Genomic DNA, 144,179 nt, shown 5'->3' with positions numbered 1-144,179 from the left:
AAGGCACATTCATGCCTCACAGGCCAACATATGATTTAAACATTTTTATTTTATTTTATTGTAGAATGCCTCATATTATGGCAGCTTCTTAGGAAATCCAGTTACAGAGTGGGTCAGTTGCAAAGTCTGTTACATAAATCTCAAACTGCCATAGCTAAGGCGGGTGCTGGAGTTGGCCTCTGTGCTTTAGGAGGCAAGGCTGCTCAGGGGTTAGAACCACAGTGGAGCATGCTGCAAGCTTACTGGCAGCAGAATGGGTGCATCTCCACGGGGCTTCAGCAAGAATGGGAATTAAGAAGAGTTCAGGTGATGGCACGCAATACTCCTGGCTAGTTCATGTTCAAAGTTGAGTTGGGGGCTGGAGAGATGGCTTAGAGGTTAAGGTGCTTGTCTGTGAAGCCTAAGAACCCATGCTTTGTTCTCCTGATTTCAAGGAAGCCGGATGCACAAAGGTGAGGCAAGTGCAAGATCATATATACTCACTAGGTGACACAAACATATGGAGTTAGATTGCAGTGGCTGAGGCCCTGGCATGCCAATATTCTCTCTCTCTCATAAATAAAAAAGATGAGTTGGGGGCTGGAGACTCATCTGGAGAGTCCTTCCCATGCAAGCATGAGGGCCAGAGTCTGCCTCAGCTTGATCTCCAGCACCAACTTAAACAGCTGGGTGTGGCCACACACGGCTGTAACCCCGGTGTCGTGGGGAGTAGAGGCAGGAGAATCCCTGGGGCTCATGAAAAAATGACAAGCTCCAGAGTCAGTGAGAGACTCTGACTCAGAGAAACACACGGGTGGATGACGGGGGGTACTGCACTCATATGAGGAGTGCACATCTGCACCCACATTTGCACGCACCAGATACACACACCACACATACTGTACACAAATGCAGAAAGATGAGTTGGCATATGTTGCTATTCATTGTCCTTTTGTGTGGGTGCGAAGCTTTTATGGGCTAACCGGCACCTTATTCCAAGTAAGATCTCCTTCCCACAGAGGAGACAGATTTATGAACAAAATTCTAAAATGCTGGTTACAAAGAATTAGCCAGTAGAGTCCAAGAAACTTTCTAGTCCTGCTTTGTTTATCAAGTGTTCCAAATTGAACATTAAAAGTGTCTTAGATTTTTAGTTTGTAGCAAGTACCCAGTGATTTAAAAAAATATAAAGAAGACCAAAAAAGGAATTAGAAGCCCAAGCAATGACAGGAATTGATCAACATTGTATTATATTTAGCTTGAAGAGAACAAAGACTGTCTTTTGTTTTTTTCTGGTGATAATTGCCCATCTGAAGGGACCGTGCCATTATTCATTCACCCAGTCTTCAAAACCTCTCTGGGGACGCTGCACTTCACAAAGAAAGTAGCTATGAAACTCGCTCTCTAAACCCTAGAGCTTTCTGCTGTGAGGGCTAAAGGGCCCAGAGGGTGCTGGGTCTGGTTATCCACTGTTACACAGGCATGGTGCGCCTTGTTAAAGATGTCAGGATTGGCTCCTTCACGATCTTCATTTCAGTGAAGGCTGTTGGAACCATGGTCTGTGGTTTCACTGGTTCATCTTTACTCTGCAGGAAACCATCCACTCGAGCACCAAGTAACTTCGACAGGGAACACACAGAATCTGGTTCCCCCTTTTCCTGGAACTTTCTTTTCTTTAAGTTAATGAGCTAAACTACAACCTCAACTTCCCAGCTGGTTCAGATTCAGTTATCAAAGTGAAACAGGGTTTGGGGTGGGAGATATCCAAGTCTGAGACTCTTTTGATCTTAGTTGAATCATTTGTAAAATAGATTACAGGAATTTAGTATTTTTTTAATGAAATATACTCATGGAATATTACAATGGCAAGAAATTTCTTGCCAAATTTATGTCATCTGGGAAACTTGCAGTCACTCTTGGCTCCTCCTTCCTTATCATCTATAGATGGAATCTTCTGCCATGCCCTGTGATCCACTCCATGGTGTCTGGGATTTTTTCTTTCCACTGCTGCAGGCCTGATCCAGGTTCTCATTCTGCCAGCATAGCCTCCCATCCTGCTCTCCTGTCTTCCCCTCCTACCCACCTCAGATACCATTGTGTTGCCAGCTACTGGTGCCAGCAGGCCCTGCCTTTCCTCCTGATCTCAGCGTCATCATCCACCTGTGTTAGGCCTCTTCCCATCACCTCCGTTCTCTCAAGTCATCAATATGCATTTTTCATTCTTAAAAAGAAGGCAACTTTGTTTCTATGGTAATGAGATATCAGCTGTTTAATCCCATTATGCCTTTCCATTATTTATTTATTTATTTATTTATTTATTTATGTATTTATTTATTTATTTTTAGGTTAGGCACTGTACCCTGTGATAGTGAATCAAAGTTCCCTCAGACCATTATCTTCATTCTCCAGGCAGTTCTGTGGCACATGGAAGATCCAGATTTGAATCTTGACCTTGACACTGGGTGATCTAAGAAAGGATGTGTAATGTTTTTGCACCTCTGAGCCTCTCTGGTGGTATAAGGAATAATGAAACAATGCACCTAACCTACATAGTTGTCCTGTTCATGTTGATGTTATTATTATCACTGCTCTTACTAATGAGCCAGAGCAGCAAACACCCAGAATTCAGCTAAGACAAGAGGGAAGGAGCTGGAAAGCTCCTGTGGTGACAGGAGGTCCATTATGATGGTACCGTATAATACCTCCTGGTGACCTCAAGAAATCACTGAGAGTATTTTATTGGGAAATACTGAAATTTTTTTTCATTTCTGGGTTCTACTGTGGCCAGTGTGTCAAAGCTACACTTAAGGCTGCAGCCATTATTCTCTCAATCATCTGCCAGCCTCATTTTCCTTTGTGTCACCTACCTACATTTACATTTAGAGTACTTCCCATCTTTGCAATTTGTACTTCTGCTTTTGCTATGACATGATAGACTGCCTACATCATAGTATATATAACTCCCTTTTTTCCTTAGGAGTCTAATAAGTGCTAGAGATCTGTGAACTTCTCTTTTGCCATGTTACGGTAGTAGGAGTATAAGCAAGTATAGATTGTTACAGGGAAGATCAATGATGCCCCGATGGTGTCACTTATAAATGCATCTCACAACCAAATCCTCCATTATTCTCCAGAGCTCTTCTAGAGGCTTGACTCCCAGTGTCTTGGGGAAAATAGAGGGCAATTATCTTCTCATGGCGGTGCAGAAAATTTCATACACTTTGGAGCCAAAGACACTAATGTGTGAGTGCCAGCTGTGTATTCAGTGTGTGTGTGGGGGGTGTGTGGTGTGGTGTGTGTGTGTGTGTGTGTGTGTGTGTGTGAAGAATAAGCTTCATGATCACCCTGAAGCCCCAATCTCATCTGTAAATTTGGGATCATGCAATATAAGACATCTTATAAAGCATATGGGCATAATGATGATATATAAATTTTAGTTACTTCCCTATTTTTATGTTGTCCTCACCTTTTCTGGAGAAGTTACTTTTCTTTCTATACCTCCCACTTACTTACTTCCCCCTTTCAATGGTGTTTTCACATCCTAAATCTTCCTGCATATTTCATCTTACATGGAATTCCCATTCATTCATTAATTTGTCAAGCTTCATTGCACACTTTCGTCATCAAGGCTCTGGAATAGCTGTTCTATGCTGTGGCTCATCACATGCCTCAGTGATTGAAGAGCTGTTAGCTTCATTCTGGGACTTTTGGTTCCCTCCTTCAGGACAAGGTTGAATAGCAGTTCTGTACCTCCGGAAGTGATCTATGTCATGTAACTTCCCTTAGTCCATCAAAAGAGAACAGAATTGGGCTGGAAAGATGGGTCAGAGGTTAAGGCACTTGCCTGCAAAGCTTAATGACCTGAGTTCTATTCCCCAGTGCCCACACAAAGCCAGATGCACAAAGTGGCATGCATCCAGAGTTCATTTGCAGCAGCTAGAGGCCCTGACATACCCATTCTCTCCGTTTGCAATAAATGCAATTTTTTTTTTAAGTGAGCAAACTTGACAAGGGCTACCTGCAGGCAGGAGTGTGATGCGTCAGTACTCCACTGTCCCTCTTCTTTTCCAACCATTGCAACAACTTGTGACATTCCACAACACTGAGTGATTGGTAACCTGGGCCCCTGAAGGAGAATCACTAGCGCACAGCCTCATATTTTCTATGACTTGTGAAAGACATGTCACATACACAGGAATGTAACCATTTCTGGTGTTAGGTTTTGGACATTTGGTTTTGGGGAATGGCTGAGTAAAAGTGTCTTCACTTCCTCCCCTATATCAAGGGACTAGTGTGAGAGCAGGCCCTTACTCTTTGGTTAAGTGGGCATGTTCTAACTCAACCACAGCACTTAGGGACAAAAGGCATAACTAAGGTCACCTAATGTAAACGTTTATTTGTTGGAATCTCTTTGGCAACATTTTGGTCTTGGTATGTAATGTGTTTAAACAATTCCAGTGACAGGGAACTCACTCTGTTCCAAGTCAGCTTGCTCATGTTTTAGGAACTTATGCTAGAAAATTCATCCTTATGTAGATCAAAATCCATTTGGATGTGGCACCCTCTTCTTGGTTTGATGTGCCTTCTCTAGTGGTCAGGAGTGTCTCAGCCCTGAGCTGTGCCCTGAGCTGGGCAGCGCTGAGGAAAGGAGGTGGCGAGCCTGACCACCCTGTCGGAAGCCCCCACTGTTCAATAGCAGGTGAAAGGCCTGGGTCGGGTCGTAACTGCAATAGTTCTAAAACAGAGCCATACACAGCAGGGACAGGAGGCCCTTCCTCTGGCCACCCAAAGCCTGGGAGAGGTTCTGAGGAAAGCTCTTTGGGATTATAAACTACAAGGACAAAGACGCACTGTGTGGGATACCACTGCTCTTCCCTCTGATGTCACAGTCAGTGCAGCTGTTGGCCACCGACCCATGCAGACTCTCGCCTGGCCAGCTCGGGGCTTGGCGCTGTTGTATCTGGCCACAGACCCTGCATTCTCCCCAGGGAAAGGCTCTTGGTTAAAAGGTTCGGAAGGGTCCACTTGCAAGGACATTGCTGACGTGATCTGGACAGAGCCTATGGGGACAGTGGGTTATTTCTGTGAACCATTTCTTGGGGCTCTGCAGCCACTGGTGGCTCTGGAGAGGAGCCTGTGTGACCTGCGCAGGAACACATGCCTCAGAGCTGGGGGTTAGGAAGTTGAAAGCTCAGCAGAGGGAATAATATCGCAAATTGAATGTTCTGAGCCATAACAAGATAAGTTTTCCTTGGAAACTGTTCTGCTTCCTTAGATTAAAATCAAAACCTCGCCAACAGAAAACCGCGATTTTCGAGACAGGCAGTCTAAGGGGCTTGCTCACTTCTTCCCTCCGTTCCTTTCCCTCCTCTCAGCTTGTGGCATCCATAAGGCAGGAGAGGGTCCCGTTTGTTTGTGAGGAATTATTTGCTTGACAACTGAATGACTCCCAGAAGAGTCTGTGACTTTGAAAGCCAAGAAATTGATTTTTTTGGGGGGGGGTAGTAAAATGAAGAAAACAGAAAATTTTATGAATCAATTTATTTACCAAACTCTTACTTGGGCCATCTACTTTTCAGACCTGGGAGAAGCACACGGGGAAAAAGACTCATCCCCTATGTTTAAGGAGGAGATACCCATAGGTACCCAGTATAATACCCAAATAATCCCAGTAAGTGTATCTGTATACATGTATAAAACAAATTTCTTAAGAGTAATTAAAATCTGTTGAGTGCCATTACCTCAAAACTTAAAATTTTTACTAAGTCCAGAAGATCTTATTATGATTTGGATCTGAAATATCTCCCAAAAAGCTCATTTATTTAAGGCTTGGTTCCCAGCACAGTATTTTTTCAGAGTGGGCCCTTTGGGACGTGGCAGATGACAAGGGCTCTGACCTCATCAGTGGATTTATCCCTTTATGAGTTTGTAGCTCAGTGGGCTGCATGGAGGTGGAGGGACTTGGGAGGTGAGGTTCAGCTGGAGTAAGCTGGGGTCCACGCCTCCCACGGTTGTGTTTTGCTTAACTCCTTGCACTTCCTGAATACCTTGATATAAGTAAGCATCATTGCCCCATTACATGTTCTGGTTCATGGCACATGAACATGTACCATGATGTTCTGCCACACCACAGTCCCAGAAACAATGGAGCTAAGTGACCATGGGCTGAAGCCTCTGAAACCATGGACCCAAACAGATCGCTACTGCTTAAATTTAATTTTCTCAGGCATTTTGTCACAGTGATGAAAAGCTGACTAACATTGGGATAGAAATGCCCATTATGATTCCCGTTGTAGACAGATAAACTGAGGTATAAAGTAGGGAAGTACCATGTTCCAGGTCACATAACATGTAATATGTGACCACCATCATTATTCCAGAGCCATCCACTTCTACCAGCAGTGGATTTTTTCAATGGAGTTTTATATACTCACTTTTGAAGACTTCTAACAGATCTGGTAAGTATGAACACACACACTTATCTTTCTTCATGAGGAAAGGGAGGTAAATTGAGTAGTCACCTGCCCACTGCATCATGTCCACTGAGTGCAGTGCAGTTGTTGACCCTAGTTTTGTTTCCAGAGGTAAGCTCTAGGGGTGGCCGCAGGCAGCTGGTCACAGTCAGCTGACACAGAGGATCCTTTGATATCAACTGACATCCAGCATGAGGCCCGGTACCCACCATAGTCTCTAGGCAGCATTTGTTTTCTGAAATTTAATTTAATCTTCTATACCTTCATAAACGAAGCAACTAGGGCCCACAGCAGTAAGTGATTTGTTCAGTTTGCATAGCTAGTGAATATGATTAGCAAACCAACTGGAATAAAGGAAGGTCTTTACAAAAGACACAAGGGCCTGGTTATTGTAACTGAGGAGAGGCAGTGTGTCTGCATTCATTTCATAGGATATGTTTTACTGTAAGTAGATGTGTTTTCCCTTCTAACATTACCAAATCTCAGTGGCCGACAGGTTTGCAAATCAGAAACCTATTTCTTGATCACGCTTCACCCCTTTGGCTTCAAGAGGATTAGACTCCATCTGGTTTCTTGAGACTCAGGCAGACAGGGTCTCCACTCACTATCCTGATGCAGAGATCTGGGGCTTGCTCCAGTAAAGAGGGATGCAAAGAGAAGTATGCATAAGTGTTCAAATCTATTCTTCCACAGAACATGACCCACACCATTTCCACTCACATCTCATTGACCAAAGCATCTGATAATGGTTCTTCTAGCTTTAAGGAAGCAAGGCAGTATAGACTTACTCTTGTGCAGGGAGGGCCCAAGGACCTGGAAAGCTCACGAGCCTAATGATTTCTCCTTCTACTGTACAACGTGAGCATTGAGGGTGTGGAGCTGGGAAGCTATGTCTCTGAATTCCATTTGAAACACATTGGCTATGTGACTGTGACTAAGTCTCTCTCTCTCTCTGTGTCTTAAAAATAAGGATAATACTAGTAAAATGGGGAGTACTTAACTCCGTACAGCACAATGCAAATCCTCAATAAATGTTATTTCTATGAAGTCACAATCAGTAGGGAAGGACTGGAGTAGCAGCTAGGCTTTAAGTGGCACAAGCAGGGAGGGGAATAGACGGGTGAGGTGAGGGAGACTGGACGCAGATGCTGTGGTAAAGAAGCTGTTGCACCATCCAGGTAGGAAGTGATGGGGATCTCTGCACCAGGGCGGTGGTTTCAGGACAGAGGAAATGGATATGAGAAAATTTAAAAATCAGCCTGTGAGACTTGGCGATTTCGAGAATGCTTGGCTTACCTATCTTTTCTCCGTTTTCTTGGAGATGCAGAGCTGCAGTGTTGAGGAGGAATGAGGTAACCATGGCAAGACCTTAAAGGAGAGGAGACTGTTAACAGGAGGAACGATGGCTTGGGAAGCAGGGATGGGGTCCGAATTCTACCACCCTGTACCCCATCCTGACTGGCAGGAGACGAGACTCTCTAGGATTCACAGTGATGAGCATTTCCTGTGTTGGCAAGGGGCCTGGATGAGTTGTCCTGTCATTACAGTTGAACAGAGGGCGTTAGTCATCAAGTGACAGCACCATCTGAACTGGAGAATTTTTCAGCTGTATTTTTACAAATTGCTTTTCAGACAGTGTTACTACTTTTGTTACTATTTGCCTTTGAGCAGGATAGGGAGTGTCCCTCAACTGAGGGCTCTTTGGACAGCATTCTTGTGGTGAAGCCAAGCAGAGCTTTTGAAGACAGGACCTTGGGGGCGAGGGTATGGAAGTTTCTGCATGTCACTGTCTTCCAGGTTGGCCGCACCCAGGTCCCCACACATGGTGTGGGCTGGGAAAGGAATGTGGGTGAATCAGCTGGACTCAGCATCAGCCTTAGGAGCAGCGCCTATCCTGCCTTCTCCTGGTGGCAGTGGTTACTCTCCACCAGAGCAGAGGTGCTGTGTCCAGTGGTAGCTCTGCATGTTCTTCTCATGGTGCTCAGTGCACCGCAGCACGCTGTCCTCTTGTTGGACGGTGGATGCGCAGGGTAAAGGAGCATCCCTGAGAACAGTACCTGTCAAAGGTGTATGCTTATGTTGCCATGCAACAGCAAATACAGATGTTGGGTCAACTGTACTATTACTCACTTCCCTCTGCAGGTTGTAAAGAATCAAATTGATCCCCACTTCCATTCTATTGAACCTGGGTCCTTGTTCATTAACAATTTGTTGTGGTAAAATAGAAAAGACATAAAATTAAGCATTTTAATAACATACAAGTAGCCCTAAGACCTTGCTGGGCAATGGAATTAACTTGTTTATATTCTAAATATCCAGAATAGAGTTGGAGAGATAGCTTAGTGGATAAGCGCTTGCCTGTGAAGCCTAAGGACCCCGGTTCGAGGCTCAGTTCCCCAGGACCCATGTTAGCCAGAAGCATAAGGACGCACATGTCTGGAGTTCGTTTGCAGTGGCTGGATCCCTGCCTCTTTCTCTCTCTGACTGTTGCTCTCAAATAAGTAAATAAAATAAACAAAAAAATTAAATATCCAGGACACTGTTTTCTCTTTTCATATTCTTGCAAATCTCAATTCAACTTCCTCTACCCTTCATGTGTAATGCTAGCCCTGGGGGAGCTAAAGCCAAGGGGCTCAGGCTGAAAGGCGCCCCCTCTGCTCTGCAGGAAGTGGCACTGTTAGATTTCTTGTACTCTGGAACTGCTGGCATTTTGCCTTGGATTACATGACTACTTAGACTTTGGCTTGGGTTGGCCCCTCAGGGACCACCCACCATGCCAGACATGTCCTCCTTCCCTCCCCTTATGGCATAGACAAGCATGGCCACTGTTCCATGGCTATAGAAACTGGGGAAACTAGAAACAACAAAAGAGAACACAACAGAACGTATTTCCATAATGTAGGATTTATCTACCAAAATTGGAGAGAGCACTTGCCTGTGAAGCCCAAGGACCCAGGTTCAACTCCCCAGAACCCACAAAAGCCAGATGCACATGGTGGTACATGCATCTATAGTTTGTTTGTAATGATTAGAGGCCCTTGTAAACCTATTATCTCTCTCTCTCTCATAGATAAAATAACATTTAAAAATTATTTTGGAGCTGGGCGTGGTGGCGCATGCCTTTAATCCCAGCACTCAGGAGGCAGAGGTAGGAGGATCGCTGTGAGTTCGAGGCCACCCTGGGACTCCATAGTGAATTCCAGGTCAGCCTGGGCTAGAGTGAGACCCTACCTCAAAAAAACCAAACAAACAAACAAAAAATTATTCTGGGTTGGAGAAGTGGCTTAGCAGTTAAGGTGCTTGCCTGTGAAGCCATAGGGCCCAGATTCAATTCCCCAGTACCCATGTAAAGCCAGATGCATGGGATGGCACATGTGTTTGAAGTTAGTTTGTAGTGACTGGAGGCCCTGGCATATCCATACTCTCCTTCTGTCTCTCTCTCTCATAAATAACAAATAAATAAATAAAACTGTATACAGGTAAATCTTAACTGGCAGTATCATTAAATGTTTCCCAAAGTCTCTTGCAAGCCTTCTGATGGGCCTGGGTTTCTACTTACTTGGTTGCTTGATAGTCGGGTCTAGTATTAGAATGTAGTGTTTGAGATGCTGTAATAAAAATAACTTAAACTAAGTGGTTTGAAAGCAACAGAAGTTCTGTGGCTCTTGACTGTGAAATCTAAGATGGAGGTGCCAGAAGACTTAATTCTTTAGTCATGACCCAGTTTTTAAAATCTTTTTGTTTATTTTTATTTATTTATTTGAGAGCAACAGACAGAGAGAGAAAGAGGCAGATAGAAAGAATGGGTGCCCCAGGGCCTCCAGCTACTGCAAACGAACTCCAGTCGCATGCGCCCTCTTGTGCGTCTGGCTAACCTAGGTCCTGGGGAATCGAGCCTCAAACCAGGGTCCTTAGGTTTCACAGGCAAGCACTTAACCACTAAGCCATCTCTCCAGCCTGACCCAGTTTTGTTAGAGATGGCGTCCCCGCTCTGTGTATGCTCACACAGCAGAAGAGGCAAGGTTCTGTTGGATCTCTTTAAAAGACGCCAATTCCATTTGCAAGAACCCTGTCCTCCTTTCCTTCTCATCTCCCAGAAGCCCGCATCCTACCACCGCCATCATAAAAGTTAGAATGTCAACACAGAAATTTGGTGGGGCACAAACCTTCAGACCCTAGTGACATGTCACTCTTTCTGTTCCACTGAGAACTAGCTTTACTGGCATTCCTCTTGAGATTCGAAGCTGACATCTCAATGGTCTTTATATTCTTTTGTTGGGGTTCAGAGGACATGCTACAAAGAAATCATATCTAAGGAGACTGTCCTTTGTAACATAGAGGTCCGGGCTGTGGAGGGAAGCATAATTTAGAGAACTTGTTCAGCAATAAGTTTACAGGGCTTGCACATGCGCCGTGGCTTGAACTCAGGACTTTCCATGTGCTAGGCAAACACTCCCCCTTCGAGCTATAGCCCTAGCCCTAGAATATTTTAACTGAGCACCTGTCATCATGCCAACATCTGTGTCAAATGATGCAGTAAGTAAAATGAATCAAATGCTTCCTACCAGTAACTTAGAGTCCAGGAGGATGCCATTGCCAACCCAGATGACAGCCCTGCCCCTTACACCGTGAAGCCAGCATCTCAGAAGATCCTTGGAGCTACCTGTCATTGTTCATGTCTTAGTTCACTCACATCTTGTTTCCAGATTTCTGCTCTGTCTCTGCCTTAGCTGATCTTCCTCTCGGAACTCTCGGGCCCAGCCACATGTCAGCTCAGCATCTTTATCTTGCACTCACGCACCCGTCTTTGCGTATACCCTCTCTGCCCCTGGTTCTCTGACTCCTCTTGCCCTGTGCCCTCCCTCTTACCTCAATCAGCTCAGCTGTTAGCACCTTCCCAGGCTGACTCCTTCTCCAGCCACCTATCAAATGACTGATTAAGGTCGTCTCCCTGCTGCCGAAACTGCTGTGAGTGGATATGTGCTCTGAGAGGCCCAGTATTAGCCCTTTAATGCACTAGTCCAAGGAAAGCAACCTCAGTAAGAGAAGCAGGTGGTTTTGCACCTATAGTTATGAAATATGGAGGTGCTTTCTTTTCTTGATCTTTAGGGTTACCTATACAACCACTGTATTCTTAACATGTAAGAACTTAAGCTATAACTTCCTAGAATGTAATTGCAAATATTTCTCTCCTCTCCCCACTTAGCTCCTGAATACTTTCTAGAACTCTCTACTGTAGAACAAGCTTAAGGGGGAGATGAGCTGGCTCTAGCCAGTGTCTAGGGTCTGTGACTGTTGTGAAGGTCCGCATTTTCTAACAAACGAAAGCAACACAGTCTGTGCTCTTCCAAGTGTATTAATCAAATATTCACTGTCGTTGAATGAGTTGAGAGTCTCCTGGTCTTTCCAGCTGTCCTCCACATGGCTGCCTGAGCGACGGTTCTCAGCAGGGCTGGGATCACAGGTGTGTATGGCCAACCCATGGGTGCTGGGGATTGAGCTCAGATCCTAAAGCTTCTGTGGCAATTGCTCTTACCCTCTGAGCCATCTCCCCAGACTCTCCCGAGTGGCCTTTCTAGAAAAAGAAAGTGGAGGTTTGCAGACTTACTATCTGTCTGTGGAATAAAATCTAAATTCTAGGCACAGTGTTCAGAGTTTGTCATGAGTGGTTCCCACCTGCTCTTCTAGCCCCATCTCTCTCCTGATCCCACTGGACATCTTGGACCCTGTCTGCTCAATCAGAGTTTTCATTGTGCAAAGCCTACACATACATAAGTGGATTTTTAAAAATCTGTTTTGTTCATTCTTAAAAGAAAGTGGAGGTTTGCAGACTTACTATCTGTCTGTGGAATAAAATCTAAATTCTAGGCACAGTGTTCAGAGTTTGTCATGAGTGGTTCCCACCTGCTCTTCTAGCCCCATCTCTCTCCTGATCCCACTGGACATCTTGGACCCTGTCTGCTCAATCAGAGTTTTCATTGTGCAAAGCCTACACATACATAAGTGGATTTTTAAAAATTTGTTTTGTTCATTCTTATTTATTTCTTTGAGAGTGACACACACACACACATACACACACACACACACACACACAGAGAGAGAGAGAGAGAGAGAGAGAGAGAGAGGGAGAGAAAGAGAGAATGGGCACACCAGGGCCTCCAGCAACTGAAAACAAACTCCAGACGTGTGCACCCCCTTGTGCATCTGGCTAACATGAGTCCTGGGAACCAAGCCTCAAACTGGGGTCCTTAGGTTTCACAGGCAAGCACTTAGCAGTTAAGCCATCTCTCCAGCCTCATAAGTGGATTTTGATAAAAATTCATTCTGTTACCTTTTTCATCCCCTTCTACCTCCATCTTCCCCCCTTCCGCTTCCCTAATAATCCTTCTTTGACCTTCATGTACTTACCTCACCTCATTCTGTGTATAAGAGAAATCACCGGACACTTGTCTTTACAATATTAGCTTATTTCATTTAATGTAATAATGCCCAGTTTTATCCATTTTCTTACAAATGACATAATTTCATTCTTTATAGCTGAGTAAGACTCCACTGTGTATACAGGCCAGGTTTTCTTTATCTATTCATTTGTTGATGACACTGAGGCTGATTTCATAACCTGGCTATTATTAATTGTCCCACGGTAAGCATGATCACACAAGCATCTTTGTAGTAAGCTGGCTTTGATTGTTTTGATTGTTTGATTGTTTTGAGTATATAGCAAGAAGTGGATCATAGAGAAATTCTATTTTTATTTATTTTTTGTTCTGTTTTGGTTTTTCGAGGTAGGGTCTTGCTCTAGCCCAGACTGACCTGGAATTCATTCTGTAGTCTCAGGGTGGCCTCAAACTCACAGCAATCTTCCTACCTCTGCCTCTCAAGTGCTGGTATTAAAGGTGTTCACTACCATGCCTGGCCTATTTTTAATTTTTTTTGAGGAACTTCTATCCATACTGATTTCCACAGAAGCTATTTTAGCGTACATTCCCACCAATGATATATGAGTGCCTGGCTTTTATCCCCTCAGTGTCCTTATTAACATTTGTTGCCTTTTGTTTTCTTGCTGACAGCCATTCTGACTTGGGTGAGATGCAATCTCAATGTTGTTTAGGCTTCTATTTCCTTGAGGCTAAAAATGTTGAACAGTTTTTTTCAATGTTGTATTTCTTCATTCCCAAATTGACTAGTTGCATGAATTTGAAGCCAGTCTGGGCTACTTTGCAAGACCCTGTCTTTGAAACAAATAAATTTAAATGGTTAATTCAGTTAAAAATTGCCTGTTCAGCTCATTTGCACAATTCTTTTTGAGTCACTCACTAGTCCATGTTTTCCTCTTTCCTGTGTCTCCTCTCGTAGGCTCTTGCTCCTGCACAGTCATTTGCTTCCCAGACTAAGATTCTGCTCAGGGTCTTGTGCTTTCAGATGCAGGATTAAGAGCTTTCTGTTACCTCATTGCCATTTTCCCCTGCATAGTTTTAATTTCTTATTAAATATGTCAGGCCTAGTTTTCAAGCATACTAGAACTCATGTGAAAGAACAATACAAATAGAAGATGGCATTGCTTGGTGATAAACTTGCAGTTAGTGTTCAGTAATCCTGAATGAAAGGAAATAAAGCTCATTTTCCATGGTCACCAATTGATATTTCTTACCAACAAGGAAGAGATTAAGCAAATGCAAGATATTGTTGAGGGGCATGATCCTTAAAGACGAGGTGGTAATACTCACAGAAACATAGCTGGGAGGCCCTTAGCATGTGCTCAGAAATAACTTTGCTTTTCACCCACTTTAATCTTTTCTAGAACCCAAAGTTTCTTTTTCTTCTCTATGCTTCTAGGCATGCTCAAGCATTTCCTTCTAGATAAAGAAGTCAATCAAGAACCTCTTTGAAGGACTGCTCTAGGTCTATGAAATCATTTCTCTGTCAAACCCATGATAGAAACTCAGTTATACTTCAGATACCTCAGGGAATTTGACAATGTAGTCTTTAAAATGCTTGCTGTCAAGACAGAAAAGGCATATTAAAGTTATTTTATAGCTAGATCCCAGTGATGTTGGCATGGGTCAGAATCACTGCACTTAACAAGTCAAGCAGCCCTCACTCATTGCGTTCTTCAAGCCTCCTTTCTGCAGGGGGTCTAGCTATGCCAGCCTCTTTCCAGTGCCTGGCACTTGCCGGGCTCCCTTCTCCACCAAACCTTCTTAAGAAAACTATGATCTATGCCTGGGGACGCTTTTATTTCCATCCTTACAAATCAATTACACTCACCACTCATCTCACACATCACCTTCTTGCCCTCGAACAAGGTCAGAACCTCCCATTCTAGTGGATTGTCCTTGGGTACGTCCTATTTGCTCCATCTCTTGAGGCTGTAAGTTACTTATTTTAAGGTTATTTTTCTCCCTTACCAGACTACAAGTTCTATATCTGATTTGTTTTTCCCCACCAGTATATTCCCAGCTTCCTATCTAACCTTTGGCTTGGATGAACCAAGGAATGAATAAGGAATCAAATTCCAAGGTCAACAAAGCCCAGAAGTCTGTGGGAGGGTTACTGGAGTCCAAGCAGATAAGGCCAGGGAAACCAATGAGGTGTTCAGATAAAATGAGTTTGAAGTGACTGCTTTGGACCAAAATCACACACATTGGTTTTTTTTTTTTTTCCCTAAAATCTCTAGGTTAGTCTGATCCTGCCTAAGTTGACACTTCTCTAATAACTGAGAGGCTCAATCAGTGTGTTGGATTACCAGAATAAGATTCATGCAGGACACAAGGCACTTGACCAGTTGCTGTCCATCTCTTAGTAGTCTCAGGCTCTAACTAACCTCCAGGGGGAGTAAAAGGGGTCCTCTCCTCTAACAAGTCGGCAAAAATAGAAGCGGCATGGCTTTAGCGGGAAGAGTAAGTGACCAAAAATGATGGTAGACTGAGCAAAGACTGTTTCTTCCATACCTTGTTTTGTACAGCTTTCTTCTTATTCTGGCTTTATTTCATTTTCCACCTTGCTGAGTTGACCGTCAGTTGGGCTTGTTTGAACGAGGTCACAGAAGCTCTGTGGAGGTGCTCCACTCCAGGGTCGCCTGCACCACCTTTGTAGCTAAGGTTATATCTAGGAGTAAAGGTGAAGCTTTGCCTGGTGTGTTCTTGGTGTTTTTTTTTTTTTTCCCTTCATCATAGGGTTGGGGGAGCTAGCAGAAGATTCAGTTGACACGTCAGCAGGCCAGACACTCTGCTGGACTCTAGGATATAATGATGAGTTATGCATAGTTCCTGGTCACAGAGACCTTAAGTCACCATTTAATAAACCAGATATCTATGTTAAAGTTAAATAATACTGGCAAAAATGCAAGATGGAGGAGACCTGGCTAATAAAAGCAAGAACCCAAACTAAAACCAAAGGGATTGTAATTTATTATAATCTCAAAGTGAAAATCATATGATGTGGCAACTGAAAAAAATCTGTATAATTTTAAGTGCTATTAGTAGAAATATATATACTCTAAGGATCAAAGGAATTAATCATTCTATTGTGATTAAGGCTATTGGTCCACATCTAGAGTAGAACACGGGCAAATTAGAGGGATGGCCAGGATGGTAGGGAGGGGGGCCCATCACACAGGGAACTGAAGGATCTGGGAATGTTTAGTCTGGGACATAAAGACTTAGATGGGGGAATGTAATAGCTAGTTTCAAAGACTTATCATATGAGAAGGAGCATTGGCCAAGTTCTTGGGTTGGGTAGTTCAGAGAAAATGTTCTGGGGACAGCAGTTGAGTGAATGGGTGGCAGTGTTGGGAATGGATTAGTCACTATGGTCAGAAGCTCACTACATTCCCACAGCAGACCAGGAGTTCTCTTTTTAGCACTTTACTTTCTTTTCTCTTTGTCTCTCCTCTGGTCAAAAAATACTTTGTAGGCTTTTTTTCTTCTTTCCTGACCACTTCACATGTCTGGCTTTCCTCTGACACTCTTGTTGAATGAAGCCATAGGGTTTACTCCCAAGTGAGCAGCAGGGAGCAGGGACCACGGCCCTATCAGGAGTGCTGTACAGAGTACACTCAGTGCCTAATGCAAAGCCCCTTGTACAGACGAAGAAACAAAGCGCAGGCAGCTTGCTCAAGGTCACGCCGGTATTAAGTGAGGGAGTCAAGATTATCATCCAGGAATTCTGCTTCCATCCTGCAGTGTCCTACTTTCTCTGCTATATTTGTCTCTTCCCCCAGTGAAATATACATTCATAAGGAAAGCAGCAGGTGGATTGGTGGTATGGGACAACGTAAGTCAAGAGAGTAGTGTATTTCCCCAGGGAATGAGTGTAGGGAAGAAAGAAGCATGTGGACTATTGGGTGTGTTGAGAGCAGTGATGCTTACTGTACCCCACAGGACCTGACACTACTTGTCACCTAATGGTGCATAGTGTCTTTGTGGAAGAAAAGAAGGGGTAAGATCCATGCATAGTTGCTAAGGCATGATCTTGTCTCTTTCTGCAATTTTCCTTTCACTAGACTCTGGCTATCCCATTTTAATTATGTCCTTATTGCTTTACGAAGGACAAAGCATCTTATAATGAAGAAAATAACTGAAAAGCTTCTTCCTCTTAAAAAAATTTGTGACTCACCAAATACAAACCACAGCCCAATAAAGCCATGATTAAAGTCAATGTAGAATAAATTTCTCAATGAATGGAGATTCACTTTCTGTTACCGCAAGTTATGCAAGCCCTTTGATGTATGTTGGGCCTTCTTGCTCATGGATGTCCTCCTGTAACCGCTCTCTCCCACCATGACTCTTCGGCCTGTGATTGCTCAGCAGATAAGCGTTGGCGAACAGGAGACAGAGAGAAGGCTTCCTGGAACATGTAGACAAGAAAATCACCCAAAAGTGAAAGGTAAGCCCAGAAGAAAATCAGCAGCAAATCGATAGCTTTTCCAGCTGGGTTCCTTGCCTGTGCAGATTCCAAGGCTGTTGGAGTAACTGAGTAAAACTGACATACAGGGAATATTACACACATTTTTTTTTTGGTCGTCTGGCTCTTGCTTTAAGTAGAAACACATTCTAAAATTGAAAACAACAACAACAACAAAACTTCAAATAATCTCTGAAGCAATGCATTTTCCAGTGAAATGTATATTTACCACTTGAGGCTACAGCCCATGGCCCAAGATACCTAGATGTAAACCATGGGGCTTTGCTAGGTGATGAGCATGTGCAACTTCTGGTCCACACAGCCAATGTTTACTCTGATTTTATGGCTCCAGGCAACTATTAATTCATAGCACTCACTGGCCATCTGGTCTGATAAACTGGGTGATTTGAATTCTTTGCAATATTTTTTTCCAGCAATGCTCCTCTTAGAGCAGTTATAAGCCTCATTTTTATTGTGTGTATAATCTTTTACCCAAAATAGTGATATTTTTATGCAGTGGATCAAAGAGACATTGTGATTACAGCAGTAACTATTACGGACCCAGAGAGGAGCCAACTGAAGAGAGAAGGAATAGAGCTGGTTATTTTTAAATGACATTCTTCAAATGTGACTGACTGTAAATAAATTGTATATTGACCTTTGAGGGTAAGAGCTTGAAGTGGAAAAGCCACATATGGCCATCAGAAGGTCTGTCATGGGTTTCCAAATGCTTCAAGTGGCTCTGAGCAAGGCTTGGCCATGGGATTCATCTACTTAAAGCTAACAACGAACTGTTTGAGGGTAATGGAAACAACTTGCTTTACACATTGCACTATGACATTTTTCATTTTTACAACCATAGCTGATTGTTGCAAACTGTCCTGAGTATAGTACAAATACCCCCTCTGAGAAGTTTTAGGTCAATCTAAATGTTTGCCACCAAGAGGGATGGCTTCCCATCCTTGCCATCAAGAAGATGAAATGATGGCCAAAGGAGAGAGGAATTTGCTCCAATTCTGTCAAGAAGGACAGACTGACTCTACATCAGGTTTCCATGGTGATGCTTTGCTTGTCACCTTGTCTTTTTGCCTGTAAGTAGGACCCTTCCTGGTGCTGTGTGGCAAGTACATGTTCTGCTTCTGCTTCACCTAGCTTACACACTCCCTCTGCTTCCCCTTCATCAGCTCCCTCTGGGACAAGCTCCTAATTACTGGGAACTTAGTTGTCACCCTACCACATTGTTCTTGGTCTGATGGGCCCTCCTCCTTTTCCAGAAAGGACAAAGAGCTTACATGGGCCAGGATCTTAGGGTGGGGATCAAATACCCAACGCTGGAGCTAGAGCCAGAACTGCTATACCCAAAGCCAACTTAGACTCGATGAACCACAGATAATGAGCCTCTTCGACATTCCTGGGTGAGAAGTGAGGAGGCCACTGAGGTCCAGAGCCTTTTTGTTCAATGCATGGCTCCGAAGCAGCAGCATGGACATGGTTTCACAAACGTGGACACGCAGCTCTCGGTCCCCACCTGCTGGATCAGACCCTCGTATGCTTTAGGTGAGTATGAACACTGATAAACACTTCCCTAAGGAAACACAAAGCGGGCAGATACAGTTTAGAGCTTAGTAGGATGGGAAGAGATCAGGTCAGCATGAAGCAGATGGATACAAGTATGTGTGGAGAAGACAGGTGATTACTGGTATCAAGGATGTTTGGGGCCATCCCATGTACTGTGGGGGTGTGGCATACAGGTGTATCCAAACTAAATGCTGAAAGAAGGGCCCAGATCCTCCATGAAGCATTCTGTGGGAATGTAAGAGCCTGGAGGACAGAAAATCATCTTACTCCTCTATTTACATCAGGCTTAGCATAACACTTCATGGGTCATACATGTGTACTTATCCTCTGTTGAAATGAACAGGGCCCCCTCAGGCTCTCCATCAATCACATAGCTTGAGGCAAATTCCATGGAAAGTCACTCTTGATTTTGCATTTCCCTCAGGACTCTCCTGGGGAAAATTTGGGTGCCTTCTTTAGCAAAAAAGCAAAGCAAAACAAAACACCCTGCTGGATCAGAGAGGATCCAACATTTTACCCTTCGAGAATCCAGGCAGCACCTCCAAAGACCCTTGAGTGTTGGCCTGCCATTTCTGCAAAAAGGCAAATGAACCTGCTGGTTCATACTACGATGGCAAAGCCCACTGTGCTGCGCTGTGCGCTTGGGGAAGCGATGGCCAGCCACCGCAGACCCTCAGGAGTGGGCTTGGTGTGCAGCCGCCTCCAACTGGCAAGAGTTAACGCTAAGGTGCAGCTGGAGGAATGTGACGCTGGGGAGCCAACTCAGGGGATTGCTATTGCAATCAGAAGACAGCCCAAGTCAGAGTTCCAAAGCCCTTTGAAGGGATGCCAGCGCAGACACATGTTTCCAATTATCATGTGCAATCTTGAGACAGTGTGCAAGTTGCACTTTCATTATGTCAAAGTGAAAGGAATGGTGGGGTAAGATAAAGGGGAGAGGCTGGCAACCTTGAGACGGTGCTCAGCTGTGGCACCAAGTGTTAGCCCAGGTTCAGAATTAGCCTCCAACGTGCGTCTGCCTCTGGAGCCAGAGGTATGTGGCACCTACTCCGAAAGCCTTTGTTTTCACTTCTTATTTGGAGGATCAAGGGAAACAAGCTGGTATATCTGGGGGAGGCCCCATCTGCCAGAAGATATTTGACCAGCTTTTTGGTATTTGGTCTGACCACAGATAAGATTTTGTGGAAACTATACAGGGTTATTAACTGTGTCCATCTAGGGTATTTCAGGATAGTCGTCTGAATCCCCTTGAGGTTTGTATTTGTATGGGAAGCCAGTTCCTTTTCTCTCCCATCCAGGCCTGAGAAGTCTTTGGGTTGGGTTTTACCATCTTTCTAATTCTCAGCTAAGTTCTAGCCCAGGAGAGTCATTTCACTCAATTTCTTTTTCCAAACACTGTTTAAAACTTGTTTCCTTTAGGCAATCTTCCCTGGCTTGCTCTTTTTATCTGATTTGGTCTTGTGATTATGGTCCTCATTTGGAATCTTCATTTGACTGAGTCGTGTGTTGCTGTGTTTTTTAAGTCAGTGTGCAGAGGCAGGTGGAAGGTATAATTTCTGGCTGCTTCTTAGCTCCCAAAGGTGTTTTTTAATTTTTTTATTCATTTTTATTTATTTATTTGATGGTGACAGAGAGAGAGAGAGAGAGAGAGAGAGAGAGAGAGAGAGAGAGAGAGAATGGGTGCGCCAGGGCTTCCAGCCACTGCAAACGAACTCCAGATGCGTGCACCCCCTTGTGCACCTGGCTAACGTGGGTCCTGGGGAATGGAGCCTTGAACCGGGGCCCTTAGGCTTCATAGGCAAATGCTTAACTGCTAAGCCATCTCTCCAGCCCTACCCAAATGTTTTTACACACACACACACACACACACACGCACTTGTTTATGAATATGTACTTATATATTATACTTTTTATATTTATTTATTTACAGAGAGAGAGAGAGAATATGGGCATGCCAGAGCTTTTAGCCACTGCAAACAAACTCCAGATGCGTAAGCCACTTTGTGTATCTGGCTTTATGTAGGTACTGGGGATTTGAACCCTGTACCATTAGGCTTTGTAGGCAAGTGCCTTAAACACTGATCAATCTCTTCAGCCCTACATTATGCTTTTGAAATGTGTGTGTGGTGTGTGTGTGTTTGTGTGTGCATGTGTGTGTGTGGAAGCCAAGGACAATGTCAGGTGTCATTCCTTTGAACTCTGTTCACTTCTTTTGAGTCAGGGTCTCTCATTGGCTTGAAACTTGTCAGTTAGGCTAGACTAGCTGGCCAGAGAGCCCCAAGGGTCCCACCTGCCCAGTGCTGAGATTGCAAGTGCAAGCCAACACAACCATTTTTAAACATGGATTCTGGGGTAAGGGGATGGAACTCAGATCCTCATGCTTGCATTGCAATTCCTTTCCCAAGTGAGCTTTCTGTCAGCCTGTATCATACATGTACATGGGCATGCATATGCACTTGTAGCCGTGTGCTTATTTACATGTGCCCATATCATATATATGTGCACACATGCACTTGCAGTCATGTGTCTATGTACACGTGCCCATATCGTACATGTATGTGTGTACATATGCACTTGTAGCAGTACGTCTATTCACATGTGCCCATATCATACATGTATGTGTGCACACATATGCACTTGCAGCCATGTGTCTATGTACATGTGCCCATATCGTACATGTATGTGTGTGCACATATGCACTTGCAGCAGTATGTCTATTCACATGTGCCCATATTGTACATGTATGTGTGCGCACATATGTGCTTGCAATTGTGTGTCTATTTACATGGGCCCGTATTGTACATGTATGTTTGTGCCCATATGCATTTGCAGCTGTGTGTCTATTTACATGTGCCCATACCATATGTGTACATGTGTGCGCATATGCACTGTGAGCTGTCTCTTTACATGTGCCCATATTGTACAAGTATGTGTGTGTGCATATGCACTTGTATCTGTGTGCATATTTACATGTGCCTAGGTAATGCATTTATATTTGTACACTTATGCATGTATAGCCATGTGTATGTGTACATGTTCCTATATAACGCATGTCTATGTGTACACATATGCACTTGTAGCTGGGTGCACCTTTGCATTTTATACATAATAATTTATGCACTGAGCACTGGACTAAGCACCCTACAAGTCAATGGCAGAGCTTTGATTACCTCTCTCATTTTGTATGTCGGAGAACCAAAGAGCAAGCAGGTAAGTCTCTTGTCCAGCACTGCTCAGCCAAGCCAGCGGTGAGGCCAGGCTTTGACCTGGAAGTCTGATCGCAGTCGTCATAACACCACCCTCTGAAGGCAACCCGGACGCTTCTTGTGCTGTGTCCTCAGGAAATGTCTTCACTCACACATTTCTCCAATTTCTCCATTTATCGCTGACACAAGGGAAGTGAAGGAGACAGGGCGCAGCGTGATTTGGGTGGCAGTGGAGAAAAAGGCAGGAAGGCAGTTCTGCCTCACTTATCCCGAGACGCGGCTCTAGCGCCTGCTGCCTGCGACGCCCAGGGCGCTCATGCTGTGTGCACGGAACACATGCTTGACCTTCGGGAGCAGCCTGTGTTGGAAGCAGCTCCTCAGGCTGCTGTTGTGGGAAGGCCTAACTTTCTTTTGTCCTTGGGCCCCTGAGCCACCTCTGCAAGCCCAGGGGAACTTTGAGAAGGCCAGAACTTTTCAACCTGGGCCACGTGCTTGACATGTGGACACTCTCAGAGCCAGTGGTTGATGGATGTGCCAAGGGCAGGGGAGCAAACATCCCAGAGAAAGCAGAGCTGCATGCCAGCAGAAAGCAGAGCCTTCCTGATCACAGAAAGTGATATTAGCTTCAGAGCCTGGAGTTGGCTCCCAGGGCCCCATGGAAGGTGTTGGACATTGTGCCTGGCACATAGCAAGCAAGCTGTCAGTACTTGCTAACAGTCATTATTAGAACTATTCACTCTCGCTGTCAGAATGAACCAATCATACAGTTATAAAACTGCCTGTTTATGAAGCTCCTTGCCATTCCACCCCATTCTGATATCCTTCTAGGGTTTCTTAGTCAACTCTAGTTTGCAAAACTAAAATTTATTAGATCCTTCTTTTTAACTTTTTAACATTTATTTGCCTCTCTCTCTCTCTCTCTCTCTCTCTCTGTGTGTGTGTGTGTGTGTGTGTGTGTGTGTGTGTGTGTGTGTATCTATGTGTGCATGCACCATTCTCTCTTGTTGCTGCAAACTAATGCCTGTCTGGCTTTACTTGGGTGGCTAGGGAATTGAATCTGGGCCAGCAGGCTTTACAGGCAAGCGTCTTTAACTGCTGCGTCATCTCTCCCAGCCCTATTTCACATTTCTGAAATGCTAGGCACTTGTATATACTTAATATATGTTATTTATTATCTCTTTTAGTTATCTTTGGATCTTCGGAGAAAAGCATTATAATTCCCCATTTCACAGATGCAGAAATTGAAACTTCTAAATAGATGTTGAGAAACTTGCCCTGCCTAAGTAAAATTGCCTTGATGCTCTGGAGTGGCACAGATACTTCATCATTGCACTGGAACTTCGGGAACCCAGATGGCCTTCCTGAGCCCAGACTCGGGCAGGAGCTAGAGTTGAAGACCCTCTTTGCTCACTGCTACTACCTCAGCTAGGCTGTGCACACTGCCGTCCCATGACACCCACGGAAGAGTCCCTCTCTACCTGCTCCACACCTCTGCAGTCAGGGAGCCTCAGCAGCATCCCTCCTGCCATCGGCACAGGCTTGCCCTGAGCTGATTCTGGAGTCCATTGCGCTGCCTGACCCTAGCGTAGGATTGACCTGGTGTTTAAGCTCACACCCCGGGATGCAGGAATGAGTATTTTCATTTCCCAGCTTCAGTACTCCAGCTCAGACAGGGCTGGGGTACCTGCCAAAGCTTCACCGATAAGACAAGACTTAGGACCCAGCTTTGTTGATGCCATCCTAGAGTTTGTATGGTCAGTGGCCACTTCTTCACCACCAGAGGCTGCTCTGAAAGGCCTTTAGTAGGAGGAGTCCAAGGTCAATACTGAGGGCCAACCCTGGTCACTTGCATTTCCCCTTGGTTCTGCCTCCCTTGCCTGTCTCTTCTACAGGAGCAAAGCACAGGCACCCCAGGTGGGGCAAAAGCTGCCCCCTGTCCTCTACTCCAGGTCTGGGCCTGCGGCAGATTTTCCCCACCAGTGCTGAAGAGTGTGGAAGACTTTTAGTGGAACACACCTGTGGCTCACAGGACCTAAACTAGCCATTTGGTATTGCTGAGGAATGCTGGTACTTCTCTGGCTGGGGAAGGAGGCCACAGGGACAGACCAGGGATGTAACCTGGAGTCAGTGCATAGAGAGTTAGCTCCAGGAATCCTGAGCTCGGTCTCCAGTGCAGGGAGAAACTGAGGAGCCTGGCACGAGGGTGGTGTGAGGGCAGCAGGGCATCTTCTGGTTTTCTATGGCATGCTGGAGATGCCTTCTGATACAAGAAGTGGCCAGAGTGGAGAGGGATGTGCTGCCATTCTCTGGGATTTGGGGAATCCTGGTAGAAAAGTCTTGGAGAGACATGTGAGGGGAAAAGGGGGCGTACATTGCTGCTTCGCAACAGTGCAATGGGAGGTTGGGAGCTGGTCTTTCTGCATGCTCAAGTGGCTCAGTCCTTGGCTACGCTGCTGGTCTCTCGGGAGCTGCCAGGGTGGCCTGCAAACTTGCGCTCCCCGAAGTGTGTGGAGACAGAGTCCAAGCTGGAGAAACCACCAGGTGCAGGTTGGTTTTGGACTGATCCCATTCCATTCAGCCAGACTGATAGCCTCTCACGCTGTGTGAAAACACCGGCTCCCACGCCGTGACTCCAGGTTTGCCTAAAGTCGAGTTTGTCTTTGGGGAAGCTAGTGGTGGCGCTGGGGTCAGCAGGGACCTCCTCTTAGCCCAAAGCCTCAGAAGAGCAGCCCACATGAAAATGAAGTGCCCTCAGGCTGTTGGTTACATGCCAAGTCTTTTCTCTAAACATACCAGGGAGCCAAAGATTTATTTTTTTTTAGATGTCTCAAAAGTCTTGCAGCTCTGGGAGGAGCTCTACAGGCCCCGCTTCATCCACGCAGCCTCTCAGAGGTGCGGCGGTTGGCTGGGGGACGTCCAAGTGCCTCCCTCACTATCACTCTGCTCACAGCTTGAAGAGAAAAGGTCTCAGGGTCTGTCTGTGAGAGAAGCCTGGAATAGCTGAGGTCCTGGCACTAAGGCCCCTCCCTATCCCCCCCCCCCCAAAACATAGGCCCAGGTCAGTAGTAGGGCTCCCTCTATCTGACCAGTCCTTCCAGAGGCTTTTATCTGACCAAGTATCTCAGCACAGAATGTTCTGGTTGGTGTTTCTTGAACATAAATCTTGAACATAAAATTGCAGTAGCTATGGTAGAAAACAACAAAAAAAAAACTAGGCGTATTTCCTCCTGCTTTTACCCTAAACTAATGTTCTCACACCAAAGCTTCCAGCCTTCCCAGTCTGCCCTATTTGGATTGGGTTGGAGTTGGAACAGGAGCGTAATGGGTCCATTTCCTTTTGTGAAGGGCATGGATATCTAGGTTTATTCTTTTCAAACCAGAGTAGGCATGCTATCCTTGGAGAGAGGTGATGAACAAGGGAGTACAGTTTCCATGTAATGTGAGTGCCATATCTGAAGGAAAAAGTGTGGCCTAGGGGAAGAAAACACAAGATGGAAGTTGCGGCGGAAGGTGGAAGTGTGAGGCTTGAACAAACCCTGCAGCCTCCGCGTCACCTTCCGTGTGCTCATGAGCACACAAACAGAATCAACCCCTCCAGAAGTCCCCAGTGTGTTGGCTGTATTGGGGGCAGGGTCTGGTAAAGGTGAGGGAGCACCTCCTCCCCTTCCCCCCAGCCCCAACCCTTGGTTCTGTGGTCCAGTCTTCTGGAAGGCGGAGCACGGAGCCACTGTCCCCTCGTGACTTGGCACCTCTCCCCTACCTCTTCCAGAGCTTATTTTGGTTGGTTCTCACCGTATTATCTTTGTCTGCTCTCTCCCCGCTCTCCTCTCTACAGGTCTGGCCCCCTAAGCCATATTTGGCTACTTGTGGAAATTACCCAATTAACAATAAAACTTTTCAACAGGTCTCTGGCTTCAGTTGGGAGCTGATGTTGGGAGCCCCTCGCAGTTGCTGCTAGGACTGTTTGTGGGTGGCAAGAGTGTTGGAAGCCCTAAGTTTTGTTGGGACAATGAAGCCTTTCTGCAAAAAGACACTTGGGGATAGTGGAGAAGCAGCTATCAGGACTCAGGCAATGTTCACGTGAAATCAGATCTACCACGACAGGCCTCAGGAGATGATTTTGTTACAGCTCCCCCTGACAGCAGATCTGCCCCTAGCAGAAAGCAGCGTCAGAGGCCTTCTGCGCAGCTCTGTCTCTCTACCCAGCCAGTGGCCCCCCACCCTTCCACTAGCCTGGGCCTCTTGGAGGATGGGAGTAGCCTGTGTCCTGTGGTGACCGACTTCCCCAAGTGAAGCAATCAGGGCTCAGGGGTCCAGCTGTGGGGCAGGTAGTCCAAGGATTTTTGTAGACCCGAGCGTGACTTTCCTTGCAAATTATGCCTGGCATGGGGCAGTGTTTGAAATCCATCTGTCTGCTTTAGAGCACAGTGCTGGCTGAGGGCCTGGGGTGGCGGTTACTAGGTGAGCATCCTTAGCAGGACCCAGAGGGAGCTGGGGACCAGTCCCCGTGCAGTCGTCTGGGACTTGTGGGTGTTCTTACTGAGAAAAAGAACTCAAGTGGTGACGCACAGGATGCTTGGAAAATTTAATAAATAATGATTCTTTAAAACTGTATAAACTATAAATTACCATGCAGTCCTTATAATTTAAAATAATTTACAGGCTGAGGTAGGGAGGGGCCCAGGAGAGTGCAGAGGGGGCAGATGGGAAAGGGCTGCAGGCAGCTTAACCTCTTCTCGCAGCCTTCCTGCTGAGCACGCACACGCAGGCCGTGTCGATCCGGATGAACCTCCAGGCAGCCTGCTTGTCATCCGTGGTCAGCGCCTTGACGAAGGTGTGGGTCGTGGTGCAGTAGGAGTTCCAGTGCTTGGAGTCAATGCCCCGGCACCCGCTCTCAACGGGATTGGGGTCCCGGCACTTGGTCTCAAAAAAGTACTGTTTGAATACACTGTTATTAATGTTCACCTCTCCCAGCACCGTCACCTCCTTGCCCTTGATGTCCGTGGCGGTGGTCTTATCCCCAACCCACACGCTGACACTGTCACACACCGAGAACTCCCCCATGTGGAAGACTGGGTGGGTGGATGACCGCTTGCTCCTGTGAGTCCTGTTGAAGGAGATGGTACCATGGGCCTGGAAGTCCGGGTCCAGAGAGTCCGCAGAGACGGGCGGGGGCTGGGTGCTGAACAGCACGCGGGGGGAGCGCAGTCGCCGTCTCTTAAACAGTCTGGGGTCCACAGTGATGTTGCGGCTCTGCCCCGTCACACGGGCAGCTATTGGTGCAGCAGGAACACTGCGGGCTCTGCGGAGGGCTGTGTCAAGGGAATGCTGAAGCTTAGTCCAGTGGGCTTGGGGGACAGAATCTCCTGCAGGGACATTGCTGTCTGTGTATGGTTCTGCCTGTATGCCGATCAAAAAAGCTGTGATCAGAGTGTAGAACAACATGGACATTACGCTATGCACCTGCAATGACAAAGACACGAGGATTATTTAAGGGGTGGTAGCAAGTGTTGTCAGGCTAGGGCCAGACTCCCTCAGAGATGGTCTCCAAGAGGACCCCCGGAGGCCTCACTATTTGTTTGTGTGTCAGGAGATCCTAGGTTCATAATCCAAGCTGAGATACTTCTGAGAGTGGAAAGAAGGGCTGCTGGACCAGTCAGTAGAAACCAGAGGAAGGTGAGTGGTTGCCCTGCTGTGGGGAAGGCACAGAGTGCCTGAAATCCTGCCAGGTGGCTTGGTGCGAGCTTGGGGAAAATCATACTCTCTGGCTGCCACCTTGAGGTAGTGGAGGGTGGGCACCTGGTCTTGAGTGTGACTCCCTTGGGAAGGTACTGGAAGGCACTGTGGGGGCATGTTCTACAGCTTCAGACAGCAGCATTGGGCCAGCTGATGAGAAACTTGTTGTGAACCCATAAACATCATTTGTGAAGAGATGTGGTTCTAAGCTGCTTTGAACCCATGTGTCTCTGCCCACATGCCTCTGCTCATGATTCCCCTTTGGCAAGTCAGATTTTGACAATTTGCATGTGTTTGCTTCTAACTTTCCAGTCATTTTTAGTCTGGTTAGGAACTACCATCTTTCACATATAAGGAAGCTGATCCACAGAGAATTAACAAATAAGAACCTGAAGTTGCCACAAAATCTAGACCTAAAATAGACTCTAAAGATGACCCCTTACCAAGCCAGCCTGCTTTTCCATTTATCTTCCCTTTATTTCTCTTTCATTTTTTTTTTAAAAACATTTTTATGTATTTACTTGCAAGATGAGAGTGATAGAGGAAAGCTAGACAGAATGGGCATGCCAGGACCTCTGCCCACCACAAACTCCACATGCATGTGTCATTTTGTACATCTGGTTTTACATGGGTACTGGGCCATCAAACTTGGGTCCTTGGTCTTTGAAGACAAGAGCTTTGATAGCTGAGCTATCTCTTCAGCCCTCTCTTTCATTCTTTTAAAACATATTTTATTTATTTAAGAGAGAGAGAGAAGCAGATAGAAAGAGGAAGGGAATGGGTATGCCAGGGCCTCTAGCCATTGCAAGCAAACTCCTGATGCATATGCCACATTTTGCATCTGGCTTACGAGAGTCTGGGGGAATTGGACCTGAATTGTTAGGCTTTGCAGGCAAACACCTTAACCACTAAGCAATCCCGCCAGCCCAGCCCCTCTTTCATTCTTAAATACATCTTTTGTTTTTATTCTTTGTTCATAGGAGAGCATAGACCAAATGGCATGATGTTTCTGTCCCTGAGAAGGTTCTGAGCTGCTCTGTAGTTGACCACCAGTGACACAGCAACCTCTTGGCCAAGATTCTGTGGAATCAGCTCTGTTCTGCATTCCTACTCCTGTTGAGCTTGTTCACACCTCTAGATGCAGATGAAATGTTTCCTCCTCCGTGACACTTCTTCAGACCTCAGTGAGGTCAGAGGCATCCCCTATAGAGTAGACCCCAAACCTCCAATTCTATCCTTTCTTTTTTCTGTTTCCTGTGCTGATGGTCATTTTGCTCCCTGCCCACTTTTCCAGCCTGGTACAGACATGACCAAATCCTTGAAGCATCCTTTGGTCAGTCCATCCAAAAGTGATTTCTTTCCATTCTGAACTTCAGAGTAGCCCATTGGTACGTGTATGTGTGTGTGTATGTGTGTATGCGCACACACATGTGTGTACATGTGCTCACATGTATCTACAGGTGTGCATTCTTTCCTGCTAAATTCCAATTCTGAAAAGAACTATGCATTGGATCTTTGGTTAGAAAACTTTGTTTGGACATCCATCGCAAATACTTATTAGCAGAAGAAAACTGAATACTCCCCAGAAAAAAAAAAGTGGGCATTAAACACTGTTTCCCATGGTGGTTGTGTGGCTTAAGTGTGTGCTCACAAAATTGGTGTTAATTATCAGTCACTTCAATCTCCCTAGGGCCCAGGACATTGTCCTGTTCATTCCTACTGCTGGCTAGGTGCTCCGGCGGTCTTCACTGATGAGTTAGCAGGGCACATAATCATTCCTCTCTCGCAAGTATTTGGGTCTGTCTCTCAAGGACTATGCATTTCCTCAGGGTAGTGCCATGCTGCATCTACTTGGGTACCAGTTGTTCTGTCCTTCAGTGTGCATCTCACTTGTCTTTCATGGCAGAGTGTGTAAACCTCTCCTGGTGACATTGTGTCTGTCTTCCTCAGTGTGTCTTCAGAGCTGGGCGACTTGCATTTCAATCACTCCATGGCCATATGTGGTACTTGCTGTGTAGCAGGTCCACATGAAATATAAGGAGAGTGAAGGAAAGAATGAATGGAGGTGGCAGAATTGCTTATCCTTCATATTCTTTCTACCACAGTCATGGTTTTTGAGCGTGCATCAGGCTGTCTCTTGCCCTCCAAAGATGCTGCAAGCCAGTGAATTCTACACAATGCTGGGCTTTTACTTAGTTGCAAATAGCTTGTTGGTGAGATACCAGGAAGAAAATGACCAAAGTCCTTTCTTCTGAGCTGTTTGGGTCACTCGGATGAATGTTTTTGTTTGCTCCAGTTCTCCAGCCAGCCACGCAGAGGAGGAAGAGGCATACCTGGGTGTTTGATCCCTCTAGATCCAGATCCGTTGCCCACTGGTCTTGTGGATAAATGTCCAACTGACTCTTGGGGAACTGATCATTCTATGGCAATTAATTCAAGCCTCCGACTTTTGCTTCTTGTTTCATTTCTTCTCAGTACATGGTATCTTTCATCAGCTGAATTTCAGGAGAAGACCCAAATCTAATTTCATCCTTTAATATTTTAATTAATAACACCCATTAGAATTTGGATGGGGAGCTGAAGAAAATATTGACTGAAGTTTAGGGTCTTGATGGAAGGAAGGCTCACCTTGCTTCTTGTTCCTCGTGGCCTCATTCTGTAGTCTCCTTTGGGGAGCTCATCCCCTTCTGAGGAACTTCTAGAATAGCTGACACCCATACCTTGATCTATAGCCCAACTGCTCCTTTGAGGCCTGCTCAGGACTTCTAGCATCCTGAGGACACCTCTCTATGGATATAGCATTTTCAGTGCAAGCCCCCAAACCAAAATCTCCACATTTCAAGCCTCCTATCTTTGCCCTCTCTTCTTTCTCTGTATTCAGCAGCATCCGTTCCATTTTGGATCACTTGGTGACTGTGGTGCCAAAGCTCCTACTGCTTTTGATCATCTTTCCCTGTTCCTCCTCTAAATGTGTATCTGTACATTTTCCATTTCCTGTTTGTGGGACCACTATGCTGTCATTCACCAGCTCCAGATCTCAGCTCATCCCTGGACTCTGCTCTTTCCTCCATGTCCTCCAAGCAAGTCTCCTGGTCTTCCGAGTTCCATTGGGGTAGCATTCTGTGAAAGTGTAACTTCTTTTCCAGTCTCACTTCTGTGTCCCTGATTCAGCTTACAGTACCACCTCCCACCCCATGTCCTGGACCTTCATCTTGCTTCATAGAGTACCTCCTCCCTCGCTTCCCCACGTAGCTTCTTAAAGCATTGCTCTGACCTCTCGGCAGTGCTGTCTAATTCTATGCAGACAACCCCTCCTGGTCCATCCTTTAAAACATTTTGCTATGCTCTCTTTGGCAGGTGTGTCTCAGCCAGTGGTGGGACAGCAGGGACTGCTCAACAACCTTGCCTGCTTCTACTCCTCTCATAACTTGCATTCCAGCACACGAATTCCTGACATAGCTCCTGCCTGGTGCTTGCCCATCCTTGCCCTTGCTTCAGGCACTTCCCTCCAGGTGTCTTCCCTCTGGCCTCCCAGGTCCCTTTTCTTCCTTTCTTCCTTATTAAAAACATTTATATTATTTTATTTTATTGAGAGAAGTAGATAGATAGAGAGAGAAAGAAAGAGAGAGAGAATGGGCATGCCAGGGCCTTCAGCTGCTGCAAACAAAGTCCAGACACATGTGCTACCTTATGCGTCTGGCTTACGTGAGTCCTGGGGAATCAAATCTGGGTCCTCTGGCTTTGCAGGCAAGTGCCTTAACAACTAAGCCAACTCTCCAGCCCCCAGGTCCCTTTTCTACTCTCCAACTCTGCTATTGGAATCCTTCCTATTGTCTTCTAACCCCCAGCTTCAATTCCACCTCCACTGGGGAGCTCTGTTTAACTCTAGGCAGACAAACTCTCACTGACCCATCCCTTAAGCACATTGCCCATGCTTTCCTGGGGCAGTTGTGTTCTCTTAGCCTTCCCTCTGGAATGTGAGCAGAAAAGCATCTTGCTCAGGTTTGTTGCCCCTGGTAGTCCCAACCCCAAGAATCAAGGAATATCGAGACAACTCTTTCCTTCTGAGTTTTTCAATTTTTCCACTGGAGTGAAGTGTAAGGTGTCTCTTAACCCTGACAGTTTTTGATGTTTAAGGAATCGTGCAGCTTTCTACTCTGCCAGCCATCTGCACACTCTACTTAACTGACTTTACAAAGTTATTAAAGTTGAATGCTGCCTATCAGTTCCCATGTGGTACCTGTGGTCATTTAAAGATGATGGAAATTTGTGTCATAGACAGATTGTTTCATTAAGATCTGTTTGATTTTAGAATAACATGCATTTTGAGAAAACAATATTTGTTTTTTTATAATTGTGTATTACTATAATCTTTAAGAAATTTTAAAAAATCTTTAAAAAATAATCAACAGAATCAAAGATGAGAAATAACCAGTGTTTTCTATTCTTTTGACACAATACATGGTATAGAAAGCATTTGCTCAATGGTTGAAGTGAGCCAGGGAGGAGTGTGTTTCGTTATTTATTTATCTGTTTATTTTTTCATGGTAGGGTCTTGCTCTAGTCCAAGATGACCTGGAATTCGCTATGTAGTCTCAGGCTGGCCTTGAACTCACAGTGATCCCCCTACCTCAGCCTCTCTACTGCTGGGATTAAAGGAATGCACCACCATGCTCAGCTTTATTTACTTTTCAAAACAACCTTTGAAGCCTCTTTCTGGGCAGATTCCAATTCTCCATGTGGCTTCACTGAGCTGAGTTCTTCAAGTTAGTGGTTAGTTGGGAAGATGCAGCTAGGGTTCGCATGAAGGAACATGTTCCATTTCAGGTGCAAATATTTTTTGTTTGTCCTGCCCCTACCCAGAATGGAAGATCAATGATGGGAGAAGAAGGGAGAGACCCATCGTGATAGCTGCCCAGCCCTCCTGCCTTGCCCCTCTCTAACAGAGCATTTTGTGGGTTACTATGGTCACATAACCCAGTAACAGGAAAACTTTCCTATGAATGATCTTCAGGCAATTCTACCTTCAGGAGTAAGTGACAAGGCTGCTGCGCAGAGCTAAGCAACTGGCCCAGTCCTTGATGTTTCCAGGAAGCCTGGTAACCATGTCTGCAGAGGGGTCTAGAGAAGTGAGCAAGACAAAATTCCTTCCTTGGAGAGAGATGCCAAGAACTGTTCCCAATTCCTGGGCTAGAGGTTGGATCCATGAACCTGGGTCACTAACTGTTAGCCAGGGAGGAAATTCTTATGACGGAGGCAATCCAGCTTTCTCCTCCATCTCACTGGCTACATTCTGACAGGGGGCCAAGGGTCACTTCTTACTTCACACTTGGACTTTGCTCTAAAATGTAAACTGGCTGCTGTCTTCCATTGTGATACTCAGAAACTCTTGGTTGCTAGAGTTTGTGTGGAGTGTGAGAGAAATTCGGTTCCTTAACTCCCCATAGAGAAATCCCTGGGGAGCCCTGAGCTGAACTAACAGGGCAGAATCCAGCAGCTCTGCTGGCATCGCCCAGACAGGAATTATGAGGGCAGGGCATAGACTGAGTGACATCAGACACTGATATACAGACACTGTCAAGCTCCAGGGCATCTGACATCCCAGGAGAGCCAATGCAACTGGACAGCTGTGTCCACTTGTAGGATTTCTGACCCTGTGGGTTTTGGGGGGTTGGAAGAAGCTACATTTCTAACACATTTCCAGGTGATAGTGACAGTGCTGGTATGGGGACTATGTTTTGAAAGCTGCCAAACCAACCCATACCTTTGCAGATGAGACTTGGAGGGGCTCAGTGACTCAGCCACCTCTGGCTACTACATGATAGGTTCAGCCTGGGGACACATGGCTTGTTGCTCAGTCTCTGTACCTTTTTAAAAAAATATTTTATTTTTTTATTTACTTGAGAAAGCATGGGACAGTGAGAAAGAGGCAGAGAGAGCAAGAGAGCAGCCGAGCCTCTCACCATTGCCAATGAACTCCATATGCATGCGCCACCTTGTGCATCTCGCTGTATGTGGGTACTGGGGAATAGAGCTCCGGTCCTTAGGCCTCTGAAGCAAGTGTATTAACCACTGAGAAATCTCTCCATCCCCTCTCTGTACCTTTTTGAGGAGAGAAGCCTGAGACTACCCACACTCTGTTTGATAGGCCCTGGGATACATTTAACCCAACAGTCCAAAGAAATTTCAGATTGAGTTTTGCCTCTATGGAACCACAAATCCAGACACAAGGGAACCTTCAGATATTTGTTTTTATATCTAGCATTTCAGAGCTCGGAGCAACATTTAGAAACTGTGATACTGAGCAAAGTATGTCTTGATTAAGAAATCCTCCAAATGCCCATGACAAAAATGTGTTCCAGAGAGCTCTGGCAGGTCCAGGCAGTTGTGGCTCTGCAACAGTCTTTCAGGACAGCTGTGCTGGAAACAGAATCAACTGGGTTGAGCTTCTAGAGATGCAGTTTAAAACATATGAGTGTGTGTGTGTGGGGGGGGAATAGTGATTATCACTATTGTTTATTGGTCATAAACAAACCTGGAAGTGAGGTCATGAGTCCCATTTCACAACTGAGAAAATCAGAACACAGGAAGGTCAAGTCACTGAGTCCTGGGCGCATACCTGGCAGAGGTGGGACTCCGAGCCAAGCCTGACATGTCGGGTCTGGAATTCTTCCCCTCGCTTCCACTCCACTGGCCACAGGTACACAGAGTGGCCACACACCTTCCACTCTCAAGGCTGCTGCCCAGAAAGCCTGGGGGTTGTGTGGCACACATGTCTATCTGAGGCTCTGTGTTCTGTGATCCTTGATGTGTCCCTAGAAGCCACGAGGCAGAAAGACTTCCTCTCTGGGTAAGCCCTCTCCCCATTTGCAGCATTGCTAAGAGCTTCTACAAAGCCCTGCTGCCCAGCTGGGTCTGAGTCCTTGTCCTCACCCTGCAGCGCATTTCCAGCTGCCATGCTACTTGGGAGCTCTTGTGCCAGCTGCTAAGAACCCTGGTTGAGGCAGACGACCCACTAGGTACTTACCTCAGAGTGGCCAGGACAGAAAGCTGCTCCCTTGGCAAAACTGCTATTGGGCACGGACGCTGAACTGAGCTTGGGTCCAGCATGCCATCCAGCCCCCTGGACTGCACGATCACAGGCCAGAACTCTGTGGAAAAGGAGAACTGCCATTAGAGGAGAGACCCTTCATATCATCCCAATAGGCACATGGATACCTGTGCCCAAGACAGGGGGGTGGGGGAAGGCTGTGTTAATGAGACAAATCTTAGTGCCCCAAGTTCCATGGTTTTATCAGCATTGGGGACCAGGAAGGAGCTAGAGTCCAGCTGCCAAACAGTCAGGATTTACGCAGACTTCAAATGACTTGAAGTCCTCATTTCAGCCTGAACATAGTCCCTGGAGGCGCTTCAGCTCATGTAGCTGCTTCCAGACCCACACCAGAGTATTGGTCCCATAGACACCTATACAGTGTCTACGTGGAAACTATCTTGTACATCATGTAGAGCAGAGACTCGACTCTGGCTCAGACTAAGGACAGTTTACAGGAGAAACAGTCTGGAAAGTACAGACCGACCAGTGCCATGATGAAGATGCGGATAAGCTGTGGAGACAAATGAGGCGCCTGCCCTTCCTACCTCACGGCGAGTTCTACAGAACCAGGCCGTGCATCTTGGAGCACTATGCCAAAAGTCAAATTTTAGGAGTTGGAGGTTATGGTGATGACACAATGAAAAAATTTCTGTTCAACTTTAGCTTGTAGCTTCCAGAGCTTCTGTCTTCTTTTCACTTCTGTTGGCCTGATATTTGTAGATTTATTCATTTAACAGCATTTTCTGAACACCTATGTGCCGGGCATTCTTCATGGTGCTGAAGACACAGCGATGAATCAAACAGGTAGGTTCTCTCATCCTGTGGAACTTAGGGTCTTAATGTAAACAAAGAACATCAGATTCTGTATATGCCATGAAGAAATTAAGCATGGCATGGGGAGGCATGGGAGCATAAAGAGGCCATTGTGGACAGGATTCACATGCAGGAGCTCTGGTTGTATCCTCAGGTCAATCAGAAGGGAGTGAGGGCTTTGAGCAGGACAGTGACATGTCAGTTGTTATGACTGAATGAATGCACAACTATGTCTGCCACAGAATTTGGTGTGAGGAAGGTTCTAGAATGGTACCTTTGTCCAGTTTTAAAATTTTTTTAAACTTTAATTTAATTTAATTATTTGAGAGAGAGAGAAAGAGGTAGAGTGCACCAGAGCCTCCAGCCACTGCAAACAGACTCCAGACGCATGCGCCCCCTTGTGCATCTGGCTTATGTGGGTCCTGGAGAGTCAAAACAGGGTCCCTTGGCTTTGCAGGCAAACACCTTAACCGCTAAGGCATCTCTCCAGCCCCACACTGTACTCTTTTTCAACCCACAAACTCTTCTTGCAGTCATGTCTTGCTCCCTCCTGCCCCACCCACATGATGTCATTTCAACCTCCTTTCATTTTGTGCGGTGGCAGCAAACATCACAGAAGCCTTTGCAGGCCCAAATCCCAAGCCATGAGGAGAGAACAGAGAGCAGCACAGGTGGAAGGGCCCGCAGTAATATCAGTATAACTGGAATGCATGATATCAAAGACTGATGTTTCCACTCCTCTTCCATCCTCACCCTGTTCAAAATGCCGTGTGTGTGTGTGTGTGTGTGTGTGTGTGTGTGCAGATGCAATGTGCACATGGGTGTGCATGTATATGGAGGCCAGAAGTTAGTGTTGGGTGTCTTTCTCAGTTATTCTCCACTTTCTTTAATTATTTTTATTTATTTGCAAGCAGAGAGATTTAGAAAGAAGAGAGACAGGGAGAAAATGGATGTGCCAGGGCCTCCAGCCACTTCAAATGAACTCCAGATACATATGCCACTTTGTGCGGCTGACTTTATGTGGGTAGTGGGGAGTCAAAACTGGGTCATTAGGCTTTTCAGGCAAGCACCTTAAGTGCGGAGCCATCTCTTCAGCCCCTCCACTTTCATTTTTAAGATGAGGTCCTTCACGGGACCTGGAGATCAGTAATTCAGCTAGAATAACTATCCAGCAAGTTCTTGGGACCTTCCTGTCTCTGCCTCCCCAGCACTGGGGTGAGAGATGTGCTCCACTGCAACTGCCTTTTTAATGTGGGAACCAGGGGCCTGGATAATTCCAGTCCTCAAACACTTTAATGATTGAGCCATCTTTTCCTTACTTCCCTCCAAATAACCTTTTCATCCTTCAAAAACTAACAGAAAAACTAACAGAAAACCCCTGACACAAAATTTCAGGCTCAGAGGAAAAAAAATACCCCACTTAAATACTCTTTAAAAAGGTGATGCTCTCATGGGGCTGCATTTAGCCCAGGAGAGGAATCGTGGGTGGCATGTGCTCCAGGGTAAGAGGTAGGCATCCCTGGTCCCTGGTCCCATCACTCAGGGGAGGCATATCCCATCTATTCTGGAAGCCCTTCAACAGGGTGTTTGGCTAAACCTCACTGGTCTCAAGGCCGGAAGCCATCTGCATTCCTGACAAAATTTCCTCTGCATTTTAGGTAAGTCATTTGGCATCTTTCTGCATGTCTGAGCTTCGTCCTCCTCCACAAGGTAAGGAGTGGGCATGGGTGACAACCAAGGTCCCTCTGGTTGTGATCCTTTGTGAGAGTTTTATGTTTTCTAGTATGTATCATTACCATATGAGGAAGTAAGGCTTTCCCCTCCCTCTTGTTAAAAACCTTTTATTTCTCTAGACACTTAAATTTGTAGACCCTGTGCCAAAAACTGTGTTAGATACTCAGCATATAAGGTGGAATAAAATACAATAATAATCTAGATACGAGGAAGGGTGTGTGCTGCAATAAGCACTTAAACACTAGATAACTAAGATTCCCATGTCTCTTGAGGTGGAAGCACAATGGACAGGGAAACGGATGTCGTCTCCCCAGGCTCTTCAGAAACATGTGTTTGTGGAGGAGGAACACAGGGGCTGGATTCGAAGCATCTCATAAGCAAAAGGGGGAAAGAATGCCACTATGGGGACTGAGTTCAAGAACTGGCTGGAGGGCCAACAAAGCTTAGCAGAAGATGTGGAGGAGGGCAAAAGGCACATGAAACGTACCTGCAGATCTCATTGTTGTGACCTGTGACTTGCCTGCTTCTTGTGACACACAATAAGCTTTAACTTTGATCTATGGAATAATTACGGCAGGAAGAGTAACTCTATAAATAGTCTGGATATTATACTATTAGATGCTTTCTAATCTAGATGATTTGCATGAGAGAGAGAGAGAGAGGGCCAGTCTAAAACGAAACATCTACAGTTTTGCAGCAGATCTGTCCCCTTGGGAGTTGGATGATATGCAACCACAGCAGGGTTCCTAGCCCTGCAGCCCCTTGCCTAAGTCATCTTGTGCATGCCAGACTCTCCTGACTGTCTGGGTGCCTGATGACTACATTTAAGACCCTGTCCAGGGCTGGAGAGATGGCTTAGTGGTTAAGTGCTTACCTGTGAAGCCTAAGGACCCTGGTTCGAGGCTCGATTCTCCAGGACCTACATTAGCCAGATGCACAAGGGGGCACACGTGTCTGGAGTTCATTTGCAGTGGCTGGAAGCCCTGGAGCGCCCATTCTCTCTCTCTCTCTTTCTTTCTCTCTGCCTCTTTCTCTCTCTGTCGCTCTCAAATAAATAAATAAAAATGAACACAAAATTTTTTTAAAAAGACCCTGTCCAGCATTCCCATGCCTCTAGGTTTTTCTCATTTGGTGTTGGCACAGTAGTTTGCTACTGGAGAGAGAAATGTACTGCCCAGAATACTAAGACACTAAATGATTTTCATAGATATTGTTGCTATTGGTTTTCATCTAATGCTAGTGAAGGCTGGGGCTCTAAAATTAAATACAATTTAAATATGACCAATTTCTAATGCAAATATGTCGGGGACAACAAGCTAAATCAATATCTATTTTTAAACAAGTATCTGCTCCCATAATTGCTTAAGAAGAAATCATATGACTCTCACACTTCTGATGGATGCATAGAAATAGATCCCAGTTCATCTCAAGGCCATCTTATGTTTCTTCTTAGAGGACACAAAGGAATATTATTAAATCTAGTGTACCTCTTCTAGATCCTAGTCTGTCTTGGGCTCGATGATTGTGCAATGTCTTAGAACTTATTAAAAATGCAAAATCTTGGTTTCTACCACACATGTCTTGAGTCAGAAACAAGACAATATGTGGTTTAATAGCCCTGCAGGTGGCGCTGACACACATCTAAGTGTAAGAATGATTGAGCTCTAGGCTGGTCCTCTTCCATCTTAACTGGATTTAGAAACATCCGGGAGATTGAGACACACCTCCGTGTGTGTCTGTGATGGCGTTTCAGAAGAATTAATTGAGTAGCCTTCAGTGGGGGGTAGCATCTTCCAGTGGTTGGACGGGTTATAAAGAGGTTCCAGAAAAAGAAGTGTGGGCAGGCCTGCCTGTGCCTCTTCTTTCTGAGTGAGTGTGTCCGCTGTTGATGGTGCCATCCTCTGATGTCATCAGACTTGGTCCTTTCATCATGGACACAATACCAGTGGCTCTCCAGAGCACTATCAGGCTTTTAGCACTGGATTGGGCTTGAAAAAGCATCCAGCCTTGTGGCGGAGCAGTAGCTGACAGCTATTCCTAGACCAGACAGTCCCTACTGAGAAAGTTAACTTAACAAATCCCCTTTTTATTGTACATTATGTATATAGGCATATATAACATATACACATGCATATATTACACATATTATACATATACGTGTTATAATTGTTCTAGGAAATAGAGAAACTTGGACACACTCCCAAGGCAAGCCAAAGACAGGATGGATCCAACGTCAGTCTGCTACTATGGATGCTTGCTTTATTGTAACTCTCCAGGAGAAGGTCAAAGCCTCCTTCCCTCTCCTAGACCATACTCCTTCCTGGGACTTATCACCCCAGAACACAGTGCAACCAACGCCGAGCTGCCTGACACTGAAACACGAGGAGGTCTTCTGAAGATCCTTAGGGAGAAAGGGGTTTGGCTCTCTAACCTTTGCCTAGGTGTCCCGTTCATTTTCTTGAGGGATTTTATCCAAGAAGTTTAGATTAATGGCAAGTTGTTCAAATCCAACCAATATGAAGTTGAGAAAACTGTGCCTCTGCTGGTAGCTCAGGGTGATAGTAGGCATTGGCTACAACTGTGCCCTAAACCCCTCACGTCCTAATTTTATGAAAGACTCCATCGAGCTGCCTTCCTGCTGCCCCTCAGTCCTCTGGAGCAGTGGTTCTCAACTCCGGCCACACGGGACTCTCCTGGGTCCACTTCTGGAAGGCCTGATTTCATTGGGCAGGACAGCTGCCTGCTCACTGGGAGTTGTCTAAAGCACCCTAGGAGATCCCAATATAAAGTCAGACCTGAGGCTACAGCTTCAAGGAGGAAGGGGGAGCTTGGCAGTAGCTTTGATGAGCCAGTTTGGAGGAATTATCAAGGGAGTAATATACGTCAGAAATTGTAAAGTACAAGGCAGATAAATTACAAGCAGGAAGGTATGAGCGTAGAGCTTGCACTCAGGGAGCATTGTTTCCGTCACCTCCAGACCTGGTTGTCTACATACAATCTGACATTTGTGAGTTAGAAAGCTGGCTCCTTTACTCTTTTCATGTCTAAAATGCGCTTCAGGGTTGGAGCTAAGGTGGCTTAGTATTCATGAGCCCAGGGAGTGCTGGCTGACATTTTGAATGAGTTCCAAAGATGTGGAGATGCGAGACCCAAGAGACCTCTTACAGCACCCATCTCATGCTCTCCATGAAGGCAGCTGTCAGTCCTAAGAGACACCGAATGAAGCCGGGGCAGCTGTGGCCCCTTTCCCCTCCTGCCCACCCGGCGGAGTTCATGGAAAAACTCACCAAATGTCAAGTAGTAAAGACACGTTGAGGGTGTAATAATTTCTTATGTTACTGCTATAATTTTCTTTGCTGTAACCATTCTCCTTAATTCTATCTTCTGTCTGTTAGTTCTAGCTGAGTCCATACAGAGAGTGGGAAAGAATGTGAAGTGCTTTGTGTTGCAAATCTGTTTTTCTAATTCTTAGTCTAATCAAGAAGTTTTCTAGTATGGAATATGACTGTGAGGTTTGCTGACTAGGAGCACTTTTCTTTTTTTTAAACAAATTTCAGTTTTGGCCACTTTGCGATGGTTTGATGTCTTTTAACTATTTAGTGGTTTTGGCATATCCAATAGGAAAATAGTACATCTGGCACCAAGGATTTAGGAAGACATTAAGGTTCAGCAAAACTGCTATTCTTTTTGACTGAGTATTTCAATGCTGACAATTTTGAAATGCCTTGTCACATTTCTTAAAGAGAAATGGTCCTGTGGCTCTTTGGAAGATTCTGAGGTAAATTACAAAACCTTTCTCAGCATTTTTCCCAGAGCCAGGCAGCTCAAGGAAGAAGCCATTGTGTTTGGCTGGCCCTCGGCTTCAGAATGAAAGAGCATGCGCCCCGAATGTGAGTGGTCTGCTATTATGTGTGGCTGGCCACAATTTATGTGGTGTTTACCTGACTGGAGTACTTCACGAGCTCTTTAATGGGCAACATCACAGGGAAGTTTTCAAAATATGGGTAATTACAAGGACATTAGTGTGGTAGATGATAAGATATCTAAACACAAAGCAGCCGTCCACAACAGAGATGAGGGTGGTGTAGTTTTGCAAGAATGTACTTCTAAATAATGGTCCTTGTAGTCTGACCAATCAGCTTAGTGATACTAATGATATATCTATAATCTAAATTTGAATGCCAAAAACAATCGAATAGTTTTGCAAGCTTTTCTGCAACCCTAAGAAAACATCTCTTTGGTTCCAACTGGCTGATCCTTAAACCACAAGAAAAAGATCTATTTCAGCTATGCCTTTGGTCTTTCCCTGGTCTGTTCTGTACTTGGAGCTACAAGCAGACAGAAATACGGGGAACAGAGGGGACTCTTGGGTTGCTTGGAGTCAAGGTTCACATTCAATAATAGCAGCACCTATTGAAGTCTCCAGGCCACAGCAGATCTGGGATAATTACCTGGAACTGAAGACATGAATAAAAACAAATGGTACCAGTGAACATTCGCTCAGATCCAAGCCTTTTACTCTCTTTGCTTTATAAAATTTCATGTCCTCTGCTCTCCTTGAGCTAGCCTTTTCCTCTCAGTGTGTGGTATGTTTTCCAAGCACCAGGTCAAGAAATGTTACAACACATAAGTTTATAATGCAATTCAGATGTAACTTCAGACATTAAGACAAGCTAAATATCCATAGCTCTAAAAGAATAGCAGAAAACAATTCTAGCTTAAGAGACACACAGTGTCCCGAGACTTGTACAAAAGGTAGCAGCCCCTCCAATTAGGGAAGGCTAGGGGATGAGCCAGGGCACTCAAGGGCAGAGATTCCAGCAAAATGCCACCCTTAATGGTCCATGAGCTTAAGCTATTTCTGGATTTTGGGTTCACTGCAAAGTTACTGTACCCAATGCCCTTGCATCCAAGAAAATGGATCACAAATAGTTGGTACCAGGCACATCATGATGACCCCTTGGTTGCCTTCCCACTCCACAGGACTCTGGAATGACAGCTGCCACTGAATCCTCAGCTCCCTCTTCCCTCTCTCTGCTGCCCTGACATTTCCTGGCTTGTTTGTTTGCTGACTTCACACCCAGAAAATCTGACTCAAGGCATGAAAGAAATAACTCAACCCAGATTTGCCCAGGCATGCCACACATGCAGATCCTCACTAACCTGAGGCTAAGATAAGAGCTAGAAGTGAAGAATGGATTCCCATGTATGTGTTTGTTGGGGTGCTGTTCCAGCCACTTCCTGGGTCTTGCTTCAGCACCTGGGTCGGGTTGCCTATTGGGGAAGCCAGCTCCAGTGAAGGGATCTTGCATGGGTATTCTTGAGCTGCGTTAAGGAACTTGGGCTGCTTTTTCATCATTGCAGAAGGAAAGGTCAGGGGAGATGAAAAGCTGCTGTCCATCTACAGCCACTTGATTCTCACATATTATATTTCAGAATATCCCCAATCTTCCAGAGTTTCACCTTTTAGAATTTATTTGACCATGACAACTTGGACAAAATAGAAATTCTCCACTGGGGAAATTCACTGCAGAGCTAACCAGAAACCTAAGTTTTCTGTCTCCAGGGATCAGATCATTGTGGGGAAGTTGACATTGCAGAGATGATGGCAGATAGTTCTCCACACTACACACACACACACACACACACAGAGAGAGAGAGAGAGAGAGAGAGAGAGAGAGAGAGAGAGAGAGAGACTAGTTACTCATCCTTTTGCTTCTAAAGACAATTTGCATGATTAAGATTCAGAGAAATAGAAATGAATTCATTTTAGAATCTGCACAGCCATATTGTTGTACACATGTCTATGGTGCTTGAGCTGCAAAGGGTAATACAGTCCAGTTACTTTCTTGAGACATGGGTCAACTGAAACCCAAGACCTGAAACTTGCTGCCTCTTAACCCTACCACTTAACATCTGTGTGGCCCTTAGCAAATGATTTAACCTCTCTCACATCAGTGTATCCTGTCCAGAGAAAAATCAATAATTAATTATTACTTCCACCTTGAGTTATAATTAGATGCAGTATTTAGCCCAGTGCACAGCACCCAGTTGGTACTACATATCTTAACTATTATTAATATTATTAAAGGCATTTGGCCAAAATAAGACAATAAGCAATTAGAAGATTTGGGTGTAGAAGAGGAAGCAATACCTAGTGATACCTAGTGTCCCTGACCTTATGTGGCCCTCTTGGCAGGAAAGAATTATAGTTGTGTGTTCCAGTCATGACTGGAATGGCTGGCTATGCTGTGCGCATGCTCAGAACACTGTCTGCAGCGGCAGGGTAACAAGCGGAAACCATTTGTCAACAAGAATGCTGAACAATGAAAACACTGGCCTTGTAATGATCTGTTTTCTCCCACTATGTCCAGTCAGAGGGAGGAAACTGTGCCACACCAATGGCCGTGTTTTAGTGCATGAGGTGATCAAGGAGCTTTTGCTAGAACTTGAAACAACATGAGGTTCATGGCATCGTTGCTTGGGGTAACTGCTGCCTTTCAGGGAAAATGAGTCATAAGTGAAAGTGACACTGGGGGAATCTTCATGGTCACACTTTCACTCAGTCATCCAGGAGTTTGGGACAAATTTAGACTTCTGCTGAATTATCAACTTCTTGAGAGCTTAGGTATGTTTTTACCTACGGGATGTCCTAGAGTAGCTAATGAGTATTTAGTCATCAGAATAGAAGACACTTCAAACAGCTGTTCCCATTTTTCAACCCAAGTAAATCATCGTTTCACATTAGACTGTCCCAAGTCATGTTCCTGGGTAACAAGTAGATCTTCCCTTCCTGTCCTTTGGTGATGGGCGGTTTTATTTAAGATGCAGCACATCCCACTGGAGGGCTAGCAGGTGTGCTGTGGAGGAAGCAAGTTACAGATCATCATTCTGCCTTCTTTACCTGCTTTACAAAAGTATACACAGGTGTTATATAAGCAAACAAGCTCTCACTTCCAGCTGCTTATTCTTCTTGTCCAGAATTTCCTTGGAGGAGGCTGTACTCCAGCCCAGACACTGGTTATATTGTGCAATCCACTGGGATGGCAATCACCTCATTGTTTCGTTACAACACAGAAGATGAAAGAACGAAAGAAAGAGAAAGCGCAGCACACACATGTGGGTGGAGGCTGTGTCGCAGTAATGAAAACCACTTGTTAGCATGTCACTCCTTTCTTTGTGAATCAGCCCCAGTGCTGTCCAGGGGGAGCTGCACCTCGAGGCCTTCCAGCGACTCATTTTGCCATGTCTTGTCTGAGGAGGACTCATCGCCATTTGTCCCCAGGAAGGTGGGGCTTGAATGACTTTTGAACTGGTGCTAGGTTTCTTTCCTTCCCCCATAGTCCTGATTTCCATATTCCCCAAATATAGATCCAGGTTTTTCTTTTACTTTTTTGAGGCAAGTGTAACAGACTGGCCTTTTTTGTTTATGAGGAAGAGAGAGAGAGAGAGGGAGAGAGAATTGGTGTGTCACAGCCTCCAAGCCCTGCAATTGAACTCCAGGCATGTGTACCACCTTGCGTGCACGTGCGACCTTGCACATGTGTGTCACTTTGTAGTACATGGGACATGGAGAGTCAGACATGGGTCTTTAGGCTTCCCAAGAAAGTGCCTTAACTGCTAAGCCATCTCTCCAGCCCAGATTCAGTCTTTTGAGGATAAAAAGGCAAAAAAAGTAAAAGTAAAACAAGCAAAATCTTAATAAAGTTCTAAAACTGTACAACCAGTAGGTTGTAGACATCTGCTGAAGCATATTAGCTTTCCTGCACTATCTCCAAGAAAAAAAATCACCTGAAAAGACATATGGGTGGTTCCAGGCAAAAGACCATGCCAAACCTTTTCTGTGCCCTTCCTTTCATGAACTCCTAAGATCAAGTACTTTCCCCCTTCTCTGCTCACTTCTCAAATCTATCACATATGAAAGTCAAGTCCCTCATTCAGATCCCTAGAGCATGGAAGGATTATCTCCAGTGACCACCACCATCACCATTGCCACTACCACAATGGCCATCACCAGCCAAACATCACCATCATCCCTCAGTATTTCCTCACCACCACTGTCCAATTACCATCTAACGACCACATTACCAGCATGTTGCCACTTCTACCATGTTGCCATCGCTTTTACCACTGCCACCAGCAACAGCTCCATCACCATCATCACTACCTCCACCTTCCAAAAATTGATGAAAATTTTGGAGCCACCAAAGCCTGACAAATGTTCCTAAGGGCCTCCTCTTAGGCCATTAGTAGGATCCTGAGAGGCAAAGATAGCTTAGTGCTGTGGTTATTTAGTCTTTTTCAGAGAAGTTCAATGAATTGTTTAGGCCCATGGAAGTCACAACTGAGTGGTGAATACAATTGGGTATAGAAATGAATTTTCTTTATTGCCCATAAATTCCATAATATTATTTTCCAGCCTCATTTTCGAAGCTATTATTTTCTTCAGTTTCTATCTCCTCACATTTTTCTTTTGTCAACATTGTATTTCCATTGGGAATACATAATATTGATAACATTTCCATTTTAGACCTTAAAAATTTTTAGAATTTGGAATCTCAACAGTGATATCTATAACTATCTCAATGACATTTATAATATAGAAACACATACATAGTAAAAAGAAAATAGGGCTGGAGAGATTTCTCAGTGGTTATGGCACTTGCCTGCAAAGCCTAACAACCTGAGTTTGATTCTCCAGGACCCACGTAAAGCCAGATACACAAAGTGGTTGCATGCATCTGGAGTTTGCTTGGAGTGGCTAAAGACCATGGCACATACTTTCTCTCTCTCTCTCTCTCTCTCTCTCTCTCTCTCTCTCTCTCTCTCTCATCTGTCTTCTAAATCAAGAAAGAAAAGAAGGAATTTTATATATATATAGGATCTCCAAAATGAGACAGCTTCTTCCTTTTGTCTGATGCAATCTATTAAAGATAGGTGAACAATGTTTACAGACCATTGTGACCATTCAGCCTCTAGAATGCCTGTTCCATGGAAGTTATTGGTTCCTAATTGTAAGAGAGGAGCTCATTTCCTGATTAAAGGCAAGGCCTTTCCACCCCAACAGGAGAACTGGCCAGCCAGATAGATACTCCAGGGGGAAACCTGGACAGCTTCCTTCTTCCTGCCACTTCTTGTTCAGTCTGAGTAAGGAGCTTCTTCTGGTCACTAGGGTGAGTATGTGAAAATTAGGAGTCAGAGCTTATAGGAGGAAAGGACAGGGAGGGGGACAGAGATCCCCCAAAGAGTCCCTTAAGACCTACAACTTAATTAATAAGGAATTACTTTTATTTTAGGTGTGAAATTAAAGATGATATAATATGATGTGTTAAAATAACACTAGCATAAACTGTGGGTTTGAAGTAAATAGTTCCACTAAAAATAAATCACACTTATTATCCCAGATATTATACATAATGCTTCCTATGTAAAATTAACACAAATCTTTTGCAGTATTATTTTCATCTTAAGGAAATACATATGTTGTCACTTTCTGGATGGCATATGGTCCACTCCTTCTTCCCTGCCCTGAGCAGCCCACACATCTGACCCACACAAAGGAGTGAAAGTTTTGTCCTCTGGGTTTGGTATTGAGTGTTCATTCCTGCTGATATTATGTGGATGAAGGTAGAACTCAGTATACTTTCTCTTCTTGGATTTACCTAATTTCTGAGCAAACAGAAACAACCCCCAAATAATTGCTGCTGAATACCTAATCTGCTTCACTTCTTTGTCATAAGTTTTTCTTAAAGGTCTCCAGAGACCAATACTCTAGCAACCAAGAAACGGGGTTTGGAGATGGCCACTATTCTGAAAGCAATGTAGTCATGAAAGATAGGAATTAGAAATACTCAGTTGCTCCTTACTAAACAGTTTATAGAAATTAGAATATAGTGTTTCATTTACTCTCAAACATTTTTCTGGACAAGATCCTATTTCTGAATCTATCAAGAGAAAACACAGGCCAAGACAGGAACTATTTGCTCCAGGCTTGGGAAGTGAGTCCTTGTTGGTTGGCTTTTTGGGCGTGAAGACCAAGTCAGAGGCTGATGGAGCCAAGTGGAGTCTGTTACTATTTCCATTCATGGACATGCAATAGCAAACCATTTCATACATTTACAGGAAAGCATCAAATATAATATCTTTGTCGAGTTTAATCAGAACCAGAGTGAAATTCCAGGCAACAAGAATAGAAACTTACCCTAATGATTTCATTTTTTAGTCCAAAACATACAGTTTTTTCTACACTTGCTCTGTTTGTCACCCTCTAAAACAAGAAATTGCCAAGCAGTGACTTTGGTTTGGGGAGCAAGGGGAAAGCAATGACACCAAATAGGAAGAAATGTGAAGAGATCAAATGGTGGATGCACATTCAGAAGTGGATTCAATTTGAATTGTTGAATTTACTCCTTCACATTTGTGTGAATCATTCAATCAGAACGCAATTGTCCGGGCTCCATGCTCTCGGCAGCAAGAGCCTCATTTAGCAGAAGGAAATCACAGGGTGAAAAAGAAGAGGTTGAGTTCCCAGCCAAAAATCATAAGGCAAATATAGCTGCTTTCATTCTTAGCAGGTGAAATGATCTTTTTCTGAAAAGAATGAGAATCTTCTAGCACATAAAGCATATAGGCACCTGACGAGACAATCTGCCTCATTGACTTGAGGGGATGGTTTAGTGTTAGGGATCATGGTGCTGTGTTCAGCAGATGGGTGGTTTCACTGTGAGCACAGGGGGAGAAAATGCAGGAGTTCCTCCAGCACTCCCGCTCCGTCTATGCGCTAGAAGAGGCGGTGCATGGATGCCTTTTAAGTGTCTGCAGAGCAGTGAGTACAAAGGTGACCATGAGAGGGCTCTTCAGTGCTAGGCAACAGGTGTCACCTACAAGGCAGCAGTGATCATTGACAGCTATGTCAGAAGGTTACAAATTGGTCATTGCTCTTCTTTTCTCTGTCCCCACCCTCACCACGGGCGATATGACTGACTGGCAGTGGCCTTGGCCCTGGCTCTGGGTCTACTGATTCCAGTTAGGGGCCAGGCTGGGGCTGAGCTCAGATCAGGAATGGGGAAAGAAATCCATCTCCTTTCAGATCAGGAACAGGGGAGACACCAATCTTACTGCAGATTAGGAACAGGGGATATAACCATCTAATTCCCTCTCAGCTTGGAACTTAAGCTGTGTGGCGAGAATGGGTGAGTCCTGACGAGATGGAGGCCGACCAACTCAGCCCCTGAGATTTGCCCTGCTCTTAAGAAACTTGATGTCACTGTTGAGGGAAATTGAAGAAGCTGGAAGAGCAAGATGAAGCTATTGTAAGAAGCATCTGATTGATGAGGAGATGGGAGATGGAGAGCAAAGGCAATGAGAGAAGAAACAGGATAAAGACAGTGGGCAACTCAAAAGAAGGGTTAAGGTTGAGGGGGCCAAAGAGATGGCTCAATGGGTAAAGTGCTTGCCAACCAAGTGTAAGGCCCTGAGTTCAGATCCCAGAGCCCTTGTAAATTCCAGGCAGTATTGGCAGCACACTTATAATCTCATCACTTAGGAGGAGAAGATAAGGGATCCCCAGGGTAAGCTGGATGATTTGGCTAGCCACATCAGTGAGCTCTGGGCTCATTCTATCTTTGTAAAGAAGCTGGAAAGCAATGAAGGGAATCACTCAACACCAGTATCTGGTCAGCACACACATGTGCCCGAACACATGAACCCACACACATGTGGCCACACACATGTGAATATGCATACACATGCACATACACCACACACAGATACACATGCAAAAAGAAAATATAAAATAAAAAAGAGGTGGAGAAGGTGACGCAAATGGCAAAGGGGTGGAAGTGAGGGAGGAAGAGCAGCCTGAGAGAGGAAGCAGAGAAAGGATGAAACGGGAGAAGCTGACAGACCCAGAAAAGACTTTGAAGATGAGAGGGCAAAATCACCGCTCAGATCACAAACAGACGCTCTTCAGCCTGGGCTGGTGAGATATGATTCCTGGATTTCCCTAGAGAAAAATCCCCAGTGGTAGGTAATCACAGTCACTTATAATAAGCAACAACTCTGCCAACAGCCCCAAATTTCACTGAAACAGCTTCCAGTGACCTTACAAGATAATCTTGGTGATGTGTCAATTAACAGTCTATCAGAATATGGTTTCTGTGGGAATAATTCCAAATGTGAGCCCAAACCCAGTGATAACATTGCCTTGGCAGAGCAACACAGTGAATTCGCCACACAGGTTAGGAGGAGGCCATTGCTCAGGCACACAGCATGCCTGATACTAAGTCCTTCATCACAGGGCTGCCAAGCTGGGTGCGCCAGACTGGCCCTTAAAATAAATGAGATTGTATGAGCTCACCATTATCAGAGTCAGAGAAAATGCTTTGGAAAGAAATCATGAGCAGAAAGGACAAAAGGACAACATCAGGGGAATTGGGGTTTCCCACTGATGCTCAGGTCCAGCTGGAGCTGGTTACAGTGCAAACTTTGTTTAATCAAATCCACCGTCATTAATAAAAACCCAAACCAAATCCAAACAGAGATAGATGATGATGTCCTTGGATTTCACATGGGGTTTGCATCACTGCTTTACCAGGTGCCATCCATAAATCTTGGGTGCAGGCTGCCGGGGCTGGAGCTGAGAGGGGCCATACCAGAAACGCGCTTCTACCACGCCTCTGTGCCATCCTAACCTCTGTGTCTGTCATGTCACTGTCACTGCTGCTCAGGGCTGAGGGAAGCACAGGTTCTCTGCCTGAGACCCACGGCCTTGCTCTTCCAGAGTGGGGAGTGTTAATGGCAAAGCCAGAAGCCAAGGCACCTGGAAACCACCCCATGTCAAAAGATGACTGGAATTAGGGATGTTAAACAGTCAGAAAGGTTTCCGTGGGGCACAGGAGAAGAGCTCCACTCCACTGTTGTGGGAGACGTGACTGAGATGAGTGGGTAAAACTGGAAGAGAAGCAGTTGCTGCCTCAACTGAGTACAGATATTCAGCAAAAGAAAAGGGCACAGCAGTGAAACCCCCCCACAGTGAGAAGTGAGTAAGTGCACGGGATGAACGACCAGAATTGCTCTGGTTGTAGGAGAATTAAGCATGTGTACATTCAACTAAATTATATATATAAAGGGTGAGGTATATAAAGTGTGAGGGAGGGAAGAAATAAGGAAGGAGGGAGGGGGAGAAGGAAAAGGGGAGAGAAGAAAGGAAAAGGGGACAGAGGGAAGGAAATAGGGTGGTTTTTCATGTCATTCCACCAAGTAAACACATGAGGTCTTTAGTTAAGAATTGGTTCCTATTAAATTTTCATTCTGTATATATTGATGTTATGGATTTGTATGGTTTAGAAACAAGGTAATTTTTTTTCAAGCCAACTAACTTCACCTAGAACTCAGCTTAAGTGACCCATTCCCACATTGGAGGAAAAACGGGCCAGTCAGTCTTATTAAAACTCACTATGCTATCCTGGCAGGGCCTTCTGAGGTGTTTTCAAGGTAATTTTGGCCACACGTCACATACCTCTTATACGCTGACTTTAATTGCATGAGATTGGCCAGGCTCCTCTTAGAGGAAATACTAGAGAATGGGCTCTATGGCAGGGAGTGTAAGAAACCTGTAACAGATGATGTGGAAGGATTCTAGGTGTGTGGGAATCCTCAGGTAGCCACAACCATGCATCCCTTGTACTTTAGCAAAACCACTTTATTTTGTTAAGTAGAACTATCATTTGATTGCTCAGATCAGTGTGGTAGTCTGAATGTATGTTCCCCATTGACTCAAGTGATTAAAATTAAACTGTTAACTTGGATCTCCAGATGCCTGGCTGGAGGGGGTGTCACTGGGAGCAGATCCTGAGTCCAGACCTAAGGTATCACTGGGGGCAGGTCTGAATTCCAGCCCAAAGGTGTGAAGAATGGAATGAGCTCTGGCAGGATTCCTGTCTGCTGTTGGCTTGTGTGTGTGTGCGCGCGCACGCATGCGCACGCGCACACACACACACATGCATGCTGGCTGGTGTTGGCTTCTCTTTCTCTGCTTGGATTAATGAATGGGAGCCAGCTTCTTCTGCTATTAATGAGACCTCTCCTGGATATGTATGCTTGAAATAAATCCCTTCCTCTCATAAAACTGTGTTTGGTTGGATGTTCATCCCAGCAATGTGAATCTGACTACACATACTACAATCAAGTTAGTACCTTGTGTCACTGTTCATTTAGAAAACCACATCTTAATAATATGATAATACAACCAGTTACGGATAGGTGTATATGTTAATGATGGGGAAAGACTAGAAGGAAACATAGTAACTCATTTAATTAAATGATTATGAGTGAATTTTTTTGTTTTGTTTCTTATATTTTCTATGTCTTTTTTTTGCAAGGATATATGGATAGCTTTTATTAACCCAATAATATATTAAAAATAATTTTAAATTCCATATTTAAAACTATGGACATGTCCATAGTTTTTGCCTGTCTCAGTTTTGAGATTTTTGTCCTAAGTAAATGATCCTGAGAAGGAAAATTTCATTATCATTTTTTTCTTAGCAATCGATTTATAATTGCAAATATCAGACACTAAGTATTTTTTAATGAAAGGACAGTTATTTACTTGTGGAGAACTTTTTGCCTAAGCTTGAATTCAGGCATTGACTATGAAAGCTGTGATGAGCCAGTGTGAAGTGGGGGCTGGAGAAGAGGATGTGTGAAGTCATGACAGCCGAAGGCAGTCACATGTGCATAGGAGCCAGCCCTGGAAGGCAATCTATAAATGAAAACAGTTGTACAGAGTGTTAGAACTTTGGGTGATCCCCTTCCCCACTCCCTCCTTCTCCAAATGGCTCATAATGTTGTTATAATGCCTTTATAATGAAAATAAGGTACATAAGCCTTTCCATATGTCCTCTCTGCAGGTCCCTGAGGCTTAGGACTACACCAGATAGGTTTCCACGTTCAGTTCTCCCACGGTGCCGCAATGAGCTGCTTCATTCTGCCAAGGCTCAGGCAGTGTTGCTGAGGAAGTGACCAGGCCTACTGGATGGCTCAGTGGACATGGGTAAGGGCTCTGCCAAGCTGATTGGACAGGTCAATATTCTGGGAGCAATCCTTCTGTTTAGCCAAGTTGCCATCCTATGGTGCTGGGCACACAATGAGTCACTGATGAATGGTCCTGATGTGTGTGGATACATTTCCTGAATTTGAAATTTCTTGAACATGGATGCAAAATGTTGAGAACTCAGATTTCTCATTTACCTATTGCTGACTTAGGCTGGTCTGTTCTCTAAAGCTCACATAAGGTTTCGATATAATGTTAGCTCCCAACGATCTGTTTGATAGAAAAAATTGGAAAGAAACCACCAAGCTAATGTAGGGCATGTAATTTGGTTGTGTTCATTCCAGACACTGGGGAGAGGGGTGTGGAGGGAGGAGGGGAGTAGCAGGAGGAAGAAGGGAACCAGGCATACTTAATACATGCCTGCTCCTTGCTGGGCATGGCTCACCATTGCTTGTGACTACTATGGGGCAAGATTCCCAGTTTCGTAAAGATTAAGAAACCAGTTTCTGGGGAGATGGATAATGTATCTCAAGCCACACAGACTAGAGAGGGGGAGATTTATCTAGTTTCAAAACACACCTAAATTTGCTTGCCATTCTCTAAGTATAAGGGTACTTACTGATTGTCCACAAATTAAAAAATTCACTTACTAATGGTCTTGAACTGACTTTAATTACCAGGAATTCTTCAATTATGGGTAGTTCTCAACCAGAAGAAATTTCTGCCATGTCTACCCCTGCCTCAGAAGACATTTGGCTATGTCTGGAGATATCCTCTGGTGTCACTAGGTAGGAGAGGCACTCGTGCTAAGTGTAGGAGCTAAGAATACTGCAAGGCTTCTTTAATACCTGTGCTGCCTCCCAGTACAAAGAATCCTCTGGTCTTAAATGTCAGTAGCACAGGGGTTAAGAAACTCTGCCACATCACCATATCATAAGGGAACCCAATGTACTGCACTAGATTCATGTCCTCATTCGTTTATGAATTTAAGTTTTTGTGATTCTAAAGCGTTCTCAGATGGTTAAAGCATCATACGCATTTAATGAATGGCTATACAATTATACACCACTCAACATATGTAAATCAAATAAATATGCATAAAATCTGCATGACAATGCCAAGTTTAAGTCTGAAATTTATGAAGGGAGTTTACCATGAAATTGCCAGTAAAAAAATTAACAACTCCCCGAGTGTTACCAATTGTGGCTAACCCTAATCTGTATTAAATTCTACAAGGAATAGCTAAAAGTTCACTTGACTCCAAGGATGTCCATATGTCAAATCTGAAACTTGGCTAATCTTTGATTATAGGGCTAAAGCATTAAGTTTGAAGCTCCAACACTTTTGCCTGTGTGGAGGACAGAGTGAATTGCTTTGGTTTGCTGTGGCTTGCCCTTTGGAGGGCATTGCATTGGTTTTGTTACTTCTGTTGCATTAAGACAGCTCCTGGAAAACTGGAGCTGATGAATTATGGAGTACTTTTGTGGTTTGCCATAATCTTTTAGGAACAGGATTGTACCAATATTTGAGAAAGAATATTAGAGCTAAAAAGAAATCAATGGATCATGTAGTTCAGTCTTGACTCAAGCAACCAGCATCTATTAGATGACTTCCTACATATCTAGTTCCATGTTAGATACCATAGGGAATGCAAGACAAGCATAAGGAATGTGCCTGGCATTTAGTAGTGAACCATATTAAAGAGGGGAATAATACAAGTTCACTGGAATCATTAATAAACCACTTAGACTGTAATTGTGTTATATAGACTGTCTGAATGAAGTTGTCAGACAAATCTGTATCACATGAAATGTTGATATTTGTGTAACTGTTTATCTCCCTGATTACATTGATAGCTACCAGCATGCTGGGGCTTCCATGTATTTGTCTTGATGTGTAGACAGAGCCTGGCCTGCAGAAGCAACTAAGAAATCTCTACTTAATAAGTCAATGATGGCTCTCCATAGGGAGCAGATCGTTAGATTGGCCTTGAAGTCACAGGAATATGTAAACCAGTATTTCCTGCCCTTGGAATATCAACAAAAGGTTTGATGAAGTATAGGTCATATTATGGTTTAGGTATGAAAAGTCACACTCAAAAGCTCATTGTGTCAAAGGCCTGGTCCCTAGCTGGTGTATCTAATCACTGAGTGGTAACTGAACACCAAGGGCTTTACCTCCATCTGTAGAGTATTGGGAGGTTACAGAAACTTCCTGGGTAGGGGGGTACTTAGAAGATGTTCTTGGGGGAATATATCTTATCTCAGGCCCTTGCTTCAATCATTCTCTCTGCTTCCTGGCTGTGTGAGGTGAGGACCTTCTCCACCATACCCTTCTACCACCATGTCTTACTTTGTCTCACACGCAAAGCAAATGGATCTAGCTGATCTTGGACTGTAATCTCTGAAACCTTGAGCCAAAATAAGTCTTTCTTCCTTTAAAGCTGTTGATGTCAAGCATTTTGTCACAGCAATGAGGAGGTTCCTGAAATTGATTCCATAGTCAGTTTAGGAACTTTTGGGTTAGAAACAGCTTTCAACACTTACGGCTTTCCAGTAGCCAGTAGTATTTGGAACTCTAAGTTTTACTTGCTTGAGGTAAAACTTATTTCATCATGAGAACTTTTTCATTTTACTAAAAAATGACAACATATATTTAAATCCATATACCAAGAAAAATTTACTTTCACTATCTAGAACCCATCTAATAAAAATGGCCTTTTGAATTGACCAGTGCTAGGGGAAACAATATAAAAGTACTCACAAAAGTATGATTTGGGGGTTTTCTAGAGAGAGTATGAGGGGACCTAAGCAGTCCTATATGGTGAATAGACACAGATGTTTTCTTTTTTCTTTCTTTTTTTAAAAAAAAATATTTATTTATTTATGAAAGAGAGAGAGAAAGAGACAGAGAGAGAGCATGCCAGGACCTCCAGCCACTGCAAACAAATGAACTCTAGATGCCTGCACCCCCTTGGGCATCTGGCTGTGTGTGAGTGTTGAGGAATCAAACCTGTGTTCCTTGGCTTTGCAGGCAAGCTCCTTAACTGCTAAACCATCTCTCCAGTCCTCTTTTTTCTTTCTTTTTTGATGTGTGTGTGCTACACTGTGCACGTGGGTGAAAAGGAGGACATCAAGGGTCCTTCATCGCTCTCCTGCTTTATTTCCCTGAGACAAGCGTCTGACTAAACTTAGAGCTCACCATGTGTCAGCCAGCCTGTTTTCATACATGGGAGCTGGAGATCAAACTCAGTTCTCATGCTGCTTCTGCAAGCACTATCACCTCTGAGCCATATCCCCCTCCCCAGAGTTCATGTCTCACTGAAGTAGCTTTTTAAAATGACTTCCTTGCAGCTTTGGTGTAGGGAGCATGGCTTTGGCCTGTTGTAATGATTTGAGTCTTAGATGCCTATTTTATTATTATTTTTTTTAAATCTGGATGAGTCTTTTCTTAATATTCCCAATGGGCTTGTAGGTTTATTTTTTTAAATGTCATTTGCCCTGAACCGCTCAATTGGACTTGATGAGTTCTCAGCAGACTGCTGGCCCCAGAGCCCTGTGTGATGGGAGACAGCTGCAGTTTGTTTTTCTGGAAATCTGTGCTTGCTTTGATTTTGGTGGGTTTCTTGGCATAGTTTGTGAAGATAAGGATCATTTATGGGTAAAATGATATTTAAAAAAAAGGTAAGAGCAAACTACCATCATATTAAGTTTCTCTGCCATATCAAAAGTTCTGTCTTGTTATTTTTTTAGTTTCATATATCTTTTAAATGTACATTTAAAAAGGTTTCTATTTAATCTTTGAAACAAGTCTTTCAGATGCCAGAGGTTTTTTTTTTTTTTTTTTTTTTTTTAAGACAAAGCCATCTCAAAATAACTGATGGTGACTTGGGGAATTGAAAAATCTCCTACTGTCATTAGGAGTAAACATGAGCTGATAGTCATACATTTTGTGAATTATTTCTATTTAAATATTTGAGTGAGAGGAAACAGTTCAAGGTAGAACTAAATACAGTTTTGCAAGAAGCTTTAGTGTTAAGATAAACTTGTAAACTGACTCTGAGTACACAGTGTTGTGCTCTTGCCCCACTTGTAACCCTGAATTTGAACAATTCTAGCTATACCTGGACTCACTCAATAAGAGCTGGTTATTAGGAATAACAGTCTCCCGTTTAGCAGGCTTCAGGTGTGAGTCCCAAGGATGGCACTGTGGGAAGACTTCCATCCATCACACGATCAAATGACTGTGATTCCAAAGTGAAGGAACCAAGTTATCTACCTGGCTCTTAGAAGGGTAGCAGAAATCTTGGTGAATCTGACTCATCATGGTTTGCCTGTTGTTCTGTGGCAGATAAATAGTATAAATCACCTCTAATCCAGACCCTGGGACCTTAGCCACTTAGATCCAATAAACTCTGGTCACATTCACTTTTGGGACTTTCTTCAGAGTTTGTTTCTGCAAGCTCAGGCCTGGCACAAGGTCACTTCAAACAGCCACAACAATCCATACGACTAAGTCACCTCCCTGCTTTCTCTACCATATTTGTGCCATTCCCTCTCCTAGAGTTACTTCCTCCTTAGTAGCTCCCCCCAAATAATACAGGCTTTTGTCATTGCTCTTGATTGACCACCAGAACTAAATAACAAGATGCGACTGCGGAAGATGCCACACCCCTTAGTGGCAAAATAGAGAAGTCAAGCTGGAATTGAGCTGGAAGCTTCCTCTTGCTGGCTAGTTTTCATGGTACTGGAAGGTTCTATGCATGATTCTGGAGAAGAAAAGTCATCAGAAATCTCATCCAGCAGTGGCTCCTGCATACTGTACCACTGACCTGCCAGGCAAGATGGGTCCACTGGTACAACAGTGGCATGACTGTTATGAGTGTAACCAACTGATTTCTTTTTTTTTTTTGTTTTTTTTGAGGTAGGGGCTCACTCTGGCTCAGGCTGACCTGGAATTCACTATGTAGTCTCAGGGTGGCCTCAAACTCTCGGTGATCCTCCTACCTCTGCCTCCCGAGTGCTGGGATTAAAGGCGTGCGCCACCACGCCCGGCTACCAACTGATTTCTTACTGGATTTGAGGCCCATTTTACATGAAAGAAGTCATGCCTGGTACTTTGAACCAGCTGAAAAGCCCATGGCTGAGAACAACCTAAGCCCAAGGGGGAAAACTACTACTATTGTTTGCTAAATGGATATGTTGTCATGTTACCATCTAAACTTTTATGTTTATATCTATCAAGTAGTGCTGCTCCCAGTCTTGGCCAGGTTTAAAAAAAAAACAAAACTCTTTTAGATTTATTTATCCATTTTATTTATTTATTTGCAGTGGGAGGCAGTTAATGCACAGACTTATAACTGGTAAAAGAATTGAAAATGAGTGAAGGCAGAGTTCTCAGCCCTATACAGGGCATATAAGTCATCCCCTTCAAGGCTCAGGGACATCTCAGAAGAGGGCATGGAAAAAATGCAAGGGCTGGAGGATGGGGAGGAGTGCTGTGGAAGTCTGTCATCTAGACATCACATGGCCATTTCATTAATGACTTCACAGCCACTGTGGTGACACATGATAGGGCCAACTGACAATCTGTTATGGATAGAGGAGGGACACATGAAACCAAATGCCTCTTTGAGGATATAATGGCAGTTAATTGTTGCTGGAGGTGTGGAAATCATTCTCTTCCATAGTGTTGCCACCAGTAAGTGGTGGGAAGAAGAAAGGGCTTAATGGGAGTAGGAAGAGAATAAGAGAGGGTAATGTGGAGTGTCTATAATCAAAATGTAATATAGGTCAGGTGTGGCGGCACACACCTTTAATCCCAGCACTTGGGAGGCAGAGGTAGGAGGATCACCGTGAGTTCAAGGCCACCCTGAGACTACATAGTGAGTTCCAGGTCAGCCTGAGCTAGAGTGAGACCTACCTTGAAACCCCCGCACAAAAGCCATATATATAGATATAGATATAGATATAGATATAGATATAGATATAGATATAGATATAAATAGATAGATAGATATGAATGAAAATGTCAAGGAACAAATAAAAATATTTAAAGAGAGAGTTGCTTTCCATGTCTTAATGAAATTCTGAGCATATCCTTAAAACAAATACCAAACCCTTGAGCACAATGCTTCTTGCAGATGGTGTGAAGTGAACTGAAGTCACAAAATTTGTGGTTAGTGCTTGCCAAGTGTTCAATGTAATTCAACACACATGTAACGAGCACCTGTTCCGTACAGGCGACCACGCTGGGAACCGCGGAGATTACAGAAGCAAACGACACTGGCTCGGAAGGGCATTCCACAAGCACATGACCCACTCAGCTGAAGCGTGGAGTCAAATACACTGCCGAATCATGCTTAGAATTGATGTGTAAAGCACCACGTTTAGGCCAAGGTGCTCTTCTAGAGACAGTATACAGGATGAACAGAATCACAAAGTGCTCTGCTTCAGGGAGCTTAAATTCTACTATACAAAATACAACAATAGCTGGCAAAATCCCAGTTGCTGAAGAGATTGGAGAAAACAAACTATAGTACACATTTTAGAATTACAACTTAGAGAAGTATTAATTGGCCAGGAAAGGCCTTTTGCCTCTGATATGATGCTTGGCTGAAAATAATGAACGTGTTCCTGCGGCACATCAGGAGATCGCTCTCCTGGGGTCGGCTCTTAGAGAGCATTGTAGCCTCAGATGAGTTTGAACTTTACTCCCAAGGAGACAAGGAAGCCCTGGGAAGGTTTTGAGAGTGGTGCAGCACTGGCTGAGCATGCACAGGGAGTGGACAGCAGGGGTCTGGAAAGCAGCTCCAGAGGAAATCAGAGCAGGAGTGGGCAGTGCTGACCATAGAAGAGAGAAGAGAGCATTACAAATGGACGCGGTGCCGAAATAATGCTAGAGCATTTCCTAGTGGATTTCTGTAATGTGGAAGGAACGATGAAAAAGGAGAAGCAAGTTCTGTGACTTCTGGATGGAGGGGCGATCCATCAAGGTGGACATTAGGTTTGAAAGGCAGAATCAAGAGTTCCATTTAGACATGCTAAATTTGAGAACTAAGATTCCTTATATGGAGAAGCCTACATTTTAAATTTTTTTAAAAAAACTTTTAATTTTTTTTCAAGGTAGCGTTTCACTCTAGCTCAGGCTGACCTGGAATTCACTCTGCATTCTCAGGGTGGCCTCGAACTCATGGTGATCTTCCTACCTCTGCCTCCCAAGTGCTAGGATTAAAGGCGTGCGCCACCACGCTTGGCTTTGTTTATTTTTATTTAGTTATTTGAGAACAACAGACAGAGAGAAGGAGGGAGAGAGAGAAAGAGAGAGAGAGAGAGAGAGAGAGAGAGAGAGAGAGAGAGAGAGAGAAAGTTGGGCACTCCAGGGCTTCCAGCCACTGCAAACGAACTCCAGACACGTGCGTCCCCTTGTGCATCAGGCTAACATGGTCCTGGGGAACAGAGCCTCGAACCAGGGTCTTTAGGCTTCACAGACAAGCGCTTAACTGCTTAGCCATCTCCCCAGCCCAAGCCTGCATTTCAGATACTTTTTGTTGGACGTATAAGTGGAGTGGTTTAGGAGACTGTTCATATAGAAATCTGGAGTTAAAGGAGTGGACAGGACTGTAAACATAATGGTGTGAAATAGCTAGTGTTGGTACTTGTCTGGGTAAAAGCCTAAAGTGCAAGCTCACTGAACTGTAGTGTGTAATTCTTTCCTGCTTTTACTATTCTGTAGGTGAAATTAAACAAGTCTTCCTATCAGATAGCCCCTCAATATCAGCTGTGCTTTCCCTGCTCCATCTCTGGAAACCTCCTATAGGCGGGCACTCTGTGTAAATTAGCTTACTATCTCATACTGCCCAGCACTTCCCTGATACATCAGAGGACTGAGCAAAACATTGATCAAGTAGACTATCTGCCCAGGGCTGGGCAAATGTCTATGTGGTACATCACAAGGTCACCTAGGGCATGGGTGGGGTCAGCGAGCATCACTGTAGACCAATTAATAGAGAACTGGGGAGACCACCTGTCAGGTTCTGGGGCTAGTCCTGACCTGTGACATTGGGAAACTCAGCTGTAAAGTAACCTGGAAAAATTGTTAGGGTTCCTTCCAGTCCTATGAGCTTACCATACCATATTAAGCAACACATGGAAGGTACCTTAGAAGAGACCTAAGAGCTAACAGAGCCTATTTCAGGTAAACTCAGAAAATAAGATAATCACTGTCTGCTCATGTCTGATTTTTTAAATTACTATTTTTTTTTTACATTTTTTTTGTTTTTATTTTTATTTATTTATTTTAGAGTGACAGAGAGAGAAAGAGGGAGAGAAAGAGAATGGGTGTGCCAGGGCCTCCAGCCACTGCAAATGAACTCCAGACGCATGTGCCCCCTTGTGCATCTGGCTAACGTGGGTTAAATAGAGCCTCGAACCGGGGTCCTTAGGCTTTACAGGCAAGCACTTAACCTCTAAGCCATCTCTCCAGCTCTTAAATTACTTTTTATTTTTATTTTTTATTTATATTTATATTTATTTATTTATTTGAGAGCGACAGACACAGAGAGAAAGACAGATAGAGGGAGAGAGAGAGAATGGGCGCACCAGGGCTTCCAGCCTCTGCAAACGAACTCCAGATGCGTGCGCCCCTTGTGCATCTGGCTAACGTGGGACCTGGGGAACCCAGCCTCGAACCGGGGTCCTTAGGCTCTACAGGCAAGCGCTTAACTGCTAAGCCATCTCTCCAGCCCTTAAATTACTTTCTAGATATTGGTATTATCTTTGAAAGAAGGTGAAATGCTAAAATTTACCCAATATCTCATATGTGTTATTGTGGTAAATACTTGAAATGTATTTTCTCACTGAATACTCATAATAGCCCTATGAGTACAGTTGTTTATTTTTCACACTGAATAGGAAAATAAAGCTATATATAGATTTGCTAACCAACCAACAAACATTCTAACAACATTTTATCCACAGTACATACTTTTCCTTTATAAAATCTAAAGAAACTCAATTCAATTTAGGTTAAATGTAAAATTTAAGCAGGGTATGGTGATGCATGCTTTTAATCCCAGAACTTGTGAGGCAGAGGTAGGAGGCTTATAGTGAATTCAAGGTCACCCTGAGACTACATAGTAAATTTTAGATTAGTCTTGGGTAGAGCAAGACCTTACCTTGAAAAACCAAAAAAAAAAAAAAAAAAAAGTTTATTATTATCTATCTAGCATTTTAAAATAAAATGTTCTTGAAGTGCATTGCTTACTTTAAAAATAATTTCACAAAGTTTCAGGACTTTTTAAACTAATGAGTACCATTTAAGAATTGAATATAAATTCCTCAAACAAGCACATTCGGAGTTAGCCATGGTATCTTTTACACCCTATTGATTCCAGTCCCATTTACTCAGACAACAAACTTTGAATGTTTATAGTACATCTTTCTAGAATTATCTATTATATGCAAATTTTATACAGTAATTTCTCCTAATTCATGGGAAATATGTTTCAAGACCTCTAATGGCTTTTTGAATCTATGGATAATATTAAACTCTCTACATGCCATGTTTTTCCTTTTCTTCCATATTTATGATAAAGCTTAATTTATAAACTAGGCACAATAAGAGACTAATGATAGAAAAGTAGAAAAATATAATAATTTAGTATAAAAAGTGATGTGAATGTTTTCTATCTCCCTCAAAATATCTTATTGTAGTACATTTCTTGCAATAATGTGACAAGACACCAGGCCTACTTGAAGAGCTGAAGTGCAGTGAATGGCAGAGGCATTGGATATTGCATTAGCTGCTCTGTAAGATTATTTAACGCAGACATGGCAATAGCTCAACAGCATATCCAATATTTAACCCACTTGCCAGGTGATTAACAGGTGGGCACAAAGGGATGGTTGAGTCTTAGTGGGATGGAGTGAGATTTTGCTAAGCTACTCGGAACAGCAGGCAATTTACAACTGAGTTGTTTATTTCTGGAATTTTCCATTTACTACTACTTTCAGACTGTGGTTGACCACAGAGAACTGAAACCATGGAAAGTGAAACGATGCATCGGGGGAGACAACCCCACTTCTGTAGCTATCTAGAGGTACTTTATTTGACACGAGCCTGGCCCCTCAGACTGCATGGGTAGGGAAGGGAGGGCAGGCCATTCTTTCTCTCGCCCAGCTGCCAACAATGCCTGTGTATGAGGGGACGGAGGCTGGCTCTGGCCTTTTCCGACAGTGCTTGCATGGAGCCGCCATCTGTTTGCAGGGCAGTTCTGAGCGCTGCGCATGTGATTTCAATAAGCGGGGATTGCAGTTCCGTCCTACAGCACATTAGCAGGCGAGCACATCTGCTCCGCCGCACTGCACAAGCCGAGGGAAAGCTGGACTGGTAGAGGCCATGGTCCAACTTGACAACAGAAGACAGTAGTTGCTATTGGATCCTCTCCAGTCCCTATGGAAGTCAGGTTTTGACCCGGAGCCTTTGGAGTATAGAAGCTAAGCTGGTATTGTTCTTGACCATTAGTTGTGTGTTGATTATGAAAAAAAACAAAAAAACAACAATCTATGAAGTCTGGATGCAGCATTCTCAAGTCTGGAATTCCTCCCACACGTGGAAAACAAGACTCAGTCAAGGAAACAATGCCACTGTGTTTGTCACCCACGTATTTTGGGATCTGACCACAGAGACTAATTTGCTGTTTATCAGCGAGCTCCTCACCTGGGACTGATCAGGGGCTACTGCTGAACCGCAGTCAGGGGATCCCTGCCAGGAGCAGCAAATGCTCACTGTGTACCCTGCCCTGGAAGGAGCCCCCCACTTACTGTAATGTTTGGATAATTGCCAGAAATAAGATATCTTGTTGAACAATATTTGGACAATGAACATACTAAGATAAACAAGTTAATTATCTCAATGTTAATAAGGAAACCATCCTTTTATCTTCAGACCACAAGCATTACAGCAGATTAACTCTTGGCTGGCACTAGGCAGTGTTGATAAGCTGATAACAAGGGTTGCCACCTTTCCCTCCCCAAGGACTGCCCTTACTCTGAATCCCACCTAGTTCCCCTTCTGTGGGGATTGGGAGGTGGAGTGAGAAGGATGTACGTCGGAGGAGTCTTCCATGGCTATCAACAGCTTCTACAGTTGGAGCTACACACTTGGTCATGCTGAGCCCGTGTGTGAATGAGAAGAAGAGTCCTTTCCTCAGGCAGGAGAAGTCGGAGCCAGGGCCATGGTTTGGTGAACATGAGAGAGTCCTTTTCAGGCACTTGGCTTAACGCTCTGTAGAGGATGCGATCTGCATAACTGTGCTGGGACTCTACCCTTGTGTCTACCATTGATAGGACAGTTCTCCCCTCCAGCCAGCCTCAGTGACCACCTGTGTCTGGACCAATAGCCTCAAATGACTACAGTTTTCCAGAAGGGGCCAGGATGCCTGTGGGTCCCAAGGTCATGTTAGGAAAGGGAGCAGAGGGGAGCTGTGACAGCCAGCCACCAGTGTGGTCCAATAGAGAGCAGGAACAAGGAGGGAAGACGGGCTTCTGAGGGACAGCTCATTCCTCCTGGCTACTGGCTGGCTGCTGGCTCTGCGTGGCCTCCACCCACAGACACCGAGCTCTCTAGTCACCCTCTCCCCTTATTGCCTCCTCAACAGACCGCCTACACAGAACCTTGAAAAAGCTTCCCCACTGCATCTAGTCCTCATGCCACCCTAGCATCCCATCTGCTGGGCCCTACTCTCCCAACAGGAACTGCTTTGTGGGGTACCCTCCCTTGCCCACTGATACAGCCCCGTGTGACATGACCCGAGGGATGCTTTGAAGACAAGGGTGAGTACAGTAGCCGATCACTCTCTGATTCTGCTTTGGATGGGAACCTCCTGGAGACTCTGTCATCCAAGTGATGGTGACTGTAGCTCAACACAGTGAGAAGCTGAGCTTCCCTGGTACAGTGGAGATGCCTCCTCTAGCTCAGGCCACAAGTACCAGCTGCTGTCTCCCTTCTAGGAGCTAGGAGATGAACGTGGAAAAAGGAATCCTGTCCATCCAGGGTGTGCATCTTTGTTCCCAATCAGAACCTTGGTTGACTTTTCCTTCTAGAATCTTCATGGCTCAGCTCTGAAAGTACCTCATGTTCACCCACCCCATCCCATGGCTACCTATCTGATCTGTTCCCTTCTGTATGCAGGCAAAACACACACATGCTCAATGAGTTTACATGTGTACACATGTGCTTGTGCATATGTGCATGGAAGCAACAGTGTGTGTATTCTTGGACGTGTGCACACAGGCACACACACGTCTGTTGGAAACAAAGGCACTGCAAAATCTCTGTATCTGATGTGGCCACCCACCCTTATTTCTGGACATTCTTCCATTAGCCACTCACAACTCTCTTTTCCTTTGGGAACGTCTCTCCAGAGAACAGGATGGTAGTAGGGCTTACAAGGGTGACAGCATCTGTTGTTTTAAAACTTGGGTGTCTATCACATGTACTGTCACCTCTAACCTCCACTCACGTGGGGCTAGATATTATGCTAAGAGTCAAACTGGCAAACAGAGGTGGTGCCATCTCCTACCCTGTGCCCTCAGCTGGGCTTCCAGCCATGGCTTTGGTGCCCCAGCAGCCCATGTTATATTAAGGAAGAACAATGTCAGCCTGGCAGCCTAAGCCAGGCCCCAAATTCCTCAGGGGTCACAGCCTGGCTTGAGATCTGCCTGGCCAAGTATCTCACAGTGCCGGGCAGGCGCGGGTGGTTGATAACTATCACTAGATGTTGAGGGAGTGACAAAGACCACAAGAACAGGCCCTTTCTTACCATAATGGTATTCACTTGTTAGGATGTCCTGGATCCCAGAAGCCAGATGGCTCAGGCCCTGAAATAAACAGCTCCAAGGCCAAAGGCACTTATTAATGGGAACAGGCACTTGGTAGGTTTGGCGGGAGGGAGATCAGACCCTTGGCTCAAAGGGCGGGGAGGATTTGTGCTGCTTGCAGCCAGGAAGCAGGTGGTACGTGTGAAACCTGTGGAGTGATGGTAAATCAGCTTTCCGAAGTCGTAGCAGGGGGGAGCCCTAATTTGTGGCATCTGCTGCTTTCTGTGGTATGAATACGCCCACTACAGCCAACTTCAAGTTGCCATGTGACCTCACAGAGCATGAAGGTGGAAGAGAAGTTCATGGTAGAGCAGGTATGAGCCTGAATGAGCTGCTCCAGCACACCACAGTGAAACATTTTCCTGGATGATAAAGGAGGATGTCCCTTCATCTTTGGGGCAGTCACCGTTCTCCTCCTGTGTATCTTACAGGTTTCAGAGAATCACGACTACCTCCAGAAAGCCGGCTGCCATCCAGCAGCATGTGCGTGCATGAGGAGACCTCTGGTTTCTTTGTGGGATTACTGACCACTGATTGATTCCCACACTGCTCTGCAAGTTCTGCCAGGAGAGCAGGAAGCGTGCATGAGCTTGTCCACTAATATTCTGGGTGCCCAACACAGATTACCACATAAAGTTGGTGCTTGATCAGTAGTTCATGAAAGAATGAGAGGAAGAAACGCAGACCTGAGACCTGAGTAGGGCACTGCTGCTCACACAGTGACTTTAGGCAAGACATTTAATACACTAGCTTTTTGGTTTTTTTGAGACAGATAAGCAGGGCCCACCTTTCCTTTCAGTGTGGGGTAGATATTAAGCACTGTTAAAAATCACTATTAGTATTAAAGATAAGTTCCTTAAGCTTTTATTGTAAGCACTCTTTCTGGTGTCCACTTTTCTATAAATAATCAAAGATATTGAGATGTAGTAATTTTATTCCCTTATGAGCAGCTGCTGTATTGTCCCTTGCTGTCCTGGCTGTCTTAAGCAAAAAGACTGTCAGTCTAACAACCAGCTGGACTACCGTTATGCCAGCACCAGCAAATTTGAACACTCTATGGATGCCTTCAAGCAACTATGCAGATTACAGCTAACTGCATCAATTCCAGAGCTATTTGAGATGTTCCTCTCAGTTCTTCTTTTTGCTATGAGAAGCCTCAGTGAGCTCTAGATAGCTTAGAACTATCTCCACCTCGGCCAGAGGGGAGACACTTTCCTGGACAGTCCAGCAAGGGACTGAGTGACTGATCCTAAGAGGCAATAGTGTGCATTCATCGAAAAAACAGGTATTTATGACTGTGATTGGTGCTAAAAGACAAGACTGTGGTTGGACAAAAGCACAGAACCATAACTGGTTGAAACAAATGGATGTAACTGGCCCATACACCATTTTGACCTGCTCAGGCTCACTCTGAGTCAGCTGAGAGACCTCCTGAGCTGTTTCCACTGGTGTTGCGGCACTAGACTTGGTTAGGCCTCTCTGGAGAGGTCTTTTCTTGTCCACCATCAGCACTGTGTCCGAGGGGATGAGGGAAAGAAGCCTGCAGAGACAGCACAGAATGGTGGCAATGGCAGGAGTTGAGAATGGCAATGGTACAGCAGCTGGCAGGATGAGCCGTAAAAGCAATAAGGCAGCCGGCTGCCTGACAGCGGAGGCAGCAGCAGCCATCCCATGGCCATGGTCCGAGTGCTGGCAAGTGCCCAGCTCCTCAGCATCTGCAGGATGCCTTGACATTCAAGCCCCACAGCTCCGGAGCCACAGGTGGGCACCTGACTCCCATGTTTCCTGAACTCGCAACTGCCCCATCTCCTAAGCAGCACTGAAGACCTCCAGTGTCTGGCTCCCAAGTGGGTCCAGTTCCTGAGTGGTCCTGGCAGGTGCCCCAAGCCGTCCTTGTAGAAGCAGGTACCCCAATAGTCCCAGTAGCAGCTGAGTTATGGAGCTGGACAGTTTGAGTGCAGACATGGCAGGAAGAAGGACAGGAGGTGTGCGTGCGCGCGCGCGTGCGCAGTAACAGAGCAGAGAACTGAGGCTAAAGAAGGAAGAGTCTGTAAGGAGCCACAGAAGTGAAGTAGGCCCCTTGCACCAGATTTCAAGACAGGTGTCCAGTCTTCAGAGCAAGGGCTCAGACACTAGGCTAAGAGCAGAACACTGGCTGCTACTAAGAGCCCCAGACTCAAGGCCTTCAGGGTACTGAAACACTAGAGGGCGCCACTTACTCTCCTTCAACTTGCCCACTGCTGGTGGACACAAGGGCTGGAAGGGCTTCTCCTTGTCTCTCTCCCATGGTTCCTATAGAGCGAAAGAACCCTCAGCTAGCTGGTTAGTGACGCTACATTTTTAAAAATTTATTAACGAAAGAACTGAATGTCTTCCCATGATTCTTTGGGCACTATAATTGTATGAATTTGATTGTTTAAATTGGCAAGTACTGCAATTCTGTGCTCTGTGTGTGTGTGCGTGTGTGTGTGTGTGTGTGTGTGTGTGTGTGAGCGAGAGAGAGAGAGAGAGAGAGAGAGAGAGAGAGAGAGAGCATCAGAGCCAGATAGTAGAGGGGAAATATGATAGGAGAGAAGAGGTTTAGAATGAACTGTCTTTCATGTTTTTTATTCACCTTGTGAGAACATATCTGATGGTCAGCCCAGTGGTATTAGGTTTGTCCCAATGATTTTAAAGTGAAAAATAAGAAGTTTCAATTAGATGGCAAATCCTTTAGCCCCTTGTGGGCAAGTGTAAGTCATAAGTGTTATTATAATGCTCAGAACAGTGTGTTCACACAGTAAGAACACAGTAATTCCTGGCAAATGATCAGCGTTAAGATAGGCAAGTCTTTTGCACTAGGAATTATTTTTAATTACCAATTTTGGTGGGACCAAAAAGTTCCTTCATTTTAGTGTTTGCTTAGGAACACGGGCAGAAATGTGCTCACATTTATGTGTTTTGGTAGCTTTGATTAGAAATGAGAATCCCTATGATTTATTTCTGTGCCCAAGGAATGTTGAGGATCATCTCTAAGTCCTTTTCTGTCCAGGACTTCCTGGAAGGGCCAATGGCAAGAACTACATACCAGCTCCTTGCCCTCTGCTGGCTGTTGGATTAGGCTTCCTTCAGATGGTGTGGCTCCCATATTTCTGTGATCCTCCAAGAAATAGGAATGAGAGCTAGGTGGGATCAATTCTGAGCCCAGGGTAAGAAAGGAGAAAGCATGGCACGGTGTTTCCATGTTACAAGGCTATCTGGAAGCTGTGAGGAGGGACCCCCGGAAACCTATGAGAAGGAATTTCAGTGGCTGAAAATGCCTTGCAAAAAGAAGAGGCCCTGGGATAGGGGACCCATGGTCCTAATTCTGGGAGCCAAGCAGACCTGAATAGAGAAGTGGTTGAGAGGGGCTGGCTAGAAAGGCCAGTTGTGGTAGCAATGGCAAGAATAAAAAATAAGGGCCGGAGAGATGGCTTAACAGTTAAGCGCTTGCCTGGGAAGCCTAAGGACCCTGGTTCAAGGCTCAATTCTCCAGGACCCACGTTAGCCAGGTGCACAAGGGGGCGCATGCGTCTGGAGTTCATTTGCAGTGGCTGGAAGCCCTGGTGCGCCCATTCCCTCTTTCTCTCCCTCTCTTTCTGTCACTTTCAAATAAATAAATAAATAATGAACAAAAAAATATTTAAAAAATAAGTTCAGGTTTTGAGGCTCATGTACCATTTTGTAGCATTACAGCACCTAGTCATTACCACATTATTATTACCCCAGTTTACAGATGCCATAGCCAAACTCACCCTGCAAATGAGCATCAAGTCACATGATGGAACGTGGACTCTTGTAGTTCTGTGTGGGGATCCCCTCCCCACATGTGAGCTCCACTCCTTTGCTCTCACCTCACTAACTCTGAAGTATCTCCGTGAGTCATTAACTGAAGTCTGAATTTTATTTTCCAAGATTTTTATTAACATAACAAGGCTGCCATTTGTTAAACAGTTTTTTACATGCCAAGTACTGGGCAGAGGGTCACACATCTCTCTTTTAATCACTTTATAAGGGAAGTGTTGTGATTAGTCCATTTCTACAGTGCAGGAAATAAGATCCAGGGAGTTTGTGTAATTGATTTAATGTCACACAGGAAGGAAGGAAGGACCAAGTCTAATCTTCTGCTTGCTGCACATCAGTGAGTGGTTTATTGGCTTCTAATGGAGAGAATTTAATGGCTCCTCTGAGAGCATTTGCCCCTGGGGCAGGCACAAGTCTGAGGCATGGGCAGCTCTATAGTTCCTAGTAAGAATGAAGGTTCAGAGATGGTGCTTTGATGGAGAAGTTTGGGAGCATCAAACCTGTGTCAAGAAGGCCTAGGGAAAAGTTGGCAGATGGATTTTGTGAATGAGAAGCCAGTGTGATGCACCAGGCTATGGGAAGCAGGAACGGATGGTCAGCCAGAGGGAGTTAGGTTTGTAACTTCCAGTGGCTGTGTGACAGACAACCCCACTGCCCTAGCCCTGTGTGGTCACAGCTCCCAGGCAACTATGAGGCTATGTCTGCGGGAAAATTCTTATTTCTATGGACTGAGTCAGGGCTAAATTAGACATATGAGTTCTCCAGCACATACGAATTTCATCACCATTATATCACTCTTTAGACCTTGTAAATTTTCATAGTAATATTTTTGGTAAGTTGGAGTAAGCTGTCTACATCTGAGGTGTGTTAGTTTAACCCTACATTAACAGACTAATAAAATGAGGCGCTGGCCGGCTCATCTCGTACAGTCATCTCCTCAGAAGTAGCCAGTCAAGGGCAGTTGTCATAAGGTAGCCCTGCTAGCACAGTCCCTGGCCACACAGTTTCTTAGAGAAGATGTTGGGGTGGCTGGACCTGTGCACCTTTAGTGTGTGTTCTACTGCCTTGGGAACCCCACTATCTTCCAACTCCAGACTCTATTCCCTGGAGTCTGGGGCATTGATCATATGAGCTTGAACCCCTCAGCTCCCATTTCTTCCCCAAGAGTCATTGTGAGACAGTGCAGGGGCAGGCACGGGCAGAGAGACAAACCCCGTTTGTCACCCAGAGGTGCCAGCCACCGTTCCGCATGGGGCTGCAGTGATGCTGTTCGCACTGAAGCACAGGCGGCGGGTGGTGGGACAGAGTATTTGGAATCGTGACAAACCCTGGCGCTGTTTTTCCTTTGCTGCCAGCCCTGTGCAGGCCAGTGTGTTTGAATAGGGGTGTTTGGCTGCTCACTTGTCATCTGCTTTCCTGGTCCAGCTTTCCTTTCTTGACCTGGCTCCTTGAAGGCAGATGGAAGGATGGCAGAAGCATCCTGTCCCCTTTGTAGCCAGGGAAGAATGGACCAGAGAGAGGTATCTGGATGTTTCTCTTGGAGATGTAGCCTCTTCCTTCCGTGAGCCCACCTTTGCCTCTGTTCAGGACTCCTCTTGACCCAAGCCAGCCAGAGCTGTGATTGTCCTTGCTTCCCCACCTGCACCCTGAGTCCTGAGCTCTCTCTCCAATGGTATCTGGAACTCCTAAGCTTCCAGGTTAGCTCTTCAGCCTTTCAAGGATTCAAGTACACAGCTGATGTTAACCCACAGGGGAGCTACCTCCCAACGTGCATGTGCTCGAGGTGAGGCTGGTTGTACAGTCCTGCTCCACTTTAAGGGTAGCAAATTTGGAGAGATAGGTGCTTTCAGAAACTTGCGCTGCAGCTCATGCCTGCCTCCTCCAGAAGGCCTTCCCTAAACTGCTGAATGCCAGCAATTGCTTCCTTTGCTACCTGTGGTGGTTTGATTCAGGTGTCCCCCATAAACTTAGGTGTTATGAATGCTTGGTTCCCAGCTGATGGAGATTCGGAAATGAAAGCCTCCTAGAGGCAGCCTATTGTTGGGGCGGGTTTATTGGTACTATAGCCAGATTTCCCATGCCAGGGTTTGGCACACTCTCCTGTTCCTGTTGTCCACCTTATGTGGGCCAGGGGGTGATGTACACCCTCTGCTCATGCCATTGTTTTCCACTGCAATCGTGGAACTTCCCCTCAAGCTTGTAAGCCAAGATAAACCTCTTTTTTCCCCACAAGCTGCTCTTGGTTGGGTGATTTCTACCAGCAATGTGAACCTGACTGCAACAGTAAAGTGGTACCGAGAGTGGGGTTGCTGTTAGACACCTGGCTGTGTGGCTTTGGCCTTTTGGAGCTGATTTTCAAGAGGAATGTGGGAGGATTTGAAACCTTGGCCTAAGAGATGCCTTGCAGTGCTGTAAGTACAGCTTGATGGACTATTCTGGTCAGAGTTGAAAGACATGAATGCAGTAAGAACTATGGACTGTGAGGTGTAGCTTTATGAAGGTTAGAAAGAGCTTTGACTGGACTGGGCTAGCAGTTTGTGTGAGGCTTGCAGTTATGCCCATGTCCTGAGAAATTGTACCGGGTTGCTTTGCATAGAAATAAACTGGTGTGAGCAGAGGGATATGGCACAGGAAAAAAAAAAAAAATCTTTGGGTGAACTACTGCCCATTCAGTTGCAAATGAGAGATTACAACCTTTGAGATTGAGCCAGTTGACCTGCACTGGGGCTACAGGAAGAATGTAAACTCTTTTGAAGGGGCCAAAGAACTCAAGGAGTGCCCTGTTCTTCAAGGTCTACTTTATTCCCCCCTGGATTAACAAATTTGCACCCTACCTGCTATTGTGGAGTATAAGAAATGCAGGAAAGAGAGGGTCATTTAGTTTGCAATATGTTCTTATGTTTTGGAAACAGCCATGGACAGTGTGAAGCAGGTTTGCTGGATGCCTGCATGGAGATCCCATGGGGGCATGAGGATAAGCCATGGATTACAGTGGAGACCCAGTGGAGATGCCAGAACCATAAGACAGTTGCTAAAGAGAGATGCCAGCCCTAGATGAAGTTTTCCAGGACTGTGAGTAGCCTAGCTGGAGGGGTGGAATTGGAATACCAGAGACTTGTTGCTGGTTAGAATTATCAGACTTGGAGATTAATCATTGACTAGAGTTGTTGGACTTGGAGCTACAGAATTTGATGTTTCCCTGTTTAAATCTTGGATTGTTGAATATTTCTTTGCTATGCCCAATGCCATCTTTTGCAGTGTGCGTGTTTATTCTATGTCATTATGGGCTTGGGGGGGATTTTTTGGTATTATGGCTCATTTAAAAGACTTTGGAGTATGGGGATGTTTGAACATGGGGAATTTTAAAGTTGGATGAATGCATTGCATTTTACATCATGTATAGTTATCAGTTTATGGGGGTCAGGGGCGCAATGTGGTGGTTTGATTCAGGTGTCCCCCTAAACTTAGGTGTTCTGAATGCTAGGTTCCCAGCTGATGAAGATTTGGAAATTAAAGCCTCCTGTATGGAATGTATTATTGGGGGCGGACTTATGGGTGTTATAGCCATTTCCCTCTTGTTAGTGTTTGGCACACTCTCCTGTTCCTGCTGTCCACCTTACATGGGCCAGGGGGTAATGTCCACCATCTGCTCATGCCATCATTTTCCCTTGCCATTGTGGAGCTTCCCCTCAAGCTTTAAGCCAAAATAAACCTCTTCCCCCCCCAAGCTGCCCTAATACATTACCCTTCTATAGTAATACACAGCTGTGTTGTGCTTATCAACCAGTCACTGACATGCTCATCTGACAAACACCTTTTGTAGCTCTTACTATTGATGAACTATTTGCTGAACAGAACAAATCTCCCACTTTTATCTTTCTTATGTATGGAGAAGACAGTAAAATAATAAACAAAATCAAAGGATTAAATACTATGAGATAAAGCAGGTGACAGAGTCCAGTGTCAGGCTTTTGTGGGGATGGGAATAAATATTTTAGGCTAGAGTGACCAGGAGGTGACATCTGGGAAGTCCTAAAATGATGAGCCAAGGTTTTTTTGCTTTTTTGTTGTTGTTGTTGTTGTTTTTGAGACAAGGTCTCATGTAGTTAAGGCTTGCCTTAAACTTGTTATGTAGCTGATGATGACCTTGAACTCCTGTCTTTAATGCTTGGCCACAGTGTGGATCTTACTCTATGTATAATGGCAAGCAATTGGAGGCTGGGTAACACTCTGATGGGATTTCCATCTTCACCAGTACCTGCTGGCTGCTGTTGAGTTAAAAGGCTGTAAGGCAAGGACAGTAAGGGCAGGTGGTCCAGCATGCTCTGTGTGCACCATGATGATGGCTCTGACTAATGGGTGGTCAGCATTGTTTGGATTCTGCATGTAGTTTTGGGTGATAAGACTAGTGAGGGGGAAGATAGAACTAAGAGCAATTTCTACATTATTTTGTGGGAATAATTATATCATTATCTAAAATCAAGAACACTAAAACAAGACTAGAAGAAGAGCAGTTTGGGGGTCAAAAAATCTAAATTTGAGATGTCCATTAGCTATACAAGTGGATGTGGCCACAGAATGCCAGAGCCAGGGCCCAGGGGAGAGGTCCAGAAAGAAACAGACATCCAGGATCTTAGGTCGTAGCTAATGCTGTGCAGGATGAGATCATCCAGGAAGAGAATGAATAGGAAAGTGAGGAGGACTCCTAGCTGAGCCCCAGGGACTCATATTCAGAGGTCAAGAAGAGACAGAAGCCAGCAAAGGAGACTTGGGAGGAACTCACGAAGAACAAGAGAAATTAGGACTTTATGTTCTCACGTCAACCTGGCTCTACAATCAGGTCACTGAATAGACCAGGAGCTCTTCACACTCAGTTGTATCCAGCATCAATGATGTCACATCATGAAATGTACAATGCTCGTGTTGGAGACAAGCCCTGATTGAGTCAAGTCACCTCTTTTAATCTTTGCCTTAAGAAGTGCTATTAGTCCCATTTTGCACCTGGGGACACTGACAACCAGAGAGCCAAGCAATGTGCTTCTGTCACGGATGCCTGAAGCCCTACCCCTGGACTAGTGCCTAGAGAGTCTGATCCCACATTCTGGCCCTTTCCTCGGAGCTCTGGCTTCTCCCTCCCAGGGACCTGCTCAATGGTCTTCCATCTGACCATAGCAGGAACACCTGGCTTCTTCCAGGCTTTTGAGGGGGCCTCCACATCATACCCTACCCTTTGGCAGCCCCTCATCTAGGGCAAGTGACTATCGAAGCTTCTTCCCCACCCATGGGCAGAGTAGCATAGCACCTGGAGTCCCATGCTCTCTGTCCAGGCTCTCCCTCACATCTGGCTTCTTTTATCTATAGCTCAGGTGTTTTCTCATCTACATCCATAGTCGGTTCAAGGCCACCTCTGGAATGCAGGCAAAAATTTTTATCCACACTCTACAGATTAAGAAATGGACCCTGTGATTTGCCCAAGCCACACAGCTCGTAGTAACTACAGGACATTATTCTGAACCAGGATTGAATCAGTCATCTCCTAAATGTACTTTGAATGGAAGAAAATAAGGTATATTTTTCATTTTTATGTAAAAACTTTTCCAATCCATAAAGTAAAATAGCTACAGGCAGATTTGTTGAATTTTCTAAAGAATCAATGTCACTGGTCAGAATAATCATTAATGAAGTTGAAGTGACTCTAAAATGAGTGTTCTTCATACTGTGGGGAGTTAAAACTACCTTTTTTTCTGAGTAAAGATGCTTTAAAAGGAACCTTTTGGGACATATTTATTGCTTTATTCAGCCCTATGCCTTTTGACACATCTTGCTCTTTTTTGGAAAAAGTCAAAATCAACAGCACTTAGAAACTCCACCCCTAAAATACTTGCTTTCATGTCCCAGACCGAGGTGCTGACACATGGGCATGAAATCTGGAGCTGGGCTTTGGTGCTGACCTCTGCACCAGGGAAAAAGAAAACATCGCCAAGTGTTCACACATTTGCGGCTAGAACACAGAAACAGTATCTCAAACTCAGATCTCAAAAACGGTTGTTTGTTTCACACACAAGAAGCATTCTTGGTGGTGTGTTATTTCTGGGATGAGTGATTCCATTTGTCATTGCAAATTGCAAAAAGGAGGGAAATATACTTTTCCCTCCCTGTTTGGGCAGAGGAAAAGTAAGTCAGCATTTGATTTCCGAGGAACCAGGTGCAGCAACAATGAATTTAAACATCTCTCTGCTCCCCGCCACCCCGACCCCCCAGCTCAAACTTCCTGGTGCTCAGCTCAGTAGCATCCACCTGCTCAGGGTGGGTCTCTTCTGCTGGAAATGCTATTTCGTACGTCCCCCGGTCTACACCATTCACTTTGCATGACTAATGCATAGGTGGTGAGAGGAGAGGGTTGGATACCCTTGTGGAGATAAAAGTTACACCGGGAGGACCTGGTCCATTGCCCTCTGTTGGTCTGGTTGTCCTGCATCCTCAGACTGCCTGGAAGAAGCCGACAGTCTTTGGTCTTTTGGGCCTTTGGAATTCATCCTTTGAGGAGATGTCACAAATAATCCTCTTTGAGTCTTCGTGGTGACAACAGAGCCTAGAGGAAGAGCATTTTACTAGAAGAGTTGGAATGAGCCCCAGGGGAGCAAAGGGAAGCTCGGAAGGAGGGGTGCTGTGAGGCTGTGAACAAAGAGCCAGGCAGTCTGTCAACACTGATCTGTCCTCAGGGATACATTAACCTGGCTCTCAAGGAAATTGGGGCATGTCACCTTGGTGGCCCTAAAGTCAATCTCAAGCCTGGGTTACTCTTTCTAGTGCCCACCATTGGAAACCGGGCAGCAGAGGTCAGCGGCCAACTGCCAGTTGGGCTGAGAGCAAGGATTAAGGTTGGCTTATGTGAATATGCACTCCAGTGTCCACATTTACGGCCTTCCAGCTGCTTCTGAGGAGAGCAAAGGAATCTCTTCATGCTGAGGCAGCTCTGAACCTCACTCGCAAGAAGGTCTACTCTCCGCTTTGAGCAGGAATTCCTTTAAAATCTTGATATCAACATTTTATAGTATTTTAGCTCCCTTGTCCTTATCAAAATGGACTGAGGGAGAAGGATATGATTCCGTGGGAAGAGAAGCTCCTTCTAAAGTCTCTACACTAGGACCAAAGCATTGATCCCAACCAAAGACTAGGAAAGGCTGTGACACCCTTCAGACTGCTCCCCGTGACAACGATGCAGCTAGTGTCCCTTAGCAAATCACTCTCAGAGTCACATCTCAAGGAAGATAATCTCAGCAACATGGCTCTTCAAGTTGAAAATGGGGGGAGGGGAGGGGAGGATAAGATGGGGCCAAAGACAAAATATGATCATTAGTGTTCCTCTGTAGAACTTGCCTAGAAACTCCAAACCCAAGGGATAACAAGCATCATTGCTATGGTGCATTTGAGTAGTCATAAGGGAGAATGAGAAAAGAGGGAAGAGAAGGAGGCAAACAAAGAAGAGGACAAGGAGAGTAATGGAAGAAGAATAGGAGAGGAAGAAGAGGGGGAAGGTCAGCCCTCTCTTGCTAAGGACTCCTCCGTGGCAAGCACAGTAGTACCAGACACTTCATATGTCTTTGTCTTACGTCATCTGTGCACTAGCTCTATGACAAGGGACTAGTCCCATCCTACAGAGGAGAGAGACACTGGCATTTGGATAAATAATGTATCCCAAGGCCCTACAGTGAGAAATCAGAGCTGGGATCAAGCACCAAGGCCACCTGGCTTCAAAATTCTGCTCTTTTCTATAACTCTGTCTTCTCTACCAGCAGTTTTCAAAGTTTTTTTAAAAATAAAAACAGCACTATAATTCATAGTTTAAAAAGAAAATGCTTTCTGTCATGAGTCAGTTTGTATACACACATGTGTACACAACAAATATACAATTAAAAACAAGATCTCCTTGGTACCTGCACTATTAAATTGTTAAATCTTTTTATCTAATTCCATTCTTCTCCTTCCTTTTTCCTTCCCTCCTATCTTAATGACTTAATGAGAGTGGTAGCATTAAATTTATCTCTCAACCTTCTAAGGGGGTCTCAACCTGTATTTGGAAAGGCATCCTCCCTCTCCAATTCTGACAGATGATCTGAGTTGTCCCTTGGCCTCCTGCTGATCTGTGTGTAAATGTAGGCAATGTCTTGCTGCTGAGGCACACTGTTAATTGCACACTCTGAAACATCCCTCTGCCAAGGGGACATCATTAATAAAATATTTCAGAAATTACAAATATCTGACAAAGCCATTGCTTGGAAAAGAGTCAGTGCAGGAAACCATCCAGAGGACATAATCACTGATCGCAGGCTCTGATGGGTGATATTTTAGGCTGTTGATGCATGCTTTTTCAAAAGAGACTATTTTCTGTGCTTTTGGAACCCAAAGAATTCATCTGCTCTGACGGGCCATGTGCGGTCATGATCTAACAATAAATGCTAAAGGGAAAGAAAAGTGCCGGCTTGCAGGACTCTGTCCTTCTACCCGTAGGAGCGTAGTTGTCTTTCCCAATTTTTCAGGTCCATCCAGGACCTGAAGTTAGACTGACTGCTTTTCAGATGAGTGTGTGTGTCCCCACCCTGGCTCAGGATTTGGGGATGATTCTGTCCGACAGCGAGGGACAGTGGCTGGGTTGGCTGAGTTAGATTAGATCATGGAAAGAGAAGTCCAGATCAGGTGGCTCAGAGAGAGTCAGGACCGACTTCCTGATGAGCTGGGGACTGGTGACTTCACTGCAAACAATGTGCACACTAATTGAGAAAACATGTTCCTGTGATGTCCTCATGCAAAAATCCAGATTTACGCATTTTTTATTCCTAAGAATTCCTTGAATATTTGCTTGGCATGTTCATACAGCCTCCAAAGCACTTCTTCATACTGAATACGTTGTCGTTTTCTGTAGTGGCCCAGGCCAGGCTAGGTGGGATTCTGGGAGGGCACCAGGCAAGCAGCCACAGGCCCTGGGAAACTGCAGGCAGCCGGGCAGCAGAGGAGAGGAGGACCTGCCGGCTTTGTGTTTTGGGGGGCAGACAATGCAGGAGACACTGGAGCCCTGAAAAGTAGCTGTATGCAGGTTCATGAGGGGCCTTGATTCCTATAGCCCTCAGCGTCCTATAGCCGCACCCGGCCCACACATGCAGAACAGAGCTCAGCTTCTCATTATCACCTTCCAGACTGCAGCCAAGACTTTCCAGCACTTTCTCCTCTCACCCTCACTACTGCCCTCTGCAGTTAGCATTCCCTTTCCCTCTCACAGCCGAAAGGCAAGAAACAAAGCGAGATTACATTAAGTGGACACAAAGCTAAGAAAAGTTGGAACACAAATCCAAAACCGCTTCTGATGTATTCTGTGACAGAACCTCAAATTATCCTGCAGGCCTGTGGGACCCTCAGGACTCTCCCCCCACCCCCGCCCCTTCCCAAGGCCTTTCTGGAGTTCCTGGCCTTTCATGTCTCTTCCTTCTTAGGGTCTTAGGGCCTTCTTAGGGTCACACCACTTGTACTTTTTCAGCTGGCTCCTGTTTTCATACTAATAGATAGGGCTCCATTGGGTTAATTTAAGTAATTTTTTAAAAGCCTGCACACAGGTTTTGTGTGATCCGCTGGGATTTCCCCCAGTGTTATAGATTGAACAAAGGGCCTTACACAGCAGGCTCCAGCTACGAGTCCCCTTATCTTCTTCATTTTGAGACAGGATCTTACAAAGTGGCTCAGGCAGGTCTTTTACCTTTAATCCCACTGCTTCTGCCTCCCAGGTAGCTGGGATGGCCAGCTTGGACCATCAGGCCTCGTTTCATGGGGGTATTTAAGTGAAGTAATTATATGTTCAAACTCAAAATTTTAATTTATCTCAGATGGATACAAAATTTGGCAAAATTGGGCTCTCAAATAGCAGGTTGCCTATCCTTTTCACTGTGGCATATCACTCCTAACTCTGCACAGCCCCTATTCAGCTGTGGCCTCGCTCCTGGGCCCCTGCAGCCTCACAAACAAGTTTGCTCTTGACTCTGGAGCAAGCTCTTTGGTCCAGCGCTGTGATTTGCTTTCATCATCAGCCTCCCCCAGTGACCGGGTCCCCAGGAGCACTTTAACAAAAATGCCAACTGAGAGCAGGAAACCAAGCGGTAGCAGTGGTTTCCTGGTGTATGAGGGCCCTCCCCTGTGGCGGTGGGGGCCCCACAGGCTGCATGCTGGTCAGCAGCAGCCCACCCTGGCTTGCATTTGTGGGAGAATGCACTGAGCCGCCACGTTCTTCCTTCTCCTGTTGGTGTGATAAGATACTTACAATCTTAAAGACACAGAGGGGTTGTTATGTTGGGAAGAGAACAGAAACCAGTAACTACAGCCATTCTCAAGGAATGCTTTATTTCAAGAGCATTGCCTAACATTTTCTGACAGAAAAGTCTGAGGAGAAGTTTGTCTCCCCAAAGAAAATTACATGTAAATACCCACAAGTATCTTTTGCCCAGATGTTATGAGGCAAGTGTAATTCAGAAGATGAAATGTTGGGTTGAAATGCCATCAAAGTGAGCATGTTAATTACAGAAGGTCAAGATACAGATGAGTAAATTCCTAGAGGAGACTTCAATGCTACCAAAAATTTTCATGTCCTAATACAGCAAAGCTTTATACACAGAGACACAAGATATGCAAAGGCGATGTTGCCTTAACTGAAAGGAAAACACTGGGGGGGGGGGAGCCCCCCTCCCAGAAGAGCCCGAAGGAGAGACGCTCATGTTTGCTTGGTACCTGTTTCAGGTCAAGCCCTATGTGCACCACCTACACCATCCCACCTGGGGGCCACAACACGCAGACTACAGTGTAAGCCCTGCTGTGAGCTTGTTTCTGGGGCTCTGCTCTTCTGAGAGCACCAGCTCCTTCCTCATGCTTCCTTCCTCGAGCATTTAGAAACCAGGATGTCTTCTCTCTTTGGAAAACATTGATTTCATTTTATATTTTTATTGTCCAACTGACCCACCATCCTAAGGGAGTTTGTCCCTCTCAGCATCTCTCACACCCCATGGGGGGTCAGCACATGTTACTCACAACGATGAGGTAGGACTATAGACTGCTGACCTCTGAGCCAGGTCTACTCAGATCCCAACATGAGATTTCCCCAGACTGAGCAAGTAAGAAATACAAGTCACCTTGTGAGTAATGAGCCTTGTAAACCACAGTGATGAAGAACCCCTGTGATGGACAGGGCTGAGTTCTCACTTCCACTGGAAGTGACTGGTGTCCCTGGACTCACCTAGGAACAGCATGCAGGTACGGTAAGGAATACCACCCACATTCACTGCGGAAGGAACAGTCACAGGAAACAGACAATCGACGCTGACCATTCACTAGTTTTCTCTCCCACTTCTAATGACCTGAAGGTGGGTAACAAGTATGCGTTCTTATGTCTTCCAAAGACAGCAAATACTTTGTGGTTACTAGGAATCTATTCCAGTAGTAGCGGGTTGTAACTGCTCGGCATGGAATGGCTTTTGTGCAAAAGTTGGGCTGTGCATTCCTGCGGACTTCATAGCCACATCCAGCCACTAGCAAGGCTCTCCACCTGCAGAAGCCGCTGCAGGCCGTGCCAGAGGCTCTCGGGCTGCTAGCCTAGTGAGGAATTTTCGGGGAAGTCCTGGCTGCCCGCCTCTGACTAATACTTCTACTAATGAAAGGACTTGCTGCACGTGCAGAAGGTTAGCCAAACTCTTGGGCAATGCAAAAAACATTGTAGTTACCACACCTGACAGAGTTTGCCATCAGATCCACCTCCTGTGGGGATCTCTTTAAATCTTCTACATACATTTTTCATTTTTCCTCCAATGTCAGAGACTTCCTGGGCAGGTCATCTGCCTGGGCTCTCAATAGCATATGGCCACGGAGGAAGTTTCCATGCTCTGATACCCACTTCTTTTCCCTTCTGGATTTATTTTCCTGGTGGTTGTTTGGCGTGAAAGTCCAATAAGAGAAGGCAGAAGGTGACACCTGGCGTGACCATAGCTCAAGGCCCTATTAATGGAGGCATTGATCTGATACCCTGACTCTGAGAGGACCAAGGCCATAGCTGGACTTCTGGGGCCTCAGTCAATAACTGCCTGGTAGAAGGCACAACAGAAGGGCCTAGAAGAAAGGCCCTTATTGCATTTGCCATTATTGGCCTTTGGTACAAGCTTTTAGCCCTACATGGAAGCAAGGTTGGGGGCCACCATGACTTATGACAGTTAGTAGGTGAGGCAGGGATGCTAAACTTCCTGCGCCATGTGGGCTGGGCATGTTAAACCAAGAATGGCCCTGAAGTGTCAGTGGGCCCATTGAGAAATGCTATCATGCAATATGCTGTTCTTATAAACCTGCTGAGCTTAGTGACTGGCTCAAGGTCACCAAGTTGCTTTCATTCCTTTCTTGTACCACAGGAAGTAGTTGACCCAAAATACAGGAGAAAAGTGTCAAGAGATCATTTCAGCTTTTTATGTCTGATTCCTACTACATCAGAGTCTGAGGCCAGAAACTTTGGAGAAGTCTAACGTAGCCCACAGAAGAGCAATGAAAACATGATAACCCACAAACAAGCCAGAATCCTCGATTGCACGTTGCCACTTTTTGGTTTGTGTTGGACATCATGGCTAAAGACCTATTTTCCTCAGGTAAAACAGGCACATCTCCACATAGTGCACACCCAGCTAGAAAGCCAGCGACCCAAAGTCTGCTTGTCTTGATCTGCACATCAGTCTCAGAGTGGTCCTCATCTTGTGGTTTAACTTAAATGTACTCCCACTGTCAGGAATGAGCACACTAGAAAAGGGTTGGGGAAGCATCTTTCCTCATTTATTTGTCTGATGCCACCACACAGAGTTCTGTGACAATGAGCCCTCACAGTTGAGTTACCAGGACTGGCTGAGCCTGCGAGCTGCCCATGTGTAAGTGCAGAAGTGCCAGTCAGAAAAGGAAAGAGAAACCTTCTTAGGACATAAGTTGTTTACTGATAGTTCTGCAGAGAATTTTGTGTAACCCCTTGGCAAACCTTCCACTGCTTCTTGAGAGCAGAAAGCCTGCACTAAATCCTAGATAGAGTCCCTGCAAGTTCTTATTGGAAGAAGGCAAATGGCTAGGCCTCTGGGCCTCAGTGTGGTGCGGATGTCTGGCTGCATCTGAGCCATAGTCCTGCTGGTGGACCGGCAGAGAGGAGCAGTGGCTGTGCTCCATGGTTTCTCTGCAGCTCTGAGGCGATCCTCCCTCCACAAGTGAGCAGCAGTCATGCCCAGCACTCATTTAGAAGTAAAGTTGTGGGATTTTCTCAACAGTTGACTCTCAGTAATGATGAGAAACTTCCCTGGGGCTCTAGCCCTGCCCTGCCATGCCCTGCCCTCCCTGCTGATGTCGGCAGCTGGGCCCCCATCCTGGACTGGGCAAAGAGTTCTTCCTGGAGGAGAATGGGAGCATGGAGCCTCAGCTTTTCCTCCCATGGGCCCCTCAGGGTGAGGGAGTTGTGGGGCTGGTAACAGAAAGTGAGAAGCTCCTTCCTTGTGAAGAGTTTACAAGTAGGAAGCTAAGATCCACTGTCCTGAGCAGGCCCAGTTCTCCAACACTCTGGTGGTCACGGGATGCTTCAGCTAGCTGACCATGACTCTACTTGGCTATCAATCCCTCTGAGATACTCCTGCAATTTTACCAAATCATATGCCCTGTGCCCTAGAGACTTTGAAGTCCTATGAATGATGCTCCCTTACATTTTCTCTTGGAAGCTTCCCTTTCTACATCTGCCTAGAAATTCTGGGAAAGGGATTGGGGGATATAGAAGAATGTGACATGCACCCTATCCCCCTACAATTTCTTAACAAGTGGGCCAGTCATGTCTTCTGCAAGCCAATGCCAGCTGGGCCACTCTCAGCCCCAGATCTTGCTCACCACACCTGCTAACACCCTCTGGACTTCTGGGAATACTGTCCACCGTGAACTGAAATCCACACATAATTTATTCAACAGAAGAAACTCAGCAGATCCAAAATGGTCATTCTTCTGAGACTGCAGCGAGGGAGAGTCTCATGGGTGGGAGACTATGAACAGCGGACCAGAAGGGCTGCCAGAGCCAGCTACTCGCAGAGGGGAAACTGTCCCTTTCAGAAAACTTTGCTGTCAGTTTCAGTTCAAGACCCTGGGGGGGGGGGGGACGCAGAACGGATTGGCCCTTCACTGCCATTCTTGAATTTGCAGGCTGCAGGTGGGCATGCCTATATGGAGGAGGAGGGGACCCGCACTGGCGGTGGGTACACTGGGCAGATGGACAATTAATCAAGTGCTTTTTCTCCAGGATTTTCACTGGCCTTCCAGGACACGTGGGCCAAAGACACTCACAAGAGCACTATTTTGGTTTTCAGCTGGGAACGTGCACTGAGTTTTCCTTAATACCCACAGCACCCAAAGGCTTTGCTGTAATACACTTTAATGCATGAAACACCCATAAATTATCTTTCAAACTGTTACAACTTCCAGCTTGGAACAACTTGGAAAAACCAGCCCAGCAAGCAGATCTTTTTTTTTTTTTTTTTTTAATCTCTCAAGTAAAGGAGAAGAGAAAAAGGTCAAGCAGAAAACACCTTCCATAAGAATCTTACAAACTTTTTTGAGAGCAAAAACATTGTAATCCAATGGAGCTAAGCCGCATGTTTACATTGGCTCAAAGTTGCAGCTCCCTGACCTCAGAGCCCTTTCCCTCTCCTACAGCCTCTCCGCCTAACCCAAGGCATTTCTCTTCTCAACCTGTGTGCCAGTTTCTCCCTCTCCTGACAGCGGACAGCGGAAGGTACACGTGAGACCAAAGCAGCAGGACTAAGCCTTGGGACGCCCCTCTAGCTACGTGCAGGGGTCCAGTGCGCCCGGATCTCCGCACTTGGCGCTCAGGCTTGCAAAGTCAACCCTGGCAGCCACGATCTGGCTCGCCACTTCTGTGGTGACAAGCAGGAGTCCAGAGACTCACGTTTCACCAAGTTTAGCGCGCCCCGCTCCTCAGGTCCCCTTGCCAGGAATTAGCCGAGCGCTGTGGGGACTCGGAGCACTCCCCAGCCGCACGCGCGGTGCACTCGCCATCACCCGGGCTGGCCACCGCTCCACCACCCAGCGCGCTCCCAGCCTGCGCATCCCTCTCTCCGCGCTCTGGCGCGCTGTCCCCTTCTAGCCCGAGAGCTTGTCTTCCCTGGCCTGGCAGTGCGGTTTCTACAAGCGCCAGGGTAGCTCTTGGGACTTCTGGCCATCCTGGGACCAGGAATTCCATGACCAAAGAAAGCCTCCCCCGCCCTCGCAGGGTCTCGCGACCCCACATTCACTCGGGACATTCCTTTTTAGGGCTGCATTTCAGCCCTCCGGAGCTCTTTGGCCAGATGGGTATCCATGCGTACTGTCCGGGGAGGCCAGTCACCCGTCCCGCCCGCACCCTGCTGTGCCCCTCTGGGGTGCTGGGCAGTCTGACTCACCGATGCGCTCCCCTCTGGCTCGCGGCGCTCTCTGCGGCGCTGGAGCATGGAGCTGCTATAACAGGCTTCTTGAATGTTTTTAGCCCCTCCCCCTGGCTCCTGAGTCACACCCTCTCCAAATCCTGCCCCCCACCCCACCCTCTGCTCCCCGCCACACCCCACCCCCACCCCCAGCCCAACACCTGCTCAGTTACTGGGCCGGCATGCCTGGCTGCGGGGTCTTGGGGGACTATAGATGGGTAGCTCCCAGGATGGCCTTCCAGACCCAGCCAAGAAAGGATGGATTCAAACCTCCAGAGGTCAAAGAGATGAAAAGAGAAGTGTCCAAAGCTGGGAATGAGATTTTCTAGGATAGCCCACAGGCTGAGCTGGGTGCTGGGTGGAGTTGCTCCCAGCTCAGAGGGGAGGCTGAGTTCCTCTCAGCCCTAGGCCCTTGCCTTTAGGTCCTTTCTGGCTTCCAGTCTCCTGGTTTGGCTTGTATCTCTCTCTCTTGGTAGCCTGCGCATTGGCTGCTTTCCACAGGTCCAAGAGCTAAGGGAGCACCCAGGAAGCTCTTGGAGAGGCAAGAGCCAGGGGCTTTCAGACATCAGGAGGACTATGACTCGGACAGGACAGCAAGAGTTAGCTAGAGTACCTCCTGGCCGGCTGAGTTCAGCTTTAGGTGTCCCAGCACCTCACCCCACAGCCAGCTCATTGCTGTGGTTTCTAGGAGCTTCCTGGGAGTCCCAATTCCTTGGATATTGTAGGTGGCTTATGACTCTATGTGCTGCTTACAGTTTTTTGAATCTGGAAGTCCACAGCTTTTGTCAATTTTTTGAGGGTCTGTGAGAAGGCCAAGCTTCAACTCAATCTCCCTTTTATCCTTACCCGTGGCTCTTAGGTGGCATCTCGTAGCTGGCCCTCTACCATTCCTCGGGGTTAATAGAACCAGAGGCTAACAGGGGGCTTTCTTGACTTGCTTGTCCCTCTCTCCAGGATCTTTATACCTAGCCTGAAACTGCCAAGGTAGAAAAACACCTAAAGCCAAATTCTTCAATAAATGTGTATGAATAGTTGCAATAGTGTTCTAGGGTCTTTGGAGATTTATGCCCCCAACTCACATGTCTTTTCAGATTGAGCTTGTCAGATGTCTTCACTTCTTCCTTTGGAAAGGTCTGTTGAAACCCTACCCTGTGTGGATGCCAAGGGAGGATTGGATGTGGGAGATTGGCACAGGAGGGTAAGGTACTGAGTTTCTGCATTTCTGGTGATTCCTCACCTGCGCAGCCCAGCTGAAGGCCATGCTCCTGCTCCATTGTGCTGGGATGTCGTGAGGCGCAGGACTCCTTTTATAATTTCAGGTGGTCCTTTGTCCTCAGAGCGGAGCATCTGAGCCTGGGCGAAGGTTTGCTGGGCACTCCCAGTTTGCTGAGGTCTTAACTTCAAATTTTCCCATTGTCCCCATAGCTACACTCACCTACTTGTACGTGATCTGAGAAGGATGCAGGAGGAAGAAAGCCCTGGAATTGGAAGCGAGCGGCTGCTTCTCTGTTTCCACTTCTGGGTTGCTCAGTTACAGGCTAATGGGGAGCACCGTGTGAGGTGAAGATGAGAGGCTGCGGAATCTGAATGCCCTTTCTACAAGAGTGCCGGCCTAGTCTTGGTGATCTATTAGGAAATTTACCATCGTTAATCAACAGAGGAATTCCAGACAATAGGACAAATTCATCATCAATCACACCACATAAAATTTTATTTTGAAAACAGTAACTGCCTGAAAATGGTGAAGTTGACCATCTTAGTACAGCAGAATTTGACTATTATTCATGGAGCTTTTGTATGTCTCCTTGTGGCATCACTCAGAAGGACAAAAGCATTTGAAGTACTTGTGGTTCTTTTTCATGTGGTATGTAAGAGAAATTTAAAAGTGAAGTAAGCAGACTTTAAGCCCCATGACCTACCCCCCACATTGTCACTCATATCCTTATGATACATGTTGGTTAATAGGAGTGTTTTTACAACTCTAGCTACAACTGTCTGTCTCTGTCTGTTCCTGAATTTAAAAGTTCTTGAGCAAATAAAAATATGTAAGCAATAAACATGCAAAAGCCCTAAAGATTACTGCTTGAGCCCTCTATGTGTTGGGCACTGTGAGCGGCACTGGCTGTGGCATTGCTGCCAGGGTTCACATGGCTAGTTACCAGCCTGTCACAGTCTCCCCAGGCCCTAATGTACTGACCTGATGTATAGCAGGTGCTCAGCATATGCTCACTGAATCCAACAATGGTCAGGGCCATGTGTAGGTGTCAAATAACCCATCCATGCCACAACGGGTTCTCAGTAGCTTCCATATCAGACCAGTTTGGGTTCAGAGATGATATCCAAGTGCCCTTTCTTTTTTCATGAAACACTCAAACAGAAATGCCCTATTCCAGGTCGCTGAAAAGGACCTTAAGATCTTGGACCAGCTACATTTATAGAAAGGAACAGCTGAGAGGGCAGCAGCCAGAAGGAATGGTGCCGACAAGCAGAGAATAAGAATGTTTTCCTGTACTAGATTTTCTCGAAAGAGCTTTTTATTCAGGGTATCAAAATAACCAGCAGCTAATGCATTTGCTGACTTGGAGGACAGACTGTGGCACGTACAGTAATTGTGATTTCCAAGGAGGCAGAAACTTGCAGCCATGGAGAGCTTCATGAACTCAACCCTCAGCCCTGCACAGACCCCTGCCTCTCCCTTGGCTCCCTGCTCTTTCCTGCATGTGTTCTATCCTAATTTCTAGGCTCTGACTGTATCTCCCGCTCCAGCCTGTCAGGCACACTGCTCCCATCAGGCACTGGCATTCACAGGGTCCATCGTGGGCACGATGCTTGCTCTGCTCTTGTCTTAGCCTACCCACACAGGCACTAGTGGGGACTCTTCCAGCTCAGCTCTGATCTGCAGAATCACCCTTCACGGGCCTTGCTGTCAGCGCATTGCCTGCATGTCCCATCACTGGACCTGGCCGGCAGTATTTGTAGGTTGGGGACATGACAGTTCAGCTCTTCTCCTGTGGGGGCACCACAGCCTAGAAAAGCCACCAGTTTGGAACTAGTGAGCTTCACCATGACCTCAGGAGAAACATCTCTACTCTTAAAGCCATTATTCTACCCACCTAGAATTTAACTGACTAAATGTATGAAATAAACAACTTTTGAACATCTGTTCTGGCTGGTTCCATTCTAGATTCTGGATATTCTGCCAGCAAATGAATATCTACTTCTAGACCCACAATTTAAGTTCTGATGATTTTTGCTTTGCCTAGTTAATAAATATAAATTATTCAATGTACATTATAAGCCAGCTCTATAAAAAGAAAATGGACGAGAGGGTGTCACGGATGTCAGACCGTGAGTGATGCTAGAGGAAAGGGTTCCTTGAGTGCACAGCTCTGGGAATGGGATTCTGTCCCAGCTCTTTGTCCAGAGAGCTGCAAGTCTCCCCCTTCTCAAACTAGCCTTACTCTGTCCACAGAAAGGCTCCTTGTGACTCATGGACACCCAGGTTACATGGTGCTGTCATTGGTACTGTCTTCAGGGACCTCTGCTCCTGTGACAGGTTCTCCTCAGTGCCCCTCATGAGCTTGTGGCCAAGACAGAGGCACCTCCACATCCTTGCTGCATAGCCTTCCCCAGCTCCTGAGCTAGGACGTGTCTTGAGGTTACCCCAGAGATGTGTCTAGGACAGGACCTTCAATGAGCAAAGTCCAGCTGCAGAGCATCACAGTTGCACTCTCACGTCACATGGCCTCCTAGTGAACCTCGAGGTTCTGCCACACCCAGATAGGCAAGAAGTAACAATGGTATCACTGTTACGTACCAAAGCTCCCAAGGTTCGTGGGCTCTGCCACATCCTGGGAGGCTCTCTGGCACCTCACAGGTCCAGCTCAGTGTATTTAACAAAGTCTTGTTCTGGGACATGCTCTGTGCTGGTAAGAAAACACAGCTCAAGAAGAAATGATTCTTGTCACATAAGAATCTACTTTCCAGTGCGACATGGACAAATACATGGAAGAGAAATCTATGGGGAGAGATGTAGACGTCCAAGAAATGGAGAATTTGACCAACTTGGACCATTTGCTATTGTCCCAGCAGCACTTAGCCTAAGTTCCATATTCATCAGAGACGTTGGAGGCCCTCTGTAAACTGGCCTCTTATGCCCTTCCCTGTGACTTGCTTTTCTTGGCTTTGGGATGTTCTTTTCTAGTACACTTCATAAACACTACCTCCTCATCTCCTTCTTCATCTGGCCCATGCCCATTCCTCTTCTCTAGAGACACATCTTTTAATTTTTTTTTAAATTTTGTTTATTTAGGGCTAGAGAGATGGCTCGGTGATTAAAGGCTTGGCATGCAAAGCCTGCTGACCCCTGTTCAGTTCCTCAGTTTACCCATGTACCGTCAGATGCACAAACTAACGCACGTGTTTGAAGTGCATGTGTAGTGGCAAGAGGCCTCTCTGTTTAAGCATATAAATAAAAATTTCAAAAGAAAGATGAAAATTTTATTTATTTTCACTTTGTCTGACAGAGAGAGAAAAGAGAGAGAGAAAATGTGTTCACATGCTCACAGGTACCAGGGATCCCTGAAGCTCTGCCAGTCACAACATGGCACATGTGGCACCCGGGTCTGGCTGGACGTGGCACCGGGGACTGAACCCAGCCCAGCAGCCTTCACCTTTAACCCCTGAGTCATCTCCTCAGCACCTTGAGCCACATTTGTCAAGATCTTTCTCACACTTCTGATTGGAAACTTTCCCTAGTTGCCCCAAGTCAAAACTGGCACCCTTTCTAGATGCTTCTGTAGCAGGCCTGCATTGCTCAGAACACAAGCTTCATGTACCTTTGTAATGAGCTACTGTCTGTGTTTTGAAGTATGAGTAAGATCTGGGAGGAGGATGTTAGGAAGGGCATCACAGAGAGAGCAGCTTGACCCAAGGTGTACAAGGGCAGAGTGCCAAGGCAGCTCAGAACTGATGGGACGTGAGGAGGCTGGCCGTGAACCTGAGGTAGCGAGGGGAGGCCCAGCACAGGCTGAATTGTGGTGAATAGGACCAAACACAGGAAGACCGCCTCAGAACTGCGGTGACAGTCCAAGTCAGCGATGATGATGATGGCAGCCTGAGCCAGACACCGGGTGCGCAGCACACAATGACGCCTCCATGTAAACGAGGGCATGCATTCACCAGGCTGTCAGTGAGGGGAACAGAAATTTTCTGCATATTCCCTAGATTCCCAGTCTGCCTGAGGCTGAGGGCAGTCCCAACCATGAAGATGGGCATTGCAAAGTGGAGCCCATGGGGCAAGCTAGGGAGCAGAAGTCTGCAGGTTAGGGCTCTGTGGAGCTTGGGGGACACTGAAGGACATGTTTGAGAATTGTAAGTGGGAGGTGTGGAACAATGTGAAGGCCAGCAGTGTACACTCTGCTCGTGGGCAGAGACAAACGGCAGCCACTTCACCTAAGTCTATGCTGAGGGTCTGCCTTCCCAGCGCAGCCACACCATCCCTTCTTACCGTGCTAGCTCCGAGCCAGCTGTGGCCCAAAGACCTGAGCCCAGAGACACAGGCTGCTTGCTCCAGTGCTCCGTGGTTCCTCTGACCTCGATTTCTGCAATGCCCAGGCCCCACCTGGAGTGAAGACCAAAGAGTGAGGGTGGAGGAGGGTGCTGGCAGATGAGCACCGGTATCCCCCACCCCTTCCCCAGCTCCTCTCTGGCAGATTTTCCTCTTCCTCTTTGCAGTTGACACCCCTCTTAAGTCACATCTTGAGCCTCCTCTACCCTAGGCTTATAGTAAGACTCTATGGTCAAATCCTTCCCATCTCGCTCTTGATATTTTATGGGAGTTTAGGGAATTCAGAGTTCATTTTTTTCCCTTTTTCCTTGTAAATGCCTGACTTTCAAAAGCATTGTCTTGCTGTGGACTCAGAATCCTGTTCTTGAAATGGAAGATGAATACTGGCTCTTTCTCTTTCCATTCCAGCCACACCAATCCTCAAGATGGCCTAGGAACACAACGTGCTTCTGGAAGAATGGAGGGAGGCCATGCACTGGGAGAAGAAAAAAAAAATCAAATGCATGCATCTCCCTATTATGTCCACACAGCAGACACCAAGCTGTTTCTTCCTTCCTCTCATTTTTGAGACAGGATCTCATATTGTAGTCCAGGCAGGACTCAGATTCATGACAGGCTTCCTGCCTCAGCCTTCCAAGTGCTGGGATTACAGGCATGAGACACCACACCTGGCAACAAGTTGATTTCTCTACTAATGTCTAAAACCCTTAAGAACTTCACAGTCCTGGTAGCCATCAAAACACCTGGGGTATAATATGCCCTCAGTAAATGCATGCTCTGTGAAAAAATAAATGGTAGCTCAAGGTTAGAGTAACTACTTTGAAAGTGACTGGCAAATAACTAGGCTAGTCTATTGGTTTCCATGGCCCATGTTCACATTGATTATTTGTGCCTTACTTGTGAATATTTGGGAAAATGCCTAGGCTCAGGTCTGCTCAAATAAGTTTTTGCCTCATGGAAAAAGCTATCTGAATCTTGCTCCACCTATCATGATCTGCCTGCCCAGGAAGCAGCAGCTTGGGACCTGTGGGAGTTCCTGGGTCCCCTCCTGACATTGGAGGCGTGTTCTTTTGGTACAGAACTATGGGTTTATCTACGGTATAGTGGGTAGAAATGCACATCGCCCTTGCAGATGACACTTATTTGAGAAGAGGCCTGCTCCAAGCAGGGCTTCACTTTCTTCCACATTCTGACTCGGGAAGAAGCTTGTCTGTCCCTGGAGGAGATTTCTCAGTTCTCCCTGTGGTTTCAGTTATTTCAGAAAATAGTCAGGGAATGTGCTAGTCTAGAGAAGAGCCTGAAAACTATTGATTTCTTAGACACTTGTGTGTTAGCAGACAAGTGATAGAGCTGACTTTTACAAAGAAAGATGGAAGATCTACCATGTAGTTTGCATGGGGGAGAGTTTTGGAGGAACACAGGAAGGACCTGCAAATAATCTGTATAGGTTTGAAGGCTACTCCCCCCAAAACAACACTGAGTTCCATGTTCTTCCCTTTGCTCTGCAATGCTCTTCCTTTCCTCTTCCCCAGGAATTCATTCTGCTCTGGACCCACTTCATGGAGCCATCCCAGGGTCCAGTGCAGACATGACCTGCACGGATAGCCGGACTGCCCATGTTTGATTTCTGGGTCTTCATCCTCTGCAGTCCCAGCGTTCCTTGGGTGTGCCCTCCATAACATTCCACACTCTATGACAAAAGCCCACGTGCTTTCTTCTTTCCCTTCCTTCTCTCCCTCTAAACCCTAGCGAGCTCCCCTCTGGGGATGGCAGGGTCTATGGCCGCCCCAGTGCCTGCATGCAGTAAGACTCTTCTCTTAATTATTGCGGGATGTGTTTACTTTTGCACTTTCCAATCCTTTGTTGGCCTCTCTCTCTCTCTCTCTCTCTCTCTCTCTCTGTCTGTGTGTGTGTGTGTGTAATTAACATGTGACAATAAGGATTTCCTCGGGAGAAGAAAAAATATAAACAGACTGGAGAACCAGCAAGATTTGGGTCCTAATTCCATCTTCTTCCCTTGTTGAGCCCAGTGCCTGCAAGTTAAGTGAAACCTGCCTACAAGCCATGAGACAGTGGCTGCTCCACAGAGATGTGCGTCCTCTTCCTCCACACCACCAGCACATGCGTCCCCGGGTACGTTGCCCCTTTTTATGTTCATATGCCCTGTTATGGGCTGAGCCTGATGGGCGGCAGCAGGACTTTCACAGACGGTTGCAGGCTCGAGTAACCGTCACTTGTTAGAGGATGTGGGCTCCAGAGAGCCCCAAAGAGCAGGAGGTGTTGGCTCAGCCCAGAGCACCTCTCTGCATTTCCAACTCCTCCTAGCTGCCCGCTGTCCTCCAGCTCCTCTTCTCCCTCACTCTGCAAGCCTGAAGGGCTGTTTTTATTCAGGATGGAGACTCATTTATTGGCATGCTAATTTTAAAAGTTCCTCATGTACAGAGATGACTTTGATCTTCAGCAGGAGTTTATTTCTTCCTATTAGCATCACATTATACAATCTCTGACAGATTAATCACAGCTATTGTTGTACTGTTTATTCTGTACACTGTATAATTTCACTTTCAAAATGTTATTTTAATTAAGAAGGAAATGCATTAGAGGGAGGCATTTTCCTCACAGACAAGTTTCTCTGCCCCCACTGAGCAGGGTGGAGAACCACCTCTAGCAAGAAGCCCCAGAGCTCTGGAGGAAGCGACCAGTGGCCCGAAGGAAGTGAATGCTGGGGATTTTATTATGCGGTAGAAGGAGTAGGGATAACTCATTTAAGCCAAGTTATCTATATTTCTAGTCTTCTCTCCTTTGCCTTTAAAACAAATAGCAAGTAAGTCATGGTATCATGTGGCATGAAGAACGGGCAGTTTCATAGACTAGAAGGGACTCAGGCCAGGTCTGCACTTTGCTGATCTATCCTAGCCCTGGATCCAGCTTGTCCCAGCCACTTACTAGCTCTGTGTCCTTTGGCAAGTTACTGATCGAGTGTCTCTCAGCATCACCTCCCTCAGAGGGTGAAGGTGCCCGTCAAGGGTGCATATGGGATGTTGGCAAGGCTAACCAAGGGCAGGCAGAGAAGACACCCAGGGACACTGCTTGGCACAGTGAGTCCTCAGGACAGGGGCCATTACTGGCTTCCACCTGTGCATTTTCTTCTGCTCAGACAAGCCAGGGGGGCACAAGGGAGAAGCCCTGTGAGGGGAGAGACAGACTTTGCCATGCTGTGCAGAGGGCCCACCTTGGTGTGGAAAGGGTAACCACTCTGAAACCACAGGATCCAGAAACACAGTTCGACTTTGCCATCAATCCTCAACCTCTGTAACCAGAGCCAGACACCAAGTGAGTGGAGCAATGAGTTCATTAAAAAAAATGTGGTGAGGGAAAAAATGCGTACACAAGACCCCAAACAAGTAAAGCTCCTATGTATGATGCATGCTCAGCGGGTGGAGAGGAACAAAGCAGCTGCTTTGTGACCAAGGCCACGGGAAGGGCCTTACCCTGGCATGAAGTGTGTCTCATGTATGTCTTGCTGCACATCAGTCCTGATTCACTTGTGTGGTGTCAATACCAACGCCAGGTTGTCAGAACTGATGGGCCGGTTAAGGTGATGGGGAGGAAGCCTCTTCTGCCCCTTGGAAAGCAGTCAAGGGGAGCGCCGAAGAAGGCTGGAGGGGAAGAGCTCCTAGGCCCTGACCCAAAGCTACAGGAGTAGAAGACAGACAGTAACAACGTCACATTCCACTGGGATAAAACCACCACCCTCACTTGCCATCCTGCTGTAGGTCCCATCGGAATCAAGTTCAAGGGCTAACCACAGTTCTTTTGTTGCGCTGGAATTTTGTCACATTGGAAGGATCCATATTCAGCTCTTTTCATGTCTGCGTCAGCAGAACTGAGTGCAGACAGTCCTTGGGAGAATCGTCTTCAAATATCGTCAGGGATTTGGACTGAGGAAAAAAGTATTTTAAGAAATGGGCCATTGTCTTGATCATTTGTTGTTGGGAGATCTTTGCTGCAATGGGACTTACACTGTGTTCCTCAATAACAGCTGGGATCCGTTAGGGTGGAATCAAGGTATAAATGGGGATGACGGCTAAAGACGGCACATATGGCTTTGTCGTTAATGGAATTTAGAATGCAGCTAATATATGAAATGGGCCGCATGTCCAGGAACAGCCCACAGTCACATCGTTCCAAGTGTGGCTTTAGCAATCTTCCACATGCCTTGCATGTGTGCAGGGAGAGGCAGAGGAGGGTCACCACACAGCTAGGACAGGGCTTGCAGAGCCCTCAATAAGGCACACAGCCTGCCTTTTTATGGAGACCATTCTTGTACAATGAAAGCAAAGTTGCCGGAAACACCTTGTCTTGCTTAACATTTTTATAGACCTTGATATACTTTTTGGCACTTTCATATAATGCAGATAGGTATTTACTTAAGCTTCAGAAAGGAAAGTTAACAAGTTGGAGTTTATTCTGCATATTTCCCAAACACTGGGGCTGATGCACATGACAAGCTGTCCCTCTGGCTGCTGGCAGGCCTTTCAGCAATTGCTACTTGGCCTCTACGGCTGTGAAACTCTGCTGCAGAAATTGTCTTGTCAAGTTACTCTTTTATGGTTCTTATACATGTGTGCATGTGTATCTGTGATGTTTGTGTGGGGGCACATGCAGAATGCCTCCTATCACCTCCCTTTCTAAAACTTCAAGACAAGGTCCCTCACTGGCCTGGTGTTCATCAGTTATGTTCCAGAGGCTGCCCAGTGAGTCCCAGGGACTCTCCAGTATCTATCTTTCAGTGCTGGGATTATAAGCATGTGCCGCCACACCCAGTATTTTTATGTGGGTTCTGGGGATTGAACTCAGGTTTTAAAGCTTGTAAGGCAAGCACTGTAGTGACTGGGCCATCTCTCCAGTGTTTCATCAACTAAATTCTTTACTTTCCTCTTATGAGGGGAGATTCAGGTCTATACTCCCTCTTGTCAATCACCCCTCTGCCACCCTTGGGACATTTCCAATCCCTAACTACCTAAAAAGGTAGTTTGGCTCCCATGAATTCAAGAGCAGTTCTGACAAAAGTCCCTGAAAATGGGCATTGTCCAAGGTTTGTAAACATCACAGAAGGGTTCCAATGTTAATGATTTCAAATAGCTGTTTTAAAAGGTACAAACTAATAATAAAATCTCAATAAAAATTATAGTCTGATGCCTTGCAAATTTAAAGTATGACAGAGAAATGCATAATCCAAACGATGCTGGTCAGTGTGCTGGGATACAGAGAGGCGTGCTGGCACTGTCTCTTTTTAGCTCTGCCTGGCCTGACCATGCAGGGAGGTGTACAGAATGCTGCCCAAAAAGAGGGGCACTAAGCTAGCAGAAGGAAACCAGCCAGCAGCATAGGTAAGTAAGGGCATGACTGTGTTGTTCCCCATGCTTTGTGGATGTCAGAAAACAGGGAATGCATTATTTTCCCCACTCCTTTTCATAGTTTTCCTGTCCAATGTGGTCTTTGGGTCAGAATCAGTGAAGACAACGTTAGTGTAATGAGAAATGGCTCCTGAGTCCTGCTTGGGACTGGTGAACACAGAATAGTGAAGAAGACAAGCTCACCTCAAAATTTAGCCTGCGTCCCCTCTCAATGCACCCCTTCCTGCCTTCTCTTTGAAGCCACTCACAGCCAGAGCACACTCAGCTACATGCATCCAGGCTGGATGGGACGAAGCACAGTCAAGTCAGGCACCTTCCTCTTCCCATGTCAGCTCCGCTCCTTGGTGATATAACCTTGCTCAAGATCTTTTGCTCATCTGGATTTTGGTTTCTCCAAATGAAAGTAGGGGGTGCTGACTAGGGTTTTTGTTTCTGTTTCTTTGAATTGCAAGTTGGTAAAACCAATTGATCCATCTGAGAGCAACCCCACGCTACTGGGTCTTTTCATACTGAAATGAGCTGTCTGAGAAGGGAGTGAAATTTGGAGCATTTTGCTTGCAAATAAAAAAAGTTCTTTTGGGCTGAAGCGATGGCTTAGCAGTTAAGGCACTTGCCTGCAAAGCATAAAGACCCAGGTTCAATTCTTCAGTACCCACATAAGCCAGATGCACAAAGTGGTGCCCATGTCTGGAGTTCATTTGCAGAAGTTAGAGGCCCTGGTGTGCCCATTCTCTCTCTCACCTTCTCTCTTTCCCTCCCTCAAATAAATAAATAAATAAATAAATAAATAAATAAATAAATTTTAAAGTTTTTTTTTTATGGCTTTTTGAGGTAGGGTCTCACACTAGCTCAGGCTGACCTGGTGCTCACTATGTAGTTTCAGGGTGGCCTTGAACTCATGGCAATCCTCCTACCTCTGCTTCCCAAGTGCTAGGGTTAAAAGTGTGCACCACCACACCCAGCTTAAGTTCTTTTTAAAGGCGGGGAGTGGGGAGGTGTGTGCATGTGGGGGGTTGAGGGTTTTCATCCACCACCCAAAGCTTCGGGGTCATCTTTGGCTCCTTTGTTTCCCACCCAATATGTAGGTTGTTGGCAAACCCTAGCCTGGAATATGATCCCTTTGCATTACCTCCAGGCTGCCAGACGATGCGCTGGACCTTCAGTTTCACTCTCACCCTCGGTCCTGCAATACTCTCTTGACTACTCTTGTTTCTGAACTTGTCCATCCTAAATGCCAGCACCTTCCAGAATGTTCCTTCTAAGATTCAAACCGTGTTGAAGAACCCGTGTCAGTCAGCTTGGACTAGATTCTGCTGCAGTAACATGCAGCCCCCAGTGGCATAACAAACACGGCCCGTTTCTCATTCCATCTGCATGTGCCGTGGGGGCTGCTTTGAGGGTTCTGCTCCTGGTGCTCACTGGGGGCTCGACCCTCCATCACCAGGAGAGGACAATGACAGGGAATTTCAAACAATGATGCTAAAAGCTTCTGCCTGGAAGTGGTCAGCAACTTGACTACTGTACTGCTGACCAACAAGTCACATGTCTTTACATGGGACCAAGAAACCCAGTCCTGCCATAAGGCTAGAAGAAGAAAAACTGTAAATACTTGTCAAAAAGTCCAACAGCTGCCACATCTCATTTAGAAGCCATCGCATTTCCTCATGAGGATTCTCCAGGGAGGTGTACAAACTGGTCTCTTAGCCTCATCATCTCTCTGAGCTCATCTCATGCTACTGTGTCTCTCTCGGACTCCGGCTCCCCAGAAACCCCAAGCGGGCTCCCCCACAGGGCCTTTGCTCTTGCTACTCACTCCTGGCAATGCTCCTCTTCCAGATTTTGTACAGACCACCCTCTCACTTCTTCTGGGTCTTTGCCCCACTCCCCTTCATAAGGATTTTCCTGGCCAAGGTCACTAAAGCTGCAGTCTCTAGTCTACCCTACATACATGCCCACCCATAATTGATTTGTTCTGTGGCTGAGTGTAACTGTGGAAGTGTGGGTGCATGGTGCCTGTTCAAATCCATGACTCCTCTACTTCTTAGTAGGATGTTGGGGAAGTCACTTCTCTTCTGTACCTCAGTTTCCTGAGGGTTAATAATGATGCTTACATTGATTACAGCATGGTGGCAGTGAAGATAAAATATATAAAGCCCTGGGCTGGAGAAATGGCTTCATGGTTAAGGCACTTGCCTACGAAGCCTAAAGATCAAGGTTCAGTTCCCCAATACCTAAGTAAGCCAGATGCATAAGGTGGCACATGTGTCTGGAGTTCATTTGCAGTGGATGTAGGTCCTGGCCCATTCTCTCTCTATCTGCCTCGTCCTCTCTCTCTCTTCCCCCTCTTTCTCTCAAATAAATAAATAAAATATTTAAAAATTAAGAGTAAATATATTAATACACACACACACACACACACACACACACACACACACACACACACAGCCTTTAAAACAGGAACTGCCACATGACAATGGCATTTGCTGTTCTGCGTGTTGACTGACTTGCCAACACTAGGATATACGTTTTGCAGGGCAGTGACTCTTGTCCCTTTGCAACACTGATTCCCAGAGCACTGTCTAGTAAACAACATGCTCCTGCTGCATGAAGGAGTGATGCCTCTGGTGCATGGACAGGCTGCCTGGCGCTCACTCTCCTCTGGCCCCTTCAGTACTCTGAGCTCTCCAGGCCCAGCAGAGCAGCTAGCTCCCCTGTGGAGCCAATCTGCCTGGTTCTCTGAAACACTTGCCAGGGACTTCCTCAATGCAGTGGGAGGGTGTGTGCTGGGAGGCATGGCTTTACTATGTCAGGAAGCACACTGCTGTACTTTGAATCTCAGTATAGACTGGACCACAGAATCTTGGACCTGTGTTCTGCCCCTATGGAACCAGATATGCCTGTTCCCATTGCAAATTGGCCACTTGCTAGTGTCAAGATTTGTGGGGAACTGTCCCCTGTGGGGAGCATAGGGGTCTGGCAGCTGGGCCAGGCACAGTCGTTTTTGTTAAACGGCTAGCCCAGTGTTTTAAGAAGTCCATCAAGTAGAAGTCAAATTGTACAGGCTGTGGCTAGTGTGACAGAGGAAGCTGTGAAGTGTGGGAAAGTGTAAGGAGAGCTAATAGAGACTATTTTTCTCTTGTAATTGGACAAATTAATTTAATAGCACAAATATGAGATGTGTTAATAAGGAGCAACTGTATTCCTGAGACCTTGTGCTTTGCAGAGAGCAAATCAGACCGTCACAGGTAGGTCAGCTGCCTGAGGGTCCTCATGAGACCAGCGATTTCCTGATCAGTCCCATCTGGAGCTTCCCGAGGAGGAACTGGTTTAGGATTACAAAGCACAGTGCAGATAACGAAAGGAATTCCTAATTCTGGGCAGTGAGGATACCTGATGTGCTTCATGTTCTCAAATATATTACATATGGCAATCTCTAAGGTGAGCTGTGGTGTGGAGAGCCCAGGGTGGGTATCAGGTACCATCATTCTTAGATCTGGAGTTGATTGTGTTGCTAACCCCCAGTTCTGTGCAAGGCCCCTTGGGGCAGCTCCCTCCCATTGGTTGCTACTCAGCCTTCAGGCTTCAAGTGTAAAGGTTCTTGAGGATGGGATCCCGGCCATGGCTGACAGGAGGTGTGAAGGTAGGACCTGTGGTTGCTTCATTTCTCACCTTGGAATATGGCGTGGGAAAGTGCTTTCTAGCGTGCTTACTCACCGGTGCAGGACTGGTCCCTTGCTCGATGGGAACTCTCTGCCCCCACCCCTGTTTGGGACCCTTTTCTTCTTCTGAGAAAACTGAGAGAGATAGTTAGGCTTGTGACTCCTTCTTGAGCTCAGCAGATAAAACTCACCTCTTTTCCTCACACTGCCTGTCCCTCCCCAACCCCTTTGCATCTCCAAATCTTTTGACCTGGCCAAGTTTTGTGGGTCAGTTTCCTAGACCACCTAAATAGTGGGAGAAAATGGACAGAGAAATACCAGCCAGAATAGATACCCCTCCCCCCAAAATCAATAAAAATAGGTGATCCAGTTAAAAGTGAAAAATTAAAAATCTAAGTAGGCACATCTCAAAAGAAAAACTATGGGCTGGAGAGATGGCTTAGTGATTAAGGCGCTTGCCTGCAAGGCCAAAAGACCTTGGTTCAATTCCCCAGGACCCATGTAAACCAGATGCACAAGGTGGCACATGTATCTGGAGTTTGTTTGTAGTGGCTGGAAGCCCTGGTGTACCCATTCTCTCTCTCTTTCTTTATCCCTCTCTCAAATAAATAAATAATAAATGGAAAGAAGAATCACTCAGTTATATACTTTTAAAAAAAGAAAAGAAAGCTATAAATGACTTATAAATGCATGGAAACTTTTTTGATATCATTAACCATCAGGGAAATGCTAATCAAAATTGCAGTGCAGGACTGGAGAGATGGCTCAGCAGTTAAAGGCACTTACAAAGCCTGCTGTCCTGGGTGTGATTCCCCAATACTCATGTTAAGACAGATGCACAAAGTGGTACATATATCTGGAGTTAATTTGCAGTGGCAGGAAGCCCCGACACACTCATTTACATTTTCTCTCTCTCTCTCTTTGCAAATAAATTATTTTTTAAATTACAATGAGGGGGCTGGAGAGATGTCTCAGTGGTCAAGGCACTTGCCTGCAAAGCTAATGACCTGGATTCAATTCCCTGGGACCCATGTAAAGCCAGATACACAAAGTGGCACATGCATCTGGAGTTCATTTGCAGCAACTAGACATTGGTGTGTCCATTCTCTCTTTCTTCTCTCTGCTTACAAATAAATAAATAATAATAAAAATTTAAAATATTGCAATGAGGTACTATCTAACTCCAGTTAGAATACCTGCAATTAAACAAATAAGCAAACAAAAAGAAAATTCTGTAAGGATTATGGAGAAAAAAAAACAGCCATATATAAATGTGGGTGGGAATATAAATTAGTCCACACACTATGGAAAACAGCATGGAGTTCTAGAAATACTGAAATTAGAACTATCACATAATCCAGCTATCCAAATCCTGGGTTTATAGCCAAAAGAAATGAAGTTAACATGAAAAATAATACAACTGCACACCCATGTTTATTACTCTGTTCATAACATTCGCAAAGATATGAACTCAGTCTGGGAGTACATCATCAGATTAACAGGTGCATAAAGCATGGTAGCTATCTGCAACAGAGCCAATCCATGCCATTTGCAGTAGAAAAAAATATAGAGGACATGATATTAAATGAAATGAGAAAGACAAGAATCTCATGATCTATTTCATGTGGAAGAGGTGCGGGTGGGGAGAATTATCTTGAAAGCAGAGTAATGATTACTAGGACTGGTCTAGTGCTGGGGTGGGGAAGAGAAAAGTGGGAGCAGGGTGGATATATACACCCCATGCATAGAGTGTGCACGTGTGGAAATGCCACAGTAAATCATATTATATTTATAATTAATATGTTAATGAAAATGGGCATCAGACAGTGTGTGTTCCAACAGTTACTTAGATTGGATTGCTTAGTCACTTAGAGTGCTCTATAGTGGACGCCCTGTGTCATCAATAGTGCCTCTCAGGAAAGGGGCTGATCTCACTGGACCCATGCTAGCGTTTCTTAAGAGCAGGTGTCTTTGCCTTCATGGCCTGGAGTTGTGTGACCCCCATGGGGGAAACTTTAGCATCAGGAGACAGGGGAGAAGTTCTCGGGTTTGAGATTGAAGCGCCCCTTGAAAGTACGTTAAGTACAGGGTCTTGCTCTCTCCAGGAGAGGCATTTTTCGGCTTCTTTTTGAAGGAGTGGTAAAGGAGGAGGGCAAAGATTAACAAGCGATTTGCAATCTCCCCTCTTTGTTTCTTTGCTTGAAAAACACAAATCACATATAAGCTGGAAATATAACTGTTTTGCTCCTGTTACTCTACTTTCATAAGCTTATGTCACAGTCACGGAAATCTTCGAAGTTTTCAGTGGGAAGAAGGGGACCTCTTCAAAGACTGCCGTTCACTCCCCAGCTGTAGGAGCCTTGCCTGTTACCCAATTCCTAACAAGCACCACCTAAGGCCTAGGACTGATGGAAGATTAGCTTTCACCAGCAGATCAAAACCATTTCCAAATCAACAAACCACGATGGCCCCCTCATTTGGCATCCAGACCTGTGGCACCATTGGTGAGGGTTGGCCTCTCGGATAAAGTCTCTTTCACTTAGCAGGACTTGCCATGCTAATTGGTACCATCAAGATGTTCAGGAGCCTGAACTTTGATCTGATGAAAACAGACATTATTGAAAAAGAATTCTGTTTGTTGATTCAGGGCTTGTTGGCTCCTGGAGTCTTTCTGCTGTCAAGTTGCTGGAAGAGCCATTTGTTTTTGGAATTTGTTGTCAGAAGGAACACAGTCTGGGGAAGTGAACTTAAGGAGATTTATTCCCACAAGGATGGATTCATTTGGTTAAAAAAATGTTGAGGGAAAAAAAATAAGCTTATTTTGTGGGTACTGCCAATGTAGAGTGTGTGCGTGTGTGTAAAGGATCCTACCAGGTCCCACGTTACAAAAAGCCAATAAGATATGACTCAAAATTAAAGAGAAAATAAGAGACATTTATTCTGTTTACAACATAGATGAATTTTGCAATGCCCCTTTTTGTGCCACAGATTTGAAAAATAGATTTCCAAATCCAGTTCACACTCAATGCAGTGGGAAGAGAGGTCCACCTGTAAGTTATTTAATTAGAATGCAGTCCAACAGGGTAAGGCCATCTTTTGCAAAATTCCATGCATGGAATGTGGAGCTAAGATACATAAGAAATGGATTTTCATCTTAAACTTCCCTCTTAACATGTAACTTGGCAGCCAGTATTTCAAGGCTTGGTAACAAAGCCCCGTATACAAGTGACTGAGGCAAGTCAGCCTTTCATCTGTTCACTGGTTATATGACTTTTATTCTGCTCACTGGCCATATGACTTTTTCTTGACCCTAGGAATTTGTCTGTGAGATTTAGCTTGCCTTTGGTTCAAGTTCCACAAGCTGCTTGGAAAGCTCAAGCTCTTTATGTTCCCAGCATCCACAGTCACCAGTGTCCTCTGGTGATTGGTCCCCTTGCTTCATTCACAGCATCAGGAGTCTGGTCACGGGGCAAACAGCTCGTCACATTCCCTGGTCATATCCTGAGACAATGTAAGCTAGGGCCATTTTAGCTTTATGGGACTTGGTTTTTTTTTTTTTTTTTTTTTTTTTTTTTTTTTTTAGTTTTCAAGGTAGGATCTGACTCTGGTCCAGGTTGACCTGGATGGAATTCATTATGTAGTCTCAGGCTGACCTCCAACTCACTGTAATCCTCCTACCTCTACCTTCAGATTGCTGGGATTAAAGGTGTGTGCCACCATGCCTGGTTTGGGATTTGGGATTTTCTGAAAATGGAACCTTAAGAGAATCAGGTGAGGTGAGTTGCTGGGAGAGAAACATGGAAGGAGCAATGGTTCTGAATCCTCAGCCAGCCATGCCTGAAGCTAGGCTGGTATTTTAATCTGCTCTGTTTTCTGTGTCAAAAATACAGTCGACTAGGTAGCTTAACCTACAGTTATCTGCCATGTTTCTGAAGGCTGAGAAGCCCCAGAGCAGCAGTATGGACAGGCTCTGGAGAGAGCCCGCTTTCTGCCTTCTCACTGTGAGCTCACGTGGGAAAGAGGATGAGGGGAAAAGAGAGGAGGGGAGAGAGAAAAAGCTTTGTTCTCTTCTAACAAAGACACTAATCTCATCATGAGAATCTCATCCTCACGCCCTCATCTAAACCTAATTATCTTCCAAAGGCCTCTCATCCAAATATCATCACATCACCATTACATTGGGGAGTTAGGCCTTCATTGTGTCAGTTTGAAGACACAAACATTCAAGTCATAGCAACACACCTTTAGCCTTGTAAATTATGGGATCCATAAATTAATATTTTGCTTTAGACTAATTTAGGCTGGGTTCTTTGTCATTGGTAGCTGAGCCTTAACTAATAGCGATATATATCTCGGAGACCAGCATGTTTGAGCCCCACCCATTAAGAGTTTCCATTTGTTCCAGGATTAAAGATGTTTCTTTCTTCTCCACCCCATTTTCTTCCCTCCCTCCTGAGCACAGGTGTGCCCCACATTGGAACATTCTGAATCAGAGTTTTAAGTCTTAAGTTGTTTTGTATACTTGCTTCTTTGCTAGAAGGTAGCTCAACCAATTACAATAATAGAAAGCTATGAAAAGATTTAGACTAAGCTGTTTTCATTTCCCTCCAGGTTCTCCTACACTGTGAATTCCACAACAAATCTTTATATGCTTCAAGTTTATTTGGGGCCATAAGTGGTGTCATAGAGTCTGTCTCATACAGGTTACCATTACCTGATGTTTCTTAGATTCAAGGGCAGTCTAATGACCTGGAATGTGGGTGCTGGGGTGCCATGTTTCAGGCCCCCAACATTGCGGCTTTGCAGATACTGCTCCACAACTGCAGTGCACTTCATATTATCAGTCAGTAGTTAAAACTGTTGCAGCTGGGGCTGGAGAGATGGCTTAGCAGTTAAGCGCTTGCCTGTGAAGCCTAAGGACCCCGGTTCGAGGCTCGGTTCCCCAGGACCCAGGTTAGCCAGATGCACAATGGGGTGCATGCATCTGGAATTCGTCTGCAGTGGCTGGAATCCCTGGAACGCCATTCTCTCTCTCTCTCTCTCTCTCTCTCTCTCTCCTTCTTTCTGTCACTCTCAAATAAATAAAAATAAACCAAAAATTTTTTTAAAAAAACTGTGGCAACTGCTTACCAGTCTGTTTTGGTGCAGGACTAACCCCTTTGGCAAGCATTGCCACTGTTGTTTCCAGGGCTGCTTGGGAACATGAGAGGCCTCTGAACTTGGCCATTTGTGACCTAACATAAAGATGTGAGAGGTGGTGAAAAAAATGGGTTTTGAAGTCAAATAAACCTGAGTTCTAATCCAAACTCACGGTAAAATGTCAAATGTCCCCCATAATCTCATGTGTTTGTGATTTAACCTCCTACTTAAACCCCATCTGGTAGAGCCTTTGGGAGATGGAGCCTTGCTGGATGAGGTGTGTCACTGGAGGTGGGCCACAGGATTTTATAGTCCAGCCCCCTTTGCCAGTGCCGGTGAGCTACTCTCTTGACTTCCTCTGTGCTGGTGTGGAGACATGGGGCCTGGCTGGCTGTTCTGTCATGCATTCCCCGCCATGATGAAACTTCCCCTTGAAACTGTTAGCTGGATATAAACCCTTTCCTGTAGGAAGTTGCTTCTGGTTGGGTGTTTTTGTCCCAGTAACATGAAAGTAACTGGCACCAATTCAGTTGTTGAGCTTGGACAAGTCACTCTAATTTTGCTCTTCAACTTGTTCAACTACCATTTGAGAATAATTGTACCACTTCCTCCAAAGGATATGCTATGATGATTTTAAAGAGTGTATGTGTGTGTGTGTGCTCATGCACACAGACACATGTAAGTCAAGGCACCTGGAGGTCAGTATATCCTCTGGTGATGGTCCTCATCTTGTTCGATCTCATTGTTTGCTGCTGCATTCACTAGGCTATCTGGCCTGTGAACTTCTAAAAATTCCTCCTATCTTTGCTTGCTTTCTCAGTTAGGTGCACTGGAATTTCAGATGCTCTAGGTGCGCTATAGTATCTGGCTTACCATGCATTCAGGGGAGCCAAAGAGGCTTATCCTCAGCCCTCTTTTAAAAAAATGAATAGCGGGCTGGAGAGATGGCTTAGTGGTTAAGCACTTGCCTGTGAAGCCTAAGGACCCTGGTTCGAGGCTTGGTTCCCCAGGTCCCACGTTAGCCAGATGCACAAAGGGGCACACACGTCTGGAGTTCGTTTGCAGAGGCTAGAAGCCCTGGCATGCCCATTCTCTCCCTCTCCCTCTATCTGTAATTCTGTGTCTGTCACTCTCAAATAAATAAATAAATAAATAAATAAATAAATAAATAAATAAATAAAATGAATAGCATTGCCTACCTAACCACTACTTATTTACCTGACCCTTGGTGGGCTTCCTGTCAATGGAGGGGTCATTCCTAAATTTTGGGTTATCTACCCTGTGTGTTAGTTAGTTCAGGGATGGGACTCCAAGTAAGCATCAAGGAATGACAGGGATTCCCTAGTTACATTGTTGTGAAGCCCAACCCTTGTAGAAGCTGAGGTGAGCCATTAAGTCTCTCAGGTTTCCTGTTTCTGATAGGTTCAAGACTTCAAGCACCCCCCTCCCTGTCCCACCATATTGTCCTTACCTAGGACTGTGGACCCTTCACATTTTAGTAGACCTTCAGAAAAGACAAGGAAGCCCTGGGTATCCCTGAGGACAGGAAGTGACACACACACACACACACACACACACACACACACACACACACACACACAAATATGAAATGTCTCTGCCCCCCTGCTGAGCCCAGGCCAATGCCCTGCCTTTCTCCCCACATTTGAACTCTTTTTTTAATGCCTATGTCTATGCATGTCATGTGTGTTTGTTTAGGTTCATGTGTTATGTGCATGTGTGTGGAGACTAATTTCATACCTCTGCTGTGATTCTCAGAAATGCTATCTACTATTTTTGAGCCAGTTTCCCTCATTGGCCTGGAGCTTGCCAATTAAACTAGACTGGTCAGTGAGCCCCAAGAATCCACCTGTCGCTGCTTCCCTCATGCTAGGATTACAAGCACATACCACCAGATCTGGCATTTTCCCTTTAGTTTTGGGGGATGACCTTAAGTCTTCATGCTTGTGAGGCAAATGGCGCTCTGACTAAGCTGTTTCCCCAGGCCCATCATGTGAGCTCTAGGATCAAGGTGTGTGGGCAGGCCTGAGTGACCCACAGGGCCAGTTACTGCTGTGCTTCCCAGGGTGTCACAAAACCGCCACACATACTCAGGCTGGCCAATGAGAGCCTCTTCTAAGTTGGTTAAAATCCCATCACTCCAGGCCCTTGTCTGTGGTGTGACTTTGGAGCTCCCCTGAAGCCCCCAACTGGAACCTGCACAAGCCTTTTAATATATGGCTGGGAAAAAGAGAAATGAACGTTCCCAGTATTTTCCAATTCCCATTCCCTGTCTTACCAAGAGGACCTTAAATGAAGGGGGTGGGGAGTTTCATACCAGAAGCAAGTTTGCAGTGAGAATCTTTGAGTCTATTTTTGTCCAGGACCATCTGGACACAAATCAAGAATCTAATTTCCCCCACTACTTCTTCCCCCCTTGTACTTTAGCTAACTCTGAGAGCATGGAGCCTGAACCCAAGTCTGGACCACAGAATTCCATTAAAATATAAAGAATAAATAGACAAAAAATGTCATTGAGTTCCATGGCTTATTTCCCCCACCTACAGTGAGTGCTTTGGCAGCCAGGGCTCTGCAGTCCTTCCTTCCAGGACATTCCAGATCCATTGGAAGGTTCAGAGAGAGGCGGGGTAAGGATCACAGTACCTGGCCCCTTCCCTGGCTGTCTTGCACCCCCAGCAGTGGGTGGAGTGTGCTGGGAGAGGAGGACCAGGAGTCTAAAGCCCAGCCATGTGAGAGTGATTAGCCAGCCTCCAAGGGGAGCCAGCAGTCTGCCAGCAGGATGAGCTCCACCTGTGAGCCCTGGACAGCCTCTCAGCGGCATCACCCACATGACAGAGACACCGACGAGGCCAGAAGTATCACCCAGCTCCTTCCCTGGCCTGAACCTCCTCTCCTTTGTGGCCCACACCCTGAAATAGTAGTACTGCTGAAATTTGGGCATACTGGCAGGTTTCTTTAAAGTCAGTGGTGCTAGAAGATGTTGGCTTAAAACGAAGTGCAGAAAGTTCTAGGCTGAATTTTCTATATAAAAATGAACATATTTACTCTGGAGTATGGGCATTGGCAACTTAAATTTATGTTTATTGGTTCAGCTCACAGAACCAGACCAAGATATAAGTGAGGGCTTTCTTTCTTATGGTTGTAAGAAGAAGCAAGAGCTGGTATAGTAAGGTCTCTCCCCTCCTGATCTGCATGTCTGATCTCCTTTTCTGTCCCTGGAACCTCACACCTGGGCCCATGGAATGCTCACACTTCTGAAGCTGTTCTGGGCAGGATGCCTTCTTTTGCCAGCGTAAAGGACTTTAGAGAGCCCTCAGTCTGACTGAACCTCTTGGAAGAGGCGAAGAGCCAGCTGGAAGCTTGATGGCCTCTGGCTGCCAATAGGACAGATGTATCAAGTCAGGTTTATGGGAGACGTTTTCCCAGACTGCTATGTCCAAACTTCTGTCCATCCTGCTGTAACCCCTCCAGTTAGATAGATGAAAACCAGATCGGTCCAACCTTGGACCAAAGCGGCACAGATAAGAATACAAAGAAGAAACAAATGGCATATCTATCATTCGATATTTTCCCACTGAAGCAGAGACCAGAGGAAACTAACTTGAAGGTGTGGCCTCTGAAGAAGAGTTGGAGTGACAAATGAATTTAGGGACAAGTGAATTTAGGATTGCTTAGGGGAGCATTATCAGATTACCCCATGGCTTACTGGACCTGAGACCTTCTCAATATAGAAATGACCATAAAAAGAAAGCAGACAGATTCCCAGGCAGAAAAGTGACCTCTCCTCTGAATTCCATGCTTGGAAAAATACTTATTTAAAGGAAGGGTAAAAAAGTCCACATAGCAAAATTTGGTTGGTTTAGAAGGTGTGGCCTAGGGACCTGCTGCCCAGTAGGCCCTGCCAGGGGGCACTCTGTTATCTCTTCTGAGCTCCCTGGACCTGAGTGTGGCACTTCACATCAGTGTGAAGAAATCTATTTCATGTGCATGATATATGAAGGATCATACTAATGAGATTTCAACCAATCCTTTAAAACCACTGTGAGTCATGCCTGATTACCCATCCATGCTGAAGAGCCTGGCTGGGTTCATAAAAATCAGTTGAAAAGGCCACAAGCCAGCTTGCATCCTCTCTCTCTCAGTGAGGTATCCCAGACTGGCTTCAAACTTGCTATCTAGCCCAGGTTGGCAATGAAATTGTATCTGCCTCACCCCCTGAGTCCTAGGGTTGGATGCACAGCATACCTGGCTGGCTCTCCTCACTAAAAGGCAAACTAGGGCAGCAGAAGATGGCTTGCTCACAGGACAGTCAGCAGCAGAGGAAATTGTTCCAAGACGCAGGCATCCAATCAGGGAAATTAACAGAGTAGGTTGTGTATTGTATAGGCTCCTGTAAAGGAAAAAGAGCTGGTGTAATACTTCAGCTCTAGGGTGTTATTTCTGGCTGTATGAGTGGTCTTAAACTTGAAGAAATATATAGAAAAGCCAATTAAGAAGTCATATTTGTTCTTTGTTTTCCCCCATTTTTATTTTGCTGAATTTGATATACTAAATTTTCTATTTATTTATTTACTTTGGCTTTTTCTTTTTTTTGAGGTAGGATCTCACTCTAGCCCAGGCTGACCTGGAACTCACTCTGTAGTCCCAGGCTGGCCTTGAACTCATGGTGATCTTCCTACCTCTGCCTCCCAAGTGCTGGGATTATTTAAAAGTATGTATCAAATTTCTGCCACTTAAAGAAAAAGTTAGAAAACTAGAGAATTCTGTCTATGCTTTGCCTGGCTTCCTCTGATGTTGTTGTCGTATAGCAATACATTGCTCAAAACAAAGAAATGAGCAATGGTGCAACACTACAGACCAAACAACAACTTCACTCCCCAATATCCTTGGTCCAACCCATGATCCTTTGAGTGACATTTAGCTATTAGTTCTGAGTGTATTTTAGTGTGGAATTATTTCTAAGTTTTTTACAGCTTTTATGACCCCAACATGTTTCTAGAACTTTTCATTTTGAGATAATTATAGATTTACATACAGTTGTAAGAAATAAAAAGATCCTTTATGTTTCTCCTAGTTTCCCCCAATAAAACATCTTGCAAAACTATACATAACCATGACATTGAAATAGAAGGAATAGGACTGTTATTTGATGGTTGCCAGGCAAATCTACACATAGGATAAATAACACTGAACTGAACACAGACATACACATAAGGGTCCATGTAAACTGGTAAAATTTGACTAAAGCCTATGTGTTATGCCAATATCAATTGCCTGGTTATTCACTTTGGATCCTAGGTCCTTTCATTTGTCAGAACTTTACACATTCATTTATGTCACATTCCTCTCATAATCATTAATCTATCAGGGACATAGATACTTAAATATATGTAAGTCTCTTCAAATGTAAAAATTCCAAGGATTTTTCTACCACTCCCCACCCACATAGATGTTGGGCTAAATGACTATGTGATCCAGTCTGACCAAAATGAAAATAGGATAGGTTTTCTGGGAACTGGGAACATTCTTTCTTGCTTTTTAGAGAAAAGACACACATAGATAGAGTAAATGTTTTTCTCCATGTAGATGAGAACCTGGAAGCATGAAGACCTGACTCCACCAGAGCCATTGCATAGCCAGGATGTTGACCAGGTTTAGGAAGAAATAGCCATTGTACATGGCTACATGGAGAGACAAAGCAGGCCTTCTAAGTGTGAAAAGCAGCATACAGCATGTGTTCAGGTAGTCTTTGTTTTCGTTCTAGTGCTGGCTTTTACCAGCAAATGACATCATCTCTTTCATCCTTACTTTCCCCATAAGAGCAAAGCACAAAAGAATAAACATTACTGAAATCTTTTTATGTCCCAGGCATGTTTCAACTTGTCATGTCAACTCATGAATATACGTGACCCTTACCAGATGGGCACTCTCATCATTTTGAGATTACAGAACAATCTCTTGGGGAGGTTAAGTGTCTAGTCACAACCTGAGCCAAAATTCTAGGCCTGCACACAGTTCATGCTACCTTTTAGAAGGAAGTATGACTTGGATTTGGGTCCTTACTGTTTAGCACAAGGCTGGCATGCAGTGGTGAATGCATGTTGTTGGATGGATGTAGAGTCTTTATACACTTCCTGCCACCATGGAAGCAGGGATTTTTCTTCTGTGAGTAGAGGACTACTAAGGTCTGATTAGGAAGCAAAAGGGCTTTCACTGAAGACAAAGTTTGAATTTTAACTGGGATACCTAAGGTTACAAACACATCCTATTGAAAAGAATGCCTTATTTAATATTATGATTATCTTACAATGAGGAAAGGTTCAGTGAACAATATTTTGAGTACAGTAAGACTTAACAATTAAGAATTTAATGATTTAAGACATGGGCCGGAAATAAGATAAAACCTTACAATGAATGCTCTATGCCTTTGATCATACAAATGTTTTGATTCTTAATCACACATGTCTTATATTAGATAAGGTGATTAAGCCTGCATTAAAAAAGCTAAGGTGGGGGAGGCCCTGAGAGGTGGAGCCTAATTCTCATGAGCTGACCTTGGGAAGAGCCTTGGAAGATACTGGAGTCTGGGCACTACCCAGGGTTTTAACAGTTGATGCCCCATTCACTGTTTGGATGAAGCACACAGCCCAACTCTGTTACTACAGTTCTCCCTGGATGAGAGCCTTGGCAGAGACCCACATGCATCTGAACTTTGGTCTGGTGGGAGCCATTAACACCTCATTTGTCATCCATCACATCTATCCCTAAGGGGAGAGTACTTGGGGGTCAAGGAAATAGGCCATTGCAACCATGGCTGTCATTATCGACCAAGAAAGAGATGCACTTTCTTTCTATTAATGTTTTGGCTTTAAGAAATGCCTAAGTTGATGAGACTATAGCATCGAGTTACAGGTATTTGGAAGATGCTGTCTGGTTTCTCTGAGTCATTTAGGAACCCTATTCAATCTCAGTAGATCTTGAAGGAGGAAATCAACAGGAACTAACCACAGGCTTTGAAGACCAAACATGAGATGCAAGTGGGGTCCGAGTCCTACAGTCCTGGGTCCCTCCTCCCCTTCTCACAGTGCAGCGCTTCGTGTGGCTGTACACTGCTAGATTTTGAAGGCTTTGACTTCTGGATTCTTTCTCTACTTTAACTGCCAAACGTGCACAACCTCTGCACGTCGCCACTTTCGCCCCACTGCCGGGCTTACCAGTTTTATCACCTGCGTTCCGCCGATCCTTGGATTTGCCTTGCGTAGGTAGATGACTTTGAAGGATTTATTATTGAAACTTCTTTCAAGAAAAAGAGTTGCTGAGTTAAATCTGTTTATTGCTTCTTCAAGCTTTGCTATCACCTTTTTAAAAATTGCTCCCCATGTTTATTGTGACCTTTTATTCTCATAAATGTCTAAAGCATATATCCTGCTGCAAGTGATAAGATTATTCTACTTTGCTTATTGTTTCCCAACATGTGCAGATCTGGAGAAATGCCATATGACTTCAAAGATAATGTGATCATTAGCACATTGAAGGTGGAATAAGAAAGCCGATGACAGCTGCTGTTAGGGTCAGTCTCTTCTCATTAGATCTTCAACTGACCTTTGATTTCTTTCTCCCTTCTTTTGCAGTGTGTCTGTGCATGTGTGTATGTGGAGGCCAGAGGTTGGCATCAGGTGTCTTCCTCAACCACTCTCCTTTTTACTTGCTGAGGCAGGTCTCTCAGGCTCTCACTAGAACTCACAACTCACCAATTCAGCTAATCTGGCTAGCCAGCTTGCCTCAGCAGACCCCTGATTCAGCCTCTGTGCACTGGGATTGCAGGGGGACTGCTGGTGGTCTGCCATGCCCCCTCCCTTCATTTATTTGGCTGCTGGAGCTCTGAACTCTAGTTCTCAGGCTTACAAGTGCTTTATCTATCGAGAAATCTTCCTGTATCCCATCTGGCCTGTCTTATCTAAGAGTTACCCAGTGCTATGGGTCATTCTAATCTCCATCCAAATCTTGGTTATGACACTAACCAGATTCATTACTTTGGGGAATCCTTGAAGTGCTCTGCACTAGTCCAAATAGGCAAGGTTAAGCTACAGCAACAGCCTCAATAGTTCATTGAAATTTCCCCCAAAAGGTTTGTCATTCAAGCACAGTGTTATACAGATTGGACGACTTGCCAAGAGCCTCAGACCTCCACATCTACAGTGGTTTCTAGGATCATCATGGCAGAGAAGAGATCCAGTGGGGAGTTAGGCAGCAGCGACTAGCTGACCCATGCCACTTCTCATCTTTCACTGGTCAAAATTTATATGATTACAACTAATACAGTATGACAGGAATAAGTACTTTTATATGTAGAGAGAGAGGGAGGGACTAACTGGATACTTGTGAACGGTGGTAATGGCATCTTCACTGACCCTTATTTTCCTTAATAAGGTGGAGAATATATCAACTACAAAAGATTGGTGTGACTTCAATACAATAATGTATTTAGATGTCATTAAATGTCTAGAACCAAAATAAGTTAACTGACAGTTTTTGTTATACTTTCTTCTACATTAGCACATGCACGTAATCTAACCCTACAGCAGTTTGCATGAAAGGAAAGTAAAAGGCATAATATCAAGAGCTCTACCCAGTAGTTGCAGTAAAAGCACCAGTATTTATAACTGCCATTTAAGCCACTTGAGTTCAGAATACAGTCATTTGCATCATGCAAAGAAAAAATTGAGAAGATATCACACCAAAATACTGGTGGTAGTTATCTCTAATTGTGAAGGTAAGTAATTGACTTCCTCATAAATTCTGATTTTTCTGAATATTCTATGATGAACAGGTATTATTAATAATAATAACTTAAAGACTGGGGAGATGGCTCGATTGGTAAAGTGCTTTTGGCATAAGGATGAGGACCTCAGTCCTAAAATCTCCATCATCCACATAAATGCCACTATAATCCCAGTACCCCAGAAGCCGAGATAGGGGATCTCCAGAGTGAGCTTGCTAGCTAGACTAGCTAAATAAATGAGCTCTGATTTTAGTGAGAGACACTGTTTCAATACATAAGGTGAACAGCACTTGCAGTCACATGCAGTCACACATGTGCCCTCACACACATGTGAACATGCATACACACATACATTTACATGAGAAAAAGGGGAAGAATAGCTTATTACATGCCAGACACTTATTTTATTTCTCATAGTTTATTATGATGTAGATGCTTGCATTATCCCCATTTTCAGTTGAAGAAGCTATGGCATAGAAAAATTAACTAACTTGCCTAAATAATGAAGAATCAGGATGTGTACTTAACCAGAAAACAATAACCATTATTTTAATGGCATATCTTTGTGTTCCTGACCCCAATATCAAACACAGTTTGTGCCAGGCACTGACTAGTCCCTATGGGAGAAGTCAAGGCAAGGAGGAGGCAGCATTGCAGACCTTATTGCCCCATCTCCTTGAGAGGAATGCCAAATATACACATAACTAATTATGATGTAAGTCAACAAATCAGTAGCGTCAAAGGCACATGCATCATCTTTTTCTCTCAGGACCTGAAATAGAAAAACTGATACTTATTTTCTAAATGAGCAAATGAGTAAACAGAATTTTGGAGGATCTAATTTTACCACGGATAAAATGAAAATTCTGAAGGTTGTTTTGGTGGTTAGACTTGCATAGCTCTTCAGTGGATGGGCAGAGAAGCCCACCGGTCTCCTGCTTGTCTTCCTTGCCCACTATGCCAGCTTCTCCAGAGGAGACTTATATCTGGGACGGCGACTATCAGCTACTCCTGCTTTGTCACGTCAGCTTGGTGGTGTCACCTGGATCATGTTGTACCACTAGGATGTGGGCTGTCTTTCCTCAAGCTCACCCATAACCTCGGTTCCTTTACCCACAGACACATCTCCACCTGCATGCACCTAGCCTTTGCACAGCATCATGGCACTGGCTAATTCCTCCTTCTGGGCACCCTTACTTTGTGGACTTCTGTGACAGACTTCCATGTCTCCTGTCCTTGGCCACTCTTCCGGCTTCCTTTGCTGACCTCTTTTATGCTCACCATTGAATGCTGGAGTTCTTCTAGGATCACTCGTTTATCCATCAATGCCCGCTGAGTCTTTCCAACAGTCCCATCTTTCATCTGTCATCGTTTATGCAAATAACATATAAATTTGTATTTTCCCTCAGTTCCAGATTCAAATACCCAAATGCTTACTTGACATTTTCACTTGGATGCCTCATGTGCATCTCAAATTAATTTCCAAAATCCAGATCTATTTTCTCTGCTCTTCCTCTCAATAAATGACATCACAAACTCCCCAGTTGATCAAAATAATAACCTGGGAATCATTCTGTGCTGTCCCCTTCCTGAACTGGCATATCAAGTCCACCAAGAAGTACTATTTTCTGCCTCCCAAATACGTTCCCAAATTTATCCACATCCTTTCATCACCACTGCTGTCATCGTAATTTTTGCTCGGACAACTTCAATAACTCTTTTAGTGCCTGCCTGTTTCTATTCTTGGCCTAGTCCTATTTACCCTCCCCATAACAATGAAGATCATCTTTTCACAATACAAAGCAGAACTTGCTCCAGCTGTTCACGTGGAAAACCTGTCAGCCCTCCTTGGCTTTCTGCGTCCCTCCCTCTCTGCGGCCGCCTTCCTGTTCCCAGGCACTGAGCTCCTCCTGCTGCAGGGTCCTGTTTACCTGTTCTCCTTTCATCTGGAACATCTCTCAGGGCTGTATTGGAAAAGATTCCTAAATGCTCTGCAAAGCCAAATTGTACATTTACCCTAGCTCCAGGGCTTAATTAAAATATGTCTTTTTCAGTAAGTTTCTGTGAGCGTTCTATACCCGGGTAACTCTACCACCGCCTCGAGCCCGTGTGTTCATGAGCTCGCTGCCCTCGCAGCGCCGACACCAGCCTCACTACCTGCACCTCTTCAGTCGACTGTCTTCTCCAGTAAAACGCGAGCTGCACGAAGGCAGGAAGGTGACTGATTCTCTCACTGACACATCTGCACACCTGGAGCAATGTCAGGCACACCGTAGGTGCTCAGTAAGGACAGGTTACATTTTGATAATCAGTGTCTACCTCAGTTTACCAATTGTCCTCACATTGAGCCTGGCCTGATTCCTGAAGATTCAATTCTAGAATCTTCTGTCTCATTACATGTCATTATTGCTATGCTGCAGAAAATACAGACCAGACGCATCAACTTGCCACCCTGGCCTACCAACATCTATTTTCACAATATACTTTCATTTTTTTTAAAGTAGAAACTTTGTGTGTACACATCATGTGTTGGTACCCTCATGTTCCTGCTCCCTGCCCCCACTCCACAGAGGACCGTGCTTAGAGGGGTGGCTGCTGTTCACCATGGAGTTGTGGGCTATGAGCCCACAGGGCTTCATCTCTGGATAGTTCCTCCCACCCTGTGCCTCTCACATTTTTTCACCCTCTCTTCTGCAAACTTTCCTGAGCTTTGGTGGGTGTACCTTAATTCTACACTAGTGCTGAGTCCTCAGCACCTTCTGAATTCCTGCCTTGGTGCATTTTGTGTATCCTAACTGTCTATCTCCATCACCCTGGCCCAGGTTATCAGGCTCGTTTGCTTCCTTTCTTCTCACTTTTGAACATGGCGTTGGCACTTATTAATTTGTACAAAGATTTATACAATGGTTAGTACCATATTTCCTTTTTCATGCAAGAAATAGACTGGTGAGAAACAGGCAACCTTTGTTTCTTCTGAGCCCCTTCCTGCCTCCTGTGTATTCCTGGGTCTTATTCTCACCTAATCATCTTTGTTCCAGACCCTTTCTCTTAGATGGGCCCTTTTTCCTTAGCCCATAGCCCTTGCAAGTCAAGCCTGTCCTACAAGACAAGCCAAGAAATCTCTTGACCTATGCCCCAGCTCGGCTCTGTCTTCTCCACAGCTAACATGGAGAGAAATGCTGCACACACGTCTTCAACTGCTTTTCTCCCAGATCATCTTCCGCCCTCTCCAACCTGGCTCCTCCTGCTCCTCTTTTTACTAGCCTATGTGAGGTCTCTTTTTGACATTTTTGTGAGTATATCATGTGTTTTGTTTATTACACCTTTCTGGTTCCCACCACTTCTATGGAGCCCCATATTTCAATTCTTGCTGTTACTGAGTTATTTGAGTGAGTTACTGAGGAATCCTCTTCAGAAAGTCATTGCCTATTATATATCTTGAATGTTTCTCCTATGTTTTCATCTAGAACTTTCAAAGTTTTAGGTTGCATACTAAGGTCTTTGGCCTTGGTTTAGTTCTATTAATCTACTGTAAATTACATTTATTTTGTATGTGTTGAACTAACCTTGCATCCCTAGAATGAAGATAACTTTGTCCTGGTGTAAAATATTCAATGGATTGTGTTGTTTTAAGTGTTTTACTGAATTTTGGGTCTATATTCATCAGGAAAATTGGTCTTTAGTTTTTGGTTTGTGTTATATAATTATCCAGTTTTGATATCATGCCATTTTTAGCCTTGTAGAATGAGTCTGATAGCATTCCTTCCCTTTATATATCCTGCAAGAGTATGAGGAACAAAGATACTTGTTCCTCCTTATAGGTCTGATAATATCTAGCTAAGTGGCACCATTATGCCCATCAGAAAGCCTTCTAAATGTATACATTTATACCATTGATTAATGCTATTCTCACTTTTTGTTAATGAACCTTCTTTTTTTTAAACAGATGATAGTAAATACTGGGGAGACCCGGGACTCATCAAAATGACAAGACAAGGGCTCAGGACTAGACAAGTCGTTTCTTCACACCTGGTGGGGCTCAGAGAACAGTGCAAAGGAAGTGGCAAAATGAACACAAGTGCTGCTGATAGCCAGAGAATCTTTTCTATGGAGATTGTGGCAGACACTGAGGAGACTCAAAGCACAAAATCAGAGGTCTCTGAGAGGTCACCACTAAATGAGACATTCCTATCATACCCTCCAATGCTCAGGGAACATTGTGAATGGATGGGAAAAAAAAATGTAAGAGCCACAGGGTAAGAAGGTATAATGTGGGGCACTATCCTGACATGAGCTGACTGGTACATTCTTGACCCCACAATGATTATGAATACATGCCTAGAACCTGCATTGCTCTGAGACCATCAACATTTTGACATGCAGAACAGAGGAGGACAGAATAGATGAGACAAAACTACCTTCAACTTTGGGGTTTGGAATGTTTTGGTTTTTGCAAAGCCTTCAGATGGTTGGTTAAATTATTTATTTGAGATATCTCTATTTTTGTAAGGTAGGCATTTAGAGCAATAAACGTCCTTAGGGCTCCATTCATCGTGTCCCATAGGTTTTGGCATATTATATTTTCATTTTCATTCTGTTCAAGGAATTTAAAAAAATCCTTCTTGAGTTCTTCAACAATCCATCCATTATTAAGTGGTATATTTTTTCAATCTCCAGGAGTTTGTTCATTTTCTGTTGTTTCTCTTAATTTCTAGTTTTATTGCATTGTGGCCAGAAATGATACAAGGAGTTATTTCAATTTTCCTGAATTTATGGAGAATTGCTTCTTCTAAATGTAATATATTTTAGAGAAGGTCCTATGAGCTTATGAGAAGAATATATGTTTTCTAGGGTTTGAATGAAATGTTCTGTACATGTCTGTTAAATCCATTTGATTCATGGTGTTGCTTAACTCCATTGTTGCTCTACTTATTTTCTGTTTAGGTGATCTGTCTATTGGCTGAGTACTGTAGTAACACACTATTATTGTGCTAGGATTTATGTATGACTTTATGCTTACTATATTTTGCTTTTTAAATCTGGTGTCTGGTACGTATGTGTTCAGGACCATACTATCCTCTGTGAATTGTTCCCTGTTGACTTAAAGTCTATTTTGCCAGATATTAGTTATGACCACACCTACTTATTTCCTATTTCCATTTGTTTGGAATATCTTCCTCCATCCTTCTAGCCTAAGGTGGTATCTGCCTTTGACAGTAAAGAAGATTTCTTGAATATAGCAGAAGGAAGAATCATATTTTCTTACATAGCTTGTTTAATCTATGTCTTTTGACAAGGGAGTTGAATTATTAAATTTTATGTCAAGTGAGTTTCTGTTTTGACGTAGCATAATTTGAGCAAAGCTTTTGTACAAAGAAAGTTTTACACTGATCTTTTGGAACAAAGCAAAAATTCATCCAGAGATAGCTGCTTGAGGGGCTACTAGCTCATGTGCTGGTCCATTTTTGTTTCTATAACAGAAAACCTGAGACTGGGTCAATAATAAACTGTACGAGTTTATTCATCTTATAGTTCTAGAGTCTGGGAAGTGCAAGGGACTGGTGCTGACATCTGGTAAGGGCCTTCAAGCTAGATCATAAGTGCAGATCTGTTTACTTAAAGTCACTAATCTCACAGAGACCCAATATTTATGACTTAATCTAACACCAATAACCTCCTAAAGACCCATCACCAATGCTATCCAAACACTGTCAACAGATGAATCTGGAAATCCGCATGGAGCCTCAACCTATGCAGTGTTTTCAATCATGTCTTAAATGGAGATATGAAGAATATATTTGTCATATTTTCAAATGGAGCCAAACCTTAAGAAAGAACTCATAACAGTAACCCCCCCCAAAAAAAAACCAAAAAAAAAAAAACAAAACCCTCTGGGCCAATGAATACAAAGAGAGAAACAAGATAGAAATTAAATGCAAACTTCTGTATTTTAATTACAGCAGTCAATGGGCAATATGAGGTGAAGTAAATAAGACTTAACATCTATGGGAAAAATAACTTTGGAATATAAAATAATTATAGAAGAGTGCAAGCTGGTTGCCAGGGGAAGGGGTAGGCTTCTCTGCATTCATGCACTTCTTAGAGCACATGGAGAGTTTCAGGAACTAATGAAAGAGGAAAGTAGAAAGGTCGATATGGTTTAGATACAGGTGTCTTGTTAGTGAAGAATTGCCAAAGAAAATTAGAAAACTCTCTCTATCTCTCTCAGCCAAGAGAAGATTTAAGGGCTATCTTCCTTTGGCAAGGGTTTCAAAAACATTCACTGGAAAAAAGACAACCTATACAGCAAATGGCGCTGGCAAAACTGGATGTCTACCTGCAGACCCTTGTCTCTCACCCTGCACAAAGATGAATTCAAAATGGGTCAGAGGCCTTTATATAAAGCCAGAAATGCAGAACGCACTAGAGGAAAGCACAGGCAACACTCAGTAAGACCTTCTCTAAGTAAGAACTTCCTGAACCGAACTCCAATAGCGCAGGCAATAGTCTAAAGAATCAACCAAAGATGACACTAAGCGCAGTAACCTGGGCCAGACAGTCAAAAACTGCATGTTCTCTCTCATAGGCAGATCCTAATTTTTAATGTTTGTATGCAAGTCATAAGGGTATGTGAGTGTGAATCAAGACTGACCATGAGAGAGGAAACAAGAGGCGATGAGAACTGGGGGAACAAAAGAAAATGTAGCATGAAAGTGGAAGGGAGGCTACGGTGGGAAGAGTGAAGAAGGCGGGGGAGGGGAATATTGTCTCCCAAAGAGTATGCAACTTCTGTGGTGCTCCAAAGGACACTGCATATAAGTGTATGTATGTGTATAAGTGTATGCATGGTGGAAACATTTAGCTCAAGAAAGGGAACAATTTCTTAATAGAAACGAAAAACACTGAAATGCTCTGCCTTTTGAAGTACCATCTTAGCACTGAAAGTTGCAAGCCACAACTGGAAAATGTTGAAAGCTTCCTAAGTTTCCGTATGCAGGCCAAATGATAATCTAAGGGACCTTCTAACTTTACCGGGTTTTGGCTTTTGTGGAAGGATCTGAAATGAAGAGAGAGCTTCACAAACAGCACAGCCGGCAAACAGGGGAAAACAGACTTTACTCTGTGTACCTTCGAAGGTGCCTGTTCTTTCCCCAGCCATCTGTGCACACAGCTAGCAATCCCTATCAGCAGTCATCTTCAGATGCAGAGCACATGACATGAATAAAATGCACACAAACACATTTCTGCCCAAGTAGTCAGTCAATAAAATAAATGACCGTGTATTAAGATGCCTAAATATATATTTATGCATGAGTAAATAGAGACCAGTTCAATTTTAGATCAAGAACACTTTTATAGCCTGCTATGAATGATGGAGTAATTTTTAAAAACTGTTTAGTCTTTGTAAAGAGAGTAAGGAACTTAAACATACAGAGCCTTGTTTAAACAACATCAAGGCTATGATTGAAGAAAACAAAAGGCAGGAAATTCAAAGTGGAGGTGTGATACGTTATCCTTCATCCCAGCTGCTGTGGCCATTCACAGAGACAGCTGACAAGGACACTAGGACACTATGTAAGCACAGTTTTAAAATATATTGACTTAAGGGAAAACACAGCAAAGATCTTTCATCCTATGTATGGGAGAAGGGATTAAACACTGACTCAGAGGATTTTCAAAACGCTTTACAAAGTCAGAAAATTTTTTGCTAATTCCTGCCTTTCTTCCCATATGTAAATCAGCTGTGTTATTCAGAGGCATATTTTATAGAAATTGAGGTAAGTGGACCTGTCAGAGTTCTTCTTGATTCCTATGGATTCAGACTGAAATACAATACTGGTATCTGGTCCTGTTGAAAGTGATTGTAGAGGCAGAGCAGAAAGTTGCAAGAGAGAGAAAGCAAGGACACTTTTTCATTATCCAGTCATCAATTGATGGACATCTGTTTGTCTCCATTTCCTAGCTGTTGTGAATAGAGCATTAATGAACATGGATGTGCAAATACTTCTGGTAGAATAGAGAGTTCTTGGGAGAATATTTTCACTCGGCTATAAATAAGTTAAGTTATAAAGTTTTCAGGAAAATGGGTGGAATTGGAAAAAATCATACTAACTGGGGCAACTCCATCTCAGAAAGAAAAAAACCATATGTTCTCTGTTCATGTGTGTATCTCACTTTTTTTTTTCAAGATAGAGTCTTGCTCTAGCCCACGCTGACCTGGAATTCACTATGTAGTCTCAGGGTGGCCTTGAACTCATAGCAATCCTCCTACCTCTGCATCCCTAGTGTTGGGACTAAAGGTGTGAATCACATGTCCAACTTTAATATTTGAATATACGTGAGACTGAGTATAGGCTATGATTCCAGATAGACACCACAAGATGGGACCAAGAGGTGATGAGACAGGAGGGGAGAGGAAAAGGAAACATATAGAATGAAACCAGAAGGAGGTTAACTTGGGGGGAGGGCACACAGGGAGTGAGGAAAAGGGAAAGGAAGGAATGGAAATTAAAAATCTGTATAAAAACATCATAACAAAGCCTAATTCTTTCTAAATTAATAAAAAGTTAATAAAGGAAGAAATGAAGAACAAGAAGAAGAATGAGAGATAAAGAAGAAAGAAAGGAAAGAGGAATAAGGAAAAAAAGAAAGGACGGACAGATCTAAGGGGTCATAAAAGATATGCTGTGGTTTCCTCTCAGCACTGGTCAGGAGAGAACCATCTGCCCAAAGTGTAGGTATGCCTGTCTGCTGTCCTATGGATGGGGTTCTTTCCTGGAGAGCTTGCAAGCTCATTGGATTAAGATTTGGCTATTAGGGATATGGGCTGAGCTATCATCACTTTGCTTAATGAAATATTTTGATCATCCTTAGATGGTAGTGATGTGGATGAATAAGAATAGGGTGGATTTGAAGAGCAAACAACTCTAAGAAGGCTGTGGTTTGGGAGGAGGAGGAGAAGGAAGGAGGAGAACTGATGCCATAAACTTGGAAGCATCCATTCATTGCATCATTCAGTCATAGGAATGGTTTGTCTTGGTTTGTCCAGAACCTTCATTTGCCAGTCAGGTTCTCATTGCTGGCAGAAAACACCTGACCAAGAGTAGTAGCCTGTGGGAAAAAAGGTTTAGTTTGGCTTACAGACTTGAGGGGAAGCTTCATGATGGCAGGGGAAAATGATGACATGAGAAGAGGATGGACATCACCTCCTGGCCAACATCAGATGGACACCAGCAACAGGAGAGTGTGCTAAACATTGGCAAGAGGAAGCTGGTTATAACACCCATAAGCCTGCCCCCAGTAATACTCTGCCTCCAGAGGGTTTAATTCCCAAATTGCCATCAGCTGGGGACATGGCATTCAGAACTCTCAAAGCTTATGGGGGACATCTGAATCAAACCACCACATTCTGTCCCTGGCCCCCATAAACTGAACCATACATGATGTAGAATAAAATACATTCATCCAACTTTCAGAGTTCCCATAATTTTTATCAGTCCCAATGATGTTCAAACATCCCCATAGTCTGAGGTCTTTTAACTGAGCCACAATAAATAAATAAATAAATAAATAACCATAATGGCACAGAATAAGCATTCACAGTGCAAAAGATGGCATTTGGGCATAGCAAAGAAATATTCAACCAAATACAAGATTTAATTAGTGCAAACATCAAATTCTGTAACTCAAAGTCCAACAACTCTAGTTAGTGACAAATTTTCATGTCTGATAATTCTAACTAGTAACAAGTCTCTGGAGTTCAAATTCTACCTCTCCAGCTAGAGTACTCACAATCCCAGAAAACTTCATCTGGTGCCGGCAGCTCTCCTTGGCAGCCATCTCATAGTCCTGGCTCCTCTACCGGTTCTCCACTGAAACCTATGGCTCATCCTCATGGCTCCAAGGGGTTTCCATGCAGGTAATCCAACAAGCCTGCTTCACACTGCCCATGGCTATTTCCAAAATACAAGACTGTGTTGTGAATTCAATGACCCTCTCTTCCCTGCATTTCTTATACTTCACAATACCAGGTGGACAACTTGTTAATTCAGGGAGGAATAAAGCAGACTTTGAATAACAGGACACTCTTTCAGCAGCCAGGCCCCTTCAAAAGACTCTGCATTCTTTCTGTTGTCCCAATGCAGGTCAGCTGTCCCAATCTCAATAGTTGTAATGTCTCAAACAATTGCAGCTAAATGGGCAGGCAGTTTCTGCCCAAAGATTTCTTTTTTTTTTTTTTCCCTGTGTCATATTATGCTCATACCAGTCCATTTCTATGCAATGCAATCCTACAGAAGTTCCCAGGACACAGGTTTAACAACAAGCCTCTCACATAAACTGCTTCTAGTCCAGTCCAGGTAAATCACTTTATCACCCTCATAAGCCAAACCTCACAGTCTTATTGCATTCAGGTCTTTCAACTCTGACCGGAATAGCCCAGTAAGCTGTACTTGCTTCACTGAAAGGCATCTCTTAAGCCAAGATTTCAAATTCTTCCACATTCCTCCTGTAAAGAAGTTCCAAAAGGTCAAAGCCACACAGTCAGGTTTCTAGGAGCAATGACCCCACTTCTCAGTACCAACTTTACTGTTGCTGTCAGGTTCGCATTGCTGGTAGCAAACACCTGACCAAGAGTAGTCTGTGGGAAAGAAAAGGTATAGTTTGGTTTACAGACTCTAGGGAAGCTCCATGATGGCAGGGGAAAATGATGGCGTAAGCAGAGGGTGGACATCATATCCTGAACAGCAGGATATGACAAGAGCAAAAGGAGAGTGTGTCCAACACTGGCAAAAGGAAGCTGATTATAACACTCATAAGCCTATCCCCAACAATACACTGCCTCCAGGAGGATTTAATTCCCAAATCGCCATCAGCTGGGGATATAACAATGACATTCAGAACCCTTAAAATTTATGGGGGACACCTGAATCAAACCACCATACTTCATTAGGCCCATCCACCCCCTCAGGATCAAGGTCATTCACAGCCATGCCAAGTAACCGCTGAGACCCCTTCCCCTCAGTGTTGTGATTCTGCTTCTTGATAGTCACACTGGATGACTCATGTTCTGACTGTGCTTATGTTGCCAGTTCTGCTGAATGTCCTTTGGTCTAATTCCATTCAATGGCCTAGCATGTGATACCACTCAAATACCACAAAGCTATCTTCTCTACCTGCTCTGAGGCCAGGCAGCCCACATCATTACCATCACTTAAGTCTGCACTGTCCTCACATTGAACATTCTAGGCTCCTAGAACCTAAGAAATATTCTTAAAAGATTATTTACCTATTCTTAGCATACTATGTTTTCATATCTTAGCTAACATAGTGCTCAGTGTGGAGTGTACCATTCACTTTACATGAATAATGAATAAATGGATGATAAAGGGAAAAGGAATTGAGTTTGTTCCCTGACTTTGCAAAACACTGATGCTATGGCAAATTGTTTTTATTTCAACTCATTACAGAAAGCTATTTAAGGCAACACTTTCTGGACTTTCAGCCTATCCACTGAAATAATGTGTTAGAATTTTTTCTTTTTAGAAAAAGAAACTCTTGGGATGACTTGGGAGAATTTATTATTTGGTGTCACAAGGCAGTATTCTTAGAAGGCTGCACCATGTGGTGCATGCAGAGGAGCCTCCTATCAATGGAGAGTTCCTCTTTGAAGGAGTTCTTACTGCTTGGCCACAGCATGCACACAGCAATACCCTCAGGTTTACAATAGCACAGGCTGGTCTGTACTCCACTGTTGCTTTGCTGAAGGTTACCTGCTCTAAGAACCTATGGTGGAATGAGGCTGGAGTCTAAAGGCCTATCATTTCATCTCAACATGGGCTGCTCCATTGGGCAATGCCTTCTCCAAGCTCCCCACTGGGTTGGCTCTTAGCTGTTGATGGACCCACCTTGTTGTTTGACTTCTCCCTCCACCCAACCCTGTTTTCTCTTCCTGTCTTTCACATGCATCACAGAATTTCCACTGCAAACTTGGTGTCAGTGACCGTTTGCAGAGAGCATGGTCTGAAGTGCATAGAAAGGCCTGAGATGCCTTTCTGACCTGGGCAGAGAAGGCTTAATTCCTGAAGTCTGGTTCAGGCTGAAGTCTTCCAGTCTGTGTGTCTGTGTAAGGATATTTATTTCACAGGGTCAGGTATGGATAAAAGATTTTGGTATTGTATCATTATGTAGCACAATCAGAAATAGGTCTTGTGTCAGCATTCTCTTCAGAGAGTAGGATAAATCCATAAATTAGAGCACAGACTTGGGGACCAGTCTGGCTTACTAAACAGTAGGTAGAGGGTGCTTGGACGTGTTAACTTCTCTGGGGTCTGTCCCATCATCTGTAAGAAGGGGGAGCAACAGGAAGCAGCAGATGCTTACTTTGCCGATGAAGTGGGACACTGCATCTAGAGGGTGTATCACAGAGTCTGGCACAATGAGACTATTGCAGTAGCTCATGTTGCCATGTAGCCTCTGTTACCATTTTCCTTACCCACTCTAATTGCAAAATCATTGATTGATTTAGTTGTTGTTGGATCTCACTAGTTGCACACAGCCACATATATAGAATAGTTTTATCATCTGAAAGTTCCCTTTGTTTCTTTCTTCCACTAACCTGATTCTGATACTGAATCGAGAATCCATAGAAATTTAGAATCCATATCAACTCTAGAACCCATAGTGAAAGTAGAATTCATAGAAATCTAAAATCCATAGTGAATGTAGAATGTATAGAAATCTAGAATCCATAATGAATGTAGAATTCATAGAAATCTAGAATCCATCGTGAATGTAGAATTCATAGAAATCTAGAATCCATAGACATCTAAAAATCAACAGTGAATCTAAAATTCATACTGAATGTAGAACCCATAGAGAATGTGGAACCCATAGTGAATTGAGAATCCATAGAATCTAGAATCCATAGTGAATGTGGAATCTAGAGAAATCTAGAACTCATACAGAAGACCAGATTGTACATAATCTTTCACGTCAAGCTTGATAGCAAAACACTTTTGAGATTCATGCACCCTGTCATATGTGTGCCTGTTCACTGTGGAATAGTGCTTCCTTGTACAACTATATTATGATCTGTTTATCCGTTTGCTATTTGGTCAATATTTAGATTGTCTGTTTTTTAGAAATCATGAGCAAAGTTGTCATGAATAATTCTTTTAATTATTTGTGTGAACAGACTTTTATTTCTCTTGAAAATGTACCAAGTAGTGGGAATACTGGGTTGTATTGTCAGACATGTTGAAATTTACAGAACATTTCTGATTTCCACAGGGCTATTTCATTATATATTTCATCATATAAATCAAGTTGCCAAAACTTGGTATTATCAGACTTTTAAAATGTTTCGCTAAAAGGAAAAGCAATCTCCCATATTACATGATGAGTACTAACAGTGTCCTGTTTTGGTTTTAATTTAATTTAGTTACCTGATGACTAAGGATGTTGAAAACCTTTTTTTGGCACTTTACTTTGACATTTGTATGTTGGTTTTGGTGAGGTGATTGTTGAAATCTCCTCCCTAAATTTTTCTGGGTTGGTTGGCTTTTATTGAGTTGTAAGCATCCTTTATACATTCTAAATATAAAGTCTTTGTAAGATACATGTTTTTTACAAGTACATTTTTCTTTTAACTTTCAGTTTGAACAATTTCTTTAAGAGCAAAAGTCTTAATTTGATCATGCCCAACTTTTTTTTTTTTTTTTTTTTGGTTGTTGTTTTTAAGGTAGGGTCTCACTCTCGCCCTGGCTGACCTAGAACTCACTCTGTAGTCCCAGGCTGGCCTTGAACTCACAGCAGTCCTCCTACCTCTGCCTCTAGAGTGCTGGGATTAAAGATGGGCCCCACCATGCCTTGGCTTTTTAACAGACTCATTTTTCTGTATTTTGTCTAAGAGAATTTGTGTATGTATAGTGGTGATCATTTGTAGGCATGTTCATTTGTGTGGCCACATTTGTGTAGTGGTGCTCATGTATAGGTGTGTTCACATGTATGTATGGGCACATGTGTGTGGGTGCTTATGTACATGTGCATGTAGAGACCACAGGTTGATGTGAAGGGTCTTCCTCAATTGCTCTCCTCATTATCTTTGAGGAAGGGTCTATTGCTGAACTCAGAGCTCAGTAACTCAGCTAGACAAACTGGTGGATGAGACTTAGGAGCTTGCTCTGCCTCTCAATGCTGTATTAGAGGTGGGCACCACCACATCCAGCTTTCACGTGGGTGTTGAGGATCTGCACTCAGGTCCTCATATTTGCATGGCAAGCACTTTTCCCACAGACGCATGCCTTCAGCCTCCAAACTTTTATTTTCATCCCAAAGTCACAAAGTTCTTTCTCCTTTACTTTCTTTTAGGTTTAAAATAATCGCCTTTAATGCCAGCACTCGAGAGGCAGAGGTAGGAGGATTGCTGTGCGTTCTAGGCCACCCTGAGACTACATAGTGAGTTCCAGGTCAGCCTGGGCTAGATGTGAAACCCTATCTTTAAAAACCAGAATAATAACAATAGTAAATGATAATAATAATTTTATCTTTTGTGTTGAGGTATGTGACCCATTTATTTTGTGCTTATGCATTTAATTTTATTTGTTATAGACCTCTATGACCATATAGTAGTTGAAAATTATTACTGTGTTTTAAGTTGTTTCCTGAGACAGGGTCTCATTCAAACCCAGACTGACTTGAAACTCACTCTGCAGCCCAGGCTGCCCTTGAACTCATGGTGATCTTGCTACCTCAAGCTTCCTACTTTTGAGATTATAGGCATGAGCCCCCATACCTTGCTAAATTTTTTAAATTTTATTTTATGATTAGTCAATTCCACAAAGACAATATTACTACTGTGAAAGTCCAAGGAGGGAGAAGGTGTATTTACTTATAATTCCCTATGTTACAAGCACTTAACTTATCCTGCACTTAACTTACAATGACAGAGCTTTCCACAGACAAGGAAAGGATGTCCCGTACTTCTTATTCATATCCAGCCATAGTATTTTATAGAAGAACATCACATTTTTTGATTTGCATTATGCTTTCTTTAGATAATATCTAAAGTTTATCAGAAGAACTGAATATATTTTAATATTATACAACTAAAGCTGCTTAAGCTAACATAGCTGGCTTATAATATAATCATTGGAATGACTTAAAGTGTTATAAGCAACCCAGATACTGACATTCTCTATAACAGCAAAACTACCTTTAAATATTTATTTATGAGATGTATAAAATTTGTCTAGAATAGCTGAAATTTCAGCACAAAGTCGCTGCCACATGTTTGGCAGAGGGTAGTTTTTGACATAACATGAAGTTTTGAAATTAAATTGAATTATTGCTACAACAGCTATTTTCTGGTTTCCTACAAGAGGATATGAATTACTATTGTATTCTTTCTTTTCATTTCTGAGGTCGTTTAACAATGACTTGGTATTTTCATGAAGCTATGACGTTGTCTTATTTTCTACTGTAATCACTGCTTATTTATTTATTTATTTGTATGACACATACTTTGGAGGCTCCAGAATAGAACGGTAGCTTCTGGCTACATAGAACCAGGACACCAGTGTCTTAACTGCTGAGCCATCTCTCCAGCCCCTAAAAAAATTTTTTTAAACTATTTCATTTATTTGCAACAGGCAAGGAGAGAGATTGAGGAAGAAAATAGGCACACCAGGGTCTGTAGCCACTGCACATGAATTCCAGATACATGCACCACCCTGTACATCTGACATTGGAGAATTGAACCTGGGTCATCTGGCTCTGCAGGTAAGCGCCTTAACTGCTGAGCCCTCTTTCCAGCCCCCTTCTAAAACTCTTATTCAAAGAAGAAAGTGAAGTAATTAAGGAGGAAGGAAATGTCTGGAAATGGTCAATAAGTAGGCAGCTCATCTGTTTTAAACAAGTTCCCCTTCCTCTCTCATGACAATTGAAAACACAGATTACCAAGATAAATTCTAAATAGTACTACTTTCTGTTGGAATAACAATCTGACTGTGTCAATTCTAGAATGTTTCAAAACAACAACTCTGTGGTTATAGGCTTTTGGGTTGATGAATGATATTATAGTTACCTTACTAATTGTTGTGATCAAATGCCTGAAAAAAAAGAAGCTTAAAGAAGGAAGGGCTTGGGACTGGAGAGATGGCTTAGCAGTTAAGGCGCTTGCTTGCAAAGCCTAAAGTCCCAGGTTCGATTCCCCAATACCCACGTGAGCCAGATGTACAGGGTGGCACAAGCTGCTGGAGTTCATTTGCAGTGGCTGGAGGCCCTGGTGTGCCAATTCTCTCTGTATCTCTGTTTCTCTTTCTCACATAAATAACTAAAATATTTTTTAAAAAAGAAGGAAAACAGAAGGAAGCGCTTGTTAACAGTTCCATGGGGTACAGTCTATCATCTCCCAGAAAGTGTAGAACCAGGACAGCCCTTAAAGGGAGGGATCTTGGGATGACCACCCTTGACAGGTATCCCAGCTTGCCCTGCTACTTCAGTTGCAGGACTCAGCCTTTGCCCCACTCGCCCAATCAGATCTGTCTTGAGCTTGCACCACGCCCAGGTGTGTGCAGATTCCTCTTCTGGGCCCAGGCAGATTGGCTGGGTCAGCTGGTGCAGGTGTGTCCAGGCACACTGGGCATGGATTAAAGTATATTTTCTCTGGCCCACAAAGAGAATCTCTCTTCTCAAACTGTTACAGCAACACACTTGAGTCTTTGCCCAGTAAGACTTCCCTTTTCCACCAGGGCACTTGGGGGTGGGAAGGAACACTGATTTTTGTTACTGTTCTTACTTTTAATCTTTTTGGGAGTGAATGTCTTTTTAAAATCTCTTTCCATGTTTTTTGTTGTTTTGTATTCCATGTAAGATCCGTGTTCGTTTACATGGGCTCCTGGACTGGGCGGTGCATCTTCACCTTCCCTTCCTCAGCCCGCTCCCTTCCCCACGTCTTCGTAATATCTGAATAAAATGTGGTGTTTTAGAAATCATTTTCTCTAGTCTGTAATTGCCAATTATTTGGTTAATTTGAAGGTATGAACTCAGGACTTGGGGGTCCAGGAAGCACCCCAGAGCCCCATATTTAGTCATTACAATACCACCAGAAAGAAACAAGTGTTTCCTTTTGGAGGGACAGAACACATTTTGGGAGTTGCTATACAAGGCTAAAACCACAAAACTGTAAGACAGTATATCTGAGACAGCATTAAAGAAGGATGCATCCTATCAAAGTTATGATCCTGACCTACTAAGCTGCCAACATGCATACAGTATCACTTGCTTAGTATAGTAAGTACAATGCAGTCATTAACCGTTTACTCTTCTTTGTCAATTTATAACTCTCTCTCTTTTTTTTTTTTTTTTTTTGAGGTAGGGTCTCACTCCAGCCCCAGGCTGACCTGGAATTCACTATGTAGTCTCAGGGTGGCTGGCCTCAAACTCATGGTGATCCTCCTACCTTGGCCTCCCAAGTGCTGGGATTAAAGGCGTGCACCACCAAGCCCAGCTTCCTAACTTATAACTCTTAATGTGGTAATTCATTGATGGAATTGGACCCAAGACTGCAGATCATGTGCATGGTGGTCTAGTCACATCCTAATTCTCCTTGAATTTCATTTACTTTAAGTGAATGTTTGCAAAATTACTAAAGAGAATGCTATAGTGTGACTTAGAGCTAGACGTGGGCTATGAAGTATCTCATTTTGGAATGTAGTTTCTTCCTCATAAGAAAAAGTAAACAGGTCCCAGTGTAACTCGTTCCAACTTTATCAGATACAAAAGCATCTAGACCTCATTTCCTCATTGCTGTCATTAAGTGCTTTAATACAAGACACAGTATTTTTTTTTCAAAGATTCAACAAAAGAGCTCCATTTTATTAGGAGACTAAGATAACATGAGCTGAGAATGAGGTGGTCACTATGAGGAGGTCAGTTTATTTCTCTTTATTTATTCTTTATTAAGTATAAAGTTTGTATGGACACATCATGTGTTGGGACCAACTCCTTTCCCTTCCTCCATTCCATTGGGGTTCTTCTTAGTGGGATCGCTGGTGTTCACCATGGGGTTGTGGGTTGTGAGTTATAAGAGCGTAGTCAGTTATTGTGGGGAGTACAACGCCTTTGCATATTTCCTCCCACCCTATGGCTCTTGGTGGCTATAAGGTGTGAAGCTGATTGTTCCAGCACCTTTTGAAGCATCTGTAATTTTTCTCACCAAATTACCTTGGTGTTTCTGTCACCAACTGGCCATACATGGAAGGAGGGGACTAGGTGCAGGCAGTTGAGAATGAGAGCTCAGCTCTGGATCTGGTCTAGCTTGTGCTTACTGGTCGGGGTGTCACATACGCCCCTCACCTCCATGAGCTGCTCTGTCCTATCTCCCTGCCATGATGAGTTGTACCCTACACAATAAATGAAGTGCCTCTGTGAGGAATTTTGTCACAAAGAAAAGAAAAATAACTAATATACCTGCCAGCATTTTATCTTGGACTTCTGGTTCCCAGAACTATAACAAAATAAATTTCTGTTACTTAAGTCAATTGTCTGTTGTATTTTATTATAGTTAACCTAGCATACTAATACAAGAAGAATTAGATTCTTAACAATATTGAGCCTTCTGATTTGTAAGCAGTGTTTTATTTAAAAATTCTTAATCTCTTTTTCAATAGTTTTGTGGTTATCATCATACAAGTCTTACTCCTATTCCAATTTTATCGCCAAGTATTTAATGATTTTGATGCTATTATTTTATTTTAAATTTCTACTTGATACCAGTAATGGAAACACAATTGATTTCATGTGGATCTTACATTAAAATTTTACTAGACTCTTTTTAGTTCTGATATCTTTTCCATAGATTGCTTAGAACTTTCTACAAGTAAATGAGCATATTATCTGCAAACAAAAATTAAACATTTTTATATGCTTTTAATTTATTGGTTTTTTTAAAAAAATATTTTATTTTTGTTTATTTGAGAGAGAGAGAGAATGGGCACACCAGGGCCTCTAGCCACTGCAAACAAACTCCAGTCTCTTGCATCACCACGGCTTACATAAATTCAGGGATTTGTTAAAGCATTAGATCTCTAGCCACCTAGCTGGAGGAGGTGTCACTGTGGCAGATCCTAGGGCCCAACCCTAAGTTGGGTTTGGGGGAGGATTTGGGTTTAAGCCTAAAGATACGCAGAGTTCTGGAGCTCTGCCTAGGGTTCCTTGAGTGTTTTTGTTTATGGTGTTTGTGGTGGTATTTCTCTCTGTGTGCCCCTGTGAAAGGGGATCATCTTTTTCCTCCATTATGGAACTTCCATTGGACCTGTAAGCTTCAAATAAATCCTTTCTTCCTCCCATAAACTGTGTGTGGTTTGAAGGTTCATCCTAGCAATGTGAAGCTTACTTTGACACATGGGTACTGGGGAATCGAACCTAGGTCTTTAGGCTTTGCAGACAAGTGCATGAACTGCTAAGCCATCTTTGCAGTTCTCATTTTTTTATATAAAAAGTTACATACATTGACCCCCCTCTCCTCTGCCCCATTATTGGTATTCATTGTGGGGAACCAAGAGGCCTCAGTCAGTCTCTGTAAGGATGAGGGAAACATGGCTATTTCCCCTTACCCTGAGGCTCTTACAATCTTTCTGCCCCCTCTTCCTTGATACTCCCTGAGCCTTGGTGGGCAAAATAGAGATCTGCTTTATTGTTGCTTTCTCTGTAGGCTCTGGATCTGTTTTTATGAGATTTATGTGACCACAGTGTCTGTCACCATTTCCCTGGAACTGGTTTTTAGACTAGCCACGAGAGCAGTATTCATGTCACCACTTTCTCTATCATGACTTCTGGGCCTGCTCAGATGAGGTAGAGGTGACCCATTTCCTGGTAGACAGTTGGCTTTCTCTTGATGTACTGATGTATCCTTGTTCTTGTCCATATTCTCCTCTATCTGTAAAATAGAACAGATTCTCCAACCAGAAGTAAGAACAGTTTGAATAAAAGGGGGAAGCCTAGTCATTAGGAAGATACACTGAAGTACATATTCATTCTTCTTAGTTAGAGCGCAGTGGAGGTTCTCTCTGGAGCCTACTGACTTTCTGTTGTAGGGAATCTGGCTTGGTTCCCAGAGCTGGATAGAAATTCTCTGCCACTGAGCAGGTCTCATGTTCAATCCATGAGCAGTTGGTCATCTGCATTGGTGGTGTGCCACTTTGACACAAGTGTACACTTCTTGCTCGGCTGATTGATTTTGTAACTGACAGGATCTCCTGCTTCATTGATCAGTTGACAACTGTTATTCTCCAGCTCCTCTCCTAGCACTTTCCAGCACTATAAGGGCTAGCTGCGAGGGAACTGGATTCTCTGTCAGTTCCAGCATGATCACTTGATGTCCTGTGGCTGTAGGCTGTGGTGTCTTCAGCAACAGGGACTTAGCTTTTAGCTCTTTCAGGAAATGCTGCAGTTGACTGTATAACAAATCATGTGCTTGTTCCATTCCTGTGTGTTATCCTGTACACCCCTCTTCTCTGCCCCCATTTCACTGAGGCCCTCCTCAGTGGGGTTTGTTTTTCTTATCTGCATGACTTTCCCCTCCTTATTGTAGTGCACTATAGTTAAATAGGCATGATGATGGGTGAGAGCCGACACCATGACTTTCTTCTGATTTTAGTAGGAAAGTATTTAGTGTATACCATTTTCACTGATAGACCTTTCCTATATGTCACTTATGAGACTGAAGACATTCCCTTGTATCCCACTTGTCTAGAATTTTACTAAGAATCAAGGATGGAAAAAAAAAAAACCAGGAAAAGAAAAGGGCTGAAGAGATGGCTTAGTGATTAAGGTGTTTGCCTGCAAAGCCAAAGGACCTTGGCTCAATTCTCCAAGACCCATATAAGCCAGATGCACAAGGTGACACATGCATCTGGAGTTCATTTGCAGTGGCTGGAGGCCCTGGTGCACCCATTCTCTCTCTTTTCTTCTTTCTCTCTCAAATAAATAAATAAATAAATAAATAAATAAATAAATAAATAAATAATATTTAAAACTAAGGAGAATGGATATCGAACTTTATCAAATGCCTCTTCTGAAGCTATTAAGATGATCATATGATTTTATAACAGGGTGCTAGGGGTTCAGGGAAGTCCTTGAACCCCAAACTCTTAGTTCATTTCTAATTTTAATCAAAAAATTTGAATAAAAAGACTGAGAAGGTGCTGGGCGTGGTGGTGCATGCCTTTAATCCCAGCACTCCAGAAGCGGAGGTAGGAGGATCACTGTGAGTTTGAGGCCACTCTGAGACTCCATAGTGAATTCCAGATCAGCCTGGGCTAGAATGAGACCCTACCTCAAAAAAAAAAAAAAAAAAGATTGAGGATAATTATTAAATTACAATATTTATTGAGGGAAGTACAGAGCCAAGAAAAGGCACCCATGTGACTAAAGATCCCACGTGGAGGGCCTGGAAAATCTGTGGAAAGGAAGGAGAGATAAGAAAGTTCACAGAGCACTTGCCATGAAGGGGGGGATAAAGAACCTACATGGAGAGTAAGAGATAGAGGGACCTCCCAGCTGGGCCTGGGAGCCGAGGGAAAAACTCACAGCTAGAAGTTCCCAAGTGGTCAGAGAGCTTGCTCTCCCCATGTAAAGGTATTTATAACCTCATAGTGGTGGGCTGTCTTCCAGCACAGGTGAGCCAGCGGACAGCTGGTTGGTTAGGGCTAGGGGCTGTCTCAGCAAGAGGCTAGTCCTGACACCAGGTTCCAGGGGCTGAACTTGATCAATCACAATGTTTAAATCTTATGAAAGACCTCCCTCCCCAGAGAGGTCCAAGTATTTTTTGTGGAAAAACAGGTCTAGGGAACTGGGCAAGCAATAAAAAGTCAGATCATCTTTGATTTCTAGCAAGTGCAAACTTCCCTGCATTTTTCAGAGGTCCAGTCGCCCTAACTTTAATCTCAATTTCACTACTTTGGTCTGTTAATAAGGTGAATTACATTAATTACTTCTGAATGATCAATCAAGTAGGCATTCCTACAGCAAAACTACTTTAATTATGTTTTCTTACCCATCTTTTCTATCACTGGATTGTCTTTGCTAAAACATAAATAAATAAATAGAGTTTTTCTGCCATATTCAAAAGCAAACATTTTATTCTTTTCTAATATAATAGTCTACTTTCAGGGTAATGTTTGCCAAATAAGGTAAATGAAGACTTACTTTCTCTTTTTCCATTTTCTGAAATCATCTCTATAGAATTAATAAAAATTCTTTTTTAAATGTTTGGTAGACTTTTCCAATGAAAACTTGGCTGATTTTTATATTTTGTGAGACAGTTTTAAAATCTGTTTATTTTGCTTAATAAATAGTGATGTATTCAAATTATTTTCTTTCTCTAAAGTAAGCTTTGGTAGGTTTTCTTTCTTTGAAGAAATTTATATGCCTCATGTGAATTTTCAAATTTATATATAAAGTTCATAATTTTTAATGAGTTCAGAAGCTATGTAATACTATCTTTGATTCTAGATATTAATGATTGAGTCTCTTTCTCCTTCCCAGTGCTGAGAGGGCTCTTGAAAGGTGTAGCATTTACTATTAACAGTGAGATCATTCAGGAAAAAAAAAAAAAAAAAGAGTAAGCTGGTTAACCTAAACTGCAGTCATAAATTTTACTGCTGCATTAAAAGAGACAGTTTTAGTTTCATGGGTTTTGTTTTATTTAATGTTCATGCTAAATTTTATTGGCTCCCACTTCTCTTTACTATTACATCCCTAAAGCTTATTTCTGATTTAATTTGCATATATTATTTGTGGTGTTTTTTTTTTTGGTTTTTTCGAGGTAGGGTCTCACTTTAGCTCAGGCTGGCCTGGAATTCTCTATGGAGTCTCAGGCTGGCCTCAAACTCACTGTGATCCTCTTACCTCTGCCTCCTGAGTGCTGGGATTAAAGGTGTGCTCCACCATGCCCTGCTCTATTATTTGCATTTTTTAAGAGGCAAGTTTAGATAATGGATCAAGAAAGCTTCTCTTTGGGGCTGGGGAGATGGCTCAGAGGGTAATGTGCTTGTGTGCAAAGCCAAATGACCTGAGACTGATTCCCCAGGACCTATGTAAAGGCATATGTACAAGGTGGTTCATGTGTCTGGAGTTCATTTGCAATGGCTGGAGGCCCTGATATGCCCTTTCTCTCTCCTTCCCTCCTTCCCTCTCTCTCTCTCCCTATTTCTCTCTCAAATAAATAAATAATATGTATGATTCTGCTGTTTGTTTTTTTTTTAAATCTCCTCAGGCTGGAGAGATGGCTTAGTAGTTAAGCACTTGCCTATGAAGCCTAAAGACCTCAGTTCGAGGCTCAATTCCCCAGGACCCACGTTAGCCAGATGCACAAGGGGGCACATACGTCTGGAGTTTGTTTGCAGTGACTGGAGGCCCTGGCACACCCATTCTCTTTCTCTCTCTCTCTCTCTCTCTCTCTCTCTCTTTCTCTCTCTCTCTCTGCCTCTTTCTCTCTCTGTCTGTCACTCTCAAATAAATAAGTAAAAATAAATAAAAATATTTTTAAAATCTTCTCTTTGTATAATCATGCAATGCTGTGAATTTCCCTCTGAGCATTATTAAGAGTGGGAGATGTAGCTCAGTGACAGAGCACTTGCCTTGCATGCATGCTGCCCTAGGTTTAATCCCCTGTACTGCCAAAATAAATAAGCTTTGCTTTCAGATTCCCACAAATTTTGGTATGTTGTGAATCCATTTTCATTCACTTCAAAATATTTTCTAACTTCCCTTGTGATTTCTCTTTGACCCATGCTTATTTCTACTTATCTAGTTTAATTTCCCAATATTTGGGGTATTTCCCAACTAATTTTCTGTTATTTATGTCTTGTTTATAGTGGAAGAAAATACTTTCCCTGCATGATTTCAGTGCTCTTGCATGTATTGAAATCTAGTTTTGTGCTTAGGAGATAATCTAAATGAACATCTATATGCACTTGAAAAGAATGTTTATTTCTCTCTAGTTGGATAGTATGTTCTAGAAATAGCAAGTATGTCTGATGGGTAGCATTGTCTAAGTCTTTCTTAATGTCCTTACTGATTCTCTTCTCTACTTGTCTTATGACACCAAGGGAGGAATATTGACATGTGTGGCTGTGATTGTGAATGTTTAGTTTTTATTTTTCTTTAACTTCTTTTAAAATATCTACTAAGTGCATATATGTCTAGGGCTGTATGTTTTCTTGATAAATTTATTCTTATCATTGTAAAATGTCCTCTTTGAACATTCAATAGGACTCTTTTTTGTTAGTCACATTTCTGATCTTAGCTCTTTTTCTTTTTTGATGTGTGAAGTGTATGTTTCCAATCCTTTTACTTTCTATTGACCAGTGTCTTTATAGTAGAGTATTTTATAGACAAGTTATAGTTGGATTTTACTTTTATAAAAGTCAAATCTTATTATCTTTGCATTTTAATTGGAGTGTTTCTCCCAACTATATTTAAAATGATTTCCATTTTTCACTACCACTCTTTTATTATTTTGTCTTTATTATTTTAGTTTTTCATTGATCAAATTATTTATGGTTCAAGCTTATTTTAATTATTAATTTATTAGCTATTTTCTTTTGTTTCATTCTTTATGGTTCATTAAATGTATTTTTAGCTTATAAGAGTTATCTTTAAACCATTTTACATTTTAAACTATATTACACATATGTCATTTTACATATATATACATATACATATACATATATATATGTATATATATATATTCCTTTTCACTTCTTTTCTTTATGTTACTGTTGTTATAGTTTTGCTTTAATAGGCTGTAATCATTACATTTTTAGTTTTGCTTTAGATTGTTTATTATCTTTGTCTAAGTGTTAGCAGTACTGCCCTCACTAGACATTCACTGGACAGTAGTGCAACCCCAAGGAAAGGATGGTTGCTAGACCATCTATTATCTTTTAAATGATAAAATCTTTATTACTTTAGCCACACAAGGGACATGTTTTTAATAGCTGTTTTAAGGTCATTTCTTTTCTTTGTTGTTTGTTTTTTCTAGGTAGGGTCTCCCTCTGGCCCAGGTTGACCAGAAACTCACCCAGCAGACCCAGGCTGGCCTTGAGCTCACAATGATCCTCCTACCCCTGCCTCCTTAGTGCCAGGGTTAAAGGTGTGCCCCACCTTGCTCATCTTTTAAGAGATTTCTGCTAATTTCATCAATACTTGTTTTTCTTTGTTGTTCAGTCACTTTTGCAATTACCCTCTTGATGCTGGGACAAATGCCCAACCAGAAGCAGCTTATGGAAAAAGGTTTATTTCAGGCTTACAGATTCCAGGGGAACTCCATCATGGTGGGTGAAGCTGGCTCCCTCATCACACCTCCACAGCACGGAGACACCCCCAGCACCAGCCAGCACTGACTGAGCACACCTACTAGGGTTGTACTCAGGATCCCTCCTAAGTGACACACCTCCTCAAACAGGGCTCTGCCTTCTGAAGACTACATAAGAAGTATAATATTAATCATATATACCTGATACTATGGGGACGATACCATCATATCACCATAGTCACTGATTTTGGTCCTAGTTACAGGCTACCTGTTTCTTTGCATGCGATTCTATGTATTATGAATTTATTGGCAAGGACGGTATATTGTTGTACTACTTTTAAATGCTAACTTTTTCTGGGAGACACTTCAAGCATCTACCTGTTGAGGTTAGAACCATACCCAACCATCTCAGTCTTCAAAACCCCAGGTAGCAGAGTGAAGACAAGGCTAGAAGACTTCTCCTGAAAACATTTGATGCCTGGTCTGGGAAGACTTGAAGACAAGGCTTAACTGCCACTGTTAATCTATATGGGTCTCCTCATAAGGCTTCTTACAGCACATTAGCTGACTTGAGTCTACCATGAGAAAGAGCCTTTAGAGCCTGTGTTCTTTCTTAAAGACCAAGAATGAGCTTGTGTTGGTTTGAATACAAATGTATGTCCCTCATAGACTCAGGTATTTTTGATTAAGTTTCCTACTTACCTTACCAGCAGGCAGATCCCCACTGCAGGGAGTGAGTAACTGGGGACACATCTTCAGTCCAGCCCTACTGGGTGGGTCAAGAGGCCAGTTTTGAGCTCTGGCTGTTCATGCTTATAGGCGGTTGTTTTTGTTTTTGTTTTTTTTTTCTCTTTCTTTGTTTTAGATGTGTGATGAAATGCAAAAACTTCTTCTGCCACTGATGGCATTCCCCTGGGATCTGTGAGCCTGAAATACACCCTTTTCTCCCTTAAGCTGCTTTGGGTCAGGTGTTTGTCCCAGCAACAAGAAGATAACTGCTACACCTGTGAAGCTTCTTTTGATTTAGCCTTACAAGGCATGCAGCATCACTCCCACTGCTTTTCTGGATTAGCTCAGATTTAAAGAAAAGGAACTTGCACTGTACTTCTTGGGAGAATAATAAGGTCATTGGAAGATGGGCATATATAATAGCACATACTGCTGTGGCCATCTTTGGACATACAAATGGCCACAACTCTCACCTTCATATCTTAGATATTAGTAAAATATTCACTTTTAAACACCTCCTTTCATTGTAGAATGACACTGTGGGTTAAGATTTAATATCATGTTACCTAAATCATGACTTGACCAAGGCCATTTATGCTGCCGTGCCGTCAGAAGGTGGTTACAATGGGCTCTGCTGCTCAGAAGGGCAGTCACTGGTCTAAGCAAGTCTGAATTTCACTGGCTACATGATATCTGGAATCTGATTTGGGTTCAGTCTTGTTGTGTGGGGAAGGGGGGTATGGTTCTACCATACTGAGTCAACTTTACTTTTCTATGAGAAAAGCCCATGCTTATAGGGAAATGGCCTCCCCGGGCTCTTTCCTGGCTGTAGAAAATATGGATTTCTCAACTTTATATTGTCTTTCCTACTTTCTGTTCAGTCTGGCTTCATAAAAAATTTTTTTTTCAAACTGATACAAAATATTTATTCCAAGTTAGTTATTTTATGCGGTAGTTTTCCCCCTCAACAGACTTGTGATAACCATATCTTTTAAATCTGTAAATAATATTATCAAAATAATCTTAATCTTTGAAATCTCACAAAAATTTATATTTTACAATCCACCCTGAATATCAAGGCTGCAAGAATAACAACATTTCCTATATCCAAATATTTTACAGCTGTACCCAAAAAAGAAAAACAACCCCCCCAAAAAAAAAACCCCACATATGCTTGGGTAAGGGCTAAAGTTACCCAAGCAGCCAAAAATAAAATATCCAAATTATTAGCATTAAATTAATACAATTATAACTTTGATAGTCACTTTGTCACTGACAATGACTGCTTGAGCACGGGGAGTGTCCCGAGGGCTGGCATAGAAGCTGTCGGGCGGCCAGTGTCTCCTCCCTGGTCTCTGCGCTGCCAGCTTCCACGTGCGCATCGCCCCACATGTTCTCTGTGTGCACTTTAAAAATGCTGCCACACATACTTCTCTCAACTAAGCAGGTAGCAGGGAAGAACAACAAAAGCTAAGCAAGACAATGGCTCTCTCGTTGGGATATGATTATTTCCCTTGTGCACAAAGTATTCAACATAAGCAAAGGAAAAGAACAATTTCTTTTTTTGTATCTCTAAACAGACAAGCTGAGTTTACTGGGTCAGATTAACTGTGAGCATTTCCATGCCTCCTTCCAGGCATCGTCATCTGATGTTTCACTGCTACTGGTTTCCGTGTCTGAGTCTTCAAACTCTGCCTTGCAAGTGCTTCTCCATGGGGAGAACAGGGTGGAATTGCGCCTCCTCAAGAAACCATTCTTCCCAAAGCCATTTTTTCACAGCTGCTGTTTTCATGTGGAATTCTGTGAGCTCATCCTCTGTGAGAGGAAGGCAATTCTCATCATTTTCAGGATATTCCTGCCTTCCCATTGCTTTCAATAACCTGTGCTCTGCTTCCAGAGAATGTGAGAGGACCTCTTTTTCTTCCACAATGCGAAGACCAATACCATTCTGAAGGCAGCTTTCTTCCCCATTTTCCTTTGGTTCAGGCGTGCTTTTGCTTTCCAAATCATCCAGCTTGTCACAGTCTCTGATCTCTGAGAAGTGTCCATTCCGGTCATCCTTTAGAGTCTTCAGGAACTCACTCTTCCTGTCAGTGGTTCGACGGGTCAACTTGGATTTCTCAACTTTATATTGTTTTTCCTCCTTTCCATTCAGTCTGGCTTCATAAAAAATTTGATGGGGTTTTTTATGTATTGATTTACAATGTACCCATAATATACAAGAATTACTTCCAAATCTCTTCAAACTCAGCCATTCTTCTTGGATTCCCTATGAGCTTGCTGGGGTAGGCATCTTTATGGTTCTTAAAAACCCTCTTTTTCAACAGAGAGAATCTGGAAGGCACACACTAAAATACTCAAAATGGCCACTGACTCTCTAAAAAGGATTTTTAAGGTGTCACCCTAAACATTCCCAAGGTCCTAATAAAGGGTTTTACAGTCAGACCCCCTACTTCATCATTACTCTAAGCTCACCCTTCCCTAATCTTTGCCTTCAGGCCATTCTGTACTTTGGGAAACTTTACTGGCTAGAAAATGTCATATTATTTTTCAGACTTACTTGGAACTTAATTCTGGATTTTTAAAGATTTTTTATTGTTGTTTACTTGAGATAGGATCTTACTTTTAGCTCAGCGTGGCCTCTAAGTCATAGAAATCCTCCTGTCTCAGCTTCTTGAGTTCTGGGATTACAGGCTGGCTAATGAGTATTTTTATACCTTTGACCGTCAACCTCCATCTGTGCCATAGGAAATGAAGTTTAAAAAAACTCAGGTAGACTCTTTGCCAACATTCTTCAAGGAAAAATGTAAGCTTAATAACTTCATTGGTCATGCATAATTCCTACTCCCATAATTAGGACAATGTTGCCAAAATTTCCCCCATTGTATAATGTAGGTTTCCTTTGTATCTAGCTTTTAGTAGTATTTTTTTTCATTTTCTTTTAGGCTGTCATTATGACTTCCTCAAGGCCAAAAGACTTCTGTCTGCCTTCTACCAGGTCCTCAAACAAAACATGGCACATAACTTAGCACCACTGCCTAAGGGCAGTGCGAAACCCTAACTAGTGAAGAGGGCACTGCCCGCTGCTCCAGAGACCTAATCTGCTGCTAACTTGATTTTGGATGTCCCTCCCCACACCCTGAGAAGTAAATTTCTGTTGTCTATAAGCCACCTCCTTTGTCATATTTTATTACAGACACTTAAATAGACTAAAATTCAGAAGTTTCTACTTCCGTCAGCTTTCTAGGAATCCAGTGGTATGAGAAAATATCAAGATACTCCTTGTGGTGGTCTAAGTGGAAAATGTCCCCCAAAGCCTTGTGCATTTGTAACCAACCCACATACTTAATCCCCAGCTTATGATGTTGCTCGTGAAGGTTGTGCTGAAGGACGTGTGTTGCTGGGGGTGGACCTTGGAGTGTTACAGCCAGCTCTACTTGCAGACTCAGCTCACGCCCTCTTCTTCCTCCCTGAACATGAGTGTCTGGCTGTCTGCTCTTACCATGCTTTCCATATCACAATGATGAAACTTCCTCGCAAAACGGTTGAGGAGGAAACAAACCTGTTCCTCTCAGAAGCTGCTTCTGGCCAGCTGTTTTGTCCCAGCAACATAAAAGTGACTGCTACATCCCTTATAAGAGGAAGGGTGAGTTGTTGCACCTGGCCCTTCAGACACCTAGGAAAGGTGCTCTGTGCCCAGTGGATCCATTTGGAGTTTGGAAACAACTACTCTTCATCCGGGTGTGTTATTCCAGCCAATTTATAAATTGATCCCAAAGGCTGCAAGTTTTGAGTGGGATCCAGAACAAAACAAAGTTGTATAACAGCTTCCGGCTGTTGTGTGAGCTGATCTGCTGCTTGAGCCGTGTGACCCTTTCCGTGGTAACTGAATGTCAATAGCCATCAGGATGATGCTTAAAGGGTCTGATGGGCTTGTGTAGATGAACAGCAGTGAAGCAAAATTTTGGAGCTGAGAGCTATCGGTCACCATCCTCAAACAATGAATCCCCCTTTGAGACATAGCACTTTGCCTCTAACCAGACATTTGTGAAAGTTGAGCATTTGTCCATGAGTCACTAAGATGCCATGTGATCTGAGCTGAAAAGCCATGAAGTGGACATACAGAATATTCTTTCATCAAATTGAAAGGGCACACAGGATTGGCCTTAAGCAAGCCATGAAGTGACAAGTAAGGTACATGGAAAAGTGCACCAAATTTGCACATATGGTCCCCACTCCTATTACTGCTTTCTCTCACTCTCATCCTGCATTTTGCGATGTACTTTTCAAACAGCTGATAGAGGAAGAGAAGTCATGGGCTTGTTTTACAAATGATCTGAAGGATAGATAGACAAGCCTCTTTCTTGGCACACCTCTGGGGAAGTGATAAGGGTAAATCTTACAGCACACCTGATTAAGCACTTTTCTGGGATGAAAACATGGTCACATATACAATTATATAACAAGTAATGGTCTACAGTCAATGGTTTGGCTAAGTGGCTAGAAACTTAAACATGACCAAAACTTGATGACAAAAAATATGGGGAAGAACTTCTTCAAATGGGCAAAAATCATGAAGGTTTCTGTGCTCCAAATGGTGATTTAAGCAAGGAATTATAAAAATCATGTGGCATGACCTGTTCTTTGGATGGTCAGTCTTTTTTCCCTAGCCATCATTGTCATCACCCAGTGGGTTCATGAGCAAAGCAGTCATGGTGACAAGATTGAGGTAATAAATGGGCTTAAAAATGCGGGCTTCCA

General features: G+C 44.2%; 1 protein-coding gene and 1 non-coding gene across 2 annotated transcripts; both read right to left on the bottom strand.

The window, feature by feature from the left end:
* Positions 1–26,725: 26,725 nt before the first annotated feature.
* Ngf (nerve growth factor) lies at positions 26,726–84,820 on the bottom strand. The gene is made up of 3 exons (XM_004667531.2): positions 84,761–84,820; positions 34,905–35,028; positions 26,726–27,604 (listed from the first exon to the last, which is right to left on the bottom strand). The coding sequence occupies exon 3, from the start codon at positions 27,590–27,592 to the stop codon at positions 26,867–26,869; it is 726 nt and encodes a 241-aa protein (XP_004667588.1). The 5' UTR covers positions 27,593–27,604; positions 34,905–35,028; positions 84,761–84,820; the 3' UTR covers positions 26,726–26,866.
* A 53,379-nt stretch (positions 84,821–138,199) lies between these two features.
* Positions 138,200–138,297, bottom strand: LOC123456168. The gene has a single exon (XR_006634382.1). It is a non-coding gene; the product is annotated as a U4atac minor spliceosomal RNA (small nuclear RNA).
* Between the last annotated feature and the right edge of the window lie 5,882 nt (positions 138,298–144,179).

The sequence above is a fragment of the Jaculus jaculus genome, chromosome 19 (genome assembly GCF_020740685.1).
Source record: "Jaculus jaculus isolate mJacJac1 chromosome 19, mJacJac1.mat.Y.cur, whole genome shotgun sequence".
Classification (NCBI taxonomy): domain Eukaryota; kingdom Metazoa; phylum Chordata; class Mammalia; order Rodentia; family Dipodidae; genus Jaculus; species Jaculus jaculus.
Note: the sequence above shows the minus strand (reverse complement) of the source record. Positions and strands in the feature narration are given on the sequence as shown.

Bases quoted from the DNA above. Each gene is read 5' to 3' on its own strand.
- Ngf (XM_004667531.2), bottom strand. From the start codon at position 27,592: ATGTCCATGTTGTTCTACACTCTGATCACAGCTTTTTTGATCGGCATA.